We start from the raw sequence: 144,179 nt of genomic DNA, 5'->3' as shown, positions 1-144,179 counted from the left end.
AAGTGTACTGTATGAGGGGCTTTATTTGTGGGGCATAACTGCATATATTCTTGTGCACATTTCACAATTAGTCACTAACAGCACCAATGGTGGACACAGACAGAAGAGGGCCCCTGTACAAAAATAGTATATGGGCCCTTTGTAGTAGAAATAGCTCCTCATAATGCACAATTTCACCTGCTTTGGAGGTGGTAGAGGCCCCCTTACCTCTTGGGTCCCTGTGTAGCTGCACAGGTTGTACAAATGGTATATCCAGCCATGGACAGCGCCATAGTTGCAGTTAGTTGACGTGGATCGTTGCCTCCATTTTTTTCTAGAACATTTCTTCATGGTTCTTAACTTGATACCTACATGAAGACTTCTCTGACCCCACACCCCTGGGATCACACTTCTCTCCTCACACATATTTGAGAGGATGAGTACAAGATATTTCATAGATTTTGTAAGAGCCAAAACACTTGGCTGTTTATCTTGGTTACTGATTCCCAGAGCTCCAGGGGTGGAGGAGGATGACGTCCTATGGTCGGAATCTGGAGCTGTGAACTGTATACATGACATAATATGGTAAGATATCTGAGGAGGCCACAAAAGCATTTCTTGTACCTGCTGCATGTGTAGTGGGCATCGTCTTCTGATTAACACCTCATGCAGAGGGGGGTGTTATATGGGTGCAATGGTGTCTTATCTGTTTTATGCACAGTATATTGCATAGTGTAAAAAAAGAACTTTATGCTTGTTAGATCTGTGCCAGATGAGATATAGTGAACAGGGAGCGTTGTACAACAGTTTTGCAAACTGTTTGGTCCCCATTTGCTTTTTTTGGGAGGTAGTGACATATTTGGCACAGTACCAAGATTTAGCCTGATTGTAATCACACATAAGGTATGTACAGAATTTTATATCAAGGGTCATTTCCATGGTGGAAATTTAGCATATGCCAAAAATGTTTGATAGATACTTGTCCTGTCTTTCAGTCCTCCTGCTATTTTGCCATTATTGAGAATGGAAAGATGGCTTCATATACATGTCGCTCCTGGTTCACATCTATGGAAATTCCGAGCAAGCCTGGCCACCTCCACTGAATCCCAGAGGAGATAGACAGAGGCCTCTTCTCAAAAGAAGAGCAGTTTCAAGAGGTGAGACCCACAACTTTCAGATACTTCCTTTCCTTGACAAGAATAACTTACTATATAGTGACTAATGAGAGTATTCACCCCCTTGAATTTTTACCTAATTTGTACCTTACAACCAACTTGTGTTTAAATATTTTTGTAATCCATTTTGTGTGTGATGCATCAGCACAAAAAGTCTAAATCAGTGAAGTGAGAAAAATGTAGGCAAAAAAATAAATTGATGGGATAAAATAAATAAAAATTGGCATGTGCATATGTATGAACCCCTTTTGCTGTGAAGCCCCTAAATATTTCTGGTGCAAGCAATTCCCTTCACAAGTCACATGCTTAGTGAAAGCAAGTCCAACTGTGTGCAATCTAAGTGTCCCATGATCTGTCAGTATATACACTTTACCTTTTCTGAAAAGTCACAGAGGCTGCAACACCATTAACAAGAGGCACCACTAACCAAGCACCATGGAGACCAAGGAGATCTCCAAACAAGTCAGGGATAACGTTGTTGAGAAGTACAAGTCAGGATTGGGTTATAAGAAAATATCCCAATCTCTGATGATCCCCAGGAGCAACATCAAATCCATTATCATCCAATGGAAAGATCATGGCACCACAACAAACTGTTAAGGGCTGGCGGAACGCACCCAGTAATAAGGATGGTAATAGGATTTGAGGTGCGTTCGCAGCCCGGGGTCCACCGTGCAGAGGTGATAACCTGCAGCTAAGCAATGAGGAGAGATATAAAGTATGAGAAAGCCGGACACCAGCGAGTAACCCCTGACCCGATGCTTGCAGAGGCGGACTCTGTTACTCCACGGAGTCCACACCAGCCGGCGTGTAAGCGAGACCTGTTAACGTCACAGGTCACTGCTATATGTAGCACCGCTCAGAGCGAATGCAGTGTCTGCCCTGGTGATAAACACCAACCAGCCTATCAACTGTGCTGGTATGCGCATGCAACAGAGCGCGGCGCTGCTCTGGCAGACACAGCGGTAGCAGCGGTACGTAAGGCCTGTGCTGGCCGACGCCCCAAGGCGCTAGAGAACGGTGAGAGACTAGACTTTGGCGCTAAGCAGTGCTAGAACTATGGTGCTACTCTGATTCCTGAACCCTAACTCATACGTATCAGAGGAGGGGGAATCTTAATGAGTCTGTCACCAGTCTCATACATCCGTCATCTCACACACACTAAGCGTTATGGCATCAGAGTCTATCATAGCGCATGGCGGGGCGGCCATGCGAACCTTTTATAGCCGCGTCCTTCCGGGACCCCCCTGATGGTCCAATCTGAGCTGGAGAAGGACCTGAACATGTGACCTCCGATCTCCAATGAGATCGTCCCACGGGCATGCTCAGTGGACCAAAAGGAGGATTTAGTCCCTGGAGCCGTTCGCTGCTGGCCAGCATGCGTTGCTATAGCTGGACCTGAGGTCGTGGCAGCAGCAACCAAACCTACAATGCTGGTGTGAGCAGGCTCCACTGTGGCCGGAGAGGAATGGGAGACCGCCGAAGGCAAAGCTCGGGATTCCTGCTGTGCAGCGACAGGAACCCAATGCCTAACACAAACCTGCCAAGAGAGTGCCTCCCACCAAAACTCTCAGCCCGAGCAAGGAGGGCATTAATCAGAGAGGCATCAAAAAGACCAATGGAAATCCTGAAGGAGCTGCAGAGTTCTCAAGCAGAGCGTTGAGTATCTTTCCATGCAACCACAATAAGTTGTACAGTCCATAGAGGTTTCCTTTATGGAAGAGTGGGCAGAAAAAAAGCCTTTAATTACATGTGGAAGACTCCCCAAAATTGAACTTTTTGGCCACCAAGGTAAACATTATTTCTGGCGCCAAACTAACACAGCTCATCACCCCCCAGAACACCATCCCCACAGTGAAACATGGTGATGGCATCATCATGCCGTAGGGATGTTTTTCGGCAGCAGGGGCATGGAAAATGGTCCAAGTCAAGGGTAAGATGGATAGTGCGAAACACAGGCATATTCTTGAGCAAAACCTGTTTCATTCTGTCATTTGAGACTGGGACAGAAGTTCACCTTCCAACAAGACAATGACCCAAAACATACTTCTAAAGCAACAGTTGAGTGGTTAAAGGGGAAAAGTGTAAATGTTCTGGAGTGGCATTGTCAAAGCCCAGACCTTAATCGAATTGAGAATATGTGGTCACAGTTGAAGATTGCTGTTCAACAGAGGAAACCATCTAACTTGAAGGAGCTGGAGCAGTTTTGCCTTGAGGAATGGGCCAAAGTCCCAGTGGCCAGATGTGGAAAGCTCATAGAGACTTACTTATCCAAAGCAACTTGCAGCTGTAATTATCAAAAAAGGAGGCTCTACAAAGTACTGACTGACAGTAGTTTTCAGTTATTTCTTCCTATTTGTTGTTTGCTTCACAAAAAACAAAATCACAGTTATAGGCATGTTCATTACATGAACTGATGAAAACCCTTTGCGCCACTGTTTTTTATTAATATAAAACCAGAAAAGTGATAAGAGAAACACTGGCGCTCACAGGGTAAGTTTAGGTTGAAGCTGATGGTAGCTTGACAGCATTCGTGTGCAATCCTGTCACAGTAAGTATATATGAAATCTGTAAAACAAGCAACTGCTACGTTAGTGACCTAATGTACAAAAACTAGGAGATGCGTGTGAACTGCAAGAGAAATAAGGGACGGCTCTATGTTAGGACCTGAATGAGAGACGTAGCACTTATTAGATATTGATGGGTGTGCTGGGCGTCCTATTCGTCTGGTACTGGGGCAGTCCCTGTTGGGCAAGCAGCAATGGCAATGGGAGCGTCCTCCTGTTGCTAAACCTTCCATGGTGCTCGCAGAGACACGAAGTGGTCAACTCGCTATTGCAAGGCGGCGCTTCTGGCAGGAGCACACTGGCACCTCATGTCTCTGTGAACAAAAGGGGAGGCTTAACAACAGGAGGACGCTCCCATTGCCATTGCTTGTTTTACAGATTTCATAAAACCAGAAAAAGTTTCATCTAGTTAATATTCTATCTTCTTTCACCCTATTTCTTCTAGTTTGGAAATACCTTTTTGCTTAGAAGGACCTAAGTTGATGAACTGATTGTAGAATTTCCTGCTGCTGGAATGCACATTGATCACTGTTACCTCTAGATGAATCTGGCAACAATATTAATATTTTCCACCAACATAGAAGAGGATTCTTTCCTGTTAGAGCAGTGAGAATCTGGAATTCCCTGCCTGAGGTGGTGGTGATGGTGAACTCAGTTGAAGGGTTCAAGAGAGACCTGGATGTCTTCCTGGAGCGTAACAATATTGTATCTTACAGTTATTAGGTTCTTTAGAAGGACGTAGATCTGGGGATTTATTCTGACAGAATATAGGCTGAACTGGATGGAGAAATGTCTTTTTTCAGCCTTGCTAACTATGTTAGTATGTTACCTGCAGTGCCTCTGCAGGGAAATCGAAGCATTACACACCTGCTCTAAAAATCAAGGTACTACGTGGACTGATCTGTTACTTTCCATTAGTGATGTCTACTTTTACATTAACATCCATAAACTGAAAAATACAGATTTGTCTAAATACATAGGACAGCTTAATCTCCGTGAAATTGCCCCTAATATGATTACTTGTACGCATTTCCCTAGTAAAGGAAATAAATCAAAGCAGAGATGAATGTGAACAACTAAGTCCTTGTGAAAAAGTGCAGAATAAATCAGAACAACTGATCTAAAGACAATGGATGCTTTGTCCATAGAGAAAACCATCTTTATTGCTTGTCCCCTATTACAGATGTTACATGAACTGTCAATATTAAGGGAATATTCCAATTTTGTACATTTATAGCATATCCACATGAGAGATGTGGGTCCCACCAGTGGGAATTATGACCACCCATCCACTGATAGCAGAGTGCAACAGGGACTCACAACTACTATACCTGTAGGGCCAGGTTCACATTAATGCATATCATCTGATGCGATATGCGAATGACACACAGCTCAAACTCTGCTGTGAGCGTGATCCGAGCTTCAGTGTAATGTGCCCCAATTATCTTACATGACAGAATTGCAACACAGGTGCGAAGGAGGCGAAAGTAATTTTTCCATCTCTTCCATTGCCAGCATCTGCATTAATCGCAGTGCACTCGGATGACATCCGAATGCAGTCTGATGTTTCACACCCACCCATAGATTTGTATTTGTGAGTGTAATTCGAATTGGCATGAGAAAATAATCACAGACCTGAGCTGCCACATAGAATAACACTGGTCTGAGTGCTATGCAATGTTTTATCACATAGCACTCGGCCATGTTATATGCTCATGTGAGTGAGCCCTAAGCCATATTCTATAGCTGTGCCATAAGTGCATGAGATGGGAAAATTCCCTATGACTTCAAAGAAATAAATCAGTATTGCCTGAATAAATAGTATCTAAAATATATGTTAAATTCTAATTATTTGTTACAGTACTTGGCTCCTTATTTGTGCACTATATGACTGTAAAATTGTGGCATTTTATGTACCATATATCATATATACCATAAAGGATGAGATGCAGATATTTCACAAATTTGCTGAGACAATCTAAATATTCCTGGCAAATTCACAGTGTCCTGGGCACAAATTATTATCTTGTTATTTTTTACAAAGCACACTAAATGCACTCCCTTCATCCCCATATACACATCTTCATCTTACAGTATATCACTCCTCTCCGCCCCTATACACAGCTTCATCTTGCATTATATCACTCCTATTATTATTATTATTATTATTTATTGTTATAGCGCCATTTATTCCATGGCGCTTTACATGTGAGGAGGGGTATACATAAAAACAAGTACAATAATCTTAAACAATACAAGTCATAACTGGTACAGGAGGAGAGAGGACCCTATCAACCCCCTATACACAGTTCCGTCTTGCAGTATAGCACTCATCTTAGGCCCCAATACACAGCTCCATCTTTTAGTATATCACTCCTCTCAGCCACTTACATACAGCTTCATCTTGCAGTCTATCACTACTTTCAACCCCCTAAACACAGCTCCATATTGCAATATATCACTTCTTTCAATGTTTTACGAAGAAGAAGGTTAGAGGCACCAGACTACCATACGCTGCTTAGATCCTGTACCTGTCACGATCCATTTTTGGATCTGTGGCAGATCTGGCTTTTCATATTAAAACTTTTTTTCTTTGGGGGGTTAATGTCAGTTCCCCCCTTCCCCCACTGGCCTGCTGGTGTGATTGCATTGCTGCTGGGTTTGCTGATGCAGGTTGTGACCACTCCCACCATGCTTTTAAAGGTCACCTGATGCATCAGCTGACTGTTGGTTATACAGGTTCTTTTGGAGACCAACCAAGCTGGAGACAGGAGCTTTCTGGTGCAGTGGTGCTTCAGCTGAATGCTGTCATCTGGTGCCTTACTCTGCTGTGAGGTGCATTGCAGCAGAGAAAGCTAATTGTTGTATTTTTGTTCCCCATTCCCTTTTGGTGTCTGGCTTACCTTACCTTGAGTTGTCTTAGTGCAGCGGTGGGACCACTGTGCTCACTTGCCAATTCCCTACTTAGGGATAGGAGCAGGGCAAATGAGGGTTTAGGTATCCTGCTCGGCGATGGGGTGAAAAAACCCGTATAGGGATGATTTGGAAATCATCCTCAGGTGATGGGGTGAAAAAACCCGTATAGGGATGATATGGAGATCATCCTCAGGTGAGTGCAGGAGGAGTCCATTCCCCCGTTCCCTATTGACAGGGCCTACCGCTGTTACTGTGTCCCTGATGTTTCCTGGTGTGCTTTTTATTCTGCCGTTTGGTGACTGACCAATCGTTGGATCGTGTCACACTAGGACAGTCACTTCATGACACTACCTCCATTGTGGATAACATCAGCACAAAATAATTGGCAGTGGTGCTCTGTTTAGATCCAGAGAAGGTTGCATGCAGAAGTATAAGGGTATGTGTCCACGGTCAGGATTGTCAGCGCTTTGAAAGCAGCGGATACCTGCTCCGCCCAAAGCACTGCCCCTTTTTGTATGCGAGGTGATTCCGCATGTATTCATTGAACACATGCGGAATCACCGCATCCTATCCATAGACTGTGCTATTTATCTTGCAGAGACTGAGCGTCTCCGCGAGATAAACAGACATGCTGCGGTCTAGAAAGATGCGCCGCATGTGCGTACACGCAGATCTGCCACCTACGTATTTGAACACATAGTGGAGATGGGATTTCATGAAATCCCATCTACTATGCTGTAACATCTGGATGCTGCGGATTGGACGCTGCGGCAGTACACAGCGTCCAATCTGCAGCAAATGCTGAACGAATCCTGAATGTGGAAACAAACCTTAAGAAAAGTGAAACTCACCAAATCCTTTTCTTAAATATCCTTTATTTAAAAAAAGGGATATTAATGAGGTGTATATGTGGGTGAAAGAGTAGACGATGGACGTTTTGTGTCCCCATATCGCTTCTATGGGTCCATGATTAAAAGTAACGTCTTCCCATTTCCCTTAGAGGCGGTCTCTTTGTACACGTGAGTAGACAGAAAAAATCTGGACTGTCTCGTTCTTTAGAATAAAGCACTTTTAAGACAAGGATTTGGTGAGTGCCGCTTTTCTTGTACTTCTGCATGCATCACTTCTTTCAGCCCCCATTACACAGCTCTATCTTACAGTATACAGTGGGTACAGAAAGTATTCAGACCCCTTTACATTTTTCACTCTTTGTTTCATTGCAGCCATTTGGTAAATTCAAAAAAGTTCATTTCTTTTCTCATTAATGTACACTCTGCACCCCATCTTGACTGAAAAAAACAGAAATGTAGAAATTTTTGACAAGTTATTAAAAAAGAAAAACTGAAATATCACATGGTCATAAGTATTCAGACCCTTTGCTCAGTATTGAGTAGAAGCACCCTTTTGAGCTAGTACAGCCATGAGTCTTCTTGGGAATGATGCAACACGTTTTTCACACCTGGATTTGCAGATCCTCTGCCATCCTTCCTTGCAGATTCTCTCCAGTTATTATTATTATTATTATTTATTGTTATAGCGCCATTTATTCCATGGCGCTTTACATGTAAGGAGGAGTATACATAAAAACAAGTACAATAATCTTAAACAATACAAGTCATAACTGGTACAGGAGGAGAGAGGACCCTGCCCGCGAGGGCTCACAATCTTCAAGGGATGGGTGATAATACAGTAGGCGAGGGTAGAGCTGGTCGTGCAGCGGTTTGGTCGATCGGTGGTTACTGCAGGTTGTAGGCTTGTCGGAAGAGGTGGGTCTTCAGGCTCTTCTTGAAGGTTTCGATGGTAGGTGAGAGTCTGATATGTTGTGGTAGAGAGTTCCAGAGTAGAGGGGATGCGCGAGAGAAATCTTGTATGCGATTGTGGGAAGAGGAGATAAGAGGGGAGTAGAGAAGGAGATCTTGTGAGGATCGGAGGTTGCGTGTGGGAAAGTACCGGGAGATGAGGTCACAGATGTATGGAGGAGACAGGTTGTGGATGGCTTTGTATGTCATGGTTAGGGTTTTGTAATGGAGTCTCTGGGCAATTGGGAGCCAGTGAAGGGATTGACAGAGGGGAGAAGCTGGGGAATAGCGGGGGGACAGGTGGATTAGTCGGGCAGCAGAGTTTAGAATAGATTGGAGGGGTGCGAGAGTGTTTGAGGGGAGGCCACAGAGCATGAGGTTGCAGTAGTCAAGGCGAGAGATGATGAGGGCATGGACTAGGGTTTTTGCAGATTCTTGGGTGAGGAATGAACGGATTCGTGAAATATTTTTGAGTTGAAGTCGGCAGGAAGTGGAAAGGGCTTGGATATGTGGTTTGAAGGAGAGATCAGCGTCAAGGATTACTCCGAGGCAGTGAGCTTGTGGGACTGGAGAGAGTGGGCAGTCATTTACTGTAATTGATAGGTTCGTAGGGGGAGTCATGTGAGATGGGGGAAAGATGATGAATTCTGTTTTGTCCATGTTGAGTTTCAGAAATCTAGCGGAGAAGAAGGATGAAATAGTGGACAGACATTGAGGGATTCTGTTTAGTAGGGAGGTGATATCTGGTCCAGAGATGTAGATCTGTGTGTCATCAGCGTAAAGATGATACTGAAAGCCATGAGATTCTATGAGCTGTCCCAGGCCAAAGGTGTAAATAGAGAACAGCAGGGGCCCAAGGACTGAACCTTGTGGGACTCCGACAGATAGGGGGCGAGGTGAGGAGGTGGTGTGTGAGTGGGAGACGCTGAATGTCCGGTCTGTTAGGTATGATGAGATCCAGGATAGGGCCAAGTCTGTGATGCCGAGGGATGAGAGGGTCTGTAATAATAGGGAATGGTCCACTGTGTCAAAGGCAGCCGACAGGTCCAGAAGGAGGAGGACAGAGTAGTGTCGCTTGCTCTTGGCGGTTAAGAGGTCATTGGTGACCTTAGTAAGGGCAGTTTCAGTGGAGTGGTGTGACCGGAAGCCAGATTGTAAGCGGTCGAAGAGGGAGCAAGAAGAGAGATGGGAGGACAGTTCAAGGTAGACGTGTTGTTCCAGTAGCTTGGAGGCGTAGGGGAGAAGTGATATAGGGCGATAGCTAGATACAGAGGATGGGTCAAGAGAGGGCTTTTTGAGGATAGGTGTGATGTAGGCATGTTTAAAGCTTGAGGGGAAAACACCAGTTGTTAGTGATAGGTTGAAGAGATGGGTTAGGGTTGGGATGAAGACTGTGGTGAGGTTTGGTATGAAGTGGGATGGGATCGGGTCGAGTGCACAGGTGGTGAGATGTGATCTTGAGAGTAGAGTGGAGAGTCGATCTTCTGTAATGGTGGAGAAGTTGGTTTTGAATGTGGAGGGCTGGGAAGTCAGGAGGAAGGGCTCTGGGGGTTGTTGACCAAAACTGTCCCTGATGTTATCAATTTTCTGCTTGAAAAATGAGGCAAAGTCTTCAGCTGAGATGAGTGGGGAGGGAGGAGGTGCTGGGGGGCGGAGGAGAGAATTGAAGGTGTTGAATAACTGTTTAGGGTTGTGAGACAGGGAGGATATGAGATGAGAAGTAGGTTTGTTTAGCTGTGGCGAGTGTGGTCTTGAAAGTAATGAGGGACTGTTTGAATGCTATGAAGTGCTCGTTGGAGTGGGATCTTTTCCATCTGCGCTCAGCAGCCCTGGAAGCTCGCCTCAGCTCTTTGGTCAGGCTGGTGTGCCAGGGCTGTCTGTTGATTTTGCGAGTTTTGGTATGTGTAAGTGGGGCAGCGGATTCCAAAGCTACAGCTATTGTGGTGTTATATAGAGCAGCAGCGTCATCTGCATTGTGTAAGGAACTTATATCTGTGAGAGGGAGGAGGGATTCAGAGAATGAGTGTAGGTCAAGGTGTTTAAGATTCCTGCGAGGGTGTGAAAGTTTGTGGGGTGGGGATTGTAGACATGGAGTGAAGAGGGAAGAGAATGTGAGCAGGTTGTGGTCAGAGAGAGGGAGAGGTGAGTTAGAGAGGTTAGATAGGGAGCAGAGAAGGGGTGAAGATGAGGTCCAGTGTGTGGCCATCTTTATGGGTGGATGTAGAAGACCATTGAGTGAGGCCGAAGGAGGAAGTGAGAGATAGAAGTTTAGTGGCAGCTGAGAGGGAAGTGTCAATGGGGATGTTGAAGTTGCCCATGATGATAGTAGGGATGTCCGCGGAAAGGAAATGAAGTAACCAGGTGGTGAAGTGGTCAAAGAAGGTGGTGGCTGGCCCTGGGGGGCGGTAGATGACAGCCAGCTGGAGGTTGGAGGGGGAGTAGATGCGCACAGAGTGCACCTCAAAGGAAGGGAGGGTAACAGAGGGTGGCAGTGGGATTGGGGTGAAGGAGCAGGTATCTGACAGGAGAAAACCAACTACTCCGCCATGTTTGCTGCCGGGGCGGGGGGTGTGAGAAAGGTGGAAGCCGCCATACGAAAGTGCGGCAGGAGAGGCTGTGTCAGAAGGGGTGAGCCAGGTTTCGGTGATGGCAAGGAAGGAGAGTTTGGTAGTGACAAAAAGATCATGGATGTAGGAAACTTGTTGCAGACAGAGCGAGCGTTCCACAGAGCTCCTGTTAGTGGGACTGGGGAAGCGGGGGCTGGGTGAATGGGTATAAGGTTGGAGAGGTTACGGAAGGTTGTGATAGAGCGTGGATGGGAGGTAGAAATGACTGTGGGAATGTGGTGAGGAGGACCAGGATTTGGAGAGATATCACCAGCAGTGAGAAGGAGCAGAGAAAGTGTTAGCAGGTGGGAGCAGGAGAGGGCATGAGGGGGCTGTCTGTGTTTGGAGACAGAGGATTGTAAGTTAAGGAACAGTTTTGAGGCAGAGGTGAGGTGGATGGGGAGGATTGAAGAAGAGATGAAGAGTTCCTTACTAGGAGTAGGGATTAGGGGAAATAGCAGAAAGTGAAGGATTATTGGGGTGAAAATGAAAACAAACAGAAACATTGTTTACAGTGACTGTACAGTTACCTTCAGTTCCAATTCTGGTTTTAATTCTTAAATTAATCTTCACACTTCTAGAACACACTTCTAGGAAATCACACTGCAGACTTGTGCTCTGCAATATATGTACAACTAAGTGCAGTCAGGTGTGAAGCAGAGAGGAGTGGTCTCTGCTCATCTTGGCCAGACAATTAAGAGTGGACTAGATGTATATGATCAAGCCAGAGTAAACAAGGTCATAAATAACACTGGGGTAAGCTGGGGTTAGCTGAAAGGCATACCATGTGAATGCTAGGTGCAGAGGCAAGTCTATGTGCAAAGCTGGGTGATGCACTGTGTGCCCTTCATAGACAGACAGCAGGAGAGCAGGAGAGCTGGGTGGATGGACATACCATGTGAATGCTAGGTGCAGAGGCAAGTCTATGTGCAAAGCTGGGTGATGCACTGTGTGCCCTTCATAGACAGACAGCAGGAGAGCTGGGTGGATGGACATACCATGTGAATGCTAGGTGCAGAGGCAAGTCTATGTGCAAAGCTGGGTGATGCACTGTGTGCCCTTCATAGACAGACAGCAGGAGAGCTGGGTGGATGGACATACCATGTGAATGCTAGGTGCAGAGGCAAGTCTATGTGCAAAGCTGGGTGATGCACTGTGTGCCCTTCATAGACAGACAGCAGGAGAGCAGGATAGCTGGGTGGATGGACATACCATGTGAATGCTAGGTGCAGAGGCAAGTCTATGTGCAAAGCTGGGTGATGCACTGTGTGCCCTTCATAGACAGACAGCAGGAGAGCAGGAGAGCTGGGTGGATGGACATACCTGTCCGGTTGGATGGTGAACGTTGGTGGACAGCCATTTTCAGTTCTCTCCAGAAATGCTAAATTGGGTTTAGGTCAGGGCTCTGGCTGGGCCAGTCAAGAATGGTCACAGAGTTGTTCTGAGGCCACTCCTTTGTTATTTTAGCTGTTTTTTCACTCAAGATGGGGTGCAGAGTGTACATTAATGAGAAAAAAATGAAGTTTTTGAATTTACCAAGAGGCTGCAATGAACCAAAGAGTGAAAATTTTAAATGGGTCTGAATACTTTCCGTGCCCACTGTATCTGGAGCAGCTTCAGGTTCTGGTACCACTGGTGCGGTGTCACGGTTCAGCTACTGCTGGTGTGGCTTCAGGGTTTAGGTAGCGACAGAGTGGTACCACCGTAGGAGTGTGAGGTTCAGGTAACACAGGCAACTTAGATAGGAAACCACCCTACAGGGAGCGTGCCTTCAATATTAGATGCCTCTCAGCTATTGGTCGGGGGCATTTCCAAAATGCGAGCGCTGCCCCTGTGAGAATCGTGGAGCATGCGTGCAATCCACCGGTAGACCTGCACGGCTCAGGTTAGCAGGAAGCCATGCAGGGCACAGAGACACTGCTGAGCCAATGGGGCAGAGAGTATGTCAGCGTCCCTGCCGGGAGAAGAGAGCGGGAACATGCTACAGGGATGCCGACATAGAGTGTTACAATATCACTTCTTTTAGACCCGCTGGACACAGCTCCAGCTGGCAGTATATCCCTTTAAGCCCCCTATGGACAGCTCCATCTTGCAGTATAACACTCCTCTTACCTCCTATACACAGCCCCATCCTGTAGTACATCACTCTTCTTAGTTATTAGTGTACTCCTTTCTGTGATATCATCTCTCTCAGGAACAACTCTGTTCCAGACACAACCCAGATCAGATCTAAGCTGGGAGGAAGCCTGCTGAGAGAGACTGATCAACCAGAAACACTAGACCTACAGCTGGAGAGAATCAGTGGCAACTGGAGAGTAAATAGAGCCTTGAAGACCAACCTTTGGGGGGTGATATGTGCAAAACCGGACAGATTTAAAACTGACACGTGTGAACATATCCCCACACTTATTAATTTTGTTAGCAATGTCATGCGTCCGACCTAACCTACATTTTCATAGCAAAATTAATGAGGTGTAAAAAAAAAAAAAAAGGGGGAAAAACCAAAGTCAGAATCGATGCATTTCTTAAGGTTTTCACTATTTGATGTGGTTTTGAGTTTGAATTTTTTTAATAATGGTAGCGCCCAAGTCGAGGAGCCTCAAACGTCCCATTGGGAGCCATGAGTGCTATCTATTAGGTGGAACAGTTGAGTGGCTTTTGCATTGTGGACCAGGAGCCTCCAGTTATTCTTCTACATTGCGGTGTACAGTCCAAGCCCGGGAGGATAGAAAACATTTTGAAGACCAAACCAATACATTTTTATAAAGTTATTTCGACAAAGACCTGAAGAATACCCAGAGCTGTGCTGGCATTGAGGAGAATTTTCCACCCATCTCCATGCCTCCGTCTCCTTGGGCTATGTGCACACGGAGTTTTTTTGGGTGTGCGGATTTTGGAGAGAAAACCGCAGGGAAATCCGCAGGACAAAAGTCCTGCGGTTTATCTGCGGTTTTGCCCTGCGGTTTTACACCTCATAATGGATGAGGTGTGAAACTGCAGCGTTTCTGCACCAAACAATTGACATGCTGCGGATTGTAAACCGCAGCATGTGCACAGCGTTTTTTAATTTCCATAGGAAATAAAGGTACTGTACAACGCAGCAGAATCCGCACCATGTGCACATACCCTTGCTCGGCCCTGGCTCTAGAATCCCAGCCTGTTGTTCTCATACTATCCCTCATAGTGAGGAATTTCTAGGTCATGGATCTGTGCATCTCATAGCTTCGCTGCATTCTCATCACCCCCATCCATTTTGCTCCGCCCTATCTCCACTCTGTATAAGATCTGTCCTCCGTTTTCTTTACCTGCTCTCTCATGCATCTCTCACAATCCTTTTTCTGTCTCTTTTTTCTGTGCAAATATCCATTCTGGTCCTCAGCTGCATCTACTCCCTTCATTGCCCTCAGCGGAACCATTGCCAACTGTGCCCAGTGCCCTGCTTTTTGTTATGGCTTATATTTATATTCACTTATTTTATTTTTCCCGCATTAAACTGCAATTGACCTTTTTTTTTTATTTCCATGGGACAATTCGGCTCAGCTGCTTAAAAAAAAAAAATACAAAAAAATACAAAAAAATACAAAGGCAAAAAAACCTCCTTTTTGTAAAGTCTACTTCTGAAATTTTCACACACAGTGGAACCAAAGAAGTAAATGTTTTACTGTAGAACAAAACCAATTATCAGGAGTCTAACAAAGCTGGGTTATAACCAATGCAGCAGCTTTAAGGATGACCTGTCACTTGCTAAAAATATGTAATTTTTATAACTTGTGTAAATGCCTCTACTCTCCTGAATACGGCCTTTATTTTCTTTTGTTCTTGCGCCTCTCTATTCCTGAGATATGCCCCCCTTTTCTCTGCGAATGAATCCAGTTTTGTCAGCCAAGTGGGTGTGGTACTCATTAATTCTCTCAGACGACCACGCCCACTTAGCGATCAAGACACCAGTTATATACAGGGAAAAGGAGGCCATATCTCAGGAACGGAGAGGCGCAGGAACAAAAAAAAAAAACATCACGGGATTCAGAAGAACAGCGGCATTTACACCAGGTAAATAAAATACATATTTATTGTAAATTACAGGTCCCATTTAAAGTATTGGGATCATGATGTAAACCTCTTTCTGGTTGAAGCTGTCCATAAAACTGTAACTACTTTTGTTCCAACCTCTTTTCATAGTAGAGTTGCAGCCACCTCCATGAGAAATGTAGTATTATATGATGGTCAATCAAAAAATGGTTGCCCATGCATACATATATTATATTAATTAGAGCAACCCACCAGAGTGGACATGGTTGATACTTAGTGGTTTTCCATTCTGGGTACCGAATGAGGTGACACCCTCTAAAACATTCATATTTCCCACTAGGGCATATGAAAATGGATGTCTTAGAGATACAACCCTTCTTAAAGGGGCACTATCATCGAAGACATTTGCGGCATATGTACAGGTCCTCACTTTTCTTCAAAATTGACCATCATCTCACGCCACCCACAGAGAATGGAAAAGTAGCTGGACATGGGCTGCCATCTCCATTCAGTTCTATAAAAGCATACTTCCATAGAAGTGGATGAAGTCAGGGCGACAGAGTTTCCATTTGTGGCAACGCAAGACTTGGCATAAATTGTGGTCATATCACATTATCCAGGGACACATATTATTAAAATTCTGACATATTCATATATCTCCCAGTGTTTTTTGCAGTTTTTAGTGGTAAGTGGTTCTTTACAATTTGACCTGTCGCCATAAAAATTTAGTATTTTCAGGAAGTCTGCTATTCACAAGGGACTGCACAGCAAATCTGTGGGCAGTCAGATACTTGACCTATGTTCTGTCCTGACATGGATGTTTGTGCTTGAATGCCACAGCTAATTCATCCCAACAGTGAAAATATGATTTACTGCAACCCTGTGGGTGCAGCAGCTGTCCGATGTCTGCAATGGAGTGGTGTGGTCTTCATTATGGATGTGGCTGGTAAGATGCAAAAAATTAACAAGGCAAAGTACAATTCAGCAACCATGCAAGATTAATTCTAAAAATTCCTTATCAAATGAGACAATAAAGCCTGTAATTTTTCTGGAGGTAAAAAACAGCAATGAATTATCTTCTAGGGATCTAGAGAGTTAAAGAAAATACATATTCCGGGGAGTTACGAATGCAACTGAATTTTCAGCACTCCACCTAGACATCAAAACTCATGTTATAAAACCTATAATGGCTACAGATTTTTCATACCATTGAAAACCCCATTAAGTAATATTAGTTTCCCAATATAGCATAATAAAAATGAAAAATATACTCAGGCAAGTTGGCACCAAAAGCTTCTATTACATGCCATGGATGAACCCTGCAGTGTATCTTGTTCATCGTGGCCAAATATAACCTGACCGTAGAGAAAAAATGGTCACCTTGGAAATTGAATTTCACGACCCTTTTTCACACCTCTGTAAGGCCAATCAAATTTCTGTAAAAAGTGAGAGATAAATGGCTGCCAAACACATTTAGTGCCTTGTGTCTCTAAGAAATAGATGACTTATAAACCAAAGTATCCTATTTATTGAGTTTGCCATTGGTCGTTGACTGGGGACATTTAGCATGTCTTTACGGACTAGAAATTGTTATCAGATCTTCTTGAAATTGGCCAGATCTGGACACAAAAGTCTCAAAACTGCGGTCAACTCTACTTATACAGTGTATGGAGAGAAGAGGGGGTCACCTACATGCCAAAAAAAATTCTACCTGTTCAATTTTTTTAAATACCCCCCCCCCCCCAAGGCATGAACTGGTGATTGGAAGAACATCCAGAAGCTCACCTGAATGTTTAATCAAATGGCACAGCTCACCATATAAATAGAAGAGGAAATGGAGACAATGTGTAAACTGATTAGTTCCTAATGATCAAATTAATCATCTCTCAGCTAAACTGATCAAATTTGCACACAATGCAAAGCTAGGAGGGATAGCTAACACTAGCGAAGACAGAGAAAGGATTTAGAAGGATCTAGATAAGCTTGAACAATGGGAGGTGACTATTAACAGGAATAAATGCAATAAACCTACATCTGGGAAGAAAAAAGAAAATTACATCTATAGAATGAGAGGAACAGAACAAAGCAACAGCAGGTGTGAAAAAGACTTGGGTATACTAATAGATCACAGACTGCACATGAGTCAGGGTGATGCTACAGCAAAAAAGGCAAACACAGCTCTAGGATGTATTAACAGAAGCATAGAGTCTAGATCATGTGAAGTCATTATTGCCCTCTGCACCTCCTTTATCAGACTTCATCTGGAATACTGTGTCCAGTTCTGGGAACAACATTTAAAATAAAGACACTGAAAATATGGAGCAAGTTCAGAGAAGAGTTACCAGGATGGTGAGCGGACTGCAAAGATGTCCTAGGAAGAATGGTTCAAGGATCTGAGAATGTTTAGCTTGCAAAATAGAAGCTAAGAGGAGACTTAATGCTGTCTACAAATATCTGAAGGGATGTCACAGTGTGGCGGAATCATCATTATTCTCATTTGCACAAGAAACAATGGAATGAAACTGAAAGGGAGAAGATACAGATTAAAAAAAATTTTTTGGACAGTGAGGGTGATCAATGAGTGGAACAGGCTGCCACGAGAGGTGGTGAGTTCTCCTTCAATGAAATCTGTCTGAGATGGTTTAGGGATACGATGACCCTGAAGGTCCCTTCCAATTCTATGAAGCAGTGTCTTTGTTGCCAGTGAAATGTTCCACAATTTTAAGACCTTGTCCTGTGACTTCATTGTATTTGGCCTTTCATTACCATCCCATAATATAACATAGCAATTATATAAAGTTGGAAACAAAATTATTCAACCCCCATTGCATATTAGTTTTATTAGCAAAATTTACAAATATTCTGGTGTTTGGATAAAGGACGCCTCACACTGCTGTTTAAGGCCTCTTTCACACATCAGTATTTTTGATCAGTATTTCATCAGTATTTGTATGCCAAAACCAGGAATGTCTCAAAAATAAGAAACAGGAGTCAGTCTTTCAACTATATTTTTTCTCGGTAAGTTCCATTCCTGGCTTTGGCATACAAACACTGATGCAAAATACTGACCAAATACTGACGTGTGAATGAGTCTTAACACAGCGGAGTACTATCAGATGTTTTATACGATAGCACTTGGCTCAATGTTATATACTATGAGGCAGTGCAGATCAGCAATTATTTTCTCATGCCAATTCAGCATGAGAAAACAACAGTACCATGCTGCGAGTGCATCCGAGAATCGGATTGCATGCACCCATACAAGTCTATAGGGTGTGACTGAAACATTGGACTACACATGGATGACAACCGAGTGCAGTCCAATTACCGCGAATATCATATTATATATATATCTCCATACCTCTAGTCTGATGAAGGTCTGAGTTGTAGACCGAAACGTCATATAATTTTGGGAGAATCTGTTGTACTAATAAATTTCTTCTGCATATATTTCTTTTGAGTGCCGGAATTTCTTATACTATATTATAAATTAAAACAACGGATACCACTCACATGAAAAGATTGGTTATGTGCCCAAGTCCTAAGACCGAAGAGTGGTGCAAACCGTTAAGAGAAGAAGGATCATTGTCTTGCACGAACAAGGAAAGAGATACAAAAAGATACAAAGGCAATGCATTTTGTGGAAGCGGAGTTTTCAAGTGGAAAGTGAAAACTTTCAAGGGGTGTTCTCAAGTTTGAAAGTTATCCCCTATCCATTGGATAGGGGATAATTTTCTGACCTCTGCAGGGTCCGACCGCTGCGGCCTCTAACGCAAATGCAAACGGGGCTCTGGAGAGCTCTGGCTAAATGGAGTGGAGGTCGATCAAGAGCACTGCTGCTCTATATATTGTAATGGCAGCCTCGAAAATCAGCCGGCGCAGAACTCGGCAATCTCTGACGCTTCCATTAGAATGAATGGAGAAACAGTGCTCAAGATCGAACGCCGGTGAATTCAGCCAGAGCTCTTCTGAATATATATTCTCATATATAAAGTGATTTTATATACGTTATACAAAAGTAATGATTAACATAAAAGCAATTTGATATAAACTAACAAGGAAAGGTTAGATGTAGATAGCTGGAAGTTCTACTTTTTTCCAGGACACTTCATTACAGCTTCAGTCTGACCACAATAAATTACAGAATGGAGAGTAATGTTTGGTTTGACCCCGGTTATTGGTCGTATCTCATCCCACATGCATCCATGAAAGCTGAGTCAAAAGAGACAAGTATGAATTACAGCTGAACCTCCCTTCTCCTTTCACCCTGTACTCAGTCTTGGCCTTTGTCTATTGTGCACCAATTACCATTTTTCACCTGTGTGTCATAGGAACAGGTTCAGCGTACATTTCACAGCTCTTTCACCCTGTTTCTCACCATTCCCCCCCCCCTCAACCCCCCGACCGACTTAGGCGTAAAGTTATTAGCCCTCAAATAAGCTTTTCCCTGCAGAAAATCCAATGTCTGCTTCAATATCCTTTCCAGAAGCTGGGAAAGTAAGGTTCTGTTCACACACAGAGTGCCCAATTCAACATATTTTTTTAAGTTGCTTTTCTTTTTTGTCTTGTGGTTTTCATCGACTTTTTTTTGCACTAATTTCTTCAAAGTGTTGCAAATGAGTCAATTTTGCGCATAATCAAAAAATTTCTTTTTTTTTGCCAATAACCTTTTTTTTACTTTTCAGAGCACAAATATAGCAAAATTTATGAAAAAAATTCCCATGTACTCTGGGGATGGGGAATGGTGTGCATATGCAAAAAAAAAAAAAAAAAATGTAGACAAGTTTTAAAAGTCACAAGTAATGAATCAGCCGAAAGCATCTGGAAAACAAAAGGACGAATACATACAACATAGAGTTTATAAAATGCGCAAATTAAAAGAAAAATTAGGTGCAAATCAAAAACAGGCAAAAAAACTCCAAAATCCAGATAAAAGAAAGATGCGAAGACAATAATTGATTGGGCGCAACATTTTTGAGGAGTTATTTTGAGTGGATCAGCTCCAAAATCCTAAAAAAAAAACACTTGGGAAATTTTTACTATTTGTTATCATGTAAAATCTCCTTTGCAAGAGTTTTTTTTTCCCGAAGATGCTTCAAAAAATATGGAGGAAAAAAAAAAAGGATATGTCACTTCTTGGAAGCAGATCTTGAAGAAGACCTCTACAAACAAGACATTGTCCAATCAAAAGGCTTAAAAACTTCCCAAACCCTTCAGGAAAAAGACCCCTTAAAAAAATACTTCCTGGAACAATTTCAGCTTGAAAAACCTTTTTTATTACTTCAAAAAATATTGTATGTACATAGATAGATTGACTGTATATAATTATATTAAACCTCTTGTGTGTCATACCTCTAAGATCATAGTAGGACTTTGGAGCTAGCTGCACCTCTATCTCAGGCACAACTTTCTCCATAAGGGTACGTGCACACGCTGCGGAATCTGCTGCGGATTCATCCATGCGGATTTTGCAAAATCCGCAGATAAATCCGATTTCCGATATCCGATATCTGCGGATTATCCTGCGGTTTGGCTCTGCGGTTTCACCATCTCCACAATGGAGGAGATAGGAATCTGCAGATAGAAATGACATGTCAATTCTTTCTGCGGTTTAGAAACCGCAGATAATCCGCAAGGAAAATTCTGCAGCATCTACACAGCGGTTTCCATTTCCCATAGGGAATAAAGGTACTGTACACCGCAGCAGAAACTGTTGCGGATCCGCAGCGGCCAAATCCGCTGCGGATCCGTATCAGAATCCGCAGCGGGTGCACACACCCTTAGGCCAGGGTCACACTTGCAAGAAACTCGCACGAGTCTCGCGTCTCAAAACCCGGCACTGCCGCCGGCACTCACACCGGAGCGCTCAGTTGTATAGAAATAAATGAAGCTGCACACTCTGGTTCTAAGTGCTGGCGGCAGTGCCGGGTATTGAGACGCGAGACTTGTGCGAGTTTCTCGCAGGTGAGACCCCGGCCTTAGGCCTCAATCTCACCAAAGCTTCCAAATCTGCTTTCCGGGAAGATTCATCGGAACCTGAGAGACTTATCAACTACTCTAGGAGGTTTCTCTTTCTTTTGGTAGCTAACCGTAAATTCTGTAATAGTTGACAAAAGTCTAGAGGACTCTCTATCCCTATCCGGATACAGGGGAAAAGCTTTGGATTCTGTTAGAGATTCCCTTTAAAGAGAGGAAAATGTCCTTTCTACATATTACTTTCTTTGCTTACAACCAAGATCTGATGTCCTTGTGTCTGTCACAAAAGTCTTGTTTAATGAGTTCTGGACATCCAAGGGACTTAAGTCCTTAATGCGCCACCCATGATGTCCCTCGACCATTAGGTTATCAAATAACTCTTAGCACCAGGACACAGACTGTTCTACACCTCTAGGGATAGGATCAAACTTTGTCCAGTGTTTCAGGCATCATTCACACCCTTCCTTGTAGGGTTAATTGTGTTGCTTTAACCTTCCAGGTCATAAGGTCAGGTCTCTTTAATGAGAGGGCTAGCCCAAAAAATACAGAGAAACCCATTATCAGGTTTAATAGGTTAACTTCAATCCCTCACAGTTATGTGTGAACAGGGCCGGACTGGGACTAAAATTCAGTCCTGGCATTTGAAGTTACACAGGCCCACTAGTCACATGGTGACTATATAATATCTTTGTACACTTGTAGTTTACAAGAAGTGAGAGGAGATTAACACGACTATTTAACATGTAGTCAGAGCTGTGCCCAGGATTTCAGCTCAGTCCTATTTATTGCTTTTAGGTACAGTACTCCTCCCAAATCTCTGTCCCCTTTTGTATGCATGATTACAGAATTCCTGGCAGAACTGCTCTCTATTGGGCAACCAGACCCCCTGGTCATAGCCGCCCGTATCATACCTCCCAACTTTTGAAGAAGGGAAAGATGGACAAAGACTGCAAATTTTGGCCACGCCCAGCCACACCCATTTCACAACTAGTCACACCCATGTCCACACCTAATCGCACCCATTTAGCACTGCTGATCACACTGACTGGTACTGAGGGCACAGTGGCTGGCATTATGGGCACACTGACTGGCACTAAGGAAGAGAGAAAACAGGGAGAGAGAGAGAAAAAAGAAAACAGAGAGAGCGAGAAAGAAAGGGGAAAGAAAGAAAGAACAGTGAGAGACAAAGAAAGAACAGTGAGAGAAAGAGAAAGAACAGAGAGAGAAAGAAAGAGGGGAAAGAAAGAAAGAACAGAGAGAGACAGAGAAAGAACAGAGAGAGAAAGAAAGAAGTAAAGAAAAGAAAGAACAGAGAGAAAGAGAGGAAAGAAAAAGAAAGAGGGGAAGAAAAAACAGAGAGAGAAAGAAAGAACAGAGAGAGAAAGAAAGAAATAAAGAAAGATTCTACAAAGATACTATAGCAGCCCGGCTCCCATTGTAGTGCCCACCTAAGCCTCCCGGTGCAGGACCTATCATGATCCGCTCACATGGCCGGCATCTCCGATTCCAAGGCGATCCTGCTGTCTGCGCTGTCGGAGGAGGACACGGTGATGGATCTGAAGCATTCCTGGTTCCGTCACAATCTCCTCAAGAAATTATCTCATTTCCGGTCAGCTTCCAGCACATCACTTCAGGTGGAACGTCATGTGTGTGTTTTAAAATGCTCCTCGGGACTCTGCCGTGTACTCCTGTGTCCGTGGGAAAAGCCAGCTTTGTATGCTTTGTACACACTTGGCTCCGCTCCGTACATCCCGTACACATATGGCTCCACTTCATACACACACGGCTCCACTCTGTCCACCTCGTACACGCGTGGCTCCTCTCCGTACACCTCATACACGCGCGGCTCCTCTCCGTACACCTCGTACACACACACGGCTCCTCTCCGTACACCTCGTACACGCGCGGCTCCTCTCCGTACACCTCGTACACGCGCGGCTCCTCTCCGTACACCTCGTACACGCGCGGCTCCGCTCCGTACACCTCGTACACACACACGGCTCCTCTCCGTACACCTCGTACACGCGTGGCTCCTCTCCGTACACCTCGTACACGCGCGGCTCCTCTCCGTACACCTCGTACACGCGCGGCTCCGCTCCGTACACCTCGTACACGCGCGGCTCCGCTCCGTACACCTCGTACACGCGCGGCTCCGCTCCGTACACCTCGTACACGCGCGGCTCCGCTCCGTACACCTCGTACACGCGCGGCTCCGCTCCGTACACCTCGTACACGCGCGGCTCCGCTCCGTACACCTCGTACACGCGCGGCTCCGCTCCGTACACCTCGTACACGCGCGGCTCCTCTCCGTACACCTCGTACACGCGCGGCTCCTCTCCGTACACCTCGTACACGCGCGGCTCCTCTCCGTACACCTCGTACAGGCGGCTCCACTCCGTACACCTCGTACACACGCGGCTCCGCTCCGTACCTCGTACACCCGCGGCTCCGCTCCGTACACCTCGTACACATACAGCTCCGCTCCGTACACCTCAAACACACACGGCTCTGCTCCGTACACCTCGCACACACGCGGCTCCGCTCCGTACACCTCATACACACGCGGCTCCGCTCCGTACACCTCAAACACACACGGCACTGCTCCGTACACTTCGTACACACGCGGCTCCGCTCCGTACACATCGTACACACACGGCTCCGCTACGTACACCTCGTACACACGGCTCCGCTCCGTACACCACATACACACACAGCTCTGCTACATCCACACTGTAAATCCTGACCCCACACATACTTACCTCAACCAGCACCATGACAACAGCAAAGCAGAGTCTTGCAGACGGTAGAGGCAAGGCTGAGCGCACAGGACCTGTGATGAGGTCACAGGAGGGGCGGAGTCAGGGGTGACATGATCGGGTCTGGACAAAGGCTCCTGATCATGTGACCCCCTGACTCCTCCCCTCCTGTGACCTCATCACAGGTCCTGCGAACAGAGCGAGCAGGCAATCGAGTGCAACGCTGTGAGTGGCTGCGGGGGGGAGGGGGTCTCATGCTAAGGCGAGGATGGGGGGCGTGGCGGCTTCTCTCCCTGCAGTGCCGGAGGAACTTGAAACTATCACCGCCGCCGTGCTGCAGGAGCAACAGTGGCCGCAGCAGCTGGCAAGCGGCCAGATGATCGGGCGCTGCCGCCCGCGGCCCACGTGACAGCGGCCCAGCGGGAAAATGCCCGGTTGGTTATATTGCCAATCAGTGTGAAGAAGATGATGAGGAGAAATCAGGATTGGCCGAAGGTGTATGTGATGTGTCCGGTGGTACAGATCACATGAACTTATCGTTTATAAAGGAGTACCTTGGTAAGGCCGGGGTCACACTGGCGAGGAATACGGGAGAGTGAGAGGCGCTAAAAGCACGCATTACACACGGACAAATGATTCTCTATGGGGTCCCTCGCACCAGGTATATATTTCTCATCCGTATTCTACGCTCCGTGCCAATCGCAGCATGCTGCGATTGTCAGTGTACTACGCCCGTAGTACGCCAATGCAAGTCTATGGGTGCGCAAAAAATACGGATTACACACGGACCACACGTGTGACCTGCGAGAAATACGCACCAGGTGTCTTTTAGCAAAGGTGGCAATTCAGTGCGCTATACAGTAATCTCACACTGACAGGTTTAATAAAGAAATGAAAGAATAGATATATACACATAGAATACATATATATATATATACGCATTCTATGTGTCTATATCTATTCTTTCATTTCTTTATTAAAACTGCCATAGGGCTCCATTATATGTCCATTTTGCAAGCCTGCGAGAAAATCTCACCATACGGATGCCATACGGATTACATACTGAAGCTTACATGCGCAAAATACGCGACCACACCTTGATTACGGATGACATACGGAGCACTGTTTAGGGGTCTGTCATCCGTATTACGCATGTAAAATACTGACCGTATTTTGCGCAGGTTAGTGTGACTCCAGTCTAACTCTGACTCTTGGATGTGACTATTTTTTTTTTATAAATTGCGGTTTAAGGGATAACGTCTTTACTTGTGGAGAGTGACATGCCAATGTAATGAGATTTATAGACCTGGGAAATTAAATATGCAATTTGTCTCTTCAGACAGGAAGAAAACACCTTCTGGAAGTAGCAATCCTAAAAGTCAGTAATGACCCTTTAGCAAGCCTTGCCACATGACTTATTATAAAAGCCAAATCAGATACTCTATTTGAAGAGGTGTGTTTTTTGCCCCTCCTCAGTGCAAGGCAAGAGATCTGATTTAGCTGTATGAGAGGCCTCTTGACTGGTATATAAGGGATAACAACTCTCCTTGTGCAGTGACATGCCTGACATGCCAGGATAAGGAGCCTAACAGGCCATGCAATGCTCCTCTCGGAAATTAAATATACAAATAGCCTTTTCAGAGAGGAACAGGATTTGAACTGAAAATACAATTTGCACATTATAAATTGCATATCTCTGATTTTAGGTTAAGCATCAATTTGGTCACTATACCATAATATTATAAAAGCGTTTTTTTATGGTATTTACCTATATATGCGTTTTTTTCCTATACTTAACATGGGGTGCGCATAGTCATGCGTTTGTATGCGCATGCGTTTTTTTGTAGTGTGCGCCCGGGCGCACAAAATGCATACTGTTGCGTTTTTTGTGTGCCCGACCTGTCTCAAAAAACCGCATGCGCACGAAATTCACCCAAAAACACATTATAGTCTATGGGTGTATGGGTGCGCTGACGTGCGCATAGTCATGCGCACGTCAGCGCAAAAAAGCATGCTTTTTTTGTAATAACCATACACAAAAAATAAGAAAATGCATAATAAACGCATGATGAGTTTTTTATACGTGTTTGCACTGCGCACGCAGTGCAAAAAAAGCAAGTGTGAAAGTAGCCATAGCCTAGGGGACCTAAAAAGTTTTTTTGGATCCTGTATGAAGACCAATAATATTTGGTAGGTGAGCACCTAAAGGTATCAACTAAAGGGAGCACACTGTCCACCATCCAACATAAGGCCAGAATTTATAGCTGGTGCTAACCTAAAAAGGTGAAGGATATAATAAACTGGCAATGCATATTGAGTGACCAGAACAGTCACCTTTATCCCTTTTCCAGAGGAACTACATTGTTGGCAAATAGGAGGGTGAATAATTGGCTTACTGACATAAAAATTGTTGGGAGAGATGCAAACACCAGTCCCTTTTTTACTAGGGTAACCAAACCCAATGACATAATGGAGGATGAGTTGAAACCCTGTTTTCTCTTACCCGAGGAGTTGGGATACAGAGGAGAAGCATTACAGCCTTAACTATCCATATGGATCCCGCAGACGGAGTATTTCTTTACACCTGAGGAAGTTTCATAGCAAACAAGGAAAACTTTTCCTATGCATTTCTTCTTTTGGGAGGCAATGGTAGATAATCAGATGTAGGCAATGCTTCTTAGCTAAATGTATGCATATGAGTTCTTCTTTTAAAGGAAGAAAAGCACTTCTCTAGCGCCACCAATAGTGCCAGGAACTTAAAAAACTAATTCAAAGATATCTCGTCCAGTCACCTTGAACCCTGCTTTGTGCTGATGAGAAGCAAAGTCTGTGAAACAAGGCGATCTACCGATGGGGTCTGTGGTTTGGATCGAGCTTCCTTGTCATATGTCCCGTCTCTACAATGGGTCAGATGTTGAGTAGCTGCTTATAGGTGGCACCAAAGTGACTGTTTTCTTGCTGATTGAAGGGAACCAATTTGCTGTATCTATTTCATCATACTTTTTTTTAGTGTTAGCGCTGTTTATGTCGGTTTTTAATTGTTCTCAATGACAAAATGCAAAAAAAGGTTGTAATAATACGTTGATGCCACATATCAGCTAAAGAGATTGCTCAGGTTGTGAGAGTGAGACATAAGCTTTTATAACGTTGCGAACTTTATGCGCCTATACAGAGTCCATTACAGGGAATGACCGCAATGTTTCTTTATTCAGCTCAGAGCGACTTACTGAATGATGCCCCCAAAGACATGGCCACAAAACTGACTCCATGGGTAACTATAAGATCATTTTTTTTATCAGGTTACATGTAACCTGTCCTGGAGGATCGGACATATATGAAAAAGCAACGGAGGCTAACATGCGGTGATTTGGATCTACATATCATCCACCTTTGTCTATGTGACAGATAATTTATTTCCGAAAAATTGACAATTATCAAAACGTAGGCCCTCAATCTGTCAAAGCAATTTTGCCAGAATTCTGATGTAAATTGCTTTTAAAAATTTAGCGGGGTTCGGAGTTCTGCAAAAATGTTGTGACTTTTCACATTTTCACACCAGTTTCTTCCGGATACGCCAAAAGGAGCAGGGATGGGGTGTGAAGGGGTACAGCGAGGGGCATCTAATTCATGACGAGCTTTGGTGTTACCAGGGACTGGTGTAAGATTTCTGGTGTGGCACACTAAAGTTTATGTTGCTTGTCAGATGCTCCGGATTCATGAAGAGGTCCTACTCATGAATCAAAATTGTCTAACTCCACCACACCCCACATCATCAAGACTGGTGAGAAAATACCGGTCTTGATGACTAGGGGCCATGGTTTTTAGCTTTGTTCATCTATGCCTCTAATATACAGTGATTATAGTATTGATAACCTACCCTTAGGATAGGTCATCAATATTAGGGTCCCGTTTCACTTAGCGACGCACCAGCTATCCCGACAACGATACAACCTGGTAAGGATCGCTGGTGCGTCGCTAATGGTCGCTAGTAAGCTGTCAAACAGGCAGATATCTTCAGCGACGCAGCAACGATCCAGCGATCCATATAACGACCTTGGCGGTCATTGGTACCTTGTCACACAGCAGCTTTTCTGACGATTCCCGCCTGCGTCCCTGAGTTCTGCGTCGCTAACGAGGTCGCTCGGTGTCCAACACAGCGATGCGCGCTGGCCAGCAGGACATCGTCGATGAAAAAATGGCCCAGGACATTCCAGCACGATCAGTGATATCCAGCGGGGGGGGGGGGGGGGGCGGTCGCCGCTGCGTGTCACACGTAACAAGGTAGCTGGCAAGGTCGCTGTTGCGTCACAAAATCTGTGACCCGCTAGCGATCTCGCTATGTGAGACGGGGGGCTTTAGATTGCTGGAGGTCTAACACCTGACACTCCCGTTATGAAGCTGACATTGGCTCCAGTAGTGGGCAGATGTAAACAATGAATGAAGTGAAACCACACAGTGCCATTCAAAATGTACTATCAGCTGCTGAGAACTGCTAATCAGCTCCTATTTCCTTCAATAGGATCTGTTCTGCAGTACCCGGCAGCAGCCACTACACACGGAACAGAGCTGTGCTGTTTAGCGCCATTCAATGTTTACATTCGGCCAATAACAGCTGAATAGTGGTGGAATTGGCTGATGGACGTCAGTGGTTTTATATTTATGACCTATCCTAGGAACAGGTCATCAATATTAAGTGCTTGGACAACTCTTTAAAGGTACTTTGGACATATTCCTTTGACATATTCCATCAAAATATAGAGTACTGAGATCTGGTTGGGACAGAAACGCATAATAATGCAATACTGCAAGAGTAAAGAGAGGGGGTGAGAGTGACGATAGTGCTCACCTGTGGTGGTTGAGTTTGGACACAACTCAAATAAGAGCCTTAAAATCCACAGCTGCAGGAAAAATTCTTCCAGAAAGCAATTCACTTTAGTGGAGAGATCACGCTACCTGGGCTGCGCTTGCGGAAAAGAGAAAATGTAGCCCCGGGAGAGACATGGCTCAGCTATGCAGGGCAGAGCAGGGGTTAATGTTGAGGTTATGGGGAAATTAAGTGGAGGTATAAAGGGAATAATTTGTCATGAAGAATTTGGTTTCCTACCTTTAAAAAGGCGCCAGTCTGGGACCAAAAAGTGTTGGTGTAATAAAAACGTTCATTTTATACCATAAAGGATTCCTCATTTCCACAAGCGCAGCCCATGTACCGTGATAGCTCCACTATAGTGAACCAAAATATAGGTTAATAAAAAAAAAATTTTGATTTATTTGTCTGTGGTGATGGTTGCCATGATGACTCTATATACTTCAGACATACTGATAGGGAATCTACATTGTGAGCCACAAGGGGGAGAGACATGACAATACAGTATCTATAAAGAGCTGTGGAATATGATGGCACTGAATAACCATAATAAATGTTAAAATATACCCGATGTACTGAAAATAAAAAAAATAAAAAATCAGGCTGTCTGAGCACTGCAATGAGTTTTGATTTTCATTCCTTTAGAAACTATAATACGTATGGTAGTGTGTTATACATTTTAATTGTGTGCGTGTGTGTGTGTGTGTATATATATATATATATATATATATATATACACTAGATGGTGGCCCGATTCTATCGCATCGGGTATTCTAGAGTCTCTGTTAAAATAAAAAATAGTTATATACTCACCTTCTGACGGCCCCCGGACTCTTTCTCCCCTCTCCATGCTCCCGGCATCTTCCGGTCCCAGTAATGCTTTGCGCGAAACACGGCTGATGACGTCGCCTTCACGTGAGAGTGACGTCATCTCCGGCCCTTCTTGCTAAGCATTACTGGGACCGGAAGATGCCGGGAGCGTGGTGAGAGGAGAGAAAGAGTCCGGGGCCATCAGAAGGTGAGTATATAACTATTTTTTATTTTAACAGAGACTCTAGAATACCCAATGCGATAGAATCGGGCCACCATCTAGTGTATTATACTCCTGTAACACCCGGAGCTGCTGTCACTGTTCTGCTGTTACCTAATGTATTGTACTCCAGTTACAGCCAGAGCTGCAGTCACTGCTCTGCTATTACCTTATGTTTTCTACTCCAGTTACACCCAGAGCTGATGTCACTGTTCTGCTGTTATCTAATGTATTGTACTCCAGTTACTCCCAGAGCTGCAGTCACTGTTCTGCTGATACCTAATGTATTGTAGTCCAGTTACACCCAGAGCTGCAGTCACTTTTCTGCTTTTACCTAATGTTTTGTACTCCAGTTACACCCGGAGCTGCTGTCACTGTTCTGCTGTTACCTAATGTATTGTACTCCAGTTACACCCAGAGCTACTGTCACTGTTCTGCTGTTATCTAATGTATTGTACTCCAGTTACTCCCAGAGCTGCAGTCACTGTTCTGCTTTTACCTAATGTATTGTAGTCCAGCTACACCCAGAGCTGCAGTCACTGTTCAGATCTTACCTAATGTATTGTACTCCAGTTACACCCAGATCTGCAGTCACTGTTCTGCTGTTACCTAATGTATTGTACTCCAGTTTCACCCAGAGCTGCAGTCACTGTTCTGCTGTTACCTAATGTATTGTACTCCAGAATATGTACAAGACTGTGCCAGTGTAATGAGCGACGCAGCAGTGATGCCTTTAACGGCTGTAATGTGCCTGTACAATAAGCAATGCAGCTGTGTTGCCGTGATGACTAAGCAACTGTCGCTGATTGGTCGCGGCCTAACTGCCGTGACCAATCAGCAAGGCGGGATTTCCATTGCAGACAGACAGAATTAGACAATTATATATAAAGATATATATGTATGTATATAAAAATGAGTGTATGTGTGTGTATCGGCCATGCCCACTCCACATAGCAGCCAATCACTAAGCATCTTTCATTTCACTAGAGCGGTTTAAAAGAAGCTGAGCTGTGATTGGTTGCTATGAGCAGCAGTTTTCCTTGTAGACTGTAAAGCTGGAAATAACACAATTTATTACCGTGTCGACACAGACCACCCTCTGACACAGACTGCAGGGGGAGCCCAGGATCACACAGGATAGGATTAGATACATGGCTCAGCAGAAAGTAACCCACAGGATAGGATTAGATACACAGCCCAGTATCACAGAGGATAGGATTAGTTGCACGGCTCAGCAGACAGTAACACACAGGATAGGATTAGATGCACAGCTCAGCAGACAGTAAGGCCGGGATCACACTACCATGTGTGATGCAAGAAACTCGCACGAGTCTCTCGCATCGACACCCGGCGCTACCGCCAGCACTCAGGACCGGCGCTGCAGCTGCATGTATTTCTATGCAGTCGCAGCTCCAGTCCTGAGTGCTGGCGGCAGTGTAAGAAGGGGCCAGGACGGTAGTCGTGACCGAAGACACCAGTGCCTTGGTGTCCTGGCCTCTTCCCACACAAAAATCAGCTTCTACCGGTGTACCTGTTCGGGGTTCTGGTTCACCATCAGGAATTTTGCTGCGGTGTTGCACAGCTACTGCACACTCAGCTTCTGTGCATAGGGTAGAAAGAACGGACACAGATACCGGTTCAGATGCCAACCAAACAATTTTCCTTTTCTCTTCAACGGTCCCAGACACATCAGTTACATTACAGTCCACACAGCATTCCTCCTGCACTTTCCCTTTTCTGCTTTCTTTGTCCTCACGCACATTACGGGGTAGTAGCGCCCTTGGCGGTACTGCAGCATCACTACTGTAGGACCTCAAGACATAGGGGATCCCGGTCATCCATTTTGCCCCAAATTTGTAAGCTTCAGCCCTATTTAAGATCTGCCACATGGTGAATATTCTGCGCCCTGCATGACTTTTGGACCACATATTCCTTCCTGTTCTTACTGCTGTCATAAACTGCAATTTCCCAGGTGCTCCGGTCTTATCCAGCACCTGTCAGACTGTGCCCGTGCTATTCTTCTTCATAATGTTGCATAGCTGCTATAGAGTTTCTCGCATCACAAACTGTAGTGTGATCCCAGCCTAACACACAGGATTGGATTAGATAGACGGCTCAGCAGACAGTATCGCACAGGATAGGATTAGATACACAGCTCAGCAGACAGTATCACACAGGATAGGATTAGATACACAGCTCAGCAGACAGTATCACACAGGATAGGATTAGATACACAGCTCAGCAGACAGTATCACGCAGGATAGGATTAGATACACGGCTCAGCAGTCAGTATCACACAGGATAGGATTAGATACACAGCTCAGCGGAGAGTAACACACATAATAAGATTAGGTACACGGCTCAGCAGACAGTATCACACAGGATAGGATTAGATACACGGCTCAGCAGACAGTATCACACAGGAGAGGATTAGATACACAGGTCAGCTGACAGTAACACACAGGATAGGATTAGATACACAGCTCAGCAGTCAGTATCACACAGGATAGGAATAGATACACAGCTCAGCAGACAGCAACACACAGGAGAGGATTAGATACACGGCTCAGCAGTCAGTATCACACAGGATAGGAATAGATACAAAGCTCAGTAGACAGTATCACACAGGATAGGATTAGATACACAGCTCAGCAGTCAGTATCACACAGGATAAGAATGGATGGCACTGTACTGTATAAGGAGAGGTGCCACTGACTTGTGCCTCTCTCCCCCTCCCCTTCCCTCATAGAGAAAGTTTTGCCCACCCTGTGTCTTGGTGGGGCGGGGGTTAAGTTGAGGTGCCCAATGAGACCAGGAAGGGGTTAGCACAGCCCCTTCCTGTGGGTATATAACAGTGGGTTCGAGGCTGCCCTTCCTCTTTCCCCTGGGGTCTCATCCTGGAAGTGCTTGTCCGAGCACTGTCTTGTAACAGCATGTCAGATCCACTGATTGAGGCTTTGCGTCAGCGTGTCCAGAGGGAAGGGGAGTCATGGCTGCACAGTGTCTTAGCAGAGATGGGTTGTCACCTGTCATCTGGGCAGGCCCCGGCATCTGTGGGAATACCCGACATGGCCGCTGCTGCATCGGGGGTTGGTTCGGCCGCTGCCGCGGCAGTTCTTCTAGAGCAGCCAGCGGGAGCGGGGCCGCAAGGAGGCAGGTGGTCCACGCGGCGCTCCCGCCCTCCACTGCGGCTGAAAGACGCCTGGCCGGTGTCGGCCGCTGTATCCCGGCGGCGCGCGGTGAAGCGGAAGTCCCCGCCCACCGACTTCCGGCCCTGCGTCTCGAGGTTAGCGGCGGCTTCTGCACGTGGCGGCAGAGCGCGCCAGTCAGTGAGGGAGCCGCGGTATTGCCCGCCGCTGCCTGGGGATTGGGAGAGGACACCGTCAGTAGCGGCGGTATTGGGGAGTGGGGTGGTCTTGCTGCCTACGGGGGTGATTTCATCTAGCCCGCAGGGTTGCAGGAAGGGAGGGAGGCACAGTGCTTCTTCCTCTGCGTCTGCAGGAGAGCAGGGCATTAGTCAGCCCTCCGTGCACGGGGGAGGGGAGCAGAATGCGGCCATAGAGTCACAGGCAGCAGGATCATGGGGCACGCAGCCACAATCACCCGCCGCGGGTTTAGCCCTGCCAAGTACTACAGTGCTTGGCCCTGCCTCACATGGGGGTAGCATGCATGGGGCTTTGGTACACAACACGGCTCCGGCTCCCGCTGTAGTTGGTGGTGGAGGGGAGGCTCTTTTATCGGGGGCTGTGAGCCCTTACCCACGGGGGGGAGGCGGGAACAGCATAGACGCCGGAGATCCTCCTCTTCTTCCCTTGATTCCTCATCCCCGCAGTCGCGTCATCACGATAGGCATACTTCAGGGAGGCGTAAGAAATCAAAGCACTCCAGCCGAAATGCGTCCTCTCGGGGTCGCCGTCGTACCCGGTCCTCGAGGCATGGCTCTCCATCTTCAGAGTCTGAGGTGTCCAGCACGTCTGTGAGTCCCGAACATGCTCTTAATCCTCCTCCCGGGGGTCGAGGGCTCCGTCAAGGACTTCCAGCCTGGTTGAGATGGTACCTCTCGAGGCTACAAGTCATCACATCAGCACCCAGGCGAGTTATCCGGGAGCCGGAGTTCCTCCACCTGTGGGAGTCCCTCCTCCGACGGTGAATCTGGGTGAGTGTTCCCTGTGGGGTTCTGCAAGTGCGGGCAATGCAGCGGTGTTATCTGTGTTGAGGAGGTTGATCGGGCAATTGCCCTCTACAGCGGATGCGGGGAAGGAGTGTAATAAGGCTGATTCCCCGCTTGCCGGGGTGTACAAGGATACCATGTTCTGTGGGGTCAGTGCTCTGGGATCGCATTTAGATGGCGATACTAAAAAGATCTGGAGCAATGACTATGTAGATATTTGGTCGCTGATTTCAGTGGATCAACTCACTGTAGATAGGGAAAGGAGACCTGCTGAGCAGTTTTCGGAGAGAGTGCGCCAGAAGGTGGCGAAAACTATGAATTGGTTGCAAGCTTTTGCTGTATTGGGTTGTGTGATGGGTCAGAAGCACCCGGGTAGATGCTCAGAGTTGTTCATCTATCAGGACATGATCTACAACTCGTATAAGGCTCACGGTGGTTCAGCGTGGTGGAGGTATAATGAGGAGTTTAGGAGGCGGTTAGCCCTCCACCCAGACATCGGTTGGGGGGTTAAGGCGACTGAGGTTTAGTTGCACCTTATGATGACGCAGAAACAACATCCCTTTCCATCAGCGGCCGCTGTACAGGGTTCAACAGGTGCCAGTTCAGTGGTCGTGCGGAGACCCGGGGCCTGTTGGTTGTTCAATGAGGGACACTGTCGATTTTACTGTCTCTGCAAATTTAGGCATGAGTGTTCCTCTTGTGGTGGTTCCCACCCGGCGGCTAGGTGTGCCCGCCCCGCGGGAAAGCTGCCAGCCAAGCCACAGCAAAATGAGAGGAAAGACACCGGTGAACGTAGTCGCAATTGAGCCGTGGCTAGAACGGTATCCTAACAAGGAGGCGGCAGGTCAGCTGCGTTTTGGTTTCTCGGAAGGTTTTTTCATCCCGTTTAAATTGCACAGGTCCCCCGAGTTTTCGTCAAATTTGAAGTCTGCGCGGGAGCATCCGGATGTTTTATTGGCAAAAGTACAGAAGGAGGTAGCACTGGGTAGGATGGCTGGACCATTTTTGTCCCCGCCGTTTCAGGATTTTAGAGTATCACCCCTGGGAGTGGTTCCAAAGAAAGAACCGGGTTCCTTTCGCTTAATTCACCATCTTTCGCACCCAAAGGGGTTTTCGGTGAATGACGGAATTTCGTCAGACGATGCGTCTGTATCGTATGCGTCTTTTGACAGGTCTGTGGCTTTAATCAGGAGCGCGGGCGAAGGAGCGTGGTTAGCGAAATCAGATATCAATTCTGCTTTTCGTCTTTTGCCTGTGCATCCGGATTGTTTTCATTTGTTGGGTTGTCAAGTTGAAGGGGAGTTTTATTTTGATATGTGTCTCCCCATGGGGTGTTCTATTTCGTGCTATTATTTTGAGCTTTTCAGTTCCTCTTTGGAATGGGTGGTGAGATGGGAATCAGGAGACAGGTCAGTTACTCATTATCTGGATGACTTCCTTTTCGTGGGCCCCAACGATTCAGATGTGTGTAGCAGGTTGCTTTCCACGTTCACGGCGATTGCGCAGAAGTTTGGTGTTCCTTTGTCTCCAGAAAAGACCATTGGTCCGGTAAAAGTTTTGTCTTTCCTTGGCATTGAAATTGACACTGTGGCTAAGGTTTTTCGGTTACCCAGTGAAATGATTCAGAAATTGGTTTCTCTGATCGAAGGTTTCATGGCAGTTAGTAAGGTTACATTGTTGCAACTTCAAGCATTGCTTGGTCTGTTGGTTTTAGCGAGCAGAGTCATGCCGGTAGGCAGGGCGTTCTCGCGACGTTTGTCGCTGGCTACGAAAGGAGCAATTAGCCCCCACCACAGGGTGTGGGTCACGAGGGCCATGAAGGCGGATTTGGAGGTGTGGCTTTCCTTTTTGAATACATTCAATGGTCACACTTGCTTCATGTTACCGCGCCAGGAACTGAGCCTGTTTGCAGCAGGGGACGGGGTTGGGGGTTTCGTGACAGGTTTTGGTAATCGGCGGTGCAGGAAGGATTGGCCAGAGTTTTGGTTTAGTTCGGGTTTTTGTCATGACAGGACCCTATGTGAGATTTTTCCGATTGTTGTCTTGATTGAGTTGTGGGGTGAGTAAAGCCCCCGTTACACAATGCGATATCGCTAGCAATATCGCTGTAAAGTCACCGATTTTGTGGCGTTGCAGCGATATTGCTAGCGATATCGCAGCATGTGATACTTACCTCTGACCAGCTCCCCCCGCTGGTTATCGCTGATCGCGCAAGAAGCTCCTGGACCATTGTACATCGGCCACTTCCTGCTGGGGCTTCCTGTGGCGCCGACGAGTGACGCATGGAGCCGGGGCGGGAGGACGCAGGATCGCCGCGTCTGATAGGTAAGTAGCGACCCCCGTCCCCAGCGATGTCGCTGGTGAGATCTGCCTGTGTGGCAGCTCACTAGCGACCACCTAGCGATGCACCAGCGATCCTGACCGCGTCATATCGCTGGTCGGGATCGCTGGAGCATCGCTAGGTGTAACGGTACCCTTACTGTGCAATCAAGAAATTCAGTTGAGATCTGTTAACCCGGGGGTGTCCAGATGTATTAATCACATGTTATCCAGGTCTTTGCCGGTCTTAGGCCTTCTGCATAGGTTGGCTCTGTTATGTTTGCGGTTTAATATTTGGCTTCGGGTTCAACTTGTGCAGGACCATGATGCTTTTTCTTGTAACCTCTCTGAATTTTCTGATTTTCAGGTTTCCATGGCTCATGGCCCCAATGCCCTGACGGTGGATTTCAGTTGCCTGGCGGTCCTGTGGGATGTGGTCGGGAACAATTGATGTCCCTTGTTCGTTCCTCTGTTTCCCAATCAACATTGCGAGCGTACGGTAAGGCATGGGCGGAATGGTGCCAGTTGGCGGGCAAGAGGCCGGTTCAGGCGTGCGAGAATTCCAGATTGCAAGTTACGATTGAGTACTTGTGTCAACTGACTAAGATGGGTTTATCGGGCACATCAGCGCAGCAGCGCCTGTCGGGGGTTGCGTTTCATTTTCAGTTATTGGGTTGGTCTGACATTACAAAATGTTTTGTTGTTAGACAGGCTATGAAGGGTTGGAGGAGGGTCCAGCCTAGTAATGAGTGCCTGCGCCCTGTGTCGCTAGTCCTCCTTAGTCAACTTATATCCATGTTGGATGAAGTGTGCAGTTCTGCGTTTGAAGCAGCTATGTTGTCTGCGGCTTTTGGTTTAGCATTTTTTGGGGCCTTGAGGGTGGGGGAATTGGTTCCTCGTTCAAAGCTCGATTTGGGGTGTGGCTTGCGGTTCGAGGACGTGGTTTTTTTTCGGAAGGGTCAGTTCGCGTAAGAATTCGTAAGTCAAAGACCGATCCATTGGGTCGGGGTTCCTGGGTTTTGCTACATGCCGCCACATCCTCGAGGTGTCCGGTCGCGATGCTTAAGGCATCTGTGGCTATGAGAAAAGGGGGTAGTTTCTTTTTCATGCATTTTGATCTGTCACCTTTAACCAGGTACCAATTTCACGCCGTGTTTAATAAATGTTTGAAGGGTTTAGGAGTTCCAGCTGGTGAGTATGGCACCCATTCTTTCAGGATCGGGGCTGCTACGGAAGCGGCCAGGGAAGGTCTTCCAGATGCGGAGGTTCAAAGGATTGGGAGATGGCGATCGACATGCTTTGCTCGTTATATTCGTCCGGATTTGTTGTATTAACAATTTTCTTTTCTGCAGGTTCCGTCAGACCGACTGTTTGGTTATTGGGCCACTTTTATATTTTCTGGGCTGCGCAACGGGCCAAATGTCGCCCAGGTGGACGTCACCTTGGATTTCGGGACGTGGACTTCATGTGGAGAGGTATTAGGGGCTTGCAATGGCCGCAAGTTCTGCCGGAGGTTGTTTCGGTTGCAAGAGGAGCGCGTGGGCCGGTCATTTTGGTCTTGCACGCGGGGGGAAACGATCTGTGCTCGTACAAGGTGGCGGAGCTGTTAACTATGATGCGGGCTGATATGGAACGCTTCCATGGGTTTTTCCAGGAACTCATTTTGGTGTGGTCTGAGATCGTCCCAAGGGCGGTGTGGCAAGGGGCTCGTGATGGTATGGCAGTCGAACGCACAAGGAGGTCGATTAATGCCCGCATCTCTAAGTTTGTGCGCGACAGGTTCGGTGTGGTCGTTCGGCACAGACAGCTGGAAGGGGATAACAGTGCCCTGTTAAGGCCTGACAGGGTACATCTGAACGATATCGGGCTTGATATCTTTTTATCTGGTTTGCAGGATGGTATTGAGCAAGCCCTGTTATTGATGGGTGGGGGTCGGAGTCCTGTTTAAAAAACAGGATCCTCCGTGGCGGTGAAGGAAGGAATGGCACGGTTACGGCTTGCCGGCCGACTTGTCTGCGAATACGGAGCAGGGCATTTGACGGCGAGCGCGTGTTAAGAGAAGTTACGTGCCTTCAAAATGGCCGTTTACAAAGCATTCAATAAAGCTGTGACCGACCTTCACCCATCATATGGTTTTCCGAGTTTGTTTTATTATGATTACGGGGGGGCACAGAAAATGGTGCGTGGGGACTAATCCTGGGTCACAACAGTCTGGATGGCACTGTACTGTATAAGGAGAGGTGCCACTGACTGTTGTGCCTCTCTCCCCCTCCCCTTCCCTCATAGAGAATGTTTTGCCCACCCTGTGTCTTGGTGGGGCGGGGGTTGAGTTGAGGTGCCCAATGAGACCAGGAAGGGGTTAGCACAGCCCCTTCCTGTGGGTATATAACAGTGGGTCCGAGGCTGCCCTTCCTCTTTCCCCTGGGGTCTCATCCTGGAAGTGCTTGTCCCACCCTCCCTCCCTATTATTTTTATGTGTGTTAGTAATGTTCAATTTGTTCTGTTTATTATAGATTGCAAGTCACAGCGGTGAAGGAAGGAAAGGCACGAAGTTACGGCTTGCCGGCCGACTTGTCTGCGAATACGGAGCAGGGCATTTGGCGGTGAGCGCGTGTTAAGAGAAGTTACGTGCCTTCAAAATGGCTGTTTACAAAGCATTCAATAAAGATGTGACCGACCTTCACCCATCATATGGTTTTCCGAGTTTGTTTTATTATGATTACGGGGGGGCACAGAAAATGGTGCGTGGGGATTAATCCTGGGTCACAACAGTCTAGATACACAGCTCAGCAGTCAGTATCACACAGGATTAGATACACAGCTCAGCAGATAGTATCACACAGGATAGGATTAGATACATTGCTCAGCAGACAGTATCAAACAGGATAGGATTAGATACACAGCTCAGCACACACTATCACACAGGAGAGGATTAGATACACAGCTTAGCAGTCAGTATCACACAGGATAGGGTTAGATACACAGATCAGCAGACAGTATCACATAGGATACGATTAGATACACGGCTCAGCAGACAGTAACACACAGGATAGGATTAGATACACAGCTCAGCAGTCAGTACCACACAGGATAGGATTAGATACACAGCTCAGCAGTCAGTATCACACAGGATAGGGTTAGATACACGGATCAGCAGACAGTATCACATAGGATACGATTAGATACACGGCTCAGCAGACAGTAACACACAGGATAGGATTAGATACACAGCTCAGCAGACAGTATCACACAGGAGAGGATTAGATACACAGCTCAGCAGTCAACATCACACAGAATAGGATTAGATACACAGCTCAGCAGTCAGTATCACACAGGATAGGATTAGATACACAGCTCAGCAGTCAGTATCACACAGGATAAGATTAGATACACGGCTCAGCAGTCCGTATCACACAGGATAGGATTAGATTCACGGCTCAGCAGACAGTATCACACAGGATAGGATTAGATACACGGCTCAGCAGAAAGTAACACACAAGATAGGATTAGATACACTGCTCAGCAGATAGTATCACACAGGATAGGATTAGATACAAGGTTCAGCAAACAGTATCACACAGGATAGGATTAGATACACTGCTCAGCAGATAGTATCACACAGGATAGGATTAGATACACAGCTCAGCAGTCAGTATCACACAGGATAGGATTAGATACACAGTTCAGCAGACAGTAACACACAGGATAGGATTAGATACACAGTTCAGCAGACAGTAACACACAGGATAGGATTAGATACACAGCTCAGCAGTCAGTATCACACAGGATAAGATTAGATACACGGCTCAGCAGTCCGTATCACACAGGATAGGATTAGATTCACGGCTCAGCAGTCAGTATCACACAGGATAGGATTAGATACACGGCTCAGCAGTCAGTATCACACAGGATAGGATTAGATACACAGCTCAACAGTCAGTATCACACAGGATAGGATTAGATACACGGGTCAGCAGAAAGTAACACACAAGATAGGATTAGATACACTGCTCAGCAGATAGTATCACACAGGATAGGATTAGATACAAGGTTCAGCAAACAGTATCACACAGGATAGGATTAGATACACTGCTCAGCAGATAGTATCACACAGGATAGGATTAGATACACAGCTCAGCAGTCAGTATCACACAGGATAGGATTACATACATGGCTCAGCAGACAGTATCACACAGGATAGGATTAGATACACAGTTCAGCAGACACACAGGATAGGATTAGATACACAGTTCAGCAGACAGTAACACACAGGATAGGATTAGATACACGGCTCAGCAGACAGTATCACACAAGATTGGATTAGATACACTGCTCAGCAGACAGTATCACACAGGATAAGATTAGATACATGGCTCAATAGACAGTATCACACAGGATAGGATTAGATACTTGTTTCAGCAGACAGTATCACACAGGATAGGATTAGATACACGGCTCAGCAGGCAGTATCACACAGAATAGGATTAGATACGCAGCTCAGCAGACAGTATCACATAGGATATGATTAGATACACGGCTTAGCAGACAGTACCACACAGGATAGGATTAGATACATGGCTCAATAGACAGCATCACACAGGATAGGATTAGACACACAGGTTAGCAGACAATAACACACAGGATAGGATTAGATACACGGTTCAGCAGACTGTATCACACAGGATAGGATTACATACATGGCTCAGCAGACAGTATCACACAGGATAGGATTAGATACACAGGTCAGCAGACAGTATCACAAAGGATAGGATTAGATACACGGTTCAGCAGACTATCACACAGGATAGGATTAGATACACAGCTCAGCAGACAGTATCACACAGGATAGGATTAGATACACAACCTATCAGTGTCACACAGGATAGGATTAGATACATGGTTCAGCAGACTGTATCACAGGATAGGATTAGGTACACAGCCCAATATCACACAGGATAGGATTAGATACACAGGTCAACAGACAGTATCACACAGGACAGGATTAGATATAGAGGTCAGCAGTCAGTATCACACAGGATAGGATTAGATGCACAGCTCAGGAGACAGTATCACACAGGATAGGATTAGGTACACAGCTCAGGAGACAGTATCCCACAGGATAGGGTTAGATGCACAGCTCAGCAAGCAGTATCACACAAGACGGGATTAGATGCACAGCAGACTGTATCACACAGGATAGGATTAGATACACAGCTCAACAACAGGATGTGCCAAAGGAGAGGACATTTTCATTCCAAAAATTCCACTCATTCCATCTGATTTGCCTTTTGATTTTTAACGCCTCCATTTTCCACTTCGACTGGCATTTGCAATGTCCATTAACAAGGCTCAGGGACAGTCCTTGAAAGCAGTAGGGATCAATTTGCAATCTCCATGCTTTTCTCATGGTCAACTTTACGTGGTCTGTTCAAGAGTTGGAACTGCCAAAAATCTGTTCATCTTTGCAACGAAAGGAAAAAGCAAAAATGTTGTTTATCCAAAGGTTCTTGAGTGAGTTGAAAATAAAAAACTATCAATACTTAGGTAATCATTTTGTTAATTTGTGTTGCAAATCTGTAGTGTTGAATATATGATGTGAAATGTTTTTATGTGCAATTTAATCACTATAATTTGTTATAACTGACCACAGTTAGTTACTATGCCAGGGCAATGCCAGGCTCTTCAGCTAGTATATATACAGATACAGTGCTGTGTAAATTATTTGGAACAAAGCGTTTTTTTAAGTAAAATCGGAAGTTGGTTACCAGTCAGTGTTTCAAACCCGTTTTATCTGCTTGGAACAGTTGTGAGTGCCTGTTCAAAGCAGTTAAAACTGGTTTGAATCACTGACTGGTAACCAACTTACGATATATATATATATATATACAGTTGTGGCCAAAAGTATTGACACCCCTGCAATTCTGTCAGATAATACTCAGTTTCTTCCTGAAAATGATTGCAAACACAAATTCTTTGGTATTATTGTCTTCATTTAATTTGTCTTAAATGAAAAAACATAAAAGAGAATGAAGCAAAAAGCAAAACATTGATCATTTCACACAAAACTCCCAAAATGGGCCAGACAAAAGTATTGGCACCCTCAGCCTAATACTTGGTTGTACAACCTTTAGCCAAAATAACTGCGACCAACCGCTTCCGGTAACCATCAATGAGTTTCTTACAATGCTCTGCTGGAATTTTAGACCATTCTTCTTTGGCAAACTGCTCCAGGTCCCTGATATTTGAAGGGTGCCTTCTCCAAACTGCCATTTTTAGATCTCTCCACAGGTGTTCTATGGAATTCAGGTCTGGACTCATTGCAGGCCACCTTAGAAGTCTCCGGTGCTTTCTCTCAAACCATTTTCTAGTGCTTTTTGAAGTGTGTTTTGGGTCATTGTCCTGCTGGAAGACCCATGACCCCTGAGGGAGACCCAGCTTTCTCACACTGGGCCCTACATTATGCTTCAAAATTTGTTGGTAGTCTTCAGACTTCATAATGCCATGCACACGGTCAAGCAGTCCAGTGCCAGAGGCAGCAAAGCAACCCCAAAACATCAGGGAACCTCCGCCATGTTTGACTGTAGGGACCGTGTTCTTTTCTTTGAATGCCTCCTTCTTTCTCCTGTAAACTCTATGTTGATGCCTTTGCCCAAAAAACTCTACTTTTGTCTCATCTGACCAGAGAACATTCTTCCAAAACGCTTTAGGCTTTTTCAGGTAAGTTTTGGCAAACTCCAGCCTGGCTTTTTTATGTCTCGGAGTAAGAAGTGGGGTCTTCCTGGGTCTCCTACCATACAGTCCCTTTTCATTCAAACGCCGATGGATAGTACGGGTTGACACTGTTGTACCCTTGGACTGCAGGGCAGCTTGAACTTGTTTGGATGTTAGTCGAGGTTCTTTATCCAACATCCGCACAATCTTGCATTGAAATCGCTTGTCAATTTTTCTTTTCCGTCCACATCTAGGGAGGTTAGCCACAGTGCCATGGGCTTTAAACTTCTTGATGACACTGCGCACGGTAGACACAGGAACATTCTGGTCTTTGGAGATGGACTTGTAGCCTTGAGATTGCTCATGCTTCCTCAGAAGAAACTGAGTATTATCTGACAGAATTGCAGGGGTGTCAATACTTTTGGCCATGACTGTATAAGCATCCAACAGATGCAGCATAAAATACATTTGAAAAAGTTGCATAAAATTAATCATAAAAACACAATGGTAATAAAAAATTTTATTTTCAGTTTTGCTGTACGATTATATTTATGCTACATTTTTTATTTTTTAGACTATCTTATGTTGTATGTCTATGGTGTTTTTCAACACAGTTCTTGACTCTCATTTTGAACTAGCCTGTCTTTCCGTCTTCTGATATATTTGCTCATTATTTAAACCTTTTCATCACATAAATTGTATTCACTCTCATCATTCCCGGTGCCCATTGGGGCTCATTGCCCAGAACGTCCAATTATACCTGGGAATGTTTTGGGAACTTCTATTGTGTATGACCTGTATAGCTGGTGAGCACAGCTGGCCCCTGTGAGCTCCCTTTCTCTTTTACTTACTGCTCCTTTTCTGAGTAGCATGAGCTTCTACAAAGGAATGTTCCCCCTCCTGTATTTTACAAAGTCTTACAGTGGGTGTGTGAGTCACAAATGGAGGGGCAGCCTCCAAAACTAGAGAGACAATCCTTCCCTCTCACTCTCCCGCCCCTTAACATGCACTTCCCAACTCACTTTCCTCAACTACTCTGTGGACTTTGCCTGTCTTTGAGGAAAGTTAACTTTTCAAAGTTTATTTCTTCCTTTTACATTTTTCAGTTTTTAAGCTTTATTTATTTTTGTAGAGGATATTTATTTGATTTTGTTTTCTGTTCTATGTGACCTGATTACTTCTTGTGGGATTTCAACGTTTCGCATTGTTGTTGGAAAATAGGTGACAATCGGGAAGTTTGGATATTTTTGACTCGGTAAGATTTTTTTCCGGGACTGACTATTTTGCTCAGATGTGAAGTTAACATCTTAACATCTTGTAGTGTCCTATGGGAATTTGGAAGGGACTTGTCATCTTCAGGATGAGACTGATGTCTGGAGTGCTGCTTCTCTTGGGAACCTTGGGAACTGTTTTTGCACATAATGGTGAGTACAGACAAGTCTATTGTCTACTGATTATCAGAGAAACAATGAGAAGAATGTGTTTTCTGAGAGCTAGACAAACAGAGGAGACCACCCTCCTTAAAGAGACTCACCTCATCCCAAAACAGACAGCAGAATCTAGACATTTCACCTTCTCAAAAAACAGATTACTGGATACAGGTCTCATATTACTACATGATTGTCGACTAAGAATTGCCAATTTTTTGCAAAATTTGTAACAGGATTTTATCAAAGTGCAGAAATATGTGCATGCCAACTAAGTATAGACATCCCAATACAAAAAAAGACTCACAATCCTCTAATATAGCTCATATATAGATCCTCTCTCATCCTGTACCAGTCGTAACTTGTATTGTTTAAGATTACTGTACTTGTATGTATTATATATACCCCTCCTCACATGTAAAGCGCCATGGAATAAATGGCGCTATAATAATAATAATAATATACAGATGACATAACACACACCTTTACCCACCCCCTTAAGTCATACCTTGTGCCTAATATACAAACTCAGTAAACAAACAGTATACAAACTCATGTCTTACTTATTGAGTGTATCTATCGCCTTCTAATATAAGGGTATCAAAGCGCAGATCTCTCATTACAATCTAATACAGAGTCTTTAAGTTCAGAGCAGTCACCATAATCTTTGTCTTAGAGTTGTCACACCAACACCTTTAGTCAGTGAGTCATTTTCCAGACCTCCAAACAAACTGGTGTGCAATTATTTGAATGGATAGATATCTTATTACCGATGTCCAACCGAAAAGAATCTCTGCACATGTAGATATCAGGACTCAGACCTCTTCCTAATGCAGTTGATAGATGACTCTTGTCTTGTGTTCTCCTCAGATGTTTTAGATCCTTCTCATAGATGCAGGTAGACAATCATGAAAAATGGGTTTCAAACAACCTGTCCTATAAAGGTTAATGTTGACATATATACAGGTGTATGCCCCCAAGGGACAAGTATGGGTAGTGATTAATCTCAAAAGAACATTTCTTTTCTCAAAAAAAATCACTCTTCATTAGAGTTCTTCAAGGCATTTTGCTCCTTTCTTGGACTTGATAAACTTTTCATCCTATTTGGCTTCCAAAAGGATATTTTGACGTATAGGGTCGTGTAAGGAGCTTGATTGTCCATATATTTGTGAACCAGTGGATAGGTTTGTGTAGCTTCTAAATTATTGCTCATGTCTTTACTTTTTTGTGTAATTATTTGTATGGCACCCATATGCTTTGTACACAGATGTTCTCATTCGGTTGGCCCCAGTGGGGCTTGCAATGTAATATGCTTAGCTTACGAACTAAGGCCAACAAGGTTATTTGTATCGAAATTAACATTCAACCTAAGACCTAAAAAAAAAACAACGAAACAAGCTTGGGGAGATCATACTAATTCTATGCAGATGGTGCTCTGTTCTGATTTATTCTCAAGGCACAGTGATGTCTGGCAACCGGCATCATCATACACATTTTAGATAGGAAGTAAAAAGTATAAATGTGTCACTCTGGTTTGTATGTAGGAATTTTGTATTGTTTGTCATAAAATAAAGTAAAAGAAAAATTAAGCAAATGCTTGACTAGCTCCAAAAACTGACCATGCTCATTAGATAAGTGATTGGGCCTCCCAACTGTCCTTTGATGGTGGAAGTTATGGTTAGATTTCAACATACCTAATTTTCAGTTGCATATATTTTAAGATCTATTAAAGTCATTGTCCAAGGGCTGTCATTAGAATAGATAAACCATATCAGACTGGTGGTCTGACAACCAAGACCTCCACTGATCAGCTGTTTTCTGCTTTGACAGCAGCTATATGTAAACAGTAAGGGGCACTTGATCAGTATAAAATCGTTCTCTCTGATGTAGACATTGCCGAGAACTACAGATCAGTTACTATTCACTATTTCATCCATCCATTGCCTGAGCTGAAAATAGCTGATCTGTGGTGGTGTTGCATGTCAGACCCTCACCAATCTGATATTGATGACCTTAGACTAGGGCAATAATATCATAAGCCTGGTTAACTCATTAATGAAAAACTTTCCATTACCAACAAACTAATCAAAAAATTGGAATCTAACTCAATCATGTATGCATTCTACAAAAAGTTGTCCCAAACCTGATGACCTCTTGTTCAAGCTTATAAGAAATGCATGATTTGGGCTGCATTTCCACATCCTTGTGACACGTCCTAGTGCTGTCTATTTTCTTGGACCCTTAAAGTTTCATTGATCCATATACACCTCAGCATTGATAAGGGATGTGTGTCTCCAGTCCTAGAGACTCAGAGCATGTCCTATTCTCATAGGTTTTGCGTATCAGATTTTAAAGTCTACTTGGATCCATATAAAGAGGATGACTGTCTGAAGTCTTTGTACTTCAGAGTTTCACCTGTTTGTCATTGAACCATGAGTCAATGGATAAAAAAAGTTAAGCGTTTTCTCACTTCAGTGAAGAAAAACGGAGGAGAAAAAGGAAATGCATCAAAACGGGCAATATAATCATTAACAAGTGTTGATAAAAACATTTGTTTAGCAGTTATTTTACCAAATAAATGGTCTGACGATCACCAGATGAATGAGCAAAGCACTCATCCATCAGGTGAAATGTTTTTTTTTTTTGGCAACGTAAAAGATCATTGTTCTCGGAGGCTCCTCGTCCTTTAAAAACAGCCTATGTGAACTGCGAGAATTAATGTAGATCAGTCAATATGCATAATTTGCTTTGGTCTGCCTGTGTAAACAGGCAGTCAATTGACCACCAATCAGCCACCGGTCAGTCCATTTAAATGGACCTTAATATGCAACTAAGATGACGCCTGACACAAAAAAATTCGGTCCTTTTGTATGGGATGATGAAGCCTTCACCTATGTGCTAATGTAGCCTAATGCCTGCTGTGCTCCCTCCCAAACATTCCAAAACATTCCAATTTTTGTCCCTATGCCAAAGTAAATGCACGCATGCTCCTTCAATAGATATAATTGAATATCCATTCCTCTAGATGACCCCAATCATATTCTCTTTCTCAATATTGAGAGAGCTGCTCCTGGTCCCTTATCTTGAGGGATACAAAAGGACCAACAACCCTTCTTTAAGGCCCTTTCTCACATAGCGAGATCGCTGAAGCATCACCCATTTTGTGATGCAACAGCGATCTCGCTACATGTGACACGCACAAAAAACACAGTATAACAAACATGCAAAAATACTTTGTTGTAAAAAATATATATATAAGGCTAGGTTCACATAACGTTTTAGCAGCCTGTTCAACGCATAGCGTTGACGGGTTGCTAACGGTATTGCATAACATGATCGCGTTATGCTATACCCGCTAGCGCAGATGACTCATCTGTGCTACCACAGATGATTCATCTGTGCTAGCAGTGACGGAGCCTCAGACGCTGCAGGCCGCGTCTGAGGCTCCGTCAGCGAATGACGGCACATCGCAAACGCATACCACTTAACGGCATGTGTTTCGCGATGCGCCCGACAATGGGGCTCATTGCGCCCATCTTAGAGCGGTCCTATCTAATGTATTTAAAACCTGATCATGTGAACAGTACCTATATGAGCAGGATTCAGAAAGGCAATGCCCGATGTTTTACAACAGAGTATTTTTGCACGTTTGTTATACTGTGTTTTTTGTGTTTCAGTCTTTGGGTGGTGTGAACACTGTCCTACCGACTTGTTCACTTTTGTGCATGGCTCATGTGTTTTTAACCTACATGTGACACGCAGCGGCGACCGGGCCCCCGCTGCGATTTCGCTGATCGTGCTTGAATGGCCTGGGCCATTTTTTCATCGTTGGTGTCCCGCTGGCCAGTGTGCATCGCAGTGTTTGACGCCAACGAGCGACCTCGTTGGTGACGCAGAACTCATGGATGCAGACGGGAGTCGTCTGAATAGCCGCTGTGTGACAAGATACCAACGACTGCCGAGGTTGTTGTATGGATCGCTGGATCGCTGCTGCGTCGGTGAGTATATCTGTCTGCTTGACAGCTCACTAGCGACCATTTAGCGATGCACCAGCGATCCTTACGAGGTCGTATCATTGTCGGGATGGCTGGTGCATCGCTAAGTGTAACGGTACTGGATCGCCCTCGCACCCAGGGCGGCGGGGTACTCTGTACCGGGCCCGTTGGCTTCAGTGGGAGATGTCAAGGTAGCTGTGGCCCGGTCCGTGGCCCTGGGCGTCCATTGTAAAAGGGGAATGTTGAACGTGTGGATGATGATTAAAGTTTATTAGTGAATGATTCGTGACGCCACCTGTGGTGTTCGGCAATGAAGATGTTAAGCCGACGCTGCAGACAGATCCTATGGGGCAGATGGTGTGGTGCAGCAATGATGTTGTGGCCCTCCACAGGTAGGGCAGTAGTCCCAGGGCAGTGTAGATGAAGAGATAGGGGAGAGAGACATGGATGGTGCAGTGCTAGATGTGTTGACGCAGGAATAAGTGGAGGACACCAGGGCATGTAGTTACAAAGCTTTACTCACAGTCTGTTGCAGGTACAGGTGCCCGCCTCAGTGCCGTGTCCTCCGGGTCAGGGGCTCAGCCAACCTCCAGACAAGATGAAGTACTCCTTTCCAACGCTCCGCCAACATATGTGCCTTTTCTGAACGTCTCCCTTTTTGCGCCTATAGTGAAGTGCTCACAGTACTGAGTTACACTGGAGTTCCTCCTGTCAGATGTTCCTATGAACTCAACTTGTACGGCAGACAGCTGTAGCCTGCTTCGGGGACTTCTCGCTACTAAGTCCCGGTTCATTCTCGTTGCTGTTGTGCCCCCAAGTCTTGTGTGGGAATAAAGTGGTGACAACTTCTATTCCTCCGGTGTCTGCTGCATGACTAAACCATACAACCTCGGGGACCGGACCCCGGCCTTGCACTGTGAACTTGGGAAGGGTTCTTCTCTAACCCTGATCCTTAGTCCTCCTCTCCTTATGTTCCGTACTAATCCTTCTTTCTTATGGAGAGAGTCAGGCTTTCTATCAATGTTCCTTTCCTGTGCCAACGGACCCAGGTCACTGAGGTCGGCTGCAGCACTTCCTTCATCCATCCCACTCAGGGGATCTTCACTCTTCCTCTGACTCTGTCAGACTGACCAAATCCTAAACTCTTCCCGCTCTTTTGATGCTAACTAAACTCCACCCGCCTCCCAGCACGCTTCGTATTCCAAGCAGGGAGCCATCAAAGGGTGCTTTACTACACTACTATGTTGTGTGGGATGCAGGTGTTGGAGCGTGGTCAGGTGTCTCCACCTTACCTGAATGGTGGGGTACCACACCTCAGGAGGAAGTGCAGTACCTCTGTGGTGACTGAACCCTCAGGGGCGCCACAGTACCCTTAGCCTCACAATGTCTGTCGAGGTGGGAGATGGGAGGTCCCCAAAGATAGTCATCTGGTCTCTTCAATATTAGCAGGTTCAGTGAATTTTTATGTAATGTTTATGCACAGTATGAAAGGGTTGTTACAAGATCCAAAGTTAATAAACAACTGAATTTATCATTAATCCACAGCATTGTAATAAAAAGTGTTTGATCAGTGGGAACCTGGTTTCAGGGACCCCCATTGATTATGAGACTGGGGCTCCTAAGCCATCTGTTTAAATGAAGTAGCAGTTTTGCATTGCATAATGCCACTTTATTCAAAGTCTATGTGACTGATGACTACAGCAATCTCCATCAGTCTTATAGACTTTGAATGTAGTGGCAGTGTGCATGCTCAAATGCTACAGCTCCCCAAATATTGTGATCTGTTTTTGTCTCATTGGTCAGACCTTCAGCTATTCTGTGGAAGGCTTTCATCTGCTCAACCTCAGCCTTCTAATGATGTTGTCCACAAATACCTAATATTATATTGGCTGACAAGAAATTATTTCTGTCGCACAATGTGTAATGCATTTTCAAGGGCTCCTGTCGTTCTGAATAACGGGTTCATTGTGCTATGTTCCGGGCACGCTGTATGATGAACGGTGGAGGGACTGTGACCCTGGGAACTACTGTATCTTCTGGACAGAGATTATTTTGTCTTTCTGGTATGTCGATAGAGCAAATCCGTTGGGCAACCAGACCTTGTCAGAGCAGTGCTCTCCCCAGCGCTTGAGTGTTTTTTGTACCGTGCCCTCCATTTGGACGAGGCCCAATGAGAATAAATACATTTTCTGTATTGTTTCTTGCAAGCATTAAAGGATAATAAAAAGTTACCCATAGCAACCAGCCAACAATTGGCTTTGATTGATCCTTTGTGGTAGAATAATAGAAGCAGCGTGTAAGTCACCAGTGTGTTATGTTCCCGTCACATAGCTCAATGTCACCAAACCAGTCTGTACTGTGGATCATTTTTCATTTACCATATATATGATCATTAACATAACCTGTAGATTTCATTCATGTATGACCAATGTAGGCTGGAAGGGGCCGGATTAGGCTTCGGAGTAATTCTGCATAGAAGTCTTTCTTCCATATAATTTTCCATTCAGTCGGTAATAAAAGGTCTAAAGTGAACTTAGCTATAGTCATAATAGTGGGTAAAGAACTAGTAGATGAAAAAAAAAAACAAAAGTAAACTTGGCTTGCGTTATGAGTGAGTGTCCTGTACAGTTTCAAAAGACACATTAACATAAATGGTCACTGCAGATGATCTGGCAGCCAAGGTGTGTGACCACCACAAATCAGGGTTTGTGTACACAATCATACTAATTTGAGAAGTGCTATCAGTCGTTTTGACTGCTAACACTCAACCCCATGATAGTCTATAGGGCCGTGCACCATAAATTTTTTCCTCAGACTGACTAAATCGCAGCATGCACAATTTGATTCCAAGAATCAGATGACACTCACCTATTTATCTCTATGGGTCCGATTTAGAGAAGGTGAAGAAACTTTTTTTTTTCTCCACCTCTGAGAAAATTCGATCAAACTCTGATTGCAACGTGATTAGCATAATCGGAACGATTTTCACGGCCCAAGACTATGTTCACGTGAAGTGAGTGTAAGCTTTTTTATTTTATTGGGACCAAGAGTGAAGTATGAGAAGGGGTTGTCCAAGTAGTGGACAACTTCTTTAAGTCTATGGGTGCACAAAAAAATGGATCACCTATAGATCAACCATATAGCACTGCCTTTATTAACATGAAAACATTTTTTTTGGTCTTGTAAATTTCATTCACTACTGAGATATAAAACTCATCTCCATAAAGTGTCCTGTGTCACACAACCCTCTAATCCTGCCCTGATGGTAGCAATCATTATCAGACAATTTACGCCGTTCATCGTCTATCTCTATAACACAATGGCAGAAGTAGGATATTAAAAAAATCCTAAATATTTTAATGATGACTATGAGTCACTGATCCCTTTGGCAAGCAATGCCCTCTTTTCTTTATGGGCTTTTTGAGGGATTGTTGGCCAACGTTGCTCCAATTGTTTTCGGTTTCATAGATTTAGGAAGTTATTCACATCCTGGCAAATGGCAAAATATTGAGTCAAAATTCAGGAATGTGAACCACCTTTTCTTGAAATGATTAAAAGATTGTATTAATGTCCCAACTCTCAAAACAGAGGGGCCATAGAGACAGGTGTTCGTTAAACGTAGGTGGTAAGATCTTAAAAAGTGACTTCCCTCACAAAAATGTAGGTGCGCCATAAAGACTTGTTAGAATTTCCCATTGGTGGGAATGCAGGTGTTAAGACTTCCAAAATAAAGGAATAAAAGTGCTCAGCTAAGAGCTACCACTCTTCGTTTGCTAAAGTGGATGCGCCGATGCCGCTACTAAAATCTATATACCATATTTTTTTACTAAAAAACTCAAATAAACTGAAATATATAATGTTAATGTATATATGCTTATATATACTGTGTATATGAATGTATATCAATATTATCAGTGGCAGTGAGGCGTTGCCCCTTTGTGCCACCCTATGTTAATGCTCCTTTACCTCACCTTATTATTGTCCCCTTTTGCCACAATATGTTATCGATGTCCCGTTGTAGCTCACAATTTAATAATGCCACTTTGTGCCTCCATATATTACTAGTGTCCCCTCTGTGCCCCTATATAGCAGTACTTCCATACCTCATCTGATCCGCCAGCTAGAGGTAGTCAACCTAGCACATATGGCATGATGAAGTGATGTCAATGTGCCACTTGGCCTTCTTCCTGTTTCACCCTCCGGCTTACCATAGTCTGACGGTTGCCTGATATACCACAGGTTTTAACCCCATCCACGTTATTAGGATGTGTTAAAAGCAGATTTGAGACAAGATTTCAGCTGAGTACTTAGTGACCAAGATCATTATGCCGCTAGACTTCAGTCTTGGAAGAAAGCAGCCAGCACTCAGATGCTCAGATGAGTGCCACCATTATTGTCCAAACCTTCTGCCATGTCTCTATAATGCTAAACAGCTCAATTCATCAAGACCAACATTATTCACGCCAGTCTGGATGAGGAGATGTGCTGGAGTCAGACAATTCTGATTCATGAAAACGGGGTTTTTTATTTCGGAAAATCTTCCTATTATCTAGCGCTATATTTCCCCTTCCCTAGTCCAGCACTAAACCTCTGCCGCTGCTCCCAGTGTATGTTATTTTTTGGAGCGCTAACATCACCACGACAGCACTGCGACCAATTAGTGGGTTCAGCGGCTCTTAGAAGCTTGTGCTATCTACTCAGGCAGAGCCGGTAAGCTCACTGATTGGCTGCAGCACTGTCAAGGTGACTGTAACAAACATCGGGAGCATTGGCAGAGACTCCTCACTGGACCCAGAGATGATGCACCAGAGGACCTGGGTTTTTTTTAAATTAGTTGTCTGGGACTTTACAATTGATGATGATCCTAAGGATAGGTCATCAATGTCTGATTGGTGGGGGTGCGACATCCGACACCCCTACCAAACTGATGTTCCCGAAGTTGTCGTGAGCCACAACAACTTATTTACCAAGCTGCACATCACACATCATTCGACGGCATAGTGGCCAAGGTCGGGTACTGCACATCTGCCTGCTATTGATTTGAGTAGGGGATGGATGTGCCGTGACCGGCTGTGGGCACTGTACAGTTAACGGACTTGTGGCGTGCAGCTTCGTAACTAATCAGTTCCGGCTTTGAATTAGAAAAAAGGATCAACTGTCATTATAAAAATGAGTAAGAAATTATAACAGGTCTCCCAGTAATATTAAGAAATAATTCAGCACGGAATTTTACATCTTTGTATAAGAAAATAAAACTCCTAAATAGGAGCCAGACAACATGTGCTAATGGGGACAAAGCTGTCCGACGTTACACATAGTTTTTCAAAAATTCTGAAAATAGAATGTTGAAAACCCACATTTTGTACGAGTGAGTGAATATGTCACTCCAGGGAAACAGTCGCTCAGAAATAACTATATTTCCAACTTCAGAATAAATTGGTCCACTTGTAGCTGTGTGTCCCTCAGGCATTACAGTCTGCTCTGCATCTCTTAAAGGGAAACTGTCACCTGTTTTTTCGTATATAAGATGCGGCCACCGCCATCAGGGGTTTATCTACAGCATTACAGAATGCTGTAGATAAGCCCCCGATGTTACCTGAAAGAGAAGAAAAACTAGTTATATTATACTCACCCAGGGGCGATCCGGGTCCGGAGGGTGTCTCGGTCCAGTCCGGCGCCTCCCATCTTCTAGCTATGAGGTCCTCTTCTTTGCTTCCCATTGCAGCCCTGGCGCAGGCGCACTGCCCTGTTGAGGGCAGAGCAGAGTACTGCAGTGTGCAGGCGCTGGACCTCTTAGTAGAGAACACGTAATGTTATAGACCAGGGGACTGAGGGCTGAGGAGCAGAGTGCAGAAAAGTCACCAACGCTCTGCTGACTCCATACCTGCAGAGTCCAAACCTCCTCTGGTATCAACATCAGCACAAACACTGCGCCCCCACCAGTAGCTTCGTGAACAATCAGCTGCTTACATCACCAGGCACAGTGCCCAGTGTTGGATGGAGTGGTGTAAAGCCACCACCACTTGAATGTGTTCTGTGCAGTGTCTGTTTGTCGTTATCCAGTGTCTGTTGGACAAGTCTTGGTTTGGTGGATGCCAGGAGAACGTTATCTGCCTGACTGCATCATGCCCGCTGTACAGTCTACAGGAAGGATAATGTGTAGCGCCAGCATCTCTGCCTCCATTACCCAGCAGAGACGCTGATTCACTCATCACCATGGTCAGCACTTATGCACTCTTCTCCTGCTGATGATGTCCGGGGTGTGAGCACTGCGCACAGATCCCAGAGCATTGTGCTTAGGGCACACGCATGCTCCCTTCTTAAAGGGGTCGCAAGCGCACCATCATAAAGTGTTCCCAGCCAATGGCTGGGAGATAAGTACTATTTAAGGCACCTGCACCTGCATGGAGGTGCCTGTGCAACGTTGTAGTTTGTTTCTAACATGCTTGCAAGTTCTCAGGTCACAGTGCTCGTATCCCAGTATACCTGACCTGCACATCAGTCTGCCTGCCTGTTTATCAGTCGTGCCCATCAGTACCAGCCTGTCAGGATACCAGTAGTGCCCATCAGTATCCATCAGTACTTGTTAAGTCAACAGTTCATGGCCATTCCTGCCACCTGTCCCTTGGGGGTCAGATACCATCGACCCGAGGTCAGTCCTGGTGTAGCACCTTGTTCCATCTCCCACGTCCCTCCATAGATCGCAGTATCACCAGCCAACAAGCATCTAAGGTTAGACTTGTTGAGGAACCTAGTCACACCCCTCCAGGCTCTCCGCAGATCATGTCACAGTGGTTCCACCACCCAGTCCGTTACATAATATTATTGAGTCGTTTTTGAAAGATCAGCATCATCACTTCCAACTTTGTTGCAACAATTTAGGGAAGGCCCTTTTCTATTCCCCATGACTGTGCCCAGTCCACAAGGTCCTGGCATAGCTGGGAGGAGTTTGATGGAAGAACATGACCAGCCACACAGAGCCCTGACTTGAACCCTATCCAACACCTTTGGGATGAACTAGCATGGAGATTGCGAGCCCAGCCTCTCCTCCAACATCTGTGTCTGATCTTATTCTCTTCTGGATAAAAGTGCAAAAATCCCCCCAGACATCTCCAAAATTTTGTAGTAAACCTTCCCAGAAGATTGTGAGCTGTAATAGCTGCAAAAGGGAAGACCAACTCCATATTAATGTCTATGGATGTAGTATGGGAGGTCATGAAATCTCTTGTAGGTGGGATGTGTGGGTGTCCTAATACTTTTGTCTGTATAGTATATCTGCTCAATGTATTGTACAAAAGAGATAGAAAATTCAATAAAAGAAGTCTAGTTGCTCCTGTAATGATGCCGATGCATTTGGGCAAGTGCTTTGAAGATAGTCAGATGTCTCACAGACCACTAGTATTGGCCAGTTTAGCTGCGGTCAAGTTCTCATCAGACTGAAATTGTTTACATTTTCTCCATCAAAGCTGTCTCTCCTACCAGAGCACTCTCACCCACTTGTGTCACAGCAGCATCTCATAATCATTAGTCATTTCTTCTGAAATCATTAATTTAATCAACTCACTATAATCTCAGGCTGCTATTAGTCAGAGGCCTCCTGGTTAAGGGGCTCTTCGTGCAACCTCAACCAGTCATCAGTCTACCTTATTTGGGTACATCGCATGCCTCTGACTTTCAGCATTATTTCTTAAATCTCAGTTTTTCTCATTGTTGGTCTTGGAGTCTGCAAAGATACAGGGATAACTTGTTCTCAAATAGACTGCCTGCACCATGGATGGAAAATATTATTACTTATGAAGGAAGGCCTCTGATTTTTATTAAGAACAGTAGATAGCGTCAAAGAATTTGTGAAATCCATTTTGATAGATAAGGAAATACTGTATGTAAAGGTTATTTATTTTGCTGTGGAATACACAAAAATAATTAGGTCCAGAGGTAAAACTAAACCGAAGGTTCCCCTAACATTATTTATAGTACTGATCTACTCATACGTGCCTGACCGACCTTTGGGACTCCTTAATGTACTACGTTCAACTGCCAACCACAGCAGTAATATTGAAAATTGGGTCTTGTACTAATTCCCTACCCTGCTCTACATTCCCCATGGTGGGCAAATGCGTATGAAAGAACCCCCTACACAATTAGGCCAAATCCACCATTTTCTTTGGTAACGGCCAATCATCTGACATTCTTGGAAAAGGAAACCCCAACAAATTAATGTCAGGTGAAAGAAAGATCAGTTCATTCGACTGCTATGTCATGTATAAGAGTACATTAAGGATTCATAGTTATCCTCTAAAAAGCTGTTTTTGTATTTAGATGTTGATGTTGAAGGCCAGGTCTATGATCCTTTGCCTATAATTCTTTAGCACCGTAGTACAATTCTGTCCTTATTTTGTACTGTTCCTACTCCGTAATGAGACCTAAGGGTGTCCCTCATCTGCATGTGTAAAGTCAACCTGTAATAAGCAAGGGCTCACGTTCCCTACAGTGCCCCCACAGGAGAAATAAAGCATTGCACTTTTTCCTTGTTATCAATTGATTGTGTAGTTGATGGACAATGTAGGCTCTTAGTAAATGGGAATTTAAGGCGGTCAAACGTATATACAAGTAGGCCAAACCAACAATTTTCATCAGAACAATCCGATGTACATGGGAGCCTCCAGACTCTCCCTCAGCTAATTAGTGTCAGGGGAGAGAATTATCGATTAAGCCAACAGTTGTTTTTATATATGAGACCTTTTCCTAAATTGTTTTATATATATTTATATATGATGATGATGAGGGCCATGTACATTATATGCTTCCCTTATATTTTTTTACAGATATAGTCAGTACTGTAATTATGTTATACTGTAGTTTAAATGAGCTACCACTGAAGTTAGGGCTCTAATGTGTGACCCTCATCAATCACTTGTAATCTTTAGAGGGACCTAGCAGTAAGTGCTCAAGTTCCCAATAGTGCCACCATATGATAAGTGATTTATTTCCTTGAAACTAGTTGACTATGTAATGGACAAGTTAAGTCCTTAGCATCTATGCCACATGGTTGATAGATAAGAAACCAATATGGGGATCCAGCCCTCTAAAACCCTTTCTAAAATGTTGTTTAAATAAAGGGTTTATGTCCTGTAGCTAGTGGAACAACCTTAGTTGGTCACACCAGATCTAAGAAATTGTATGAATACTGAGTAAAAAAACAAGGATAGGGAATCAACCAAAGGGTCATGAAAAAGTGAAGGGGCAAACGCATCCTCCTGGAAAGGAGTAGGGGCAAACACATCTTCCTTTAAAAAGATGGGACAGTCAAATCTTCCTGGAAAAGAAAAGGGGCAAACAAGTCCTCCAGGAAAGGAGAAGGGGCAAACACATCTTTTTGGAGAAAAAGGGGCAATCAAGGCTTCCTGGAAAAGAGAAGAGGCAAGCAAGTCCTCCTGGAAATTAGGAGGGGAAAACAAGTTCTCCTAGAAAGGAGAGAGGGCAAACAAGTCTTCCTGAAAAGAGAAGGGGCAAACAAGTATTCCTGGAAAATAGAATGCGCAAATAAGTCCTCCTGGAAAAGAAGAGGGACAAAAAGGAGAAGGGGCAAATATGTCCTTCTGGAAAAGAGAACGAACAAAAATGTCCTTCTGGAAAGGAAAAGGGTCAAACAAGACCTCCTAACCTGAGTTGGAAAAGGTTTAAATGTCTACCAGCACAATATGGGAGGTCGATTTTAGGCTTAGAAAATCCACTCTTTTACCTATCCATTGGTCCAGGTCAAGCATTCAGGCTAAGTATTTGTTTTTTAGGTAGTCCTCAACATATTATGATTTTCAGAGATAAGAGCAGATCCTCTATCAAGTTGAAAAGTTAGTCAAAATTGCCCAAGAGTAACTTCTCATTCCAGTTACAGTCATTTGTGAGATTATGTCCATATTTACTGCTCAAAAACTGATGTGTCATCTTATTTGTGAACATCATGTTCTTAAAGTCTGAAATCTGTTATTTGTAAATTATAAATTGTCATGGTCTACATTGGTGAAATAATTATTGACAGGTTGATGTTTTACTGACATAAGTGACATCATACTCCTGCTTATGTAATATCATAAGACTGTTGATTCCCTGGTAGTTTCGACTAATTAAAAATGTTCTGTCTTGATGTAAAACTTGGGGCTTGAAAAAATAATATTGCACAATCTCTAAGATAAGAATTATTCCATAGAAATACATGTTGTCTAAATTTTAGCATGGTGTTTTTGTTCCAACATGCTGTGCTGATTAATTTCACAATCAGAGCTCCATTTTTCTGATACAGAATTCCGAAGACAGAAATATATAACATACGTTGGGGCTACACTACATGGCTACATGTGCCACAGTCAAAAAAATCCAACGCAGATGGATTTTTTAGGGGTGTAGCTCTCACAGGTGACCTTGGCTTTGTAGGCCTCCATGTAGGTTGCTTGTGACTAAAATGTTCCCAGAAACATGGAGCGTCAACTGTATTACCGGTGTATAAGAAATTAATGATCATAGAGTGTGGGTATACTCAGATTTTAGAGGCTGGTTCTTATGACAGTTCTTCTCCGTACATGACAGCTGCTCCAACTTTGCTGGGATTATCCTAATTTATCGGAAACAATTTGGGTTAAAAAGTAGTTGATTTGGGGTTGGGACCGAGGATGGGACAAAAGTTTCCCTAAATTGCCAACAAAAATGTAGTTAATAACTGTATGCCCTTCATCCAGGCAAACTCACCGGAAATATATCTCATAGGAAGCAACTACCTTAGGATAGAAAGTGGTACAGGGTGTCAATCTAGGAGGGAAAAGTTTGTCTCAGATGACTTATGTAACTGGACCCCGTCACACTGTACCAGGTGAATATGTACATAAGAAAATAATGCAGGTGACTTTGTTATTTTAGGAGTAACCTAACCTCCTTACTTATATCAGTCATTGCTAGCGAAATCAGACTTTACAGTAATATCTTACCGATAGGCACATAAAGTCAGACCTAGACCATGATTTGAATCTTTGTGAACACATTACTGCAGTATGGCCACAAGCAGGGGATAATGGCAATGCAGCTGTGACACTTGTTATTGTCACTCTTTAAAGAGAATGTGTCATCAGAAAATGATTCATTCATTAAATCAGGTTTTCATGTTAAAAGAATATTCTGAATTGTTTTAACTTTTTTAAATTTACCAACTTTTTTTAAATTTACCATATCACTATCTATAATAATATTACATATCTTTCAATATTTACACTGGCCAATAGTCCTAATACAATACTTACAGTTGTGCTCATAAGTTTACATACCCCGGCACAATTTTTGCTATCTTGGCCTTTTTCCAGAGAATATGAATGATAACACCTACTTTTTCTCCACTCATGGTTGGTGGTTGAGTGAAGCCATTTATTGTCAGACTACTGTGTTTTCTCTTTTTAAATCACTATGACAGCACAAAACATCCAAATGACTCCGATCAAAAATTTACATACCCCATTTCTTAATACCGTGTATTGCCCCCTCTAACATCAATGACAGCTTGAAGTCTTTTGTGGTTGTTGTGGATGAGGTCTTTTATTTTCTCAGATGGTAAAGCTGCCCACTCTTCTTGGCAAAAAGCCTCCAGTTCCTGTAAATTCCTGGGCTGTCTAGTATGAACTGCGCACTTGAGATCTCCCCAGAGTGGCTCAATGATATTGAGGTCAGGAGACTGAGATGGCCACTCCAGAACCTTCACTTTGTTCTGCTCTAGCCAGTGGCAGGTCGACTTGGCCTTGTGTTTTGGATCGTTGTCATGTTGGAACATCCAAGTATGTCCCATGCACAGCTTCCGGGCTGATAATTGCAAATTTGCCTCCAGTATTTGCTGATAACATGCTGCATTATTCTTTTCTTCAACTTTGACCAAGTTTCCTGTGCCTTTGTAGCTCACACATCCCCAAAACATCAGCGATCCACCGCCAGGCTTTACAGGAGGAATGGTGTTCCTTTCATCATAAGCCTTGTTGACCTCTCTCCAAATGTAACGTTTGTAGGCAAAAAGTTCAATTTTGGTCTCATCATTCCAAATTACCTTGTTCCAGAAGTTTTGAGGCTTGTCTCTGTGCCGTTTTGCATATTGTAGCCAAGATACTTTGTGGCATTTGAGCAGTAATGGCTTTATTTTGAAGACTTGACCATGCAGCCCATTTTTCCTCAAGTGCCTCCTTATTGTGCATCTTGAAACAGCCACACCGCTAGTTTTCAGGGAGTCCAATATTTCGGCTGATGTTATTTGTGAGTTTTTCTTTGCATCCCAAACAATTTTCCTGGCAGGTGTGGACGAAATTATTGTTGGTCTACCTGACTGTGGTTTTGTTTTTACAGAGCCCCTGATTTTCCATTTGTTAATCACAGTTTGAACGCTGCTGACTGGCATTATCAATTCCTTGGATATCTTTTTGTATCACTTTCCTGTTTTATACAGTTCAAATACCTTTTCCCATAGATCCATTGACAATTCTTTTGCTTTCCCCATGATTCACAATCCAGAAATGCCAGTGGCTGGATGAAAGATGCAACAGTCTGTCTGGATCCCAGAACCTCACTCAGGTCACAGGTAAGGATGATACCTTTGGTAGCCATTCAAACCCATTTGTGTCAACTTCTGTGCATGTTATCAGGCCAAAATCACCAGGGTATGTAAACTTTTGGTCAGGGTCATTTGGATATTTTGAGTTGTTGTTATGATTTGAAAAGAGAAAACACAGTAGTTTGACAATAAATGGTTTCACCCAACCACTAACCATGAGTGCAGAAAAAGTTTTGGTGTTATCATTCATGTTCTCTGACAAATGGCCAAGAAAGAAAAAATTCTAAAGGGGAATGTAAACTATTGAGCACAAATGTATGCTTGCTGTTCTTTACAGATAACTTTTCAACAGTCTCATTATCATCATAGACAGGATTACGAGTGAGAACACCTCTATAGCGTAGATAACAAAGGAGCCACCATATACAACAGGTGATGTCACAGCTCACCTCCTCCCCCTTCTGTACAATGACTGATATCACCTGTATATACAGTAGATAGTACAGGATCCACGATTCACAATGTGATATCACAGCTCACCTCCTCCTCACACCTCTCTATATATTAATATTACATAACACAGGATCCACCATTCACAATAGGTGATGTCACAGCTCACCTCCTCCCTTCTCAATTACCTTTCCCCACATTATAGCATACTCTGATTTTTTTTATATGCTGATAATGATGGTCTGAATCAGTAAATTGTTGCTAATATCCATAAGAAGAACAGGAAAAAGGAGTTTAAGAGGCTCAGTGGATAGTATGAAAACCGCAGGATTTTTTTTCTCTTATATATATATATAACTAGCTGAAGAGCCCGGTGCTGCCCGGGCATATTAACTAACTGTGGTTAGTTATAGCAAATTATAATTATCCTCCATCCCATAGTCCCGTGCCCATATACCCATCATACATATTCACGATCCCATAGGCCCGTGCCCATATACCCATCATACATATCCTCCATCCCATAGTCGAGTGCCCATATACCCATCACACATCCTCCATCCCATAGTCCCATGCCCATATACTCATCACACATCCTCCATCCCATAGTCCCATGCCCATATACCCATCACACATCCTTCATCTCATAGTCCCATGCCCATATACCCATCATACATATTCGCCATCCCATAGTCGAGTGCCCATATACCCATCAGACATCCTTCATCTCATAGTCCCATGCCCATATACCCATCATACATATCCTCCATCCCATAGTCCCATGCCCATATACCCATCATACATATTCGCCATCCCATAGTCCCGTGCCCATATACCCATCATACATATCCTCCATCCCATAGTCGAGTGCCCATATACCCATCACACATCCTCCATCCCATAGTCCCATGCCCATATACTCATCACACATCCTCCATCCCATAGTCCCATGCCCATATACCCATCTCACATCCTCCATCTCATAGTCCCATGCCCATATACCCATCATACATATTCGCCATCCCATAGTCGAGTGCCCATATACCCATCAGACATCCTTCATCTCATAGTCCCATGCCCATATACCCATCATACATATCCTCCATCCCATAGTCCCATGCCCATATACCCATCATACATATTCGCCATCCCATAGTCCCGTGCCCATATACCCATCATACATATCCTCCATCCCATAGTCCAGTGCCCATATACTCATCACACATCCTCCATCCCATCATCATACATATTCTCCATCCCATAGTCTCATGCCCATATACCCATCATACATATTCGCCATCCCATAGTCGAGTGCCCATATACCCATCACTAGAGTTGAGCGACTTTTGGTTTTTTAGGGTCGCGTTTCGTTTCGTGAAACCCGACTTTTCCAAAAGTCGGGTCGAGCAAGATCGTCCGATTATAGGGAAAAGTCGGGGTCGTCCCGAAACACGAAACCCAATGTAAGTCAATGGGGAATAAAAGTCGGCAGTGAGAGGAGGACAGGAAACACACCTACAGTGCCCATTTGAATGCCAAAAGCATCAATTCTTCTTACTTAAGCTTGTCAACCTTAATTAACTTCATAATACAAGTTACGCACTGAAAAATGGGGGTTATTTGGCTAAAGTTGTGGGGGGGAGGGCTGGCTGCAGGTTTTCATGTGCCCTGGGCGAAAGAGCGCCCCTTTAACACATGCCACAACTCATCATGCTCCGATACGGCAGAGAAATAGCGGTATAGTACAATGAAAAATACTTCACTTTTTACATCTCATGACGAGGCCCATCTATTTCTCCATACAGAATCATTGGTCCCATATAATGTTTGAAACAGTATATGATGAGCTCCACATAATGCTACAGTATATGTTGGTCCCCATGGATGAAGCTCCACTGTCTTATGGGCCCAAATAATGCTCCAAACATAATGGGCCCCATTTCTAATGCTCTAGTGTATAATGGGCCCTGTAAATGCTGCTCCAGTGTCTGATGTCCACCTTTGGAATGTTCCAGTGTATGGTGGGCCCCATCTATCATTCTCCAGAGTATAGTGCTCCCCAAAAATTGCTGTCCCAACATTGAAAACAATCAAATAAGTCTCCTCGCTAGGGAATCCCTGTACTAGTCTAGACTCCTCGTCGTCCCCATCTTCCATCTCACTGCACAGTATTTCAACTTTGCAAGTGCTGTGATCCTGGGCAAGCAGGGGGGGCCCACTCGTTGGCGACGGCACTGGCACAGGGCCCCTGATAGTATGGTGGTGTGTCTGATGGCGGGTGGGCCGAACCTGCACTTTCATCTGCAGCTTCCTCTTTGTCACCGTGTAAGATGGAACTGTATATGGGAAGGGTAACCTGAGTTTCATCAGGGTCAGATTCAGGCCGGGTAGCGTGCGAGGGTAATGTAGTGGTCTGGGTCAATGTACCAGCAGATTCATCGAGTAGTGGCTGGGCATCAGTGCACTTGTGTCGCCCCCAGGAGTACGGTCGCCACAGTGGCATTACATTCTTCCTAGGGAGTGTGATGTCATGCTTGGGAGCAACGAAGGATCTCTCTAGCAGGTTAACTGATTGGGCGGCGTTATTCCCACGAGTCATGACCCTCCAAACAGCGTTCATGAAGGCAAAGTGTTTGTTTTACGTGGGCAGTATGGTTGCAAAGCTGAACCTTAAAGGAATGTCCAGAAGGGCACCACCAGGAGTGGAGCCTACGGTTAAATTCGACTCCACCTGGGAAACCTCAACCATGCCAGCTACAGAACAGATGCACACATTGCAAGCTTAATTCCGTTAACGAACGAGACTCCGTCATGCCCCGCGGTCCGAGTCCGGCTTACTAGAGGGACACGTGAGGCTCTGGCACATGAGATTGGCCAATAACTGGTGTGTCATGCCCTTACATGTCCGTGGCTGCATGTGCGCTACACTGAAAAGGCCAGCGTTTGTCGCTTACAGGTGCAGATAACCCGCTGAACAACGTTAGTGATGGGGATCACTGATTACAATTATTACCCGGGAACAATGATTTCCCAGTAAGTGCAGGTCAACCGCAGTTCCGGAATTAGGCCTAACCATCATTCCTGAAAAAATGAAAAACTTACGTGTGCAAACCACAGGTGCTGTAGCTTGCTTAACAGCTCGCCAGCCGTTCTCACGCCCAGTATGGATTACACGTGATTGCACAAAGGTGAGAAAGGGTACCGTATCCCCGGATAACATGTATGGATAGTGTACACATTCAAAATATATGTCTCAGGAGGCAGGCTCAGACGGTGTTAGGCCCAGTATGGATTGCACGTGATTGCACAAAGGTTAGAAAGGGTACCGTATCCCCGGATAACATGTATGGATAGCGTACACATTCAAAGTATATGTCTCAGGAGGCAGGCTCAGACAGTGTTAGGCCCAGTATGGATTGCACGTCATTGCACAAAGGTTAGAAAGGGTACCGTATCCCAGGATAACATGTATGGATAGCGTACACATTCAAAATATATGTCTCAGGAGGCAGGCTCAGACGGTGTTAGGCCCAGTATGGATTGCACGTGATTGCACAAAGGTTAGAAAGGGTACCGTATCCCCGGATAACATGTATGGATAGCGTACACATTCAAAATATATGTCTCAGGAGGCAGGCTCAGACGGTGTTAGGCCCAGTATGGATTGCACGTGATTGCACAAAGGTTAGAAAGGGTACCGTTTCCCCGGATAACATGTATGGATAGCGTACACATTCAAAATATATGTCTCAGGAGGCAGGCTCAGACGGTGTTAGGCCCAGTATGGATTGCACGTGATTGCACAAAGGTTAGAAAGGGTACCGTATCCCCGGATAACATGTATGGATAGCGTACACATTCAAAATATATGTCTCAGGAGGCAGGCTCAGACGGTGTTAGGCCCAGTATGGATTGCACGTGATTGCACAAAGGTTAGAAAGGGTACCGTTTCCCCAGATAACATGTATGGATAGCGTACACATTCAAAATATATGTCTCAGGAGGCAGGCTCAGACGGTGTTAGGCCCAGTATGGATTGCACGTGATTGCACAAAGGTTAGAAAGGGTACCGTATCCCCGGATAACATGTAAGGATAGCGTACACATTCAAAAGATATGTCTATACATCAGGAGGCAGGCTCAGACGGTGTTAGGCCCAGTATGGCTTGCAAGTGATTGCACAAAGGTGAGAAAGGGTACCGTATCCCCGGATAACATGTATGGATAGCGTACACATTAAAAAGATATGTCTATACATCAGGAGGCAGGCTCAGATGGTGTCAGGCACAGTATGGATTTGACGGCCCAGACTACACAGCGGAGGAGCAGGGAGAGGTAAAGATTGCAAATGCTGGGGCCCTGCCCAAGCAAGGGGGGCCCACTCGTGGGCGTCGGTACTGGCACTGGGCCCCTCATAGTACGGCGGTGTGTCTGACGGCGGGTGTGCACCACCACGGTCAGAGACACTTGATTGCACTATGAGGGACCCTGTGCCAGTGCCCGCGCCCAAGAGTCGGCCTACCCACCTGTCCAGGGCAACGGCACTCGCACGGTGTCGTGCGCTAGGTGGTGACCCCGGCCATGGGGGGGGAGGCAGCACAGTTAGGGAGTTTTAGAAAGTGGCATATGTTGATGTTGGACATTCAGCTGATGCAAAAGGCGAAATAGGTCAAGTCCCAGGAAGAGGTGGACCAAAGCAAGCCATTTTTCTGTCACCCTATGTGTCATCAGGGGAAGGTGGGACAAAATCCTTGGAAACCCATGCATGGTTCATTTTAATGAAAGTTAGATCATCCACATTTTGGGTTGACAGACGGGTCCTTTTTTCTGTCAGGATTGATCCAGCTGCACTGAAGACTCTTTCCGATAGCACACTTGCAGCTGGGCAAGCGAGCTCCTGTAAGGCATATTGGGCCAATTCAGGCCAGGTGTCCAGTTTAGCGGCCCAATAGTCAAAGGGGAATGACCTGTGTGGGAGAACATCGATATGGGAGGAAAAGTAGTTTGTAACCATAGTTGACAACTGCTGTCTCCTGTCACTTTCCATCGATGCAGTATTACCAGTTGTGTGAGCGGTATTTGAAAAATCAGTCCACAACATTGTCATGAAACCCCTGTCTCCAACGCCACTTCTGCTGTGTGCACCACGAACACCTCTGCCAAGCTGCCCCCGGCCCGTACGGCTCGTGTGAGAACCATCACCGCTGCTGTGTGCTGGGAATGCCTCAAGCAACCGATTTACCAGAGTTGCTTGTTTATTAGCCAATATTAGGTCAAGGTTCTCCTGTGGCATGATGTTTTGTCATTTGCCTTTATAGCGTGGATCCAGGATGCTGGCCAACCAGTAGTCGTCATCGTTCATCATTTTGGCAATGCGTGGGTCCCTTTTTAGGATCTGCAAGGCATAATCTGACATGTGGGCCAATGTTCCCGGTGTCAATGATGCACTGCGAGTGCTGGTTGGAGGAGCACTTTCTGGCAAATCCACATCCCTCCAGTCACGCACAAACCCTGTACCAGACCTTGCCACGCCAACATTTTCACTTGCCCCACGAGATGCATCCTCCTCCCCTAAGTAATCATCCCCATCATCCTCCTCCTCCTCCTCATCTTCCTCCACCTCGTCCAGGAGAGGTCCCTGAGCAGACAATGGCTGAATGTCATCAAGGATTCCCTCCTCCTCTTCCTCCTCATCAACATTGGCTGCAGACGCCTGCTCCTTAAGGTGCGTCAAAGTTTGCATGAGCAGACGCATAAGTGGGATGCTCATGCTTAGGATGGCGTCGTCTGCGCTTACCAGCCGTGTGCATTCCTCAAAACACTGAATGACTTTACAGAGGTCTTTCAGCTTCGACCACTGCACACCTGTCAACTCCATGTCTGCTCTCAAAGTGCCTGGCCGTGTATCCTCCCACAAATGCATTATGGCCTGCCTCTGCTCGCACAGCCACTCCACCATGTGCTGGGTGGAGTTCCACCTTGTTGCAATGTCGATAATGAGGCGGTGGTTGGGAAGGTGGAGCAATCGCTGCAGCTTCTGCATACGAACGGAGTGTACAGGCGACCGGCGGATGTGCGCGCACAGTCTTCGCACCTTCTGGAGCAGGGCTGTTAACTCCGGATAATTTTTGAGGAAGCACTGTATCACCAGGTTCAAGGTGTGAGCCAAGCAAGGTATGTGGCTGAGTTTTGAAAGGGCTATGGCTGCCACAAAATTACGGCCGTTATCACTAACTACCTTGCCTGCCTCAAGATGTACACTGCCCAGCCATGACTCAGTTTGTCGCTTCAAGTACTCGGCCAGCACCTCGGCGGTGTGTCTGTTGCCCAAACACATCATCTGCAACACAGCCTGCTGACGCTTTCCACTAGCTGCTCGATAGGGGGACACATCGTGTGCAACAGTGGCAGCTGCAGATGGAGTGCTCGTACGACTGCGCTCTGTGGACGAGCTTTCGCTTCTGGAGGAGGAGGAGGAGGGTCGAACGCCTACAGCCAACTGTTTCCTATACCGTGGGCTAGGCAGCACTGTCCCACCACCGCTGTCCCCTGTGGACCCTGCATTCACCACATTAACCCAGTGCGCAGTGATGGACACGTAACGGCCCTGGCCATGCCGACTGGACCATGCATCAGTTGTGAGGTGCACGTTTCCGCTCACTGACTGCTTGAGTGCATGGACAATGCGGTCTTTCACATGATGGTGGAGGGCTGGGATGGCTTTGCGAGAGAAGTGGCGACTGGGTAGGTCATAGCGTGGTACTGCATAGGCCATGAGTTCGCGGAAAGCTGTGCTTTCCACCAACCGAAAGGGCATCATCTCAAACGAGATTAGTTTGGCAATGTGGGCGTTCAAACCCAGTGTACGCGGATGAGAGACTGAGTACTTTCTTGACCTACTCATAGTGTCTGGGAGGGTGAGCTGGACTTGAGAGCTGCATATGGTGGAAGTAGCGGTGGACAGGGCAGACTGAGAGAGGGTTGATGATGGTGATGGAGTTGGTGTTCTTTCTGATGGCCTAGAATCAGTCTTTCGTTGATATAACAGTGGGATTCCCTGACTGCTGTGGCCTTGCAACGACACCTCAACATTTGCTGCTGTGCTAACCGGTGGGCTTACAGTGGGGGAAACAATGTAGCGTTGCTGACTACCTTCGTTGTGATCAGTTGCACATGTGGCACTTGAGGTTTGGTGTTGTGTCCACGCTTGCAAGTGCATGCTGGTTAAATGTCTAAGCATGCAACTGGTATTCAAATTTTTCAGATTTTTCCCTCGGCTAAAGGTCTTTGCGCACTTCTTACAGATAACCTTGGCCTGATCATGAGGATTTTGTTCAAAAAAGTGCCACACTGCACTCTTCCTACTTTGGCAGACATTTTGCGGCCTAGCACGCTGTGATCTTTTGACCCTCTGGACAAGCTGTCCAGCAACTCTTTTGATGTTTGGAACCTGTCTTTGGAGTGCTCCGGGCCTGCCAGATAACAGCTGTTGCGATGTCGATGTCTGCTGTGGATGCTCCTCATCTGAGCTATTGGAAGCAGCACCCTCTTCCCCCAATGGATGCCAATCTGGGTCAATAACTGGGTCATCCATCACCTCCTCTTCTATGTCATGTGCACCTTCCTCTGTGTCACCGTGTATGGTGGTATAGTGTGCGGGAAGGGGCACCTTAGTCTCATCAGGGTCAGAATCTGGCTCTGTACACTGCGAGGACAATGTAGTGCTCTGAGTGAATGTACCAGCAGAATCATCCATCAGCGGCTGTGCATCAGTGCACTCCATGTCAGATTCATCTTGGCCTGGGTAATTCACCATTTCACTTGATAATCCAGGCATGGTATGTGAAAACAGCTCCATGGAGTAATCAGTAGTATGGCCTGCGTCATCCTTCAATCTTGGTTGGGGTGAAGGACACAAGGAAAGGTGTGGTTCATGAACATGAGCCTCCAATGACGACTCAGTGCTTTTACTTTTTACAACTGAAGAAGAGGAGGCGATAGAGCTGGAGGCTGAGTCAGCAATGTAAGACAAAACTTTTTCCTGATGCCCTGGCTTTAAAAGCGGTTTGCCAACTCCTAGAAAACTAAGCGTTCGAGGCCTTATGTAGCCAGACAATGACGCAGGCTCAACACATTCGGTCCTATTTTGCTCTTGCCACTACCATCAGATCCACCACCAACACCATCATTACCAGCTGCCAACCCCCGCCCAATTCCACGGCCTCTTCCACCAGCCTTCCTCATTTTTGGTAGAAATGTAGACAAAATCCAACAAACTATATAGTAATGTAAAACAAGGTACAAGGTGTCTATAGGACAGGGGAGATTTTGAATTTCTGCAGACACTTGTGGACACTGGACACTTTTGGATTGTGTGAGGCCCAATGAATATCTGAGCGCTATGTGACAGGCTTGATGGCACAGCTGTGACAAAAGTGACTAGAGGATAAGGGAGATTTTGAATCTTTGCACACACTTTTGGACACTGGACACTTTTGGATTGTGTGAGGCCCAATGAATATCTGAGCGCTATGTGACAGGCTCGATGGCACAGCTGTGACAAAAGTGACTAGAGGATAAGGGAGATTTTGAATCTCTGGACACTTTTGGATTGTGTGAGGCCCATGAATATCTGAGCGCTATGTGACAGGCTCGATGGCACAGCTGTGACAAAAGTGACTAGAGGATAAGGGAGATTTTGAATCTCTGCACACACTTTTGGACACTGGACACTTTTGGATTGTGTGAGGCCCAATGAATATCTGAGCGCTATGTGACAGGCTCGATGGCACAGCTGTGACAAAAGTGACTAGAGGATAAGGGAGATTTTGAATCTCTGCACACACTTTTGGACACTGGACACTTTTGGATTGTGTGAGGCCCAATGAATATCTGAGCGCTATGTGACAGGCTCGATGGCACAGCTGTGACAAAAGTGACTAGAGGATAAGGGAGATCTTGAATCTCTGCACACACTTTTGGACACTGGACACTTTTGGATTGTGTGAGGCCCAATGAATATCTGAGCGCTATGTGACAGGCTCGATGGCACAGCTGTGACAAAAGTGACTAGAGGATAAGGGAGATTTTGAATCTCTGCACACACTTTTGGACACTGGACACTTTTGGATTGTGTGAGGCCCAATGAATATCTGAGCGCTATGTGACAGGCTCGATGGCACAGCTGTGACAAAAGTGACTAGAGGATAAGGGAGATTTTGAATCTCTGCACACACTTTTGGACACTGGACACTTTTGGATTGTGTGAGGCCCAATGAATATCTGAGCGCTATGTGACAGGCTCGATGGCACAGCTGTGACAAAAGTGACTAGAGGATAAGGGAGATTGGATTGCTTTTAAAAAAGTAGTTTGCAGAGCAGTTGGTAAACAGCAATGCCAGCCTGTCAGGAAGCCTTAAAAGGCAGCCCAACAACCAACACCACTGATACACCACAATATAGCCTCCCCTTGCACTGCACACACAGTGACTGGTGTGTTGTGCAGGCCAAATTGCTAGCAGCAGAAGCAGTTTTTTTTTCTTCTCAGCAGGACAAAAAAAAAAAAAATTGGGATTGCTTTTAAAAAAGCAGTTTGCGGAGCAGTGGGTAAACAGCAATGCAGGAATGTCAGGAAGCCTTAGAAGGCAGCCCAACAACCAACACCACTGATACACCACTATATAGCCTCCCCTTGCACTGCACACACAGTGACTGGTGTGTTGTGCAGGCCAAATCCCTAGCAGCAGAAGCAGTTTTTTTGTCTTCTTCCCTGCCTAACGCTCTCCCTACAGAATCAGCAGCAACCTCTCCCTATACTGAGATCGGCAGAAGTAAGATGGCGGTCGGCGTGCACGCCCTTTTATACCCCCTGTGACGCCCACCAAAGCAAGCCAATCACTTGCATGCCCTTCTGAAAGATGGTGGTGACCCCTGCCTATGTCATCACGTTGCCCACAGTGTCCGTGGATCCTGATTGGCTGAAAAAGAGCGCAAAACAAACTTTTGAAACGCGACTTTGGCGCGTAAGTCGCCGACCTCGTGGCCGACCTCATCCTAGGGTCGGGTTTCGTTTCATGAAACCCGACTTTGCCAAAAGTCGGCGACTTTTGAAATTTTTCGACCCGTTTCGCTCAACTCTACCCATCACACATCCTCCATCTCATAGTCCCATGCCCATATACCCATCATACATATTCTCCATCCCATAGTCCCATGCCCATATACCCATCATACATATTCTCCATCCCATAGTCCCATGCCCATATACCCGTCATACATATCCTCCATCCCATAGTCCAGTGCCCATATACCCATCACACATATTCTCCATCCCATAGTCCCGTGCCAATATACCCATCACACATATCCTCCATCCCATAGTCCCGTGCCCATATACCCGTCATACATTTCCTCCATCCCATAGTCCAGTGCCCATATACCCATCACACATCCTCCATCCTATAATCAACCATTATGACATCATAGTGAGCGGTGGGGCTTGCAATCTATGATGACATCAGCGTCGCCATGGCAACCATTATGACATCATAATGAGGGGCGGGGCTTGATACACACACACACACTTTTTCCCCATTATGTAGATGGGGGCAAAATTGTATGGTGAATTGGAACGTGCGGGGTTAAAATTTTGCCTCACAACATAGCCTAGGACACTCTTGGGGGTCCAGACGTGTGACTGTGCCAAATTTTGTGGCTGTAGCTGCGACGGTGCGGATGCCAATCACGGACATACACACACACACACACACACACACACACACACACACACACACACATACATACATACACACACTTGAGATATATCACAGCGCACACATAAAAAATACACGTAAAAGCATGATTTAAACTGTAGGCCATTTTCTGATGCACTTTCCCTACAAGACATTTAATGACAGCTTGCTTCAGATCCAGCATGTGAACCATGGAGAACTGAGGCGGACAACGTTTAGAAGGGCTGGAGGTCACTTCCTTGGAATGTTTTGGACGCTACAAAAGAATTTTCCACTTGTGCCTTGGAAAGCAAACAAGGATCAAATGTAAAATCTTCATTACAAGGGAGGCTAAATAAAGCAGATCCATTATACAACCAGAAGCTAGCCAACTTTCTAGTATCCTTTCCTTTCTAGTTATCAAGATCTCTGCTGGCTGTCAGGGAATACAAACCTTTTAGTTTTACTTCCAAAGTCTAAAAACCTTCATCTTTACCCAATCTTTTTGTTGGCTTAGTGACTACAGTTACCTTGAGGTGTATGCATTATTGTTGTGAACTGGGAAAAAATTTTGTGAGTTTTCACGATCCCCTGAAAATTAGTAGATCACAGGGTATCTCAAGGCTGTGACCTGCAACGATTGGCATTTTCTACTGGATAGGCGATAAATTCTTTTCACCAGACAAACCCTTTAAAAAGACCACCAAGCTGGCATAAGGAAACATTGAAGCCATGCCATACTCATTGGGAAATAAAATATACAAATAGCCTCTTCAGAGAGGAAAAGAACAGGTTTTCTTGTCCCACCTACTAGAAGTAGCAATCCCAAAATTCAATATCGACCCTTTAAAGGGAATCTGTCATAACAATAAACCATCCTATACCATTTATATGAGCCTGATGGACACAGGACGTTGAAGAAAATAATACCTTGATATATACGATCTGAAGTTTTATTCCTAAAAAAAATCCACATTTTTATTAATATGAAAATGAGCTGTTAAGATCTATGGGTTGGACATAGAGCTCCCTGATAATCTGCCTCCAGGGCTTATTTGTAAATGAAAGCGGGAGTTACACATGAGGATCAGGAAAGCAGACTGTTTGCTATTACATGTCTCGCACTGGTAACTCCACCTTTCATTTACAAATAAGCCCTGGAGGCAGATTCTCAGGAAGATCTTTGTCCATCCCATAGATCTTAACTGCTAGTTTACATATTAATAAAAACTTGGATTTCTCAGGAACAAGGCATTAAATCTCAGATATCAACCTATTATTTTCAATGACCTGCATGCCTATATTGACAGCTTAGGAGGATTGATCCTATTGACAGATTCCCTTTAAAAAAAACCTTGCCACATGACTTAAGATGTCGATCTAAACCTTTTGCAGACAACTGTTTCAGGGTTCTTGCTCCTCATCAGTGCAAAGCAAAATGTCTAATGACTGGGTGAGAGACCTGGAAAGAAGAGGGGGCAAACACATCCTCCTTTCTAATGGGGTAAAGAGTCTTATTAAGGAAATGTCCAAGTTGGGTTATGGAGACTTATTGGCCATGCAGTGCTCCAGTGGGTAATAAAATATGCAATTAACCTTTTCTCAGAGCAGGACAAATAAAAAGGAAGATCAGGCATGTTTAAATCCAACATGCCCAACCTTTCTTTTCTCAGACAACTAGGAGAGTTAAGACACCCATAGGACCAATTTGCAGGTGTCGGAAGATGTGGTTGATGTTCATCTGATGTATAGGGAAAACATATTCTTCCCTTTACATGACTGATAGTGATGTACATGCGGTTTGTGTGTGGTCAGTATAATAGCTGGCTTGTCTTCAATGTTTGCTTAAGCTCAGTAAGCTCTGCACATGAAAGCCCCTTGCACCATTAATCTTACACAGAAGCTGTCTCATCTCCAGCGCACTGTCACTAGACTTCTCTGAAATCTATAAGACACACTTCTTACAATATGACCTCCAGCCATCTCTATAATGGCAATGATAACGTCCTGACAATGATCTCGCTGATAACAATCACGTAATGCCGGTCATAGATATAGTCATAACTGGAATCTTCTATAGTCACAATATTATAATATGATTGTGTATTTAATAAATAATAAGTTACATTGTCTAATACAATTCGATATCTGTGTCCCTTCTGGTCAGGATCACCATTAGCCATTAATACTGAGCATTGTATGGAAAGTCGCGGATAATGCCAGGGCAGTGTTTGATGAGTGAGTCAGTCGGCCTTTGGCAGGGCGCACACAGCTACCGCATGAGGAAGTTCATTCATCATTCAAAAGGAAAAGAAAGATTTCACCAAAGAGAATTATCGGTCAAAAGCTCAGCCTTTCATTACGGAGTTACCCGAGGACAATGACATCTTTATAGATAATGTCTATGAAGCAAGATTTTTCTTTCAATTTTGTGGTTTTGGCCAAGTGTTGGAGCGCAAACTGTAAATTAGGCATTTCTGAGCCAGATGAAAGCGCTCGTTAACAACATTATCTCAATCAATATATTACACCTCTAGTTAACTTTAGGCGCCACCCCAAAAAAACTTTACTGAAGTTGTATTTATATAAAGCAATCTTCAGTAAGGTTGGCTTAGTTCCGAGTAATCCATACTTGGAAACTGTCCCGAATTTTCAGAAAAAATGCTTGCAAAATTTGAGGCATTGCAGGATAAATAAAAGACAGGCTTTGAACAAAACCCACCCACATTTGAGTGGTTTCAGCAGGAGTTTGGCTGAATCTCTACAGGACTAAAATATGCATAAGCTAAGGAGCAACGTCTCTCCTTGAGAAAAGTGATGGGGTAAGGAGACTTATAGGCCGTGCAATTCTTCTCTGGGGAATTAAATATGAAAATTGCTTGTTCAGACAGGAAGAGGACTTGATCTCTAGTGCCAGTTATTGGAAGTAGCAATCCTAAAAGGTAATATCAACCCTTTAACGAGAACTGCCACATGACCTAGGAAAAATGTCAAAACAAGAATCTCCATTTTTAGACACGTGTTTCAGGATGCTGCCCCTCCTCAGTGCTAAGCAAGAAATCTGATTTTGGTTATGTGACTTTTAGGACTGATATTTCCAATAGAGGTCAAGTCCTCTTCCTCTCTGAAGAGGAAATTTGCATATCCATAAGTTACCAACACAAGGGCAACGTTGCTTTGCAGCACTGGGGTCCTTGGTTAAAATCTCACCATGGACAAAATCTGTAATGAGCTTATATGTTCTCTCCATGTTTGGGTGGGTTTCTTCTCACACTTAAAAGAAATCCTTGAATTTAGATTGTGAGCCCCATTGGGGACAGTGATAACAATGCGTTATGCTTTGGTGCTATATAAGCAAGCACAATAAATAATGCACTTTTCTCATTACAACAAAAAGGTGGTCCTACAGAGCGAGAGACTGTTTTCAAAAAGTGAATTATGTATGAAGCTCCGTAATGGCAGGATCAGACTACACACACGGCTCGTTTTTTTTTTTTTTACCGTGAAAACTATACAATGGGACTGGTTACACATCCTCCTGACATGCAGAATTGTCTCAGATGAGTATGCATATAGTCTGAACTTTAAGAGAGGAGCACATATTAGTTGAGGACCGGCCAATCATCTGATGTTTGAGTTGACTCCCGAGTCTGCTGTACCTGCAGCTAGAAATCCCCGTCTCAGTCAGCTGTATCTGCTACTGGAAATCTTCAACCCCTCTGGGTTCTTAAACCAATCAGGCATGTTGATATCATAGAATCACATAATCCTAGAATGTTAGAGTTGGAACGGACCTCCAGGGTCATCATGTCCAACTCCCTGCTCAATGCAGGATTCACTAAACCATTTCATACAGATTTCTATCCAGCCTCTGTATCCATCTGCCCAATCCTTCTCTCTCTGATATCTCAAATCAGTGGAAGAGTTGGGTGATCACATTTATTGGTTGACATATGGGTTAGTACTCCAACAAATCCAGAAAATAAGGAGAGATAACCAGTGGTGGACTTTGTGAGCATTATGTAGAATCAGAGGGGGGTTGATAGGCGAGCATGTGCCATTTAAACACACTAAGTAAAAATAATAATGGGTGAAAACATTGGCGGACACAGACAGACGAGGCCTCTGTGCAAAAACATTGAGTTGCTCTTTTGCAGAACAATAGCTCATCATAATGAACATTTATACCTACTTTGGAGATAGTAGTGGACCTCCTTACCTCTTCACCACCTGTGCGGCCGCACAGGGTGCATCAATGATATGTCCGCCCTTTGGTGGAAAACTCTGTGTATTTCTATGTGAAATATATGTTTATGACACATCACGTTGACATTTGGGAAATATTGGGTTAGTATAGTAAAGCGTACATCTAACCTATCTAACCCTATGTTTGCTTGTTCTCCTAGGCTTTGATTTCACCGTGGACCCATTCAACATCACCTCCTCCCTGGGCAAGGACATTGTTCTACGGTGCGCCCTGACTGTGAGCGGTGATGCAGAGATACCAGATGTGGAATGGTTGAGAGATGAAGAATCTTTGTCATACACGGATATCGATCAGATCCAGATACCACAAGATGATGATACCTCATTGGTCATCAGTGAACTTAGGTTTGTTGAAAGCATGAATATCAGTCCACATTCATCATCTAAAAAAAGTGCAGGCAGCACATGTACCGCTCAAAAACAGCGCAAATGACGTACAAGCGCCATTCACCTACAGTACCACTCACAAACAACACTTGGTGGTTCTATTTTTCTTCCAATTACTGAACTCTGGTAGAATCCTAGAAAGACCCAAACTCAAGTCCAGATTAACTGCCTATTCCGACTTTAATAATAAGCTTGCTGTAGCATACCTGTATGTGGTTGCCTTTTAAGATTCTGGTCCCATGCTTTGCTAGTTTGTATTACCTAGCCTTAAACCGTCCATACATATTAGATGGCTATCATCCAAAGAAGTTTCATCCATTGATTTCATTGACGGTCATTTCGGCCATCTCTCACAAACACAAGAGCAATTGTTCAGCCAAGTGCTCCTGTAAATGCTGAGAAAGCCACCAGTAAACATCTCAGCGTATGACTTATCTCTGGGAAAATAGAGCAGCGGTCCGAAATTGGATATGCCCTATTGACATCTCTCCTGACGATTGATCTGCCAGCTCCTCACATACATTAGAGTCTGTAAAACCTGTCGATAATGGCAGGTGCAGATGACATTAATCCAATGTGTATCATGGTCATCCCTGGGGGCCAGGCGGTATACCTACCATTGGAATTATAGACAGCTTCAGTATTTAATTTACAAGTTTTGAGAGCTATGGTTATGGTTAAGATCAGGGTTAGCTGTATAGAGAAAAAACCATATTGGTGCCAAACCTTCCAGGCAACTACAAACCTCCCAAATATAGTATATGAAAAAATTGGAAGCATCACTCCAGAAAGTAAAGTGCAAAGTTATTCAACTTTATTGTCTTTTCAGTTCATACTGTGAACTTCTCTTTTCTTTTTGTATAGAGAACTCCCCAAAAGGGAGCATCACTCCCAAAATCAAATGTTGAAAAAATGGATTTTAATAACCCCATGTGAAGACATATCAGCTGAAAATGGCAGAGCTTTTCTCAAGCTTTAAGCATTTTTTGGGGAGTTTTAAATCTAAGAGGTTTTTTGGCAATAGCTTTAGAGGCTTTGCACCCAACTTTGTATGGAATAGTGCAGCCTTTATTTTTTAGATAGATAGATACTGTAGATAGATACAGTGGGTATGAAAGTATTCAGACGCCTTTAAATTTTTCACTCTTTGTTTCATTGCAGTCATTTGGTAAATTCAAAAAAGTTCATTTTTTTTTCTCATTAAAGGGAACCTGTCACCTCGTTTTTCAGCTATAAGGTGTGGCCACTGCCTTTTGGGGCTTATCTACAGCATTCTAGAATGTTATAGATAAGCCCCTCCCCCCGATCTAACCTGAAAGATAAGAAAAACAAGCTGGGTCTCTCTGACCTTTCCTGGCACCTGCGCACTGCAGTACTTGGCTCTGCCCTCAACAGGGCAGATCAGTACGCCTGCCCAGGAGCCACGACATGAAGCAAGGAAGATGACGACAACGCATGAAGATGGGAGGCGCCGGACCCGGACCTGCGACACCCATATGACCGGACCGCCCCGAGTGAGTATAATAAAACTTGTTTTTCTTTTCTTTCAGGTTAGATCGGGGGCTTATCTGCAGCATTCTAGAATGCCATAGATAAGCCCCGAAACGCAGTGGCCGCAGCTTATAGCTGAAAAACAAGGTGACAGGTTCCCTTTAATGTACACTCTGCAACCCATCTAGACTGAAAAAAACTGAAATGTCAAAATTTTTGAAAATTTATTAAACTGAAATATCACATGGTCACAAGTATTCAGACCCTTTCCTCAGACACTCATATTTAAGTCACATGTTGTCCATTGCCATGTAATCCTCCTTGAGATGGTTCTACTCCTTCATCAGAGTCCAGCTGTGTATAATTAAGCTAGTAGGACTTGATTTGTAAAGGCACACACCTGTCTATATAAGACCTCACAGCTCACAGTGCATATCAGACCAGATGAGATTCATGAGGTCAGAGGAAATGGCCAAGAAGCTCAGAGACAACTGTGGCAAGACAAAGACCTGGCCAAGGTTACAAAAGAATTTCTGTAACACTCATGGTTCCTAAGAGCACAGTGGCCTCCATAATCCTTAAATGGAAGAAGTTTGAGACCACCAGAAGTCTTCCTAGACCGGGCCATCCAGCCAAACTAAGAAATCATGGGAGAAGAGCCTTGGTGAGAGAGGTAAAGAAGAACCCCAAGATCACTGTGGCTGAGCTCCACAGATGCAGTAAGGAGATTGGAGAAAGTTCCACAAAGTCAACTAAAACTGCAGCCCTCCAACAGTCGGACCTTTATGGCCGAGTTGCCCGAAGGAAGCCTCTCCTCAGTGCAAGACATAGGAAAGCCGCATAGAGTTTGCTAAAAAATACATGAAGGACTCCCAGACTAAGATAAATAAGATTCTCTAGTCTGGTAAGATGAAGATAGAACTTTTGGGTGATAATTCTAAGTGGTATGTGTGGAGAAAACCCGGTGGTGCTCATCACCTGCCCAATACAATCCCAACAGTGAAACATGGTGGTGGCAGCATCATGCTATGGAGGTGTCTTTCAGCTGCAGGGACAGGATGACTGGTTGCAATTGAAGGAAACATGAATGCGGCCAAGTACAGAGATATCTTGGATGAAAACCTCTTCCAGAATGCTCTGGACCTCAGACTTGGCTGAAGCTTCACCTTCCAATAAGACAATGACTGTAAGCACACAGCTAAAATAACAAAGGAGTGGCCTCAGAACAACTCTGTGACCATTCTTGACTGACCCAGCCAGAGCCCTGTCCTAAACCCAATTGAGCATCTCTGGAGAGATCTGAAAATGGCTGTCCACCAATGTTCACCATCCAACCTGACGAAATTGGAGAGGATCTGCAAGGAAGAATGGCAGAGGATCCCCAAATCTAGGCGTGAAAAACTTGTTGCATCATTCCCAAGAAGACTCATGGCTGTACTAGCTCAAAAGGGTGCTTCTACTCAATACTGAGCAAAGGGTCTGAATACTTATGACCATGTGATATTTCAGTTTTCCTTTTTAATAAATTTGCAAAAATTTCTACATTTCTGTTTTTTTCAGTCAAGATGGGGTGCAGAGTGTACATTAATGAGAAAAAAATGAACTTTTTTGAATTTACCAAATGGCTGCAATGAAGCAAAGAGTTAAAAATGTAAAGGGGTCTGAATACTTTCCATACCCACTGTAGATAGATAATAGATAATAAATAGCTAATAGATAGATAGAAATATGATAGATAGATACTAGATAGATCGATAGATCGATAATTCATAGATGATTGATAGCTAGATAGAGATAGATGATACATAGATAATAGATAGATATATAGATAGAGAGATAGATGGAGATAGATAATAGAAAAATAGATAGATAATAGATGCAACCTAGTCCAGAGAAGCAATTGTTAAATTATCATGAACCCCATCTGGGCTACGTAACACTACAAATATCTGTTCTATCTTGTGCTGTATATAATGGAGAAATGCAGACCTCGTGGAAGGAATGCAGGCTTTGAACATGTCCAGCTGCGAAGAATTTCATCAATGCTAACATGAATGGTATGAGTCAGCTGTAGAACGGACATTCATTTCATAAAAATCTACGCGTAGGGCAAAAGGTCACAGCAGAAAGTGGAAGGAAAAGTAAAACTACTAGCTATGATGTCTATTGTTCTATTTTATCCTTTCCGGTGCACCCAGATTACTCATGAACACGCAGATATGACTGATGGATGATTTTTGTTCTTCTCCATTTGCTCTCCTCTGACCTGACACACAGAATATATACAATTTGTCACATACATGAATATGTAGTTTTTTTTTATCTGGTGTAATTGCCGCTGTTCTCCTGAATCCGGCGATGTTTTTCTCTTCTTCCAGAGCTCACCATTCCTGAGCTATGGCCCTCTCTCTCCTGTATATAAATCAAGTAATTTTTGCCAAGTGGGAATGATTCTTAACTGTTCTCTATGGGTGTTTCTGTTTGTGACCACACCCACTTGGATAACAAGACTAGATTTGTATACACAAAAGAGGGGGCCATATCTCAGGAATGAAGAGACACAGGAACAAAAGAAAAACATTGCTGGATTCAGGAGAACAGCGGCATTTACATCAGGTCTAAATTACATATTTATGGCAAGTCATAGGTCCTGTTTATAGTAAGGGAATATTTAACTTTTTGATCAGTTTACCCTAGTTTTTGGCATAAATTTAGCCATAAAAGTAATAAATTATGCCAAAGTTTGGGACTTTTCTCAGCATTTGTCAGTTTTGAAAAATACAGAAAACAGTGGGTTGCGATTATCACAGAGAAGGCATGGCCTACCAGTTTATCTTTTGTTTCACACTGTGATTTATTAGGCTTTGTTTTGTGAATAATTGCATTTTTAAAGTACCGTATTTTTTTTCTAGCCAAATTCTCTTAAAACGACAGTTACATTTCTCCATAGAACTTTATGAGCACCAACTGCCATCTCCTACAGCAGGGAGAAAGAAGCAAATTTATCTAATAAGATATATTCCAAAGTTGCTTATTTTCACATGTCCTATTAATTTATGGCACATAAAAATGTAAACGACGTTTGCTATTTAATGTTTTGACCGTTAAAAGGTCTAAAATGAGTTTAGAACTCTTTAAAATAAATTTCCATTATTTATTCCCGGCTCCATCCTACAGTTAATAAAATTAATGTGATATTCCTGAAGCTAAAGTGATTTACATTCTCCATCACTTCCTAGGATTCATTCATTGCAGCTGTCAGACTCCGGCTGGTATCAATGTGCAGTTGAGGGCGAAAATGAGAAAATCTTATCTGAATCAGCGTTCCTGCAATTGGAAGGTGAGATGTGGCTTATCTATTCATGCAAAATAAAGAATTTTTTTTTATCTTTGATTGTTTCTATCTACTGAGGATAGAACAAAAACTATAGTTGTTTTTCTTGTAAAAAAAAAAAACCAACGTTTAACTTGCCTGTCTAGATTAACTAGATTGTCAGTATTTAATTTTCTTACAGCTCACCCGCAGGTGAAATAAAGTATTACACAGGAACTATATTTAGTCCCCACAATTTTGATCTAATGCATATTTCAATTCTTTGAGAAGTATTAAAAAATTAAAAATGTTTCCAGGCAGCTAGACCTGGATTTTTGTATAGGTTCAAAGTTTTATCCGCATTCTTCACATGTCCTTCCCTCAGATCTGCATTGAGCATTCATCCTTGTACCATTTCATACTTAAATATTTGTATTACTCATGCTATTACAATTCTGGCCAGAATGAGTCACCCCAACATGGAGAGACATATGACATAGCTTATGCTGAGGAATATTCTCTTTTTAGGTGTATTAGATTTTTATAATTGCAAAAAGTTCCATTTATTAGATATGGTAAAGCCCTGAATTCCTCCATGTTAATATGGCCCTAAAATACTAACATATTTTTATATTTTGTTATGCCCAGGTCTGCCAATCTTCACTGATGAACCACAGGACACACCTGTCTATGCCAATGTGCCTTTTAACATCAGCTGTGATGCTCATGGTCCTCCTGGGCCTGTATTTGTGATATGGCTACAAGACGGTCTACCTCTGAACTCCCTTGTAGATGAGCTGGCCTCCACGCCTTCCTTGCTGCAAGTCAAGGGTAAGAGACCTGTCTAGATGACTCCATTGTGTATTTAGATCTATCTCTTGGGGATGTTGTTTAATGATTTAATGAGTAGTGTGTTAAACTTGGTGCAACTATGTCACTTCCAACTCTCAGTATTCTATGAGAGAGAGCCACTTACCACATCCATAACCCTGAACAGTCGCTTATTGGTATGCACACAAATAGTAGCCATTGCAAAGCTTCTCACTATTCCTACACAACTAGACACCCCATTTTATTTTATGCCCCTCATGCAATATAACGCCCCTCCAATGCCCTTCACACAGTATCATACCCCCACACTGAAAACCCAAAACATGATGAGGCCTCCATAGTGCCCCTCGCACGCATTCTACAGAGTAATCCAAATACATGATGCCCCAACAGTGACTCTCTTCATAATTTGATGCCCTGCTGTGCCTCGCCACATAGTATGATGCCCTTTCAAAATGATTTCCCCCATGCACATTATGTAGCATTCACAGTGACCCCACACAGGATAGTGCTTCCAAAGAATGATGCTCCCAAACTGCCCCTCCATGCTGGATGACCCCACGGCATGATGCCCCCACAGAAGCTCAAGGAAAATGATGGCCCCACACTACCCCTAAACAATGATGCCCCTAATGGTGCCACCCAAATAGTATTAAGCCACCTGTGCACCACACACATTATGCTTCCAATGCACCTCACACGGCATGATGCTTCCTCAGTGCTCTTTACACATTATCCAGCCTCCAGTTCACTTTCACAATAGAATGCCCACACGTCATGCCATTGCCCCCTCACACATCATGATGCCACAATTCCCCTTTCCTTTCTAATATCTTACCCTCCAACTTCACTCAACTGGCAAATAAAAACCTTAATCTTGTTCCTACGATGTGGGGAGCAGATCTGTATTCAGTGATGTGTGTGACCTGGTGTAACAGTCATGATGTAGTGCTGCCATTGCACCTCCTGCACTGAGTCTTACATGGCGCAGGTGAATGGTGGAGCAAACAGCTAATGGCTCCCTGCTCCATTATATTCGATACAGATACGGTTGAAATTGGGACATGCCACCTACGTCCCATGACAGAACCCTAAATGCGGATCTACCCTACTGGATCAGGAACACTTAGGGAGCATGCACCTCTGGCAACGTGGTTTGGGTACCATAGCTATCTTTGCACCTTCTCTCGATACCTTGACTTAGTGCAATTTGAGACCCACTTGCCTTTCACATCATCCACAATGACATCACTGTACGAAGTCCTATTTATGGAAATTTCTGAAAGAAATAAAAATAGTTAATAACTGAAAAATAAGGAGTTGGACGTCTCCTCCAAGAACTTTGTGTTCAGAATAATTGGTTCTCAAAGATCTGATCGTTACAAAATGAATTTCCTTGACATTCCACCAACGACTGAAAGTTCCTCACTGTGTATTTTGACGGCTACTTTTATTTTTATTTTTTTGTTATCAAGAATAGAAAAAGCTTTGTCTGAAACTTGCAACATAGTTCAGATGCTACACAGCAAGGTCGTGAGTTCAGGCGGCTTCTGATGGTTACTTTTTCCAAAAAGAACACTGATTTTGTAATCTGAAATTAAGAAGAAATTGTGTCATAAATGTTACACCTCAGTTGGATTTGTACAAGTTCTGTAATTATAGCTTGCGTATGTCAGATGTGTCGAAAGAATTTTGACCTTTTTCCAGATGAGCTCAGATGTCTAGGTGCAGACAGTAACATATTTCTTCTAACTCCAGCGATTGTTTGTGCGAGTTTTCAAGGCTAATTAATTTAAGATTCAAGCCGCTCAGTGTCTGACGATGCAGATTATATTTTACGTGGGCAGTTGTGGTCCACGTGGGCTACTGCTTTACAAAATGCTGCTTCAGGTCAGCCAAAAGTTTCTCCTTAACTATGTAGAAGTTAAACTTTGTGAAAATGTAATAATAAAATTATTAATAATCTATAATAAAGCAGAAGAACTTAATGGCACTCACCAAGCTGCGTAAAGAACTGTATATTACAAGGGAGAGTTACGTGGTGTAGGACTTGGTAACAACTGTTTCGCAATTACTTATGCTTCATCTGACTTCATCAAAGGATCAGATGAAGCGTAAGTGAACGCGAAACAGCTGTAATCCAGTGCCACACCATGTAACTCTCTCCAGTGACATACACTAGTTTTGGAAATAAAGTATTTTATGCTTGGTGAGTACCTTAAGGTCTTCTCTTTTATTATTATACTTTGTCCATTTCTATTTATGGAGCACCGACGCTACTTTTTACTTCTAGCTCTAGCACATCTTACTATCCCACTGATGTTATTGTTTGGTGCTTAGAGCTAACGTCTATTTTTTTGGTCTTTGTGGAGCTGTAGTTTATGCAAGAGAAAGCATCAAAGCAACAGAAAATTCCAACCTGTCCTGTTAATTTTTACAAGACATGAGATGTTGGGCAAGAGACTGGCATCTCCATAGATAGACATTTTTTGATTATTGTGGACCATGGCCAAGCACATTGGCAGATGCCAACAAATAGTTTTTTTTTTCTACTATATAAGCATGCTGTGGATAGACATCTTGACCTATCTGATAAGGACCAAGCATATTAAAATCTTATACTCTGATCTTAATCTCTCCTGATATCTGCCCTCATGGATCTGTCATGGGCTCCAATATATTAGATTGATGTCCGGATCCACCAACATTAAAAGGGTTATCGTAATCCTCTGAAGGCTGGGTGATGAATGTATGATCTCTAGATCACCAGATTGTCAACCTCTTAGGCTTTGAATGAAGAAGCTGAACCCATTCTTGACCACCACTCTAATCAACTCCTCATAATTGTGGTAAGAGGTAGATAGAGGACATTTTGTGATCTCTGTTCAAGGGGATTCCATGAAATCATACAGTATATGTATCACCTATCCTGTGGTTGTATTTAGAACACCCATTGAATCAAAAGTGTATGTGCAGTCCATGTGCCTATCAAGATAGAAATTCTCAAAGTTCAAAATCGGAATCTGGTCCTGAATGGTGAGGAACATATAGTTGTTTCTACAGTAATACCCAAATTAATGATCTATTTGACAGACCAGTAACGTACTGAGGTTATCACAAAATGAGATCCCTAATTCATGCCCAATTGTGGGCACCTGAAAGGGGTGAGGAACTGTATGGGAGGGATGTTAATAATTAGGCTCTTCGGGCTGAAAAGGAGTCTGTGCATCGGTTCTCTATTATTTCCTCCCATTTGGTAGTTGTGTTCCAGGGACTTTTCCATTATGATCCTATTCTTAGAACTCATGCATTTGTCTGTTTTCAAGGGGAAATTCACTATTTCCACTGACATCTGTCTTAAAACACCGAGGGAAGCGAAAATTCTGCAGCGTTGGCAAAGGGAAGAGAGTTAGATGCCAAATGTAAAGCAGAAGCCATCATAAGAGTAAAAAAAAAAAAAAAAGAGATCCTCAAAAAGACATAACCTGGGACTAAAAACATTTAATCACCAGAGGTTACTAAAAGATAGAACTGATATTTTTCAAAAGGAACCTAACTAAAAACTTTTATTAGCTTTAGTTTAAAGATAACCTTTCACCAAATTTTTCATGTTGAGCTGGACACACAAGGCAATAGTGGCTGCAGAGGGGAATAAAACATTTTTTTTTAATTTTGCCTCCCAGTTGCAGAGACATTAGCAATTACAGTATTTGACACCTACTAAGTTAATGGGTGTGATGCTTTTCACTGGGGGTTTGCACTTCTGCCCGTATGAGTTGCTATTTGATAGCACCCACTTGGACTTTAAAAAAAAAAAAAAAATATTCCGCTCTGCAGCCACTATGACATTGTATGTCATGTTCAACATGAAAAATTTGGTGAAAGTTGTTCTTTAAAAGTATTGTACAAGATTGGAAACATGGCTTTTTTGTCTTTTTCTTGTTCTTCTTTTCTTTCTTTCGTCTTGTTCATTCATTTCTTTTTTCAAGATTCAAAACTTTGCACCTTTCTTCCTTCCTCCCTTTCTTCCTTCCTCCCTTTCTTCCTTCCTCCCTCCTCTCAATCCCTTGCTTCCTTCAGTCTTCCCTCTCTCCCTCCCTTCCTTCCCTCCTGTTCAACATGAAAAATTTCGTGAAAGTCCTTCTTAAAAAGTACTGTACAAGATTAGAAACATGGCTCTTTTGTCTTTTTCTCTTTCTTCTTTTCTTTCTTTCGTCTTGCTCCCTCATTTCTTTTTTCAAGACTTGAAACATGGCACCTTCCTTCTCTCCCTCCCTTGCTTCCTTTATTCCTTCCTCTTTCCCTTCCTTCCACCTTTCCTTCCTCCCTTCCCTCCTTCCTTCCTTCTTTGCTCCCTTTCTTCTTTCTTCCCTCATTCTCTCTCCTTTCCTTCCTCCTTCTCTCCTTTCCTTCCTGCCTTCTTTCCCTCTTCCCGCTCTCCCTTCCTCTCTCCTTTCCTTCCTCCCTCTCTCCTTTCCTTCCTGCCTTCTTTCCCTCTTCCCTCTCTCCCTTCCCCTCTCCTTTCCTTCCTCCCTCTCGCCTTTCCTCCATTTCCTTCCTTCTTTTTTGTTGTATTGACATTCAGCCCCAATCGCTACAGAGGAGCTGAAGGTCCTAGGGGACATTAGGGGCATTCTCCACTCCACGTCACTAATGTAGCACACTAAACACAAATGTCTAGGATGTTGAACTTTTGAGCTTCAACAATACAATGTATAATAACAATCTAATGAACTTCTTAGAATAAAACAAAAAAGCACAATTACCAATTTTCACAAGCTCCCCTGCAGAGTCTATGTCAAATCCCTTTTCTCTAATCTTAGAGAGCTCTGTCATTGGGGCTTCCATTAAATTATTACATTTACATCATCATAGTATAGGGAACCCATTCCAAGAGTGGAAATTTGGTTGGAGTCCATGGCTACGAGCCACATGGTGTAAGCTGTAGTAAGATCTAGCCAAAGTTATAAGCAATTTCAAATGCTATTTTTCTAGGAGGGTCACTTCTATACGCAGAAGAAATAATAAATGCATTATCACTGGAGGGCTGGGACCCCCCCATCAATCACGAGAAAGTCTTGTGTGAATAGAGCTGTAATGAGCATGTGCGGCCACCAGGGAGTTGAGCAGAGTTCGCACATGCTCTCTACACTCCACTCATGTGTTGGGATTTTGGAGCTCCTGTTCTCATGATAGATGGTGGTCAGACTCCCAGCGGTCATGCATTTATCAACTTTCCCATAGATGATGGTTTTGTAAAGAGTTTTGTAATCCCCAAAACCCTAGTGATGATTTAATTATCCCAGGGTGGAGACCATCTATAGCCAATAATCACAGGCAGCAGCGTAGGGCGGCAGTATTATCTAACCGCTCAGTATGATGATAATGCGAGTTCTCCTCCATACAAGACGTCATTGGGTTGGCCACAAGGCAGCTGTGTTGTTGTCTCTATTCCTCGGTCTGGTGAGGGTGGAGGATGCAAACCGAGGTCTGATCAATTCCAGATGCCAAAGTCCCTTTGCAACACATCTGGCAGATAACTGGGGTCCTGGTGCCCAGATGAGGACAGATTTTTGACCACGTTGCCCCCAGGAGGATCTAGGCAGTTTCCAATGTCCATTACAGGTGTGGGATGATAGCGATGATTTTTAGATGTGAGCTCTCCAGGCCCCCTCGGTCTCCCCTCGTCCTCTATACATCCCTGCGCTCCCCCTCGTACCCCTTGCTTATTGTCTGCTGCACATTCCTCTCTCTGTGGTATTTTCACTCCGTCTCACGCTCTCTGGGCAAACAGCTCTTATTAAGAGCATTTCCTTCCAGCTAAATTTACACACAGCCCATTGCTGCTTATTATTAAGTCACTAAAATAAATTAACCCGCAATGTTCTGCACACAAATTATGCATCTCCCTCCAATGCACATCCAGTGGTGACCAGCGCGGGAACACCAAACCTGTAGGCCCTGGTGCAGAAGTTTGGCTTGGGCCCTCTGTGTAGCACCTGCCTGTCACAGCGGCCGGCTGCAAACTGCACATATCTTTCAGCTGCGTTGACAATGTTCCCTCTAAGCCTTTGTAACTAGTCAGTGGCCATTTAAACCAGCCATCTGATGTGTATGGGGGACTCCCGACTCATCCCTGGCAGATGATGTAGAGTTAGAGAAGCAATGGGCTGTTAAACTTTCAGTTGGAAGGCATTTGGTCAGTGGACAGCTATCTCATTTGTATGGCCAGCTTTATTGTCTAGTCCCTGGTGGTCTAGGGCAGTTAAGAAGTTATCTTCTACATCTGTGTAGCATAATGATTGGGATTAGTGTCTGTATCCCTGGTAGTCTAGGGGAATGATTGGAGTAAATGGAGGTAATATTTTTATCTCCAGTGGGCTAAGGCAGTTAAGGAGTTAGTATCTACTGTATATTCCTGGTGATCCAGGGAAACTGATTAGAGTTAATGTCTGAAACTTTGGTCAGCTGGGACAGTTAAAGAGTTAGCATCTATATATCCTTGGTGGTCTAGGGTACTGATGGGAGTTAATGCCTGTATCTCTGGTGGTCTAGAGAAGTTAAGGAGTTAATGTTTATATCACTGATGGTGGGTAATGATTGGTGTTAATGTCTCTATCTGTGGTGATGCAATTCCTTGATTGGGGGTAATATTTATATCCTGGGAGATCTATATCAATGACTGGGGTTAGTGTCTATATCCCTGGTATTCTAGGGTAATGATTGGGGTTAGTGTCTTTATCCCTTCTAACCTAGGGTAATGATTGGGATTAATGTCGGTATCTCTGGTGGTCTAAGGCAGTTAAGGGGTTGGTGTTAATGATTCCATGATTGGGGTTAATATTTATATCCTGGGAGATCTAGATCAATGACTTGGGTTAGAGTCTATATCCCTGGTATTCTAGGGCAATGATTAAGGATAGTGTCTTGAAGTCAAGTTTAATGAATGTGGTTAAAATGTATATTCTCGGTAGGCTATAACGTTAGGGTTAGTTTCTATATCCCTGGTGGTCTAGGGAAATGAAGGAATTTATACGGTTTTCTTTTTTTTTTTTTTCAAAATAATAGTTACAATTGCCACAAACGGTATTAAATAGCACCGTGATCTATACTTACCTCCACTTTCTACCCACCCGTAAGCCTGTTCTTTGTTTATACGCATTCAGCACTGACCACTGCAATCCATTAGTAGTAGTATTGGTCTCGTGCTATACAACTGGCTCCATTTCGGCACACATGGTTTTCAACTTTCAAAACTTAGCATTATACAATAATGAAACTTTACGTACAGCAAACTAGAAAAATCCATAGGAATCCTAAGATTCACTGCTTGGTATCACAGATTTGCATGGGGTATTATGAAGGAGATACTTGTCCCCACAATATTGGCCTCGGCTCACATGCTATAAATAGTGAATAGTTCTGCTAAGTTGGCAGAAAACTCCATCTTGGCCCCTGGTTTCGGAGCAGAAAAGTGAGGACAGCTGCTATTCACATGTAAATATGGTCTTTTCTTTGCGTCTTCACATTCCTCAGGTCTCGCAGACCCCCCTCCTGTGTCTGGGGGCAGATGCAGGTTATGACGTATGAGCGGTTTGTTTTGGAGCATTTCACCTATTAGATCATGCTAAATAGAGCGCTTAGACATGCCTGCATTTTCCCAAGTTGGATTTGGAAACAAAATGACTTCCCTCAGGGTGAACATATATATTCAAGCTGTGCCAAAAATAATAATAATTCAGAGCACAAGACGGGAGTGGTAGTGGTTGTGCCAGCCTTCCCCATGCAGACACACACAGAACGGGTCATTATCTATAGGCCTGTTCTGCGTAAAACTGAAGAATCTCAAGGAATGTTCCTCCAAGTCATACTCAGAAGAGTCCCAAAAGCTGAGAAATGGTGGATTGTTTAGTGGAGTCTACAGCCATAGAGCTGTCATCGCTATTTCTGTGACTTTTTCAGGCATGAACATAGAATCATAAAATGCTAAAGTTGAAAGGAACCTCCAGGGTCATCGTGTCCAACCCCCTGCTCAATGCAGGAATCACTAAAGCATCCCAGACAGATGTCTGTCCAGCCTCTGTTTGAAGACTTCCATTGAAGAAGAACTCACCTCCTCTTGTGGCAGCCTGTTCCACTCTTGGTCACCCTCAGAATGGTCATAACAGATTAGTCGCTTGTCAATTTGTATAGTTAACAAAAGAGCAGCTAAATAAGGGATAATGGAAGAATGATCTTCTGAGACAGGACCTTGGGGTGCACATTCTGCAATTTCACCTCTCACTATTAAAGGGGGATCTATAATTGGTTGATAAACCAATAATTATCAATATTTCCAAAGCAAAGTTTGAGACATGAAAGCCTCACCCCAGTGGCATACCAACAATGACAGCAAGCCATGTGACTGCTATGTGACCTGTGAGCTGGGGGAGCCTGAACGGCCAGGCCCACTTTTTCCAACACCCACCATTTATGTACAGCAGAATGGAAATTAACCTGTACAAAAAATTAGGTTTATATGGGCCCCATAGCAGTGTATGGTATAATTGTATACTAAGCCTGCTATCTTGCCACTACCGATTTCCAAAGCATTCCAATGCTCCATATACATCGTTTTACACTTGAAATCAGTGGGGACCACAGTCATAGACCTTACAAAGGTGATTTTTATCATATATATCTATGGCATACCAGATTTTTTTGTTACTTCCCCTTTAAAGGGTCTGTCCTCTTTAGAAAATTTGGAATTGATGATAAGTGATCAAGAAAATGTGACCCCAGAAAGCAGCTTTAATTTGTGGGGAAACTTGGAAGTATTCAGCTTCTCTGCAGTGCCTCCACAGGAGATGTGAAGCATTTTGCAGAGTCCATCCAAATCATTGACCGCAGGTCCTGCCAGGTCCTCCACAATGAGAGATCCTCTTTGTAACTGCTCTCCTTTCTGGCCAAAAGATCTGAAGTAGAGGACTCCACTCTATTAACTCTAAGCTCAGTTAAAAAAGGCTCAAGGGTGACCAGATATTTTCCTCCATGTTATCGGCAGGCACAGGGAACAGTACATGTGCCGACCATACCAAACAACATTCCCACACAACTCTCTGGACCCTTATGATTATGACACCGGAGCGTGAGATCACGGGGCCTTGTACAGTCACACATGAATCTTGTACAGTCGAAAACCCTACAGCACCTCATTCAGGGACACGTCGTATATCATGTCCAGAGTCTTTCATGTGTGAAGGACCCTAACCATATTGCTAACATCAGCTGGTTTCTATTGACATTGCAGTATTTTCGACTAGCCATTCCACATGCTAAACTTGTCTACATTAGTTACACTCCTTCTTGAGTTATGGTTGGATGACAGTATGCTCCGGACCATACTTCTTTACCCAGTGGTGGACACAGACAAAAGAGGGCACCCTTGCAAGAACATTATAAGGGCCCTTTACAGCCCAATTGCTCATCAATGTACATTTCCACCTGCTTTGGAGATGGTAATGGCCTCCTTACTGCTTGATCCCTTGTGTGAACACTCAGGTGGCACCAATGATAAGTCCTCCCTTGTATTTACCCATCCTTATTAATGATGTTGTGCCTCCGATAACATAACCATTGTCCTCGGTCTGCACACTTGACTCGACAAGTCTGATATAGACTCGTTTGTACTGCAAAATATTGTTTTATACCCTCAGAGCAGATCCTGGCTGGTGCCATATATCAGACAGCTGTGGCACAGAACACTTATTGTTTCCTCTCTTCCCTCAGGTCTTATTAAATCCTCTTTGTTCTCCTGTGAAGCTCATAATGGAAAAGGTGTTACCACATCCAGGACCGCAAGTATTAAAGGTAAACCATAGAGAAGATCAGATACTATATTGTATAGTGCCGGGCTGAGATGAGACTTTGCATAGTACAGTTTAGGAAGGGGGTTGTATAGTGTGGTGGGGAGATCAGATCCTACACAGATGTCAACAACCCTTTCATAACTGGCATAACGAGGTTTTGTAGAAACACTCAATTCTGATCATTGACCTATGTAAACGTGGCAGCTGATGATCAAGCAGGACTCTCTTTTATGTGAGTTCAAAAATCATTGTTGGTCCCTACACATTTTGCCTTGAACTTTGTAAAAGGCTTTTAAGATCACATCTGTCTATGTATGTGGACCCATAATACGAAAAGAGCAATCACTGGAGAAGGACATCATGGTGAGAACGATAGAAGGATCAAGAGGAGGAGGAAGACCTGCATCCTGATGGCTTGATACTATCAAGATAACAATGGAGAAGACCTGGTGGACCTATCTAGGCTCATACAAGATTGAAAAACAAAACTCAAGATAAAAAGCGGACGGCACCGCTGTTAACGTATGACTTCAAATGATGTGCGGCATACCGAAGCCCAGCAGCTGGGAATCTCGGGTGCCAGACCTGGAAACAGTCAATCCTGGGAATCCATGCAAAGAGAAAAGGTCACACTCATCGAGATTGAGGTTTCACTGATTTATTGACATATCATGAACATGTCAAGTCGGGGGAGTGACATAAGGAGTGCAAGAAAGGCTGACAACGGCCGTTTCGCGCTGCTCGAGCGCTTCAACAGGTCCCAGTTGAAGCGCTCGAGCAGCGCGAAACGGCCGTTGTCAGCCTTTCTTGCACTCCTTATGTCACTCCCCCGACTTGACATGTTCATAATATGTCAATAAATCAGTGAAACCTCGATCTCGATGAGTGCGACCTTTTCTCTTTGCATGGATTCATACAAGATTGAACTTCATACAAAACGTTCATCCATCTATCGAGTCGCCATGGCACAAGATCAAGCTAAAGGCCTTTGAATAAAATAATCTAAGCTAAGATTTATTTTTTCATTCCATATACTTACCCAATGTAAAATTAATTAAAAAAAAGCTGTACTCATCCACTGCTTCTCTGCCACTGCTCCCTTTTGCAGTAGTGGCATCATGACTAAACACATGTGATCACTGCAGTCGGTCACCTGGCTCATCGGTGGTAAAGATGCAGTCAGCACACCACGGCTGCGCCATGTGATTGTCTGCAGTGGTCACGTGAGCTGTTGTTCTGACTCCATCGCTGCAGGCTGTCAAAAAAGACTGGTGGTAGAGGAAGAGAAGCAGCTCAGGACCTGCAGTGGATGAGTGTAGCATATTTTTTATTTACTTTTACAGAAAGCACGCATAGGGAATAAAAAATAAATCTTGGTTTTATGGCTCCTGGACCCCCCCACCTTCCAGGTGAAACGCTTTATTTAGCAGAGGAGCCTTGGAGGTCCCACAGGCATCAAAGCCTGGGTTTACTTGCTATGGTTATAATCATGAAGAAGAAGGGGAGGATTCTATATTAACCAGGCTGGAAGGGTTTCAGATCCTGCATTATATATTGTGGGCGACATCATACTTAAGTTTAATACATGAACATTTGTGGATACAGCTCACCCCATCCAATACATATGTGTTGTTCAGTCTGTTTCCTGAGCAATCCACTCCACTGTGCACTGATAATGCTTGTGAGGTATCAAGCTTCTTTTTTCAAAATGATGAGAAAGGTTCTTCAATCCAGCAAAGCGAGTTAAAATCAAAAACAAAATTGCCCTAACAGTCAACCAGACTCGAAATCCGTTAGTATTTTTCTATGTCCATGCTACTACATATTCTAATGAAGTCACAATTAATAGTTTTTTGCTGTTAACGCATTTTTCTGAATGGAAACACCTTTTTAATCATTTCATATTTTGCACTGTATGGTATAAAGGCGAGTTGCGCTTGTATAATATATATGGATGCGAAAACTAGATTGTACATGATCCTGTATTAGAGGGGGTAAATGTCAAAAATAAGGGAGGGCATAAGAGCACATATAATATACTAGTGAGGGGATCTTGTTCTGTACAGATTTGCTGGAGGTCAGATCCTGGTTTGCACAGAGCGGGGTGAAATCTTACATCCTATGGTCCTGTATGAGCAGATCTTGGATTGTAGGCTGGGTGCGATATCCAGATCCTGTATTAGGGTGCAGCACGTGGCGCCATCCCTTGAATATCTAACAGAAAATACAAAAAAGTGCCAATAGAAAGGCTCTTTTATGAACCCATGAGCTTGGGTTTCACGCTGATCATTCCCACCTGCTTCTTGACTTGGTGACACATCTCTGCGGAAGATTCCTGCTGGAAGAATGCGGCTGATTCACTTGTTTAGATCCTGCGTGGTCTGACTCAGTGCCCACTAACCTCCCTGGCATCTGAGGGAGGATATGGAAAGGGGAGCGAGGGCTTATCTTAACCACTTCATAGCCTATGTGATTCACTCTATCATAATCTCTTCTAAAAACCTACAGTTTGGATTCAATTATTATTTGCTTTGATACTAGACATCTGTCCCGGGATACGAAGGATGCACACAGATAAGTCACTGGTATGGCTCTGGGCACTGGTATAACGTTACTCTTCCTTCCCTCCATATATTGTAGTTATACCCAGGAAGCCAAAAGACCTGACCTTGGTGACTCGGAGTACTACCCAACTAGAGATTTCATGGCAGCCTGGAGAAAGCGGTGCTCACCCAGTGAATGTGTGCACAGTGCAGGTGGGTACAAGCTCTTGTAGACCACGTCCATGTCAAGAACCTTTAAGGTAATATTAATGAGAGAAAAAAATCCTATGGGTTAATAATTATTATTATTATTTATTTATATAGCACCATTGATTCCATGGTGCTGTACATGAGAAGGGGTTACATACAAATTACAGATATCACTTACAGTAAACAAACTAACAATGACAGACTGATACAGAGTGGAGAGAGGACCCTGCCCTTTCAGGCTTACATGCTACAGGATGGTGGGGAAGGAGACAGTAGGTTGGGGGTTGCAGCAGTTCCGGTGTTGGTTGAGGTGATATCACCGGTAGTGGTGAGAGACAAGGAGGTAGCGGGGTCATTGCAGGCTGTAGGCTTTCTTGAAGAGGTGGGTTTTCAGGTTCCGTCTGAAGGATCCAAATGTGGTTGATAGTCGGACTTGTTGGGGCAAAGAATTCCAGAGAATAGGGGCTATTCGGGAGAAGTCTTGGAGGCGGTTGGGTGAGGAGCGAATAAGTGTGGAGGAGAGAAGGAGGTCTTGGGAGGACCAGAGATTACGTGAGGGAAGGTATCGGGAGATTAGTTCAGAGAAATATGGGGGAGACAGGTTATAGATGGCCTTGTAGGTCAGAATTAGTCATTTGAACTGGATACGCTGAGGGAATGGGAGCCAGTAAAGAGATTTGCAGAGGGGAGAAGCAGAGGAGTAGCGAGGAGAGAGATGAATTAGTCGGGCGGCAGAGTTAAGGATGGACTGGAGAGGTGCGAGGGTGTTAGCAGGGAGACCACAGAAAAGGATGTTGCCGTAGTCGAGGCGGGAGATGATGAGGGCATGCACAAGCATTTTAGTAGATTGAGGGTTGAGGAAAGGACAGATTCTGGAAATATTTTTGAGCTGGAGGCGACTGGTTATTGCTGATTTTGAAGAAAAATAGGGCCCCTGGTAGTACAGTAGAGCCCCATGTTAACCATATTTCCCCACAATGTCAATCTTGGTTCCAATCTTCATTGACGTTTGTTAAGGCTAGGGGAAAGGCTATGCCGCGTTTCGGGGCTCGGGCTCCACCATGACATAAGTCATGTGGACAAAATTTTTCTGCAACTTGTCTGCAGCTTACTATCTTGCAATAATTCTAGAGCTGTAAAAAAATCAAGGTCACGTGTGACTTGCATTGAAGTCTATGGAGTGAAAGTCATACACGACTTTCGACCTGCAACCAGAAAGTCGACAATGTTGGAATTTTTGCAATGGTCCTGCCTTGAACGTTCCCCATTGATGATCGATAGATGCGATGTAACGACGTGACACTGACTGTAATCATGCCACCACCAATGTTGCTTTGAAGCCTAAAGGAACTATCTCCATCCATGCTTTACAGATTTCTTTGTTAATTAAATTAACAAGTTAATTTCCAGATTATGGGATTTAATTGCTTTGCCACATTCTTCAGGTGCCCTTGTTTTTAGTAATGGATGAGGGATTATCTTGGTCTGGCAGGGGATAATGGTTACTCACAGTCAACAATGTTCTCTAATGAATGTAAGAAATCCTCCTGAGACACCTGTCTTTTAACACATCCTCTATAATGAGTAGCGGGAGGGTGTGAAGGATCTAATGGGTGGGGTTGGCATGTTTTGTCAGGTGGGACACAAGAAGTTGAAAAGACATTGTCAAATTCTATAGCACAAGAAACTCATTGTTCCAAATAGGGACCTCTTTTCAGACATAAGCTTTTGAACTCTTCTTCACACTCCTGAACATATGAACGCTCAGATACGTCCATAAAAATCAAGTAGCAAAAGTATATAATGAGTTTAGATCATGCCCTTTACCATGTTCATTTCTTAAAGGGAACTCAAAAGTGCGCTGATTTATCTGAAATTAGAAGTACGACTTTCGAGAGGTTGTCCCCAATAAAAACGATACCATTTTTTTATAGACATGCCAGTCATGAGAAATCCAGCAAAGAAGCCATAGGTCAATTAGGCTGGAAGTGCACTGGGGGTGTGTCCATCCCCATCAACTGCTTCTACCAATGCCATGGACATACCCCCAGAGCACTTCCAGACAGATTTGTATATATCTTCAACACTAGATTTGTCATGACGGGCACATCAGATCTCTATAAAAAAATGCATCATTTTTATTGGGAGATACAGTCATATGTTAAAGTTTGGGCACCCCTATAGATGTTAACCTTTTTTCTTTAAAACAATTTTGGTTTTTGCAACAGCTATTTCAGTTTCATATATCTAATAACTGATGGACTCAGTTATATTTCTAGATTCAAATGAGGTTTATTGTACTAACAGAAAATGTGCAATCTGCATTTAAACAAAATTTGACCGGTGCAAAAGTATGTGCACCCTTATCATTTTCTTGATTTGAACACTCCTAACTACTTTTTACTGACTTCCTGAAGCACTAAATTGGTTTTGTAACCTCATTGAGCTTTGAACTTCATAGCCAGGTGTATCAAATCATAAGAAAAGGTATTTAAGGTGGCCACTTGCAAGTAGTTCTCCTATTTGATTCTCCTATGAAGAGTGGCATCATGGGCTCCTCAAAACAACTCTCAAATGATCTGAAAACAAAGATCATTCAACATAGCTTTTCAGGGGAAGGATACAAAAAGTTGTCTCAGAGATTTAACCTGTCAGTTTCCACTGTGAGGAACATAGAAAGGAAATGGAAGAACACAGGTACAGTTCTTGTTAAGCCCAGAAGTGGCAGGCCAAGAAAAATATCAGAAAGGCAGAGAAGAAGAATGGTGAGAACAGTCAAGGACAATCCACAGACCACCTCCAAAGACCTGCAGCATCATCTTGCTGCAGATGGTGTCACTGTGCATCGGTCAACAATACAGCGCACTTTGCACAAGGAGAAGCTGTATGGGAGAGTGATGCGAAAGAAGCCGTTTCTGCAAGCACACCACAAACAGAGTCGCCTGAGGTATGCAAAAGCACATTTGGACAAGCCAGTTACATTTTGGAAGAAGGTCCTGTGGACTGATGAAACAAAGATTGAGTTGTTTGGTCATACAAAAAGGCGTTATGCATAGAGGCTAAAAACACAGCATTCCAAGAAAAACACTTGCTACCCACAGTAAAATTTGGTGGAGGCTCCATCATGCTTTGGGGCTGTGTGGCCAATGCCGGCACCGGGAATCTTGTTAAAGTTGAGGGTCGCATGGATTCAACTCAGTATCAGCAGATTCTTGACAATAATGTGCAAGAATCAGTGACGAAGTTGAAGTTACGCAGGGGATGGATATTTCAGCAAGACAATGATCCAAAACACTGCTCCAAATCTACTCAGGCATTCATGCAGAGGAACAATTACAATGTTCTGGAATGGCCATCCCAGTGCCCAGACCTGAATATCATTGAACATCTGTGGGATGATTTGAAGCGGGCTGTCCATGCTCGGCGACCATCAAACTTAACTGAACTGGAATTGTTTTGTAAACAGGAATGGTCACAAATACCTTCATCCAGGATCCAGGAACTCATTAATAGCTACAGGAAGCAACTAGAGGCTGTTATTTTTGCAAAAGGAGGATCTACGAAATATTAATGTCTCTTTTATGTTGAGGTGCCCATACTTTTGCACTGGTCAAATTTTGTTTAAATGCAGATTGCAATTTTCTGTTAGTACAATAAATCTCATTTGAATCCAGAAATATAACTGAGTCCATCAGTTATTAGATATATGAAACTGAAATAGCTGTTGCGAAAACCAAAATTGTTATAAAGAAAAAAGGTTAACATTAATAGGGGTGCCCAAACTTTAACATATGACTGTATTCACCTATAAAGCCATACCACTACTTCTAGATGCATAAACAAGCTGATGGGATCCCTTTAAGAAATTTACAGGGTAAAGGTAACTTGTTGAAATCCAATATCTTTTTCGTCACATCTGAATATTTTTTGCCTATTCATATATGGTGTATATTGATTTTTCTGTACTACACATAAGGGCTCTGCACAATCCCAGAGTTATATAAATCTTTGGAAAAGAAAGAGGTTCCAGCTTCAAAAATTGCAAAATTTATTTTGTTAAAAAAAGGGGTTTCAAGTCAATCTGAGGGTAGACACAGCTACACGTTTCGAACATCCATTGCGTTCTTTAGCAAAGCTTAGTTAAAAAATGCAATGGATATTCGAAACACGTAGCTGTGTCTACCTTCATGTTGGAACCCCTTTTGTAACAAAATAAATTTTGCAATTTCTGAATCTGGAACCTCCTCCTTTTCTTTTGCACAAGTGGTCCCTTGCAGTTCTGTGCTTCTAGGACGCCTGAAAGCTGGGGTGAGCTGGTTTATCTCTTACATACAAAGCTTTGACCTATGGAAGGAAATACAGCTCACATACAGTTGGTATCCCTATGAATAGGTGACACCAGAGGCGTATCTAGGCTTTCTGGCACCCGGGGCAAGAATTCGGTTTGGCGCCCCCCCCCCGCCCAAGTACATATGCGACTTGAACACTTAGCCATGTACCTGCGAGCTGCTCCTCCTAATGCTCTCAATGTTCAGTAAAAAACTGAGAGAAGCAGGAAGAGAAGCTCGTTGTCACAGGATCATACCTATGAGTGAAGTGTCCGTGTGAGGACTACGGCAACCTGCAGTGCTGAATCCTGACATTGCAGCTTCTGAATTCTCACAACTAATGCCCTGCACACTTTTAGGATTCTCCCTTGCCGATGTACAGTCATGTCAGCACAAGTATGTGATTTGTATACTTCTGGCCACATTCCGACTAGACGTGCCCGGCCTCGCTCCGTTCATTTTCATTGAGTGAGGCCACACATGTCTAGTCAGCATGTGACCGCATGTATGTAAATTACCGGCACGAGAGAATCCTGACAGCGTTCAGTGAGCACTGTGAGAATTCAGAAGTCTGCAGTCACATAGAATGACTGCAGACTCAGCACAAACCTGGACAACCCATATAATGTTCCTAACAAATAAAAACATGAGAATAAGTCAGTGTCACAAATAATATTTACATCCAAGTACCTTATAGATGTCGTCATCTCTGCAGTCGTTCTCCTTTTCTTCTAGACCCCATGATGAGTTTTCTCATCCACAGCCGTCTCTGTAGACTTCCATCTTCTCCGGTCTTCTGCAGCAAATCTCCACACGACGCCCTTAAAGATAGAAGTGTCATTATAATGCTCCTGAATAAAAATATCTGCAATATACTGTCGCCTCACACTATTCCCCTCTAGCATCCCACCTGTTCACCATACTGTCTCCTCATATATTTACCCCCTCACTCTCTATACTGTCTGCTCACACATACCCCTGACTCCCCATACTGTGTCCATCCACATACATTAACCCATTTGCTCCCCATACTGTCTGCACCCATCCCCCATACTGTTTCCTCATACATACTCTTTATTTTGTGTCCTCAAATCTCCCCACACATTAAATCCCCCCATCCCCAATCCCCCACACACATTAAGTACCCCCATCCCCATTCCAAATCCCCCCCACACATTAAATAACCCCCCCATCCCCACTCCAAATCCCCCCACACATTAATCCAATCCCCACTCGTTAACCCCCATCAGCACTCCAAATCCCCCCACCCCCACTCCAAATACCCCCACACATTAACCCCAACCCCACTCATTAACGCCCCCATACATTAACCCCCATCCCCATTCATTAACCCCCACACACATTAACCCAATCCCCACTCCAAATCCCCCCACACATTAAATAACCATCTCCACTCCAAATACCCCCACACATTAACCCCCATCCCCACTCATTAACGCCCCCACACATTAACCCCCATCCCCACTCATTAACCCCCGCACACATTAACCCAATCCCCACTCATTAACCCCCATCACATTAAATAACCCCATCTCCACTCCAAATCCCCCCACTCATTAACCCCCACACACATTAACCCCCATCCCCACTCTAAATACCCCCACACATTAACCGCCATCCCCTCTACAAATCCCCCCCATCTCCACTCATTAACTCCCCCTCATCTCCCATCTTCGGTGGTTTCTTCAGCTCCACAGAGGAGCACACTTACCACCAGCGTTTGCTTTTGGCGCCGGGGAGTGGCGTCAGCAGCGTGATCACATGACCTGATCACGCTGCTGACGTCGCTCTGGCCCGGTGGTCAAAGCTTCAATTGTACTGGCGTCTGTATAGATGCCAGTACAATTGTTCCCTGGGAGCCGGCACGCGCTCCTTCTCTGCGCCGGCTGTCAGCTTGACAGCTGACACAGAGAACCGCCGACTCTCAGGCCGGGGGGGCGGCAGAACACAGCCGCCATGGAGGACACTGCGGACCGCTGCATTAGGCGGCCCGACTGCGCCCCCTGCTGGCTGCGCCCGGGGCAACTGCCCCGGCTGCCCCCCCCTAGATACGCCCCTGGGTGACACGTCACATCCAGTAAAACAGAACATTGTCCTCTACTTTGTAGGAAGAAATATGAATAGAGGGCTCAATGTTTCCCATTCATGAATCATGGTCCTCCTGCTGCACGAATGATAATTCCTGTCCATGGTTAATAAACAGAGATGGAAAGGGGAAGAATCAGTTGCTGACTGTGATTATTTACTTCCCCATTAGTGGAAACAAAGTCAAAGGGAAATTTGGTTTGTGGTCAAGACTTTGTCAATAGCCAAAGTGTCCAAAATTCTGAAATGTGTTAGGAAGATGTCAAATAATTGTCATACTATTTCGTATGTGTTTAGTTGTCTCCAAAAAGTGTATTAGACCATGTTCTCACATTATAGACTGTTCCATGACAAAGTACAAAGTTTGTTAAGTATCAAAGTATATTATCATATGATGATCCAGGGCGGAGGAGAACTTGGATGACTTGAATTTAGCAGGATTACTTTACATGGTGATCCTATGAAGACCTATACATAATGACATATCATGGGAAGCACCATTCATGGTCCTCAATCACAAAAGCCTGGAAGCACAGGTCAAAGCAAACACTTAAGAAGATGTTAAGGCCAACCCTTAGTAATTGTCAAGCCAAGATCATCCTGTGGTTTTTGCCAAAATGACCAAAAATGTTCTGTTAATAATGCAAGAGTTTGTCACTGAGTCGGGTAGCAAGGAGATTCATAAAGGCTCTTCCTGAATTACATTGTGGCCACCAGAGTTGTATAGCATCATCTGGTGATTGTTGAGTGTCTAAATGGAGAGTAATGCGCTTGTAATATTAAATGGTTTCATTACGTACTGTAGATTATTTCAAATAATTAGAATATGAACATAATTAAAAACTTCATGGTATAGAAAGAAGGTATGATTATATTTTCGGATGGTCTCAGGGGAGATATAAGGTCCTATGCAATCAATTATAAGTGCGTTGAATGTAATGTCTATAAGCAGTCTCTACTAGATATTACGCTTTATTGCTAGTCTTGCCAGATGGGAGATGTTGTGCTCATTGTTCCTTTTAGTTTTCTGTGAAGACTGCATAATGCTTAACATCTCCTGTGGGGGAACTGCAGAAGAACTGAACACTTATTCCAGGGTTCTTCAGCAGTTTCCCATCTCCAGGGGGTTCCAATAGTTGTAAATCTGTGATTATCTCATCTCCAAGAAACTCTTGTAACAAAAATTGATTGGTCTAAAAGGACCCTATGAACTTTATTTAAAGATATTGAGTTTTAGGAAAATAAGTAATTACGGGGGGCTAAGTTTGGTATTCTATGTCTGTTGAGCCCAATTTAATTGTATCATGATCATATCCACAAGGTTAGGTTTCTAGTCTTGTTTTCTTTTCCTGCCCCAAGTTCCCCATTATTGGTAGAATGTGGTTTTCACATCGGGGTTTTCATTTCTTCAGGACTGTATGTCGGAACAGAAAAGAAGAACTACACTAGTGACCATTTCTGAATTATTCAGTTTCCAAACAATTGTTGCTTGATGTTGTCTTACAATGTCCCTTCTTCTCCTCCTTTAGGCAACCGCTCCTCAAAGCCACCTGAGTACAATTCCTCACCATAAGATCTACAATCAGAACACCAACGTACCCCCTTTTACGCATATAATCAGTGATCTCGACCCCTACAATGTTTACAATGTACGCGTGTCCTGCCTGAACAGTGAGGGGGTGTCCCACTGGACGGACTGGATCCCAATGGAAACCTTGGAAGGAGGTATGAGAGAATAAGCCAGTTAAAGAGATGAACAATAAATATGGAGTTCTACTGCCAAAGAATTTTTCACTGTAAGCTTAGCAGCAGTACTCAATGCCAAGCAGTGGCTGCAAAAATATATACAATTTTAAGGTGCATAAAAAGACAAATAAAAAACTGTGATACCAATGTAATATTAACACTCAATGAATTTGTTGTAAAGGACCCCATACACATTGGACTAACATTTTCCGAATCCGCCAATATTGGCGGGCTCGGCCAAAAGTGTTATATATATTGGTGACTGCAGACTCTGCCCCGATAGATGATGTGAAAGATAAGGTTCTGACACATCTGATTTCAGACTGCCAAACCTTTTGTTCTCGGTGATACAAAGTGCTGCCAAAGGAGCATCTGCCAATGATCGACTGACCTATTATTAGTCTGACAACTATCACTTGTGTGTATAGGGCCCCTAAGGCCACATTTTGAAGAGAGGATCCAATTTTGGGCTCCACATTCTAGAAAAGATATTAGCAAGCAAGAGTTGATTCAAAGTCGGTCAACTATATTATTACATTAGATGGAAAGTTTCTTCAATAATGAGAAGTTGGAAAAATTGGGCATGTTCAGCCTAGAAAAAAAAGACTCTTCAGAGGTGATCTCATTTTAATGTAAGCATAATTACATGTATGGCCAATACAAATGCCTAGCAAACAATTTATTCCTTCCAAGGACCATAAAGAGCCAGGGCATTCATTATAGGTGGAAGAAAGGCATTTCCAGCAGCTATATAGGAAAGGGTTGTTTACAGTTAGAGCAATCAGGCTTTGGAATGCCGACCACAAGAGGTAGTAATGGCAGATGCTATATCAGCATTTAGAAAAGAGATACTTTTCTCATAACAACTGGCATTGGGGGTTATAAATAATTATTGATAGATAAATGTACAACATATAATTGATGGCTCCCCAAACCATCACTGATTGTGGATACTTCATACTAGACCTTAGAAATCAAGGTCCCAGAGTCTGGAGGAAGAGTGGAGAGGCCACAATCCAAGCTGCTTGAGGTCTAGTGTGAAGGTTCCACAATCAGTGGTGGTTTGGGGAGCCATGTCATCTGCTGGTGTACGTCCACTGTGTTTTATCAAGATCAAAGTCAGCGCAGCCGTCTACCAGGAAATTTTAGAGCACTTCATTCTTCCCTCTGCTGACAAGCTTTTTGGAGATGGAAATTTCATTCTCCAGCAGGACTTGGCACCTGTCCACACTGCCAAAAGTACCAATACCTGGTTTAAAAACAACAATATCACTGTGCTTGATTGGCAAGCAAACCCTCCTGACCTTAACCCCATAGATGGGGTAATGTGAAGAGTACGATGAGAGACACCAGACCCAACAATGCAGACGAGCTGAAGGCTGCTTTCAAAGCAACCTGGGCTTCCACAACACCTCAGCAGTGCCACAGGCTGATCGCCTCCATGCTACGCCGCATTGATGTACTAATTGATGCCAAAGGAGCCCCAACCAAGTATTGAGTGCATTTACTGAACATACATTTCAGTAGGCCAACATTTTGGATTTTACAATCATTTTTTCAAGCTGGTGTGATAAAGTATTCTAATTTACTGAGATAATGAATTTTGGGTTTTCATTGGGTGTAAGTCATAATGAGAAATAAACGCTTGAAATAGGTCACTCTGTAATGGCACTATATAATATGTGAGTTTCACTTTTAGTATTCAAGAACTGAAATAAATTAACTTTTTGATGATATTCTAATTTTGTGAGAAACACCTGTAAATAAGGACATATTTAAACTATACAGACCTAGAAGCTACAGCAGGATATTTAGCATTGGATCAAGCTGAAAGGAACCTTTACATTTGGCATATATGATACTTTTTTGCCATCTCACAACTGCAGAAAATCCAATATTTGTCCCATTTTAAGTGTATGTCTATTATCAATTTACTTGTGTTGCTCACTCCGGTGTCTGTTCTGCCTTTCTTGGCAGGAATTAAAAGAAAGCGAGCTAGTGAGAGGGGCTCCCTTTCAACCCTGGCCCCTTGGAGTAATTAGTATACAAGACACAAATGATACTGTCTGTGTCAGCCGTCCTGTTGGCTGCTGGCATTGGTTTTCTTCCACTTCTCTGTAGGAGACTTTTTTTTACTTCATCCTTTACCAGTTATTCCACTTTCATTTTGCTGCTTCTTAATTAGTCACTTCTTCAGATACTTGTAACTTAGCATATTTCCAGATAAACACTCAAAGGGGATATATGCAATCAGCACCGCTCTTCTTTTTCTGTGGACTACGTCTGGTGTTTCTGCTTAGGATCATGCACTAAGCTGCAGTATCAGACACAGCCTGCCGACAAGAGTGGAGCTGTTTCTTACAATAGATGTAAATTAAGTATATTATGTACAAGAGACACCCTAGCTCCATGTCAAGATTATGTGGTCATTTTCTAGGCTTACAAGAGATTTATCTTTCCCTTGATAGTTCCATCTGGTCCGCCTCAAAATGTCACTGCAATAAAGAACGAGAGTTTTATCATAATCACATGGATGGAGCCAAGAGCGCCACTGAATGGTTTATTGAAGGGTTACAAGCTGGCATATCAAATGAGAGACCAACCAGAGGTACAAGACCCAAAAACAAACCCATGTACCCAGTTTGTGTATTATGTGAGTTGTGTGCACGAATGTCATGGCTTCTTTCCCACAGAGCAAAGTTTTAGACCTGACGCCCTTGGAGGTCTGTCATCTCATTGGCACCCATATGTAATATTACCCACCAGCCCTTTCTCCTGTATCTTTGCCTCAAGGCTTAACTAGAATCTCTTCTGTCTCAAATCTACCATGTACTTTTAATTATGTACTGCATATTTATGTAGTAGAGGACCCCCTTAGACACCAGGAACCATATGTAACTCTCATATGTGCCAACTTTACCTGACAACTTTTAGGAATAATTGATTTCCCCTGTGATCATGCCACCTTTTCAATGGCTCTGCCCTTTCCACACCTCTTTTCCCTCCCCCAAGGAGCAGAAACTCTCCAGAAATGCTACTTTCCAGGATATTTCAGCAGTACCTATGAGTTTGCTAAAAGTCCCATAGGTCTCCCCTTTTTCCAAAGCCTTCCAGACATTCCCAGAGTGTTGCCAAGTATGGACCTCGAGTGTCTTCACAGAACTTTTTAAGCTTTTCAAACTCAATGATACAGCCAGTCTGCTTCAGTCGTGTGCGGATATATTATCGTGTTAATTGACTGTTACTTTACTAGTTGTGTTTGCTCCTCTGTCCTGATTGTGTGTCAGTACATGGTATATACCAGGCTTCGAATATATAAATATTACATAAATATTACATCATATACTCAGTGTAGAGTTTTTACTACACAGGTCGTTGTAGATGCTGGCCTGACTAATGAGGTGATGCTTGAGATGTTGCAGCCAGTGGACAATCTGACTGTTCGACTCTCCTCTTACACAGTCTCCGGGGATGGTCCTTGGAGTGATTTTGTTGTTGCTACAGACATCAGCTATGGTAAGAAACTTCAATCAACCACTCATTATATTAATCCGTATGGTGTAAAGTGTTTTTTGATGACTGACGTATGTCAATTGGCTTTTTTTTTTTAGATTCTCCTCAAGGTAAGAAGCACAACATGCACAAAATACTCATGAAGTCCGGATCAATGTAACTACTGATATCCAATCTTATGAGCCTTAGAACATCGGTTCTCTACCTACTGATTATCCTATACATGCCATATTCGGGTATCTCCATGTTGAGGAATGTATGTTGTAGCCTTTAATAGGGAGGACTTGGGTCCGAGAAACATTGAAAAGCACCCCCATAGAGCATGTTACTCTGCTGAAAGGTAATCCATAGCATGACCGTTCTCTTCCGTCTATGGTATATTCCAAAGGAAAGGATCTAAAACTCGTATTTCTAATCTATGTTCTGTAGAAACTGGAGAGACTATCTTCCCTAGCTATATATTTGGAAATTTCTTGTCTCCTCAACAATTTTAGAATGCACTGGAGAATCTTCTCTCTTCCATTTGTGACCAAAACTTGAGAAAAACCCTAAAAACTCTCTATTTTTTTCCAACAGCTTTCAGAGATGATACAGCGCCATCTCCTTTCTCGTGGCATTGGTGGTACATAATGCTGGTGGTTGCTGTGGCAGTTTTTGGTGCTATTGTAGGTGCTATTTTCCTTGCACGTTTCCGTAAGAAGGAGACACGTTATGGGTGAGTGGAGACATTAATGCTATATCAATGAGGCTTAAGGAAGACATTTTGTAGAAGGCAATAAGGCTTTTTTTCTCTTTAAATATTCAGAGAGGCCTTTGAACCAACGGTGGAGCAAGGAGAACTTGTGGTCCGGTACCGAGTAAGGAAGTCTTATAGTAGAAGAACTACAGAAGCCACCTGTAAGTCTGACATATTCTTCCATATACCAAACCTTATATTTGGTCACCAATCTTCAAAATTAGGGCTTCTCAGGCTTCTGTCCATAGTTGGTGCAAAATGAACCCACATTGTGTTTTCTTGACTACTGGCACAATCTGATGGCTGATGACCAAGCATGGAGCAACAGGATTGAAAACTATGGGAATATCCTGTTTTTTTCTCTAGAAATAAGATTCAGATGTGAATCAATTCAGCCTTATGTAACTCCTAAATATTTATGACTTGCGGAATACGCCAGATGTCAGGATAGCCCCCCGTGTACAGACAACTGGGGTCTGTTGTACTAGGAATTAGCACAGTGATAGGTGGGGTTGTCTGCTAGGCCAGATTGATAGACGTAAGATTTGGAGGAGTCTGCAGAGATTCTGTTCATACTCCATCCACTTGGCTGAACATCAGGAAATTCCTGCTCATGTTTTGTGCTGAATAACATTGGGATCCAGACTGCTCCATGGTTACACAAAGTCCTTTCTCTAAGTGATGGCTTCCTCCATGAAGTCGATCTTCTGGGATGAGCAGGAGGAAGGGCTGTTTTCGAGGAAAGTCATTGTATAAATTTTAATGAACAACTATTGCAAAATTGATAAGCATATAAATTTCATGTTTTCCAGTTAAGTCATTATTTGTTTATATGTTAGTCTATGTACAATTTGGGGATAATTATGTCATATTTGTACTGGTTATACTGCTTAAAAGTTATAAAAGTTATTTTTTTGTGTTGCAGTTTTCACATTGAGGACAGTAGTCAAATGAGATACCATATATCCAGACTTTTTTAATTAAGTCAAAACTTCTGCATCAATTTATTCCTAAAAGGGTTTTCTAGGACGTTCAAATGACCCCTTTCCTCCGAACAATTTTTTTTTTCATGGAAATCCCCTTTAATAGATTTCCATAATACAAATAATAAAATAATTCTGTGCTTATTTATTTCATAATACATCTAGCTATCAGTCGCATAGCTTAGGCTAGTTTCACATTTGCGTGCCAGGGCGCAGCGACGGCCTGCGCACGGCCTCCGCTAAGCCCTGCCCCCTGTCGCGCCTCCTCCGGTAGCTCCGCCTACCGGCGCATGATGCTGCATGCGTCATGCGTCCCCTATCTTTATAAATGAGGATGCAGGCCATGCGCAGTATGCGTTTGGAGGCGCATGCGTCCTTTTAACGGTGCGCTGACCAGCGCCAAACGCAACCTGTTGCAATTTGGTTGCGCTCGGCGCCCCGTCAAAAGGACATAGGCGCCGCCAAACACATACTGCGCATGGCCTGCGTCCTCAGTGATAAAAATAGGGAACGCATGACGCATGCACCGTCATGCGCCGGTAGGCAGAGCTACCGGAGGAGGCGCAGCAGGGGGCGGGGTTTAGCGGCGGCCGTGCGCAGGCCGTCGCTGCGCCCTGACACGCAAATGTGAAACTAGCCTAAGCAATGTTCAGGTGTTCAGGCTCTGTTCAGATATTTAGGCTGTGTTCAAGCAGTTTGGCTGTATTCAGAAATCTAGGGTGTGTACAAGTTTTTAGGCTGTGTTCAGGTGTTTAGACCATGTTCATGCATTTAGGCAGTGTTCAGGTGTTTAAGTTGTGTTCAAGTTAGGTTCAGATGTTTAGGCTATGTCCAGGTGTTTATGCTGTATTCAGATATTTAGGCTGTGTTCAGGAGTTTAGGCTGTGTTCAGGCATTTCAGCTGTGTTTAGGTTGTGTTCGGGTACTTAAACTGTGTTTGGGATTTAGGTTGTGTTTAGGTATTTAGGCTGTGCTTGGTTATTTAGGCTCTGATCAGGTATTTAGGCGTTTAGGCTGTGTTCAGACTTTGTGTTTAGGTTGTGTTCGGGTACTTAGACTGTGTTTGGGATTTAGACTGGGTTCAGGTATTTAGGCAGTGTTGAAGATATAGAGTTGTGTTCAGGTGTTTAGGCTGTTAGGATATTTAGGCTGTGATTGCGTACTTAGGCTGTGTTCATGTATTTAGGCTGTGTTCAGGTATTTAGGCTGTGCTGAAGTGTTTAGGCTGATTCAGGTGTTTAGGCTATGTTTAGGCTCTATTCGAGTACTTAGGCTGTGTTCAAGTATTTAGGTTGTGCTCAGATATTGAGGCTCTGTTCAGATATTTAGGCTGTGTTCAAGTATTTAAGCTGTGCTCAGGCTGTGTTCGAGACTCATGTCCATCATGAAATGAATCATTCTTAGCATATATTTCTTTTTTCTTTCTTCTATAACAGAACAGAAAAAAGTAATTCTTGACCTCTAACATTCCATAGTTATGGCTACAGATAGCCTAAACGTTTAGGCCGGGGGTATACGACCCGGAAGTGGCAGTGCTTTGGACGCAGCACATGTTCGCTGTGTCCAATAGCGCTGCCGTCTATTGAACGCAGGGGAATCCACATGAGTTCACTAAATCATGCGGATTCACCATGTCCAATACATTCTATTGGTGAAATTGACATGCTGCGGTATGGAGAGACTCGCCGCATGTCCGTCTCTTTGGATGATCTGTAGGTGTCTCTGGACACATAGTGTTCATGGGATTTCTTGAAATCACATCCACTATGCTGTAACATCTGGATGCTGCGGGTTGGACCTGCAGCATTTAGTAATCGTCTGCACATACCCTTCGCTGTGCAAAAGGTTTGGAGCTGAAAATGAAGCTCTAGCTGGGATAACCATGTATTAAGGAATTGAGTTAATGCAAATTTTGCTCCTAAAAATGTGGAGATTCACTTTATACACAAATACTTAAAATGTGCAACCCCTCCAGATTGTTTGCAATGTTCGGTTTTAAATGTTTTTATTAGTGTAGGTTACAATAATTTCCATTAAGAAAATAATTGATTGTTCCCACATTCCAGTGAACCGACTGGGCATCAGTGATGATCTTAAAGAGAAACTCCGAGACGTTATGGTGGATCGGCACAAACTTACACTTGGCAAGACCCTCGGAGAAGGTAGGTAGAGTCATCTCTATGTTGTATGGAAAGAAGTTCCTCAGACATTTATCTTACCAGGCTCCTATATTTATAATATTTACATTGCAACACTTTTTCGATATGTCTAGTTAGGGCATATGGACATCTTCTTTGGAACCTACGCTTGCAATCCTGCTTAATGAGCCCTTACTAACTACAAACTCAAAGAAACCAAGTTTTCCATGGTGGTTCATTTATCTATGGGAGATGCATGCTACTACATGTCCCCATCAGCTGCTTCCATCTAAAAGGGAGTTGCACAGTGGGAACGATCACGTCAGGAGAATGGAGATCTTCTAATGGGATGTTGGGTGCAAAGTAAATCATGATTGGAAGAATCACCTAGACCTAAGGCTTAATTCACACTTCACTTTGCAATTTTCAAGTTGTTTTTTGCTAACTAAAGACCAAAATGGAGATGGTTTACGATGATAGACTAAGGATTAACAATGGCCTCTAACGCTAAAATGTATGAGAGCCTGTTAAGGACACTTTAGGTAGGCTGAAAATCTGGGAGCAAACTTTCATAGGAACACTCCTTTCCAATTATCCACTCATCTAAACAGGCATGCAAACAACCGACAAATGCCCAAAGCACTCATTGATCGGGTGCAATGATTTATAAGTAGGCTTAAAAAAAATCATTGTTCTCGGCAGCATATCAAACCAAGTAGAAAGGTGATGTGCTGCCGACAACCCCTTTTTATACGAGCACAGAATAATAAGGTTAACCAGAGCGTGGTCTAATAGGTTGCCTATCAAGACATCATGTGTTCAAGGCCTCTACAAGAAGTAAAAAAAAATTCAATAAGGTGTTTTGTAATATTAAAAAAAGACAAGTAAATGATGCAAAAAACGAAGAAAAATAACAAAAATGTACAAAAATAAGTAAAATACACGTAATAGTTGTTGCAACATCGGTAACGACTGGAAACATAAAATTATCACATTCTTTATATCATGCAGTGAATTTGATAAAATTACAACTTGAAAAGTACAAGTTGTCTCCCAAAAAGGCATGACGGCCCACAGCTATGTCATTAGAAAAATAAAAAAGTTATGGCTCTTGGAGAGCAACACTGAGCAGAAAAAAATGTAATGTCATTAGGACCCAAAATAGAACGGTCACCAAGGGGCCCATAAAACTCACTCTCTAGACCTGGCTTAAACCACAACCTTGCCCAAGAACCTATGCGAATACTACTAAGCATGTGGTCAGTATTCATAAGCCTCTCGTTCACAATGGCAGATTTCTGCCCATAATGAGCGCCGATCGATGATACAATGAAGCAGTCGGCGCAGGTTTAAGGTTTTTTATCCCAGGTCTCCATGCAGTTGGCCTATTGTCCTTCGGACATCCTATGTTGTACCGCTGTCGGCCATGATTATAGGGGCGACAATAAACTGTCCAATCAGCCCATGAACAAGCTTTTCTGCTTTACCCTCCTGTGTCAAGGTCTTGATAGTAGTTACACGGCTTTCCTGAGGGGCTATTTATTTACAGGAGGCAGGGAACCATGGCAGAAGTCTTCAAAGGTTCATTTAACCATGAGAGAGGTCCCCCGAGGTTTCTCCTGCTCTTTCCTAATCAAGTCCTTGTTAATGAACATCTGATGCCTTTAGGAAAATACGAGACTAATCTGCAAGATATATCTATTACTGCAACTGTGGTTATACAGCAATAATGTCCATAAAATGCACTACATGGAGAAAAGTATTGAAAAATCTACAGGAGCTTTTATGACATCCTATTCTGCATCCATAGGTATTAATATGGAGATATAGCAGCGTCCACTCCTACAGGATTTAGGAGTGTGCCTATGTGAATTGTCACCCATTCATTCACAGACCGGCTCACCTTCTCTATTCTAGTTCATCCCATGATGCTGGATGAAATGGGGGTCCGGGCTCTGTAAGACCGGTAAAGTTCTTCCAACAAACTTCCCCAACCATGTCTTTATGGACCTTGCTTTGTGCACTGGACGCAGTTATAAGGAACAGAAAAGAGCCTTCTCCAAACTGTTCCAACAACTGGAAGCTACAACTGTCCACAATGTCTTGTGTTGAATCATTGAGATTTCCACTCAATGGAAAAAAGGGGCTGAGGCTGAACCCAGAATAACAAGCCCATAGCATTATCCTCCTCCACCAAACTGTACACGGGCAGAATGCAGTCGGGGGTAACGTTCCCCTGGTATTCACCAAGCCAAGACTCATCCATTAGATAGAGAAGTGTGATTCATCACTGAATAGACCTCGTTTCCTCCAGTGGTGGCAGCCTTACACCACTCTATCCGATGCTCAGCATTGTGCTTGATGATGTCAGGCTGCATGAAGCTGCTCGAAAATGAAGGTCCCAGCAGAGTCCCAATGTTTGTGGACTGGACTCTGCAGTTATGGAGTCAGCAGAGTGTTGGTGACTTCTGCTCCTCAGCACTCGGTGAGACACGGCTCGTAACTTACGTGGGCAACATTTCGTGGCTGAGTTAATTTGTAGCTTCCTTAATCTTCTTAATATCATCACTCACAGGTGATGGAGAAGATTTAGGTGGAAGAAATGTCATGGACAGACATCTAACACCGGTGATGTCCTATTACAGGACTGCGCTGGTATCAGTGAGCTCTGCATCACCAGCCGTTCTGTCACATGTTAATAAAGGCAGAAGGCATGGTGGAGGGCCGGGTTTTATACACCAGGGGTAAGGGGATGGATATCATACACGGGGGGGGGGGGGGGGGGGCAAAGGGACTGAAAGAGAAATTAGAATTCAATGATTAAGACAATGGGCCCATTAGTTTTGACTGTTCAGTATGTATGCGCCCCCACTATGTGGTCAGTCTTTCTTCTGAGGCCCGCTATGAAGTGACAGAGATTTATTGCTCCGATCTATTGTGAGTTCCCGATTCAATAAAAGTCGTATCTGGAACTAGTTACATTCTGTAGGAAGCAAAGCAAAATAAATTCTCCTCCGGGACTTCCGATGCAACTTTTAAGAGTATTTTTTCCCTCCCGTCTTTCCCATCAGAGCTCACAGGGCAGGTTCCTGCTGTCTCATCCACACTATGTTTTCCTATGTGTGGGAACAGAAACACGAGCCGAGCAGGCTCCACTTCTGTTCTCTGTCTTATCCTCCACAGTCTGGAAAAGCTATTGGAAAGCAGCACTTGATCTAATGGCTTCCTCCAGCTTCCTCTTGGGGAACTGATCTCCAGACAGATTTGTCTCTTGCTATTCCTTGAGGGTAGCTTGTTAACCCTGATTTCCGAGGGGTCCCAGAGGGTCAACAACGCTATACCTGAAGGATCTATGCTATGTAGGGGCTTTGCTGTATGGGGAGACAGCAGCCACCACCAGCCACCGCTCTGGGGGCCACAACGCTGCATGGGATGCATACCAGCAATGACCTATCTTACTAATCACTAATGAGTAACTAATAATATAATGGTGGATGAACACAACAATGTGGGACCAAAAGGATCAGGAACCAAGAGGTGTAATCTATACTTCCTCCCATATGTAACTGGTGTCCTTCACACTGTGCCAAATTAGGCCGCCATTTTCCTACATGTCATGTGCACCCAGTACTGTGTGCGAAGGAGGGTCTTTTTTCTAAAAGGTGAAAAAAACCACTCATTGAATGTGATTTATGATCTTGTTTCACAGGAGAGTTCGGCTCGGTCATGGAGGGTCAGTTAAACCAAGACGACTACATTCTCAAGGTGGCGGTGAAGACCATGAAGAGTAAGTGATAGTTTGTGATGGTGGGTAGGGACCACATCTCATTACATTAAAGGTAATGAATTATCAGGAAATTATGTTTTGTTCAAATCAGGTTTTTATGGTAAATTGACAATTTAAACTTTTTGGGATTTTTGCTTTTCCATTTTTTCATGTCACTATATATATATATATATATATATAATGCTAGGAATATCACTCTGTCCAAAGCCTTTACAGACTGCGCAAGGGCGATGCGCTTGCGCAGTCTGGACCCCACAGAGTTACACATCCGGGGATGAGGAGGGTGGCCCATGAGACCGCGGTATGCGTAAGCACTGAACGCATACCGCGATCTCCAGCACAACTTACCTATCCAGTATTGCCGTGGGGTCTCTTCGGGCGGGAGGCCGGGACATGAATCCACCATCGGAAATGGCGCATGCGTATAGCGCACTTCAGGCGCCATTTTGTTGGTGGGCGGAAAACATGACAGGATGGGGGCGTAGGATAGGTGCACCACATGACAGGATTGGGGGCGCAGGATAGGAGTAGATGACAGGATTGGGGCGCAGGATGGGAGCACATGACAGGATGAGGGCACAGAAAGAGATTAGCACATGACAAGATGGAAGCGCACAAAACAGGATGAGGGCGCAGGATGGGGGCTGCACATTACAGGAAAGGAGCGCAGGATGGGAGCAGCATATGACAGGATGGGGGCGCAAGATGTTAGCAGCACATGACAAGATTAGGGCGCAGGATGGAAGCAGCACATAACAGGATGGAGACCATATACCAATATATAAATGCTCGCCACCCGGGCGTAGAACGGGTTCAATAGCTAGTGAATATATCATACAGCTTAGAAATCTTACAATTTCCACACTGGTGTCCAGGCCTAATACTAGAAGCCCACTTCCAATTCTGTGGAGAAGACTTTTAAAAAGTTTTGTTATAATCATCATCATCATCATCACAGACGGGATTACAGTGAAAGATACCCCTCTATACTGTACAAACAACAGTATCCACCATTCACAATAGGTGATGTCACAGCTCACCTACTCCTCCTGTACACTGACTAATAACACCTCTGTATACAGTTGATAACACATGATCCACCATTCAAAATATGGGATGTCACAGCTCACCTCCTCCTTCTCCTGCATAATGACTGATGACACCTCTATATAGAGTAGATCCTGTACGATGACTGATAACACCTCTGTATAAGAAGATCATGTGAGGACATCTGTCCATCCTTATTACTCCGTTACTTGCATTGATTTCTCGCACATAACTTTCTTCATTTCTCCTTAGTTGCTATCTGCACCCGCACCGAGATGGAAGATTTCCTGAGCGAGGCCGTGTGCATGAAGGAGTTCGACCATCCCAATGTCATGCGTCTGATTGGTGAGTATTGGGACCCTTGTAATGTCCGCTCCTGGAGCTGAGCTAAATACTATAATGTCTTATATCTGCTTGCTGTCAGTGAATAGAATCATTTTATTATATTTTTAGAATCCAGGGGTTCAAAACCCATTCAGATCATATTCGAACACAGATATGGGCCAGGGTTCGTCAATCTGAGCTGGCTATGACCAGGAAGTATACTTAACCTCTGGACATTAACTAGAATTAATGTTTCCATTCACTGACAACCACGTAAAATATAATGCTACAAACAGAAATGTGGAGAACTTTTCTGTATTCAAAGATTTAGTTGTCTTTTTTTGAAAAGTCTATTTAATTAGTAACTTTTTAATGTAATATTTTCCAAAGCTACAAGACATGCTGCCAAATATCCTTTGTCAAAAACTTTGCATTAACTCTTTGTCCACTATGGCAGTCTTTTTCTTCAATCATTTGTCGCCACCTAGTGGCAGAAGTTATGCACTGCATTTTCAAAAACATCTGCCAGCAGCCTCCTCCTACCTTACCCAGCCTGCTGTTCCTAAACTTTAATTCCTCGATTCTACCAGGATAATTTTTCTCCATTGAAACCATCTGATTTTGGGTGTGCCGCCATTACCAGTGTTTTGCAGTTTGCAATCAATATGTTTAAGTTTACTGAATCACTTGACTTTTGGGAAAAACAAACCACTTTGCTAAATGATGTCCCAGTATTTATTTATTTATTTTACTAATTTTTATAGTGCTATTAATTCCACAGCGCTTTGCAGACATTATTGGAATCAAAAGATTAATAGATCTTCTTTCTTTATCACATGCAATGTATCTAATTAAAGTCGCTAACTCTTATTTCACATCTTTTGAGAACAGGAGTACACTATAATGAACTTTACGGTCGTGCCCGACCGTTCCTCCTCCCCATGAAGCTCCACCCACTTAAAAATTAAATAGGTAGATCATGCCGGGACTGGCATAAAACACAAAAAGTCCCAAACTGCTGCAATATGTCAAACAGTTTTGCACCAGAATTCTAAGGAAAGGTTCCAATTCATCAAAAAGAAATGTTAGGAACAACGCTGTCTTGCTTCCATATCTGCAAAGTTTGGGATGCGCTTATTGAAAACTGGTTGATTCCAGCAAAAAGTCCACATGCAAAAATTACATATTTTGAAGAACTGTCACCACTCACATTTTACTGAAAAGATATGCTCTTCAAGAAATAACAATTTTGAATCGTATTTTCTTGTGACTCTGTGTTGTCCTGTTATTCCTTCTGGAAATGGATGAATGAATTCACGGTAGAGGATGTGTCTCTGCACAGTAAAGGGTGTATCTCTGCACAGCAAAGGGTGTATCTCTGCACAGTACAGGGTGTGTCCCTGCACAGTAAAGGATGTGTCCCTGCACAGTACAGGGTGTGTCCCTGCACAGTACAGGGTGTGTCCCTGCACAGTACAGGGTGTGTCCCTGCACAGTACAGGGTGTGTCCCTGCACAGTACAGGGTGTGTCCCTGCACAGTAAAGGATGTGTCCCTGCACAGTAAAGGATGTGTCCCTGCACAGTACAGGGTGTGTCCCTGCACAGTAAAGGATGTGTCCCTGCACAATAGAGGGTGTGTCCCTGCACAGTAAAGGATGTGTCCCTGCACAATAGAGGGTGTGTTCCTGCACAGTAAAGGATGTGTCCCTGCACAATAGAGGGTGTGTTCCTGCACAGTAGAGGGTGTGTTCCTGCACAGTAGAGGGTGTGTCCCTGCACAGTAGAAGGCGTGTCCCTGCACAGTAGAGGGCATGTCCATGCAAAGTAGAGGGTGTGTCCCTGCACAGTAGAGGGTGTATCCTTGCACAGTAGAAGGCATGTCCATGCACAGTAGAGGGTGTGTCCCTGCACAGTAGAGGGTGGGTTCCTTTGCTGTAGAGTTTGTGTCCCTGTAAAGTAAAGGGCATTTCTCTGCACAGTAGAGGGCGTGTCCATGCACAGTAGAGGGTGGGTTCCTGCACTGTAGCGTTTGTGTCCCTACAAAGTAAAGGACATATCTCTTCACTGTAGATGATGTGTCCCTGCACTCTGAATGGCATATTTCTGCACAGTAGAGGGCGTGTCCATGCGCAGTGGAGGGTGGGTTCCTACACTCTAGAGATTGTGTACCTGCACACTAAAAGGCATATCTCTGCACAGTAGATGATGTGTCCCTGCACAGTAAAGGGCATATCTCTGCACATTAGAGGGTGGGTTCCTGCACAGTAGAGGGTGTGTCCCTGCACAGAAAAGGGCATATCTCTGCACAGTAGAGGGTGTATGCCTGCACAGTAGAGGGTGTGTCTCTGCACAGTAGAGAGTATGTCCATGCACAGTAGAGGGTGGGTTTCTGCACAGTAGAAGGTCTACCCCTTCACAGTAAAGGGCATATCTCTGCACAGTAAAGAGCATATCTCTGCACAGTGGAGGGTGTGTCCCTGCACAGTAGAGAGTGGGTTCCTGCACAGTAGAGGGTGTGTCCCTGCACAGTAAAGGGCATATATCTGCACAGTAGAGGTCCTATTCCTGCACAAATTGGCAATGTCCAATCACTGTTGATAGTGACAGAGTAGGCAGGGATTCACGCAATTTGACAAAGGGAAGGTAACACTCAGTTGTGAATGTTTAAAAAGATTTCCAAGAGTAATAACAGAGGAACAGCACAATGTAGAGTTTAAGGAAAATATACTCCAGAAATGTTATTTCTGGAAAAATGTGAAAAATGCCATCATTTCCTAAAACAGCTTTGTCAGGAGAGATAGCAGTTCCCCTGTAACTAACGCAGCAGTGCCCCTTGAAACCACAGTTCCCCAAATCCCCCTGCCATCATGACGGACATATATGAATGTAGAAGTCAGATCACTTAGTATATACTATCTCCTTCATTCTGTCATTCAGGGGTTTGTCTTCAGAACACAGAGAATGAAGGATATCCATCACCTGTGGTTATTTTGCCATTCATGAAACATGGAGACCTGCACAGCTTCCTTCTGTACTCTCGGCTTGGAGATGCCCCCCTGGTATGTAATAGTATTGATAGCAATGTGTGATGATGAGCCATCCCTCTGTTATTCCTCGTGGAAATGTATAAATACTTTACATCTGGGTATTTCAGCGCTGCCAGTGTCAGATTATGGGAATACACGCCTTTTTGACAAGAAATGTGGTAACACCCTGTAGTTAAGTTATTTCTATATTTCCAAGAGGAGTAGCAGAGGAACGAAACAGTACAAAATACAAACTTGTGTTGCTACATTTTACAGAAATCAATTTTCTAAATGTCTGAATATAGTTAACATTTTGTGACCTTGTATGAATTTTTTGCTTGCAGTACCTCCCAACACAGATGCTGGTGAAGTTCATGACCGATATTGCCAGCGGCATGGATTATCTAAGCAGCAAGAACTTCATTCACAGAGATCTGGCCGCCAGGAATTGCATGTAAGGTTCTAGGGGTAAACAGACTCTTGCAGTATCTGGACAGTCACAGAACAGTTATACTTAATGATCCAGACGTGATATTTATTTATTCTTGCATTTCTTTTATCATTTTTCTTTAATAGTTCGGTCAATATGATTAACCTGATGCTCTATTTGCTGAAATATGTTTCACAGTATTGGCCCCTCATCAGTGCAAACAGGAGGTCTAATTTTGTTGAGTGAGAGGCCTCTCTCAAAGTTTCTAAGGTGGCAATGCGATGCGCTTCTGGGAATTTAAATATGCAAATAGCCACTTAAGAGATAAAGAGGCCTTAGTCAAATCAAACCTCCTGCTTTGCACTGATGAGGGTCAAGCACCCCGAAACATGTGTCTGCAATGGAGTGTCTGATTTAGCAAGACTCATAAAAGGGTCGCTATTGATTTTTCGGTTAGATTCAACCAGTAAGTGGCATTAGGCTTCAAGTCCTTTTCCTCCTTGAAGAGACAATTTGCATATTTAAATTCCAAGAGGAGCACTGCATGGCCTATAAGTCTCCTTACGACAGCTTGGTACCCTCTACAAAGAGAAACGTTCCCTCTTAGACATTATATGTATAGACTTGAGTTAAACAAAGCACAGATGCTCCTAATCCATGAAGTCCATTTGGCCATTCTTAATAGCCTATTGATGGCCTGTCTTTAAGATAGGTCATCAGTATCTGCACGGTGGGTGTCCATCACCCGACACCCCTGTTGATCAGCTGCGCTCGGTGCCATTATCAGTTGCAGAGCTGGAACAGCACAGCTCTGATGACTGTTTAGTTGCCGCCGCCCGGTACAGAAAATAAACCCTTGTTCATTCAATTAGGGGCATACGTGCAGTAACCGGCCGTGGCTACTAAGTAGTTAACAGAGCTGTACTGTACTGTTGAACTCCACAATTGCTAACTTTCGTCCACTGCCGGCACTTAGAACAGCTGATCGGTGGAGGTGGCGGGTGTCGTAGCCCCCCTGATATTTTATTTCTTTTCTATACTACGTATCAATATAACTGTGATGGAGGAACCCTTTAAGTCTTTAAGTCACAGATATTGGTTAGCTAATAGGAGCACCAATGCCAAAGCTGTATTTGTACCCTCTGCCTAGAAGACCCCAGGTGTTACATCTGAAGCTACATATTGAAGACAGACTTTCTATAAACAATATTCATTACATTTATTGGACCAATATAGGACCTTCTTATAGTCCACCTAGTGGCTTGGAGGACTCATGGCCCCCATGATGTTGCTGCTTAGCTGTGATTAGGATCCTACTGATTATTTATATCACCCTCATCCAGGTTAAATGAGAACATGAACGTCTGCGTGGCCGACTTCGGCCTGTCCAAGAAAATCTACAATGGAGATTATTATAGGCAAGGTCGGATTGCCAAAATGCCAGTCAAATGGATAGCAATAGAAAGCCTGGCAGACCGCGTGTACACCACCAAGAGCGACGTGGTGAGTGACGGCACTGTGTATTTCTGTAACATAAAGTGCGATTAATCAATATAAGTTAGACTGGTTAATTTCTAACCAGTATTTTATTAAATCCAAAAAGGTTACTGTTACTGCTTTGTGCAATTCTTCATTTTACCTGCGGGGGCACTGTAGGAAAACTGAATGGATTTGTCAGGAGATCAGATGATTGCCAGGAGACCGTTATAAAAGAAAAGAAAGGGTTTGGTCCAAAGTTGAGTGACTAATGTTCTTCTCTTATCAGTGGTCTTTTGGCGTCACCATGTGGGAAATTGCAACAAGGGGCCAAACGCCTTATCCTGGTGTAGAAAACAGTGAAATCTATGACTACTTGAGACAAGGGAATCGGCTGAAGCAGCCACCAGATTGTCTGGATGGATTGTGAGTATCTTGTTGCCCATGATTATAAAAGAAATTTTGTGGACAGAAATATGACTGGAGTTCTTTTCTCATTTAGACATTTTTGGGGCCAAACGTGATCCAAAAAAACCCCACCATATATGAGTAACTTAAAGAAGCTCCTGACAAAACAACATGTTTTGCCGATTTTGCTAATGTTCAGCTGAACATGGCAATTTTGTCAGGATCGTCCGACTATTCAATATCTATGGACTTTGCCTCTTACTCTCCCCCCCCCTGATGATTTCAGGAGGAGAGAGTCATCAGTCTTGTTAAATCTCATTCCCGATCATTTTCTTGTATGGCCGGGGTCACACTTGCGTGTGCAATGCAAGAAACTCGCACATCAATACCCGGCACTGCCGCCGACACTCGTCACGGGAGTGTGTGGCTGCATGTATTGCTATGCAGGTGAACACTCCGGTCCCGAGTGCCAGTGGCAGTGCCAGGTATTGGCGCGAGTTTCTCGCATTGCACACTCATGTGTGACCCCGGCCTATGGGTATGTTTGCACTGATTTTTTTCCACTTTTTTTTAGAGGCTTTGCGCAAAAAAATGGCAGAAAAGTGGCTAAGAAAACAAAGAATGGTCCTATTTTTTGCATTCAAAAAACTATTTTTGTTCGAGTGTTCAGACTAGATGTCTATTAATTTGGTCTTTCAAATATGCCAAACGGTTAAAATAAGAACTCTGAAGACGCTTCTTACTTTACAGTGGGTATGGAAAGTATTCAGATCCCTTTAAATTTTTTACTCTTTGTTTCATTGCAACCATTTGGTAAATTCGAAAAAGTTCATTTTTTTTCTCATTAATGTACACTCTGCACCCCATCTTGACTGAAAAAAACAGAAATGTAGAAATTTTTGTAAATTTATTAAAAAAGAAAAACAGAAATATCACATAGGTATTCAGACCCTTTGCTCAGTACTGAGTAGAAGCACCCTTTTGAGCTAGTACAGCCATGAGTATTCTTGGGAATGATGCAACAAGTTTTTCACACCTGGATTTGGGGATCCTCTGCCATCCTTCCTTGGAAATCCTCTCCAGTTCTGTCCGGTTGGATGGTGAATGTCGGTGGACAGCCATTTTCAGGTCTCTCCAGAGGTTCTCAGTTGGGTTTAGGACAGGGCTCTGGCTGGGCCAGTCAAGACGTGTGTGCATTGGCAGGAGGTTAGGAACTTGCAAGAAGTTCTTGTATATGGCCACTATAAGAGTAATCACAATGCCTTAAAGGGGTTTTCAGATCCAAATCATTAAGTCTGCAGTCACTCTGTGTGACTTCAGACTTATGTCCGCACTCTGAGCTGCTACAATAAGCTGGTCTCTGAGCTGGGACCGAAGGGTTTGTATGAGTTATACATACTCCCTGCCAGACCTCAATTAATGGGCTCGGCCTTGCCCCATACACTTGTGTTGAGCGAGGCTACGTCCCGACTAACGAAACGACGGTCCAGTGGGCGTGGCCAACTAGAGGGCACAGACTCCCTCCATACAAGTGTATGGAAGCAAGGCCACACCCACTGGCATAACTCATGCATACCTGCCAGTCCCAGCTCAGAAATCGATGAATCCCCTGAGCTCACAGTGCGTGCGCTGGGAGGATTCATTAGTCTGCAGTCACAAAGAGTGTCGTAAACTTATCATTTATCAACATTTTTCAAAAATGCTAGAAATAATGAACTCAATATATCATTAAGTGCTTTTTGATGCCTTTAGGCCTTATCCCATGGTTCCATAGGAAATGAAGTGCCAAATGTTTTCATTTTTAATAATTTACTCATTTTTTAATAATATCTTCTACATTTTTTTAAAGAATCCCTCCTCCTCCTACCATCAAAATTTGTATCCTCTAAATATATTGCAGTCATCATATTATATAGCACTGTGTACTTGTAACAAGGTGGCATGGGGGGTAGTTATGGCCGAGTTACTTAAAGGCACAGTCCACAGACAGAGTCCACTGAGTAAATGGTCAGCGAGCACCTCCGGCCCCTTGTACATAAATAGGACTGACAGCTTCCCCAACGGTTTACCTTTTCTCCCTCCGGCCACAGTACGCCGGGCAAGTAAAGTCCAAGAATATGGCTGTGGTACAACAGGGAACAACTTTTAATAAACGTTGATGAGAAAGAAAAGAATACAAGATTGGCTTCCTGCTCTCTCCCTGACACTATCCACGGCCGTAGCCACAACAGCCGTAGTAGTCGAAGTTATGCAGTAGTCCGCTCGCTGGGATCTGGACGCTTATAGTCCCTTCAGCGAGGGGCCTTTCCGAACTCCTGGGGGCCCGTGTTATGGTCCTTAAGTCCTTAGTCTGGGTCAGGAGATCTTATCCCTCCTGGGAGTCTGCCAGTGCTCCGTTGTGTCCCTTTTTGCCCGGGGCAGCAGATTCTCTCCCTCCTGGGAGTCTGGCAATGCCCCAGCTCAGGTCACACACCTGTCCAGGCCAACATGGCCGGGCTACTGACTGGGAGCAGCAGCTTCCTGATGCCTTTTCTGCTGCTGGCCCAGCCCATATCATTAACCCACTGCTTTCCCTATTTCTACAACAATGACACATATAGGAACATGGCAAAACAGGGCAAACACAGCACAGCATATTACAATCGGAACAATGCAAACACAGAAGTCAGCACATTTAAACTACATGGCATATGCAGTGCAATACATATACGGTATATATAATATAGACAATTTAAAGGAGAACTTCCCACAATGAAATAACATGTCCATATTTGCAGGGTAATACACAGTAATGAACACATGAGGCATAACATATAAAACGTGCAAACAGGGCTTCATGGGTTCCATGTGGGGGAGGGGCAAACGAGATTCTCCGCCATCTCCTTACATACTTGCAATTGCTCATTTTGTCTTACTACCTAGATAGTTCTTCCCTTTTTCATTCGGTCTATGACATCACGTGATTACTAACTGACTGGCTCAATTCCTTCTAATATAGAAGCAGGAGGTCAATTGTCTCTGTATGAGTCAAAAGTCCCTGGCAGTAGAGAGGAGGGAGCAGCTGGGTGAGGAGGTGAAGAGGGGAATGATAAATGCAGGGAAAAGAGACTTCCTGTTTCTACAGAGAGCAGAGAAAAGAGAATTAGCTGAGTAGAACGGCAAAATGAGCAATTGTAAGTACACAGTGCTATGCAAAATGATAATTGCAATATATTAAGGGGATCAAAACTTTGATGGAAGGAGGAGGAAGGCTTCTTTAATTCAAATTAAATTTTCTTCCTTTTATTGGCATCATTTTGTGATTATTCCCTTACATAATAGCTTCCCATTGCATAATCATAGACCTGCCTCTAATCCCTGGTTGCCATCTACTATGATGTTGAATCAGAATGGGAAATTGTTTCATTCCTGATCTGAAAGACATTAAACCACTTCCCGTTTCATAAAACATCTAGGACATCTGACAAGAGATTCCTGACCGAAACCTTTGAAGTCCAGACCACATGATGTGTGAAGGAATGTGTTTGTGCCGCTGTTTAACCCGCTACCATTCTCCCGGAGTAACAAAAATGTACATAAAAGTTTCAGATCATTATACTATTGCTGAACAAGCGGGAAATGGTGGGGAATATGAGCTTAGAAAGGAATAACTATGGATGCGCAAGGTGTCCAAGGCCACACCGTGGCATTCCACAAACAGTGTCCATATGTGTTGTGCTGTGAAGTTTACTTGTAGGCCGGCAGCCTTCGCTGCATCCATGTCCTCAGTTTCAGGATCAGCCGCGCACATCAGGCCACACCCAGGTCGCTTTAACAAGTTGAACTTTACTGGACAGTTCAGATACAACAGTCTTTGACACATATTTGGGCACAGCACCCTCCAGTTCCATCAACACAGTACATCTCAAGCTTTTGCTTACATTCCGTTTGGACTGTTCCTATGCTTGATCCTTTTGTCAGCCCCAGGGATTTCCTTTCCAACCCCACAGCACTCTCAAACTCCTTTACGTTTCCCTCATGCAGTTCCCCATCCAGCTTACTTCATATGGAATGGATTAAGGTACGCTTCCCAGTGCCTAGTGCAGGCCATAGGCTCCAGACATTACAGGAATGTCGGCAGGATATTTGGTATGATCACATGCTGCCAGAAGGATATGTACTCCACATGCCTCCAGCCCACTGCAGCTTGCACTTGATCTTGACACGAACCTCTCACTTACTCTAACTAATCCAGGAAATGTTTCCCTATTTTACTTGACCTTTCCACCTCTCATACTGGGCTGTTCTAAAAGATTTAATTATATCCTAAACCATGGGTGGGGAACCTCAGGCCCCAGGGCCATTTACGGCCCTCAATGACCTTTTATCAGGCCCCCGAGCAGATTCTCAGGGACCGCATTCTTGGGCAGGGAGCTGTATTTTGTTTGCCACAAGCTCATTAATTTCTTCTTGCTCTGTTAGCACACACACGCAGTGTTCACTACTGAACATTGAAGGGCATGCAATGAAAGATTAAGTCATGAGACCTGAGTCAGGATGTACTTTGTGAGCGGAGTTTTTACGGCCCCCGAAGGATGGTATAAATATCCAAATGGCCCTTGGCCGAAAAAAGATTCCCCACCCCTGTCCTAAACTATTCATATCACTTATACACTAATAAGGCCCACCACTGCCTATCTTCCCTAATGTTCCTATCTATCACTACCTAAGTACTAACCTATATTCTATACTCTCCCTAACCCCAGGCCAAGTGTGCCAGAGTTAACTTAGGCGTTACCTTGCAGTACTCAATCAGCAGCAACAGTACCTATAACACTTTACATTAGTTAGATGTTTACATTTTACATGTTTTCATAAAAGGCAATAAAACTGCATGTCAGTATTCACACTACACAAATTGTTGCTTTCAGGAGCAAGCATATGACGGTCTCTGTCACACCCTTAACAGATGATTGATTAGCTCTAAACTGATCAAATTCATTTAGAATTCCCCAAAATTAACAGTTTCTAATTAAATTACATTTTGGGGAATTCAATTCATGCCAATATAGATTCATATAGACAGGGAGGGGATAAAAACAACAATTAAACATGTTCACTCAGCCTCTCTTCTGTCCCTGCCGCTGCAGTTAACTGCTGATCCTTTGCAGGCTTTCTAGCTTTCTCTCTGCTTCAGCACTAGTCTCCTCTTCACTCTTTGCCAGTCCTTCCGGCAGCAACTAGGTCAAGGCGTATGTTCTGACAGCAAGATATACGATGCTCTACCTGTCATGACATCAGAACATTTGTCAAGGCATAGGCAGTGCTGGAAGTGCTGTCACTCACAGGGTGAAGAGGAGCCGGAGGCGCCGGAGCGGAGGGGTCACCTAGAAAACCAGTGGAGGATGGATGGTTGCGAGGACAGGAGATGGGCTAGGCCAAGTGAGTATAATTTTTTATTATTTTTTAACATCTTCCTGGATCATCTGTCATGCTTTGGAGTCAGGAGACCTCAGAGCAGTAAAAAACGGCTTTTGTTCACTGCAAGTGAATTTTTGGGGGATGTTGATTCAAGCAAATCCTGTAAAATGATGGCCACTTGGCTGCCATTTTTCTAGAATCACATGGAACAGGAAAGGGATAAAAAACAATTAAAAAAAAAAATGTTCACCTAGCCCCACACCTGTCCCTGCCACCTAAGCTCCCTGCTGATCATGCACAAGCTTCCTAAGTCCCTGATCTACTCTGGCACCTGTCTTCGCTTTACTCTTTAGCAGCTCTTCCATCTCCGGCTAGACCTTGGCGCACAGTTGTATGCTGCCCCACATGTCTAGGTGTAGGTAGTGCTAGAAATCTTGGTAAAGAGGAGACCATAGCTGGAGCAAAGCAGGGACATAAGAATCCAGTGGAGGACTACAGAGTAGAGTTGAGCGAAACGGGTCAAAAAAATTCAAAAGTCGCCGACTTTTGGCAAAGTCGGGTTTCATGAAACGAAACCCGACCCTAGGATGAGGTCGGCCACGAGGTCGGCGACTTACGCGCCAAAGTCGCGTTTCAAAAGTTTGTTTTGCGCTCTTTTTCAGCCAATCAGGATCCACGGACACTGTGGGCAACGTGATGACCTAGGCACGGGTCACCACCATCTTTCAGAAGGGCATGCAAGTGATTGGCTTGCTTTGGTGGGCGTCACAGGGGGTATAAAAGGGCGTGCACGCCGACCGCCATCTTACTTCTGCCGATCTTAGTATAGGGAGAGGTTGCTGCTGATTCTGTAGGGAGAGCGTTAGGCAGGGAAGAAGACAAAAAAACTGCTTCTGCTGCTAGCGATTTGGCCTGCACAACACACAAGTCACTGTGTGTGCAGTGCAAGGGGAGGCTATATTGTGGTGTATCAGTGGTGTTGGTTGTTGGGCTGCCTTTTAAGGCTTCCTGACACGCTGGCATTGCTGTTTACCCACTGCTCCGCAAACTGCTTTTTTAAAAGCAATCCAATCTCCCTTATCCTCTAGTCACTTTTGTCACAGCTGTGCCATCGAGCCTGTCACATAGCGCTCAGATATCAGTGGGCCTCACACAATCCACAAGTGTCCAGTGTCCAAAAGTGTGCGCAGAGATTCAAAATCTCCATTATCCTCTCGTCACTTTGGTCACAGGCAGCTGTGCCATCGAGCGTGTCACATAGCGCTCAGACATCAGTGGGCCTCACACAATCCACAAGTGTCCAGTGTCCAAAAGTGTGCGCAGAGATTCAAAATCTCCATTATCCTCTCGTCACTTTGGTCACAGGCAGCTGTGCCATCGAGCGTGTCACATAGCGCTCAGATATCAGTGGGCCTCACACAATCCACAAGTGTCCAGTGTCCAAAAGTGTGCGCAGAGATTCAAAATCTCCATTATCCTCTCGTCACTTTGGTCACAGGCAGCTGTGCCATCGAGCGTGTCACATAGCTCTCAGATATCAGTGGGCCTCACACAATCCACAAGTGTCCAGTGTCCAAAAGTGTGCGCAGAGATTCAAAATCTCCATTATCCTCTCGTCACTTTGGTCACAGGCAGCTGTGCCATCGAGCGTGTCACATAGCGCTCAGATATCAGTGGGCCTCACACAATCCACAAGTGTCCAGTGTCCAAAAGTGTGCGCAGAGATTCAAAATCTCCATTATCCTCTCGTCACTTTGGTCACAGGCAGCTGTGCCATCGAGCGTGTCACATAGCGCTCAGATATCAGTGGGCCTCACACAATCCACAAGTGTCCAGTGTCCAAAAGTGTGCGCAGAGATTCAAAATCTCCATTATCCTCTCGTCACTTTGGTCACAGGCAGCTGTGCCATCGAGCGTGTCACATAGCGCTCAAATATCAGTGGGCCTCACACAATCCACAAGTGTCCAGTGTCCAAAAGTGTGCGCAGAGATTCAAAATCTCCATTATCCTCTCGTCACTTTGGTCACAGTCAGCTGTGCCATCGAGCGTGTCACATAGCGCTCAGATATCAGTGGGCCTCACACAATCCACAAGTGTCCAGTGTCCAAAAGTGTGCGCAGAGATTCAAAATCTCCATTATCCTCTCGTCACTTTGGTCACAGGCAGCTGTGCCATCGAGCCTGTCACATAGCGCTCAGATATCAGTGGGCCTCACACAATCCACAAGTGTCCAGTGTCCAAAAGTGTGCGCAGAGATTCAAAATCTCCATTATCCTCTCGTCACTTTGGTCACAGGCAGCTGTGCCATCGAGCCTGTCACATAGCGCTCAGATATCAGTGGGCCTCACACAATCCAAAAGTGTCCACTGTCCACAAGTGTGTGCAGAAATTCTAAATCTCCCCTTTCCTATAGACACCTTGTACCTTGTTTTACATTACTATATAGTTTGTTGGATTTTGTCTATATTTCTACCAAAAATGAGGAAGGCTGGTGGAAGAGGCCGTGGAATTGGGCGGGGGTTGGCAGCTGGTAATGATGGTGTTGGTGGTGGATCTGATGGTAGTGGCAAGAGCAAAATAGGACCGAATGCAGGAGGTGCTGACCCTGCGTCATCGTCTGGCTACATAAGGCCTCGAACGCTTAGTTTTCTAGGAGTTGGCAAACCGCTTTTAAAGGCAGAGCATCAGGAAAAAGTTTTGTCTTACATTGCTGACTCAGCCTCCAGCTCTATCGCCTCCTCTTCTTCAGTTGTAAAAAGTAAAAGCACTGAGTCGTCATTGGAGGCTCATGTTCATGAACCACACCTTTCCTTGTGTCCTTCACCCCAACCAAGATTGAAGGATGACGCAGGCCATACTACTGATTACTCCATGGTGCTGTTTTCACATACCATGCCTGGATTATCAAGTGAAATGGTGAATTACCCAGGCCAAGATGAATCTGACATGGAGTGCACTGATGCACAGCCGCTGATGGATGATTCTGCTGGTACATTCACTCAGAGCACTACATTGTCCTCGCAGTGTACAGAGCCAGATTTTGACCCTGATGAGACTCAGGTGCCCCTTCCCGCACACTATACCACCATACACGGTGACACAGAGAAAGGTGCACATGACATAGAAGAGGAGGTGATGGATGACCCAGTTGTTGACCCAGATTGGCATCCATTGGGGGAAGAGGGTGCTGCTTCCAATAGCTCAGATGAGGAGCATCCACAGCAGACATCGACATCGCAACAGCTGTTATCTGGCAGGCCCGGAGCACTCCAAAGACAGGTTCCAAACATCAAAAGAGTTGCTGGACAGCTTGTCCAGAGGGTCAAAAGATCACAGCGTGCTAGGCCGCAAAATGTCTGCCAAAGTAGGAAGAGTGCAGTGTGGCACTTTTTTGAACAAAATCCTCATGATCAGGCCAAGGTTATCTGTAAGAAGTGCGCAAAGACCTTTAGCCGAGGGAAAAATCTGAAAAATTTGAATACCAGTTGCATGCTTAGACATTTAACCAGCATGCACTTGCAAGCGTGGACACAACACCAAACCTCAAGTGCCACATGTGCAACTGATCACAACGAAGGTAGTCAGCAACGCTACATTGTTTCCCCCACTGTAAGCCCACCGGTTAGCACAGCAGCAAATGTTGAGGTGTCGTTGCAAGACCACAGCAGTCAGGGAATCCCACTGTTATATCAACGAAAGACTGATTCTAGGTCATCAGAAAGAACACCAACTCCATCACCATCATCAACCCTCTCTCAGTCCGCCCTGTCCACCGCTACTTCCACCATATGCAGCTCTCAAGTCCAGCTCACCCTCCCAGACACTATGAGTAGGTCAAGAAAGTACTCAGTCTCTCATCCGCGTACACTGGGTTTGAACGCCCACATTGCCAAACTAATCTCGTTTGAGATGATGCCCTTTCGGTTGGTGGAAAGCACAGCTTTCCGTGAACTCATGGCCTATGCAGTACCACGCTATGACCTACCCAGTCGCCACTTCTTCTCTCGCAAAGCCATCCCAGCCCTCCACCATCATGTGAAAGACCGCATTGTCCATGCACTCAAGCAGTCAGTGAGCGGAAAGGTGCACCTCACAACTGATGCATGGTCCAGTCGGCATGGCCAGGGCCGTTACGTGTCCATCACTGCTCACTGGGTTAATGTGGTGGATGCAGGGTCTACAGGGGACAGCGGTGGTGGGACAGTGCTGCCTAGCCCACGGTATAGGAAACAGTTGGCTGTAGGCGTTCGACCCTCCTCCTCCTCCTCCTCCTCCTCCAGAAGCGAAAGCTCGTCCACAGAGCGCAGTCGTACGAGCACTCCATCTGCAGCTGCCACTGTTGCACACGATGTGTCCCCCTATCGAGCAGCTAGTGGAAAGCGTCAGCAGGCTGTGTTGCAGATGATGTGTTTGGGCAACAGACACACCGCCGAGGTGCTGGCCGAGTACTTGAAGCGACAAACTGAGTCATGGCTGGGCAGTGTACATCTTGAGGCAGGCAAGGTAGTTAGTGATAACGGCCGTAATTTTGTGGCAGCCATAGCCCTTTCAAAACTCAGCCACATACCTTGCTTGGCTCACACCTTGAACCTGGTGGTGCAGTGCTTCCTCAAAAATTATCCGGAGTTAACAGCCCTGCTCCAGAAGGTGCGAAGACTGTGCGCGCACATCCGCCGGTCGCCTGTACACTCCGTTCGTATGCAGAAGCTGCAGCGATTGCTCCACCTTCCCAACCACCGCCTCATTATCGACATTGCAACAAGGTGGAACTCCACCCTGCACATGGTGGAGCGGCTGTGCGAGCAGAGGCAGGCCATAATGCATTTGTGGGAGGATACACGGCCAGGCACTTTGAGAGCAGACATGGAGTTGACAGGCGTGCAGTGGTCGAAGCTGAAAGAGCTTTGTAAAGTCCTTCAGTGTTTTGAGGAATGCACACGGCTGGTAAGCGCAGACGACGCCATCCTAAGCATGAGCATCCCACTTATGCGTCTGCTCATGCAAACTTTGACGCACCATAAGGAGCAGGCGTCTGCAGCCAATGTTGATGAGGAGGAAGAGGAGGAGGGAATCCTTGATGACATTCAGCCATTGTCTGCTCAGGGACCTCTCCTGGACGAGGTGGAGGAAGAAGAGGAGGAGGAGGAGGATGATGGGGATGATTACTTAGGGGAGGAGGATGCATCTCGTGGGGCAAGTGAAAATGTTGGCGTGGCAAGGTCTGGTACAGGGTTTGTGCGTGTCTGGAGGGATGTGGATTTGCCAGAAAGTGCTCCTCCACCCAGCACTCGCAGTGCATCATTGACACCGGGAACATTGGCCCACATGTCAGATTATGCCTTGCGGATCCTAAAAAGGGACCCCCGCATTGCCAAAATGATGAACGATGACGACTACTGGTTGGCCAGCATCCTGGATCCACGCTATAAAGGCAAATGACAAAACATCATGCCACAGGAGAACCTTGACCTAATATTGGCTAATAAACAAGCAACTCTGGTAAATCGGTTGCTTGAGGCATTCCCAGCACACAGCAGCGGTGATGGTTCTCACACGAGCCGTACGGGCCGGGGGCAGCTTGGCAGAGGTGTTCGTGGTGCACACAGCAGAAGTGGCGTTGGAGACAGGGGTTTCATGACAATGTTGTGGACTGATTTTTCAAATACCGCTCACACAACTGGTAATACTGCATCGATGGAAAGTGACAGGAGACAGCAGTTGTCAACTATGGTTACAAACTACTTTTCCTCCCATATCGATGTTCTCCCACACAGGTCATTCCCCTTTGACTATTGGGCCGCTAAACTGGACACCTGGCCTGAATTGGCCCAATATGCCTTACAGGAGCTCGCTTGCCCAGCTGCAAGTGTGCTATCGGAAAGAGTCTTCAGTGCAGCTGGATCAATCCTGACAGAAAAAAGGACCCGTCTGTCAACCCAAAATGTGGATGATCTAACCTTCATTAAAATGAACCACGCATGGGTTTCCAAGGATTTTGTCCCACCTTCCCCTGATGACACATAGGGTGACAGAAAAATGGCTTGCTTTGGTCCACCTCTTCCTGGTACTTCACCTATTTCGCCTTTTGCATCAGCTGAATGTCCAACATCAACATATGCCACTTTCTAAAACTCCCTAACTGTGCTGCCTCCCCCCCATGGCCGGGGTTACCACCTACCGCATGACACCGTGCGAGTGCCGTTGCCCTGGACAGGTAGGTAGGCCGACTCTTGGGCGCGGGCACTGGCACAGGGTCCCTCATAGTGCAATCAAGTGTCTCTGACGGTGGTGGTGCACACCCGCCGTCAGACACACCGCTGTACTATGAGGGGCCCAGTGCCAGTACCGACGCCCACGAGTGGGCCCCCCTTGCTTGGGCAGGGCCCCAGCATTTGCAATCTTTACCTCTCCCTGCTCCTCCGCTGTGTAATCTGGGCCGTCAAATCCATACTGTGCCTGACACCGTCTGAGCCTGCCTCCTGAGACATATATTTTGAATGTGTACGCTATCCATACATGTTATCCGGGGATACGGTACCCTTTCTAACCTTTGTGCAATCACGTGCAATCCATACTGTGCCTGACACCGTCTGAGCCTGCCTCCTGAGACATATATTTTGAATGTGTACGCTATCCATACATGTTATCCAGGGATACGGTACCCTTTCTAACCTTTGTGCAATCACGTGCAATCCATACTGGGCCTAACACCGTCTGAGCCTGCCTCCTGAGACATATATTTTGAATGTGTACGCTATCCATACATGTTATCCGGGGATACGGTACCCTTTCTAACCTTTGTGCAATCACGTGCAATCCATACTGGGCCTAACACCGTCTGAGCCTGCCTCCTGAGACATATATTTTGAATGTGTACGCTATCCATACATGTTATCCGGGGATACGGTACCCTTTCTAACCTTTGTGCAATCACGTGCAATCCATACTGGGCCTGACACCGTCTGAGCCTGCCTCCTGAGACATATATTTTGAATGTGTACGCTATCCATACATGTTATCCAGGGATACGGTACCCTTTCTAACCTTTGTGCAATCAAGTGCAATCCATACTGGGCCTAACACCGTCTGAGCCTGCCTCCTGAGACATATATTTTGAATGTGTACGCTATCCATACATGTTATCCGGGGATACGGTACCCTTTCTAACCTTTGTGCAATCACGTGCAATCCATACTGGGCCTAACACCGTCTGAGCCTGCCTCCTGATACATATATTTTGAATGTGTACGCTATCCGTACATGTTATCCGGGGATACGGTACCCTTTCTAACCTTTGTGCAATCACGTGCAATCCATACTGGGCCTAACACCGTCTGAGCCTGCCTCCTGAGACATATATTTTGAATGTGTACGCTATCCATACATGTTATCCGGGGATACGGTACCCTTTCTAACCTTTGTGCAATCACGTGCAATCCATACTGGGCGTGAGAACGGCTGGCGAGCTGTTAAGCAAGCTACAGCACCTGTCCAGACAAGTACAGGGATTCCCTAGCGAGGAGACTTATTTGATTGTTTTCAATGTTGGGACAGCAATTTTTTGGGAGCACTATACTCTGGAGAATGATAGATGGGGCCCACCATACACTGGAACATTCCAAAGGTGGACATCAGACACTGGAGCAGCATTTACAGGGCCCATTATACACTAGAGCATTAGAAATGGGGCCCATTATGTTTGGAGCATTATTTGGGCCCATAAGACAGTGGAGCTTCATCCATGGGGACCAACATATACTGTAGCATTATGTGGAGCTCATCATATACTGTTTCAAACATTATATGGGACCAATGATTCTGTATGGAGAAATAGATGGGCCTCGTCATGAGATGTAAAAAGTGAGGTATTTTTCATTGTACTATACCGCTATTTATCTGCCGTATCGGAGCATGATGAGTTGTGGTATGTGTTAAAGGGGCGCTCTTTCGCCCAGGGCACATGAAAACCTGCAGCCAGCCCTCCCCCCCCCACAACTTTAGCCAAATAACCCCCATTTTTCAGTGCGTAACTTGTATTATGAAGTTAATTAAGGTTGACAAGCTTAAGTAAGAAGAATTGATGCTTTTGGCATTCAAATGGGCACTGTAGGTGTGTTTCCTGTTCTCCTCTCACTGCCGACTTTTATTCCCCATTGACTTACATTGGGTTTCGTGTTTCGGGACGACCCCGACTTTTCCCTATAATCGGACGATCTTGCTCGACCCGACTTTTGGAAATGTCGGGTTTCACGAAACGAAACGCGACCCTAAAAAACCAAAAGTCGCTCAACTCTACTACAGAGGTTGGGCCACCACTAATCAAACATTGATGTCGCATCCTAATTTCGGTTCTGAAGACTCCTTTGAGAACTATGAGAATGGAGTCATGCGTGTTGTTTTGATGCTGAGTATAGAGCCACAGGCTAGTGTAGACATATATTTTTCAGTCCTTCCATGTTGTCGTTTGTTTCTGGCAAAAATGTAAAAATATGCTTAAAAAAATACAGTACATTTGGAAATCCAATTTCTTTTTCTTTGCCGTAATCACACAAACTTGACTGATTCATTGTCTGATCAGGTCTTTACCCTTAATTGTATATTGGGCTGCAAAACCATTTTATGTCATTTAAACTTTCCTCACTTGATAAATCATTTTCAGACTTTCTTTTGGTGATCAGCGCTTTCTGTCTTCTTCTAGGTACGAGTTGATGGCCAGTTGTTGGCAGCTAAATTCCAAGGATCGGCCAACTTTTGAAACGCTCCATACAGAACTGGAGATAATTCTTAAGAATTTACCACCGGCCAAAGACCCCGAAGAAATTCTCTATGTCAACATGGAAGAGCCCCTTTCCTCTTCCTTTAGCGATGATGGTGAACTTGGAGCTGTGGGTGGCTTGGATGCCAAGGATTTTGGCGATGACATATTTTCAAAAGCTACTCCTGTCACAGTCGAGGTCCATCAGCCCGAGAACACCAACCGGTACGTGATGTGTCCCAGTCGTGAAGCCACAAGACTCCTCACAAATGTGTCCACAGACCATCCACGGTACAGTTCTGCTTTAGAAGAAGGGACTTTGGAAGAGCTCTTGGCTGGACAGGGGTCCAGATAAAAAGCACAAGCTCAATCTTTCATAAATATTTCTTCAAGACATCTGGAGTTGACTTAGGTGAAATAATTCTACCTTAAACAACTGTCTGAACATTCCATTTCAATATTAAGGCATTGCCTAAGTAAAAAAATGTCCTTGGTCTTCCAACTTTTCAACAATTTCAGTTCTGATGACCAATACTGGTAAAAATAACAGAATGGCCAAGGTTTTCTGGCATAAAATGAAGGATGGTTAGATAGGTGTGACAGTACTGCCTTGACGATGGCTTCACAAGCCTTTTATATTGTCGTACAATGAACTATGTAAAAATTGTAGAGAGACTTGGAGCTTCCCGATAAATCGTAAACTCAACATACGATGGAATGTTACTGAGGTGAGATGGAGGCTTTACACTTTTTTATTTCAGGGCACATATAATGGACGACTTTCATTTTCTTGAGCTTGAGGTTCTACGACTCACCTAAAAAGATCTCTTCTGTGCCACAGTCAAAGGAAACCTGAATGAATGAACTGTAATGTGGATGAAAAAGTCTTATTTTTTACAAAATTGCTTAGTTCTTAAAGGGTATGTAAGAGTTTTACAAAAGAAGTTGTGAACCAACTCAACCAAGTTGAAGTTGCTAGCGATCCTCGGCTCGGATAAAAAAAATCACTCCTGCTCAGTGGTAATAATGAAGTAGAAAGTAGGGAGAAACCAACCATTTTTTGGATAAAAAAAATGTTCAAAAACTTTATTGTAGACTCAGATAAAACAGGACATTCCCAGTGCTAATAAATATCAGCTTTTCCTTTACGTTTTAGCCATAGTCCTTAGTGCAAACAGCTGGATTCTCCCTACTTTCTACTTCTTTTCCATTTATTTTGCAGTATTGTTCTCCAGGTCCGTCTTATTTGTCGATCATTTATAAAAAGTATACATTTTGGAGCCCTGAAGCTATAATTGTAGAAGACTTTTACTCAAGGGGTTGTAGAGGATTCCACTGCCGTTCAACAAAAATAGTGCATCACTTGTCCGTGGGTTGTGTGTGGTTTTGCAACTCTGCTCTCTCAAAATCAACGGTACTAATCTGCTATGCCATGGACAACCTGTGGACAGGGGTGACATCCTTTTTAGAAGAAATCAGCCATGTTTTTCTGATCTTGTACAACCCTTTTAAGGTCTAATGGTGTGTTTAGACCTTTTTTGTGTATTTTTTACATTAGGTACCAAGCCAAACTAACAAGATATAAGTAAATTGAGAACTTCAATAATTCTCCTAATTGCGTCCTTACAAATCTCTGAAGGTTTTTTACAACTATGAGTATAGACCAGCTATAGACCTAGGAGCAAATTCAAGGGAAATATGGTTCCTGGTAAATTTTCTCAGATTTGTTCATCATCGGTCTAAGATTTGGACGCAGGTAGGACTCAGAGTTAAGTATGGTGGCCTTAGAGGCCCATATGAAGACCTTTTATGGCAGAACTAAGTTTGTGTCCTTACCTACTATGTGCCATTTCTAATAATGAACTTGACTTAGTGGCCATCGAGATATCTTGGGCTCCAAATCTCAGTTGTGACTGATACCTGCGCACTCCTGATAGCTAATTGCCCAGAGGAATGACTAGTCCCATAATTTGGACATGGTTGTTCATGGATAAGAGGTTCTCTATTAGACAGTATGTACAGAAAATATGTAAATCTATAAGCAGCACTTTAGAACATTTTTCACTCTAGTTCAGTGGGTCAAGTGATTTATCTTCTTGACCAAATGGAACTTATGATAAACAAAAAATAATAATTGTACCAACTGAACAAACCCATTGATCAAGGTTCTTTTCTGGATCATAAATCTGAACAAAAGAAAAAATGGAACTCGAAATCCGTAAAAAAAATTTAATTTATTAGACATCTATTAAAAAGCTGGTTGCATGGGACGATGGCAATTCCATGTACCAAAACTCTTCTAGGGGGCAAGATCTTTTTTGTTTTCTTTTTGGATCACGACATTATCAGTATTATCATGTAGCTCCTCATGGAGAGTGACGCTGCACTCAGTTGCTTGTAGGTCCGATGCAAAATCTTCAACAGGGTCTCCAACTAACATGGGTCTTTAATAGTTTTGCTCTTCTCATAGGGACCAAATGGTTCTTTTTAGGCCCTTTTTAGGCCAAGATGGGTAAAGGTACTAAGATAAAGTATAGTTATAGGTCAATAGATGTTATATTTGCCACGTGAGGCCCACCTAGCTCAACCAAATTAAATTCTCTAGGGTTGGCCCCTCAGATCTCCTTCTCCCCAATACTATGCTGTATTTCAGCAATGGTAAGGTTATTTTGTGAAAATATCACAACCATATTGAAATATTCACTGCAAGAATTAGCACAGTAAAAGTCTTCCTTCATAACATGGATGCGGAATTTATTTTCTTATGGAATAAAAAGGGGCATTAACATTTTTCCAAAACAAAACATTTTGGTGTTTTTATAATTCCCTTTTTTTTAGCATTATTATTTATACGCCAGTGTGTGTTATCGTATATTGCATTAGGGTGACCTTGAAATGTGAGATTTAATTGTATGGTCACTTCGACTACGGTACCCTGCAGTAAAAGAGATGGAGTCCGTGTCTCTTTAAATCCTTTCCGATTTTAGCACTATCTGTTAGAAGGATGAATTCTACCATATACTGTATGTTGTTAACACTTTTTGTGTTTGAAGTGTATGTAGCACCAGCTAGTTGTCACTGCCGCACACCCGTGCACTCTTCCAATATTTTCTTTACTACTTGTCCCTATTACCTTTCTTCATTATTTCAGGAGTTGTCCAGGATTAGAAAAATGGTCTACAGTGCCACTTCTGACCATGGGCTGTGCTTGGTGATCACCTTATTCCAGCCGTAGTTCTAATGGTCTACCCAGTGCCACTTTTGACCATAGGCTGTGCTTGGTGATCACCTTATTCCAGCCATACTTCTAATGGTCTACCCAGTGCCACTTCTGACCATGGGCTGTGCTTGGTGATCACCTTATTCCAGCCGTACTTCTAGTGGTCTACTCAGTGCCAATTCTGACCATGGGCTGTGCTTGGTGATCACCTTAATCCAGCTGTAGTTCTAATGGTCTAGCCAGTGCCACTTCTGACCATGGGCTGTGCTTGGTGATCACCTTATTCCAGCCGTACTTCTAGTGGTCTACTCAGTGCCACTTCTGACCATGGGCTGTGCTTGGTGATCACCTTATTCCAGCCGTACTTCTAGTGGTCTACTCAGTGCCAATTTTGACCATGGGCTGTGCTTGGTGATCACCTTAATCCAGCTGTAGTTCTAATGGTCTACCCAGTGCCACTTCTTACCATGGGCTGTGCTTGGTGATCACCTTATTCCAGCCGTACTTCTAATGGTCTACACAGTGCCACTTCTTACCATGGGCTGTGCTTGGTGATCACCTTATTCCAGCCGTACTTCTAATGGTCTACCCAGTGCCACTTCTGACCATGGGCTGTGCTTGGTGATCACCTTATTCCAGCCGTAGTTCTAATGGTCTACCCAGTGCCACTTTTGACCATAGGCTGTGCTTGGTGATCACCTTATTCCAGCCGTACTTCTAATGGTCTACCCAGTGCCACTTCTGACCATGGGCTGTGCTTGGTGATCACCTTATTCCAGCCGTACTTCTAGGGGTCTACTCAGTGCCAATTCTGACCATGGGCTGTGCTTGGTGATCACCTTAATCCAGCTGTAGTTCTAATGATCTATCCAGTGCCATTTCTGACCATGGGCTGTGCTTGGTGATCACCTTATTCCAGCCGTACGTCTAATGGTCTACCCAGTGCCACTTCTGACTATGAGCTGTGCTTGGTGATCATCCTATTCCAGCAGTAGTGGATGGGTTAGGAGAAGACCTTTCTTGTGTCCTGGACAGATCCTTTTGCAATGCAGAATGGAAGGTACAGTCTTGTCGGTGCTGAAGAGGAAATACCACATGCTAATAATAAATTATCTTTACCAGCCAATCCTTTTATATAACCACCTGGGACGTCCTAGTTCTCTTGTGTAAAGCTGAGGTCATGGAGTTGTAACATTCCCTTATGTAATCGCTCACTCTACGGCCTCAACGTCAAGACCATCCATTTTTTAATGGTGGTGTTTAGTTTTCGTAGTTCTGCAACTTATGGTCATGATAAGAAATGTCCGTGAGGTACGAAAACTCTTAATGAAATTGTTCTGGCAACATACTACATATGAATAAGACATGAAGCCAAGAACTTGGGCATTTTGAAGACATAAATTATGTGAAAGAGGATCTGCCGAGGTGGGACAACTTCCTTACACATGTCGAAATGCCAAGGTCCAAAGTTTTGGACCTATAAGGGACTTGTTGCCATTTGGTAGCCTAATGGAAGCGGTGATTAAGAAGCTTTGGCTGCATGTAATTTGAGCTAAAGACTCTCGGGCACAGCTCTGTATCATGAAACAACAAGTTTCTGTATTCTGTTGACGATCCATGCCCCACCATAGGGTGTTTCAGTAAGACAATGAACTAGGGAGAAATTCCAAGTGTTCATGATCCTTATCAATTGCACTCAAAAGCAGGAAAAATGGTTCACCACGGCAGATCCTCTGATCTAAAGAGTCATTTTATAGTTGTTACTTGTTCCTAAAGGCTTTGTCGACCTTTGTAACTATTTTTTTTAATTTTTTTAATGTTTCCAAATTAAGAAAAAGAAGGTAAGTTTGTAAATAGACTAAAGAAAATTATTATTTTGTAATTCCATGGTAACAGACTACAAATAATCTCTGTGTAGTCAGAGCCTGCAATGATGTTGCCATCTATCTTTCATTGTTTACTAACAGACATTTCAGTAAGTTAGGAAAAATGACTGCAGAGTCAGACCACTGAGGGTTGTAGTCTGCTATAAAGGGAATCTGCGTGGACAAGGCAGCATGACAGAGGGGCAGAGACCCTGATTCCAGTGATGTACCACTTGTTAGTCTGCATGCTGTCATTTTGATACAATCATTGTTTTCTCTTCTGCAGCTTTAGCTGTGCTCAGAATGCTGATTTGAGTAACCCTATGCACACCGCTGATCGGCAACTTTCTGTGAACACTGTATATTGACAGAAAGTTGATAGTCAGTGTTGGGAGCAGGGTTTGACCAGGAGGCACAAGGCATATAGTCCTGTAGCGATAATCTCCAGGTGATAAAACACTGATTGTATAGAAATTATAGAAAGCTGAAGAGAAAGTGACTCATCCCTAAAATCGGGTTCTCAGCCCCTACATCATGCTGCTCTCGGATTACACAACAGACACCTGCTGACAGATTCCCTGTAACGGTAGAGAGAGTTCAACATAAGATATGTGAAAAGGAAAAAAGATCATTTTGCAAAATTGCTTCTTTTTTAATATTAGATGTATTTAAACAGAAGAAAAAGTAATGTAAAGGTAGATTTTTTAGAAAAATGTTATTTCATAAATCAGTAGTACACATGAGGATAAACAACTTTGTTATATATCTTACAAGAGAAATCTGCCTCTTTCTCCTACTGGAATGATCATTTATTCTCAATTCCTGGGTAAAATGTGTAAAATCTATCATCAGTGATGGCAGATTTTTCTCATTACTGAGCTAGAGGAGCTAGAGGCAGAAACAGACATGCTGCTGAAGCGCCAGTTATAGTTCTCCATAGAACTTCACAAGCACCAATTGTCATCTCCTATCTCAGCTAATGGCAAAAGTCTACATTCACTGTATTCATTTAACCCATTAATTGAGAATTTTGAGATTGAATGGTCAGTCCAGAAGAAGAAAGAAGCAGATTTCATTAATAAGATATATTAAAACGTTTCTTATTTTCACATGTCCTATTGACTTATGTTGAAAAAATATAAAATTACGGTTATTCTTTAAGGTCTTGGTTGGCTGCACCCATTGATAGCAAAGGGACCACTAGGTGTTATTACAGTACATCTTACATTCCACTAGTAGTATTCACTGTACAAGTGCAATGAAATCTTAATATTTTTCTAAATCTGTGTTTGCGTGGGAAAAACCTCTTTGGGACAAAGTGACATATTTACATGACAGGTAGAATTATCCGTCAGCGGATATTCTACTTACTTTGTTACAATCAATTTTGTTACAAATGTACATACATATTTTTTTGTATATGAAAATGAAATATATATTTACACGTTGCTGATAGTGAAGCTTAAATGGTCAAATAAATGCTTATTTTTAATCAAATATTGTGGATCATTGACTTTATTTCTTATAAATGAACAATAATCTACTTAGTTGATGACTCTTCCGAAGGAGTTGTCTCCTGAAGAATACCACTATTTATGCACATTTTATGACTCGCATTTTTCTCTAGTTTTTCCCTCTGCCGGCTCTTGCTCTAATTATCAGTTGTCTCTGAGCTAGTGGGTGGAAATGAGCTGCTGTCTAATACCGGAAAAGGGATTCCTGCTCTTATTTCCTTATTTAGAGAATAGACAGAAACCATAACTGGTGGAGAAAGGTTGAACCCAGTGGACCGGTGTCTTTTTTATCAACCTATATATCTATGTAACTATATGTACTGACCAGTGTACCTGTGAATCCAGCAATTGGAAAGACGCTACTTAATCTGTCAGAGTGATTGCCTACTAGTGTGTCTCCCAGCCCCCCACTCCTCATAAAGTATTATAGGAGGTGTAATGTGACGCCTCACTGTTCTGGCAATCTGTCTTGCTTTGACCAAGACATGTTTGAGCTGTTTTACAAAGTTAAATTATATAAGTTCAGGAGGCAAGGGGGCAGAGGAAGAAGTGGCTCATAAGTGGAAAAAGGAGGTTTCTCCGCTTACAAGTTTCTTATATTGACTTGTACTATTGATTTATGGAAAATTTGTTGAAACAACAGCGACCTTTTTATATATAGAGTTATCAGAGCTTGTTTTTTCTTAATTAGAGCTCCAAACCCCTGCACAGAAATAGATTTCTGACCAAATACATGCAACCCACAATTGCCATCGGAGAGAACAGAAGGAACTTACAGAGTTAAAGGGATTTTAAAAGAATGTAGGTTAGTGGAGGAAATCTGCAGAAATAATAAAATAACCACAACTCACATTACGAAAAAAGAAGCCATATTTACTTCTGGATCTTCCTCCCTGCTCAGGCTATGTTGCTCCAATGGTCCCTAATGGACTGCAAGTGATGCCGCCACTACAGCTGAGGTCCCAGATTGGCTGGTGAGGACCATCAGAGCAGCACTGGAAAGGTGTGGGATAAAACAGCTATAGAGATATACATTGGGTACAGAAAGTATTCAGACCCCTTTAAATTTTTCACTCTTTGTTTCCATATCCACTGTATTAAGAAAATGACTAAAGGATGTACATAAACATGGAGAAGTGTTGATGTTTAGGTGGAATGTCTTCATTCATAAACATGAGTTTTTTTTAGTCAGGCTTAGGAAGTGACTTAAAGTCCAGATTGTATGTGACCAAATGGCCATCATTGTACATGTAGAGCTTGTTGTCATCAGGTTTGTAGGATAGACTTTGCACGTTATCCATCATTTTAATAAGGAAGATGCTTATCTGACTTGTCTTGATGTCATTCATGTAAAAGATCTCCTCTGGTGTAAACAAGTCTGGTGGCACATAAGAACCCACACCATGAAGGCATTGGTGGCACCCAGCTTGTACTAGGATGTCATCCACGTCTTATTCACGAGGTTAAGAAATTAGTTTGTAGAGTAAATGACATAGAGACCATCTTCATCACTGGATAAAATCAATGTCTTGCCTGACAGAGGAAACTTAGGAGGATCGATTGTTGAGGGTGATATCTGGGAGGGTCCTATGCTCCACTACTTTGGCATTTACATAGAAATTACATTACAGCAACTGTAAAACAGTGAGTTGTTGAACATGTTGACTCCCTCACCTTGGCCACGGTTGGAGAAGTCACAGCTAATATACGATAGCGAGAACCTTCTCAGAGGCCACCATGCTGAGCAAAAGATCATAGTGAGTAAGGTAGAATTAACTAATGTTCATCATATGAAAGGGGCCACGAAATCCACATCTTGATTAGCACCTGAGAAACTGTCTTTCCTCCATTCTCCAAATCTAATGGAAAAACCTAACCAGTTCAGCTGGACCATGAATGGTGTGCTGATGTTGGGAATCCTCCCATGAATGCAGGAACCGAAGGACAAAAAAGATTAAACATTTTTTTTTTTTAAAGCATAGACAAGAATATTTACAATTTATTGTTACCGTGTGATGTAATGATATTTTTTTTCTTGTCATTTTCTATTCATGGAGGACCTCTATCAACCTACACTTGATGGAAATAGAGCATGTTTATCCAAATAGTAATGATCCCACAAGTCCGCCATGCCTGGGCATCCTTCCAGGTTTTCCTGGTGCTCGTGCAACCCTGTCTGTTGCTTATTTTCTATCCACTAACAGAATTTAAAGGGGATGTTCAGGATTAGAAAATTATTTCAGTTCCTCCAAGAACAGTGTAACACCTAACGACAGGTTGTGCATGACATTGCTGCTCTTTCCTTTTCACTTCAGTGCATGTGATCTACAGTACAAGGCAAAAATCATGGATTGTATGGAACTGTATCTAGGAAATTCCTTAAACTCTGTAGTATGGAGCCATAGATTGTCC

General features: G+C 43.9%; 2 protein-coding genes and 1 pseudogene across 2 annotated transcripts in view; 1 reads left to right on the top strand and 2 right to left on the bottom strand.

Moving 5' to 3' along the window:
• Positions 1-13,307, bottom strand: part of LOC141051998 (uncharacterized) — a 146,214-nt gene extending 132,907 nt beyond the window's left edge. The window contains exon 1 of the mRNA XM_073549161.1: positions 13,155-13,307. Coding sequence (XP_073405262.1) covers positions 13,155-13,185 — 31 coding nt within the window. The 5' untranslated portion in view covers positions 13,186-13,307. The remainder of the gene's footprint in view (positions 1-13,154) is intronic.
• A 10,761-nt stretch (positions 13,308-24,068) lies between these two features.
• On the top strand, positions 24,069-141,750 carry AXL (AXL receptor tyrosine kinase). Its single transcript, XM_073549159.1, has 24 exons — positions 24,069-24,361; positions 36,555-36,686; positions 37,540-37,662; positions 38,701-38,790; positions 44,120-44,322; positions 76,481-76,685; positions 81,458-81,558; positions 82,180-82,362; positions 92,131-92,211; positions 94,851-94,966; positions 102,927-103,122; positions 105,612-105,751; positions 106,515-106,659; positions 106,755-106,766; positions 107,233-107,371; positions 107,462-107,553; positions 110,442-110,537; positions 114,223-114,300; positions 115,600-115,692; positions 118,610-118,731; positions 119,043-119,152; positions 120,472-120,631; positions 120,894-121,030; positions 135,112-141,750. Exons 5-24 carry the CDS (start codon positions 44,226-44,228, stop codon positions 135,521-135,523), a joined length of 2,715 nt encoding a protein of 904 aa, XP_073405260.1. The 5' UTR covers positions 24,069-24,361; positions 36,555-36,686; positions 37,540-37,662; positions 38,701-38,790; positions 44,120-44,225; the 3' UTR covers positions 135,524-141,750.
• LOC141051636 (olfactomedin-4-like) lies at positions 136,837-143,712 on the bottom strand (annotated as a pseudogene).
• Positions 143,713-144,179: the final 467 nt, after the last annotated feature.

Source organism: Dendrobates tinctorius, unplaced genomic scaffold (assembly GCF_039654945.1).
Source record: "Dendrobates tinctorius isolate UK_male_01 unplaced genomic scaffold, ASM3965494v1 ptg000158l, whole genome shotgun sequence".
NCBI lineage: Eukaryota > Metazoa > Chordata > Amphibia > Anura > Dendrobatidae > Dendrobates > Dendrobates tinctorius.
The sequence above is the reverse complement of the archived record's forward strand: the minus strand, read 5'-3'. Positions and strand labels throughout refer to the sequence as shown.

Bases quoted from the DNA above. Each gene is read 5' to 3' on its own strand.
- AXL (XM_073549159.1), top strand. From the start codon at position 44,226: ATGGGAATTTGGAAGGGACTTGTCATCTTCAGGATGAGACTGATGTCT. The intron at 44,323-76,480 runs GTGAGTACAGAC...TTGTTCTCCTAG, and splicing joins AACTGTTTTTGCACATAATG to GCTTTGATTTCACCGTGGAC. The intron at 114,301-115,599 runs GTAAGTGATAGT...ATTTCTCCTTAG, and splicing joins GGCGGTGAAGACCATGAAGA to TTGCTATCTGCACCCGCACC.